At 41.0% G+C, this 144,179-nt stretch overlaps 1 protein-coding gene across 1 annotated transcript; it reads right to left on the minus strand.

The window, feature by feature from the left end:
• Positions 1–38,662: 38,662 nt before the first annotated feature.
• Positions 38,663–92,206, minus strand: USP26 (ubiquitin specific peptidase 26). The gene is made up of 4 exons (XM_043570314.1): positions 92,120–92,206; positions 88,372–88,467; positions 87,709–87,754; positions 38,663–43,812 (listed from the first exon to the last, which is right to left on the minus strand). The coding sequence occupies exon 4, from the start codon at positions 43,547–43,549 to the stop codon at positions 40,790–40,792; it is 2,760 nt and encodes a 919-aa protein (XP_043426249.1). The 5' UTR covers positions 43,550–43,812; positions 87,709–87,754; positions 88,372–88,467; positions 92,120–92,206; the 3' UTR covers positions 38,663–40,789.
• Positions 92,207–144,179: the final 51,973 nt, after the last annotated feature.

Consider the following 144,179-nt stretch of genomic DNA (forward strand, 5'->3'; position numbering starts at 1 on the left):
CTAGACCATTCCAAAGTAGCGGTGGGCTCTGGAGTTTATGAAGGATTCACGAATAAGATTTGGAGGTTCCCTTGCTACTCTACCTCCATCCACTGGCTAACATATTGAGATATTCATAAGGGCTAAAGGCTTTGCATCCCTTCACTAAATATGGTCTCAAAACAATAAACAGTTCCCCCTTCTTATCCCCATTTTATCAACAACAAAACTGGGGTTAAACCACTTGCCAGTTTCCCAGAGCCAGTCAGTTACAGAGCTGGGATGGGCATCCAGCATACTCTGAGCCTGAAGTCTGGGTAGTCAACACCGTCTATGCTGATTATCAGATCCGGCTCAGGCTTCAAAGCTTTCAGAACAACATTTAAATGTTCTTCTATGTAGGAACACTGTTCAGAAAGTCAGTTTCAAGTCTTTGCTTTTCTAATGGGTAGTGAAGATCCCAGTCACTGGGATCCTTGTCCAATGTTTGGTTAGGCAGGTAACACACTCGCTTGGAGATGAGTGGGACCTGTGAGGCCTACTTTCCCTATACCCTTAGTTCACATGCTGGTTCTTTAAACACACAATCCCCAGATAACCACACGGGTTTGTGAATGCGAAAACATTGATGCTCCAGAAATCCATAGAACTTGTTGAATTTTGTAGAGGTAGGTTGCTTTCTTCTTTTTTATTGTTATATTCTCTTAGATTTTTAGTTGATAAAGTGGATTTGTTAAAAGAAGGAATATGATTAAGAGGGAAAAAAAAAAAAGCAGAGCCCCCAGTAGTGTGGGCAACTTCCTCTCCACTTAATGACAGAGATTTGGATCTATTAGATTATGTGAAAAGGTAGCAACAAAACATGGGTTGAAAACCTTCTGTAGTAGTTGGCCTGTTAAAAATAAATTAATTTCCTTAAATAATTATTTAAAAGGGGCGCCTGGGTGGCTCAGTTGGTTAAGTGTCTGACTTTGGCTCAGGTCATGATCTTGAGGTTTGTAAGTTCAAGCCCCGTGTTGGTGGTCTCTGTGCTGACAGCTCAGAGGCTGGATCCTGCTTGGGATTCTGTGTCTCCCTCTCTCTGCCCCTTTCCTCTCTCTCTCTCTCTCTCTCTCTCTGTCTTTCTCAAAAATAATTAAACATTAAAAATTTTTAATTAATAATTACTTAAAATATGTTTGTTAACATTTTATTTTATTTTATTTGTTAAAGTTTATTTATTTTTGAGAAAGAGAGAGGGATAGAGAGAGCACAAGCAGGGAAGGGACAGAGAGAGAGAGAGAGAGAGAGAGAGAGAAATCCCAAGCAGGCTCCATACTCAGCACAGAGCCCAACACGGGGCTCGATCCCAAGACCATGAGATGATATCAAGAGTCTGAGATGATATCAAGAGTCGGACACTTAACCAACTGAACCACTCAGGCCCTGCTCTTTTTTTATTTTAGAGAGAGAGTGTGTGCAAACGGAGGGAGGGGAAGAGGGAGAGAGAGAGAATCTTTTTTTTAATTTTTTTTAATAATTATTTTGAGGGATAGAGAGACAGAGTGCAAGCGGTGGAAGGGCAGAGAGAGACGGAGACACAGAATCTGAAGCAGGCTCCAGGCTCCGCGCCGTCAGCTTAGAGCCCGGCACAGGGCTTGAACCCACAAACCGCGAGATCATGACCCGAACCGAAGCTGGACACCCAAGCAACCGACTGAGCCACCCAGGCGCCCCGAGACAGAGAGAATCTTAAGCAGGCTCCACACTCATCGTGGAGACTGACATGGGGCTCAGTCCCGCGGACCCTGGGATCATGGCCTGAGGCAAAATCAAGAGTTGGACATTTAACTGACTGAGTCACCCAGGCACCCCTGTTACCTTACTTTTTTGAACAACCCCACAGAACATAAACAGATATGATCACAAATAGCAGGCATTTTACAGAATAAGGAAGTCAGACACTGCATCATATAAATCACAGATTCCTGTGGGTTAATTTAACTTGTATTCATACAAAAAAATCACCTAGCTTCCCTATTGTTCAAACTGCTGTCATCTTAGATATACGGGCTTTTCGCCAGCTTTATAAATAAGTTGGATCAAAGCATCCTACAATAAAATTAAAAATAATTAAAAATGATGTGTTTCTCAACTTCCCTACAATGTCATGGCATTATGGGTGATATCCATGAAATATTCAATGTGCTGGGGTTTGCTCTACTTCCCACATTTGTAAAAGACTTTTATTTACTTCTTACAGCTACCTAGAATAAAAGAGTGCCCAGTCACCCACTCTGATACTTTAGCTCTAACATATACTTTCCCCAGAAAAAAAGGAAGTTTTTAATTGACATGATTCTCCCATATGCTTCCAAAGAATATGGCGGGTTTCCAACGACACACTCTGATCTGCCATGCGGTATGGGCAGCACTACCTGTCCAGGGCAGTTGCTTCCTGCAAAACAGCACAGTCCTGAATAAGAGGGAGAGGAAGAGGAAGTGAAGTAGGAAGGGGAAAGAAGAGGGGGAAGAGGAGAGAAGGAAGAAGTAGAGGAAGAAGATAGAAGGGAGAAAAGAAGGAGGAGGGAGAGGAGGGGTATAGGAGAAAATTCTTGAGAGCAGCCCTGATACTGAACTTTGAATGAACTGAGTTGAAATGCAGAAGCAAATGAGTAATTAATTACCCCAAAGTGGTTTCATTTTCAACCAGAAGACAGTGAACCACCTTAAAGGGGCGATTCCCTTCCTCCGTCCACGGAAATGGATGGCTCACAAGCAGGTTGAGATCGGTCATAGAGGAAGAAAGAAGGTTACATGTCTGTACATACGAATTAAATGAAATCACAATTCTGCCAGAAGGTGCCAATCCCCACAAAATTTCCAAGTGGCATCAAAATGCTTACGTGTCCTTTGGGGAGTTTCTCCTAATCTATAGCTGACTCCACAGAACAGTAATTTCACAATAAGTTATGAGCTATAACATAGAAGGAAGTGTGCCATGGTGAAACAAATGTACTAAAAGCGAATTAAATAAAACAAATAAGTACTTGCAATTGCAAGACTTCTTAAAATCTTTAGTGTTGATTGGCACCACACAAATCTCATAGGAAGATATAGCCCATTATGAAGTGTTCCCCAACATACATGACAGGGAGTGTGTGGTTCACAAAATGCTTATTAAGGAATTTATTTACTTTTTAAGCCATCTCTACACCCAACGTGGGACTCAAACTCACAACCCCAAGATCAAGAGTTGCATACTCTTCCGACTGAGCCAGCCAGGTGCCTCAACACCTGTTAATATCTCATTGATCTAGTGTTCCCTGAAAGAGTTTGGGAAATATGGTTCAATAATTTCAGGTGCTTTCCATGGTATCTGGGCCGAGGACACAGAAAAGAAAAGATGGGGGTCCCTAAAGGATGGGTAGATGAACCACAAAGACAAACTTACGCCCTCCTTCTTAAGTTTACCTTGACTAGCCCTGGGCTGGTCATGGTCAGAACTACTTCTTGGTCTCCCTGAGCGTAGTGGACAAACCTCTGGGCCCCACATAAGTACAGCTTCTTTCCAAGCTTCTTCTGCAGGTCTAGCTATTAACAGGGATTATTCTGGTCGACCCAACTTCTGGACCAAATTCAGACAGCAAACAGCTGGGGTCTTCCAAACCACCAAGGGACCCCAGTTATGTACATGATGTCCAAAGACTGTAGCCTGAATTTGTCATAGCTGCTAGGCATTTCACCAAGAATCGGTGACCAAAAAGACAAGGGGAGGGGGAGACGCAGAGCCAATGAAAATGGCAAAGAATGGATTTGTCAGGTCTGCAGTTAAAAGACTTGGTTGTTGGCATTTTCATTTTATTTTTACCGAAAGAATGATGCCAAGGTTCAAGAATTCCAACGGGGTTCTAGATGTTGGCTGAGACATCACAAACAGAAGAATCCTACTACTTCACATGTCTATGACCTTAACTTACCCACAGATTATCTGGAAAGTGACATTTACTCCAAAGCCATTTTATTGTGCCTTTTCATGAATATGGAATGTCATGCTTTCCTGGAACAGCTACGTTTCTGTCAAAATTCCAAAAAACAGGAAGTTTGGTAATGGAGCGTTAGCTTAGTGAAATGTAATCTTCCTGCCCTACTTCTGAAGCTCTCTGCTGTTTTCCCATGTAATTGTCTTTGACGTTTAATTGAAAGCACCATGTTTTTTCCTAAGCAACTCATTTGAGCCCTTGGTGGTCACTTAAGACCCACTTCATTGCCATCTGGTGCTCATCTGAAGCCAAGATTATGTAGTAAATACATGGTTCAGTTCTGTCTACTATAGTAAATGCACGGTTCAGTTCTGCCTACTTGCAGTCACCCATTGATCTTGTGGTTCTTGGAGAAGTGGTATCTTATTCACATTTTCAAGTCCTACGTTATAATGAAGGTTCTTTGGCTTCTCATGGTTTCATAGCTGTGAAATCAATTATGACTTCAGTGGCAATGACAATGTACTGTATTTGTGAGAAGAAAATTGAAAAATTATTACCTGATGGATGAGAAAAATTGAAAAATTATTACCTGGTGGATGAGAAATTATTTTGACATTTAAAAACAGAAAATGCTTCTCTACATCTCTCCTAAATGATGTCTGATGTTGACATTAGCATTTATGTATTTCATTCCATTGTAGGAGCCATTGTGTACTAATTCTTAATAGCAGTAAAACCTATTACAAAGGAGAATAATATGCCTTCAAAAGGTTTTATTCCAGCTTCCTAGCTCTAGGCCTATCATATCAACTCTATAATAATTAGCTTATTTTGCCGAAGGCCTGCTGTAAGAACCTTGAGGAAGAAGTACTGGGGCGCCTAGAACTAAAGCAGAAATGGACAGGGCATGAGGCCTCAGTCCAAAGGTTCACATTCATTCAGCAAAGGCTTAAAGGGAGAGGTTAAAGGTTGAAAAGTAGCAGGGTTGTTTTTTGTTGTTGTTGTGGTTCGTTTGTTTTTTATTTTTGTTTTTGTTTTGTAATGAGATCCAAAGGCAATTTCAAAAAAGAGAGAAACAAAATGTCAGGCTTAAGTTTGGGACAACCTTAACAAAATTATAATCTGCCTAGCTGTGATGAGAACAGAGGAAAAGGTTATTCTACCTTGATTTCCCCACAGTGGTTGGATTTGGAAGGCTGAAGACAAAGGGCTTCAAAATGTCTATGGATGGAAGTGAGTGCATGTGTAGAAGCCACCTCTCTGTGGAAAAGACCTGGGTAGGGGCGCCTGGGTGGCACAGTCAGTTAAGCGTCCGACTTCAGCCAGGTCACGATCTCGCGGTCCGTGAGTTCGAGCCCCGCGTCAGGCTCTGGGCTGATGGCTCAGAGCCTGGAGCCTGTTTCCGATTCTGTGTCTCCCTCTCTCTCTGCCCCTCCCCCGTTCATGCTCTGTCTCTCTCTGTCCCAAAAATAAATAAAAACGTTGAAAAAAAATTTTTTTAAAAATTAATTAACATTAAAATATTAAAAAAAAAAAAAGAATAGACCTGGGTAGCAGAACCATATCCCATTAGGTCAGTCAGAAGACAGAGTGGTCCATGCTCACTGAGCTCACCAGTGTGTGTCTGTGCCAGCTCTGGACAGCTCTGTGGGTTGCTAAGATGTTCTCTTGCTCTGGGTCACCTTGCCAAGCTCAAAACGGGGTGCTGAGGGGGCGCCTGGATGGCTCAGTTGGTTAAGCATTCAGCTCCTGATTTCAGCTCAGGTCATGATCTCACAGTTTGTGAGTTCGTGCCCCACATCAGGCTCTGTGCTGATAGCATGGAGCCTGCATGGTATTCTCTCTCTCTCTCTCTCTCTCTCTCTCTCTCTGCCCCTCCCCCACTTGCCCTCTCTATCTCTCTCAAAATAAATAAAAATAAACTTAAAAAAAGAAAAGAAAAGGAGATGCTGAGCATTGCAGGTGATGGGAATCATCCGAACAAAGGAAAGGGACTATGAAAGAGTGTGCTCTGGCAATACTAAGAGATGTTCAGTGAGGCAAAGTATGTGAGCCAAAGGATCCTCTAGGTGGTCTGGGACCATATTTTAAAGAGCTTCCCATGCCACATTGAGTTTGGATATGATTTTGGAGAAAGATAAACGCCAGAGCAGTGAGAACAGTCTATAAATGGGGAAAGATTGGCAAGACTTCCTTCTTCCTCTTCTTTCCCTGGAGATTCCAATTTATCAGTACAGACTTAGCTCAAGCACCACCACCGTATAATCTCTGTGAGACCTTCTGTCCAATCCCACCGTTGTACACACACATGCACTTGTGTGTGTGTGTGCATGCACGTACACACACACACACACACACACACCACCTAATACTTCATTTCACCCTGTAATTGCCATTATCCTGACACTTAGCACAATCCACTGAAAAAACTCATGTACGTGTCTGTTTCCTCAACTAAAACATGCCATCGGGTCAATGTGTTTTGTTCATCTCTGTACAACGCCTGGCACATAGTAGGAATTCTATATATGATTTTGGATGAAAGAAATTTGCTATCCTCTTCTCTTCAAGCTTAGAGTTTGATCCTGCTTCTGTGAAGAGGGTGTAGTGTTAAGATTTCCTCTTTAACACGTTGCTCACAACCAGTGATTTCTATTCAACTGAGGTTTGCGTAACACCTACTAAGGGGTAGTTACATTTATTATTTGTTTACAGTACATTACAGATAGTGCTTTGGTATTCAGAATCCACTGTACTTGTGACTTATTTAGTTCTAAAAGAGAAGTAAGGAGATATTTTTTTCCTCTTTAAGTAATGGACATGGCAAGCCAACAAAAATACATTGAAAGACATGTGTATTCAATTTTCATTTGCCTTGGATCAAAATTAGATGTTTCTCCTCCATTATCTCATAAACATTTATGAAAAGATTTATGAAAGAAGATTTATGAAAGAAACTGAAGCGAGTGTCATTAAAACTGATTACCGTAGTGAAGAGTGACATACACGTGGGGATGCAATCGTGATTATGATGTTAGGAAAAGTAATCTAATGATCAGTGGAATAATGTAATTTTGCATGGTGTTGGTAAAAGACTAAGAGCAGAAGCCTTTGGTGAAATCGCACCTGGGGATCCGAAGTGGACCCCGAATCATGACCAAGAGGACGTTTGTCTTTGACTTCACCCAGTGACACAGGCCCCCAGGTGGACAGGGTCCTCAGGGCTGCCCCAGCCACTAAGCGGCCACGTTGCCAAGACCTTGGTGACCACTGAGCCCACCTGCATTATTCAGAAGCTGGGAGAAAGAAGGGAGCACTCAACAGGAAGGAGAAGGAACATTCTCTCAGGGAGGAACAGCTCCTTTTGGCACACGTTTCCCCCAATGCTCTTAGCCCCCACTGGAGTAACCACTTGCTGCTTCCTGTGCTCCGTGTGCCCTGCTTGCTCTGGGGCTGGCCGCCTCAGTGATCCTCCTCCTTCTTGCACAGCACTGCTCTCTCACTCACCAGTGGATGCCCCAATTCTCAAAGCTTCTCCACCTCAAAAAATCCTCTAACCAGGGCGCCTGGGTGGCTCAGACAGTTGAGCATCTGACTCTGGATTTTGGTTCATCAGATCGAGCCCCACATCAGGCTCTGCAATGTTTTCTCTCTCTCTCTCTCTCTCTCTCTCTCTCTCTCTCTCTCACTCGCTCACTCTCGCTCTATGTCTCAAAAAGAAAAATCCTCTAACTGCCGCAGTCCTTACATTCCCCACCAAACCGATGGGAGATGCACCCTGTCCTGGCTCCCACTCCTTCCTCACCGTACCCTGACCCCTTACTCCTGAGTCTGCATCCGATCCCACCCATCACAGCCCTGCTACTGGCCTGCGCTCAAATGACATAAGCGGCCATCTCAGTAGTAAATGCCGCTGCCTCTTCTCCCTTCTCCAGTACATCTGGAGAAGCATCTGAAGACTTCATGAAATTCTCTCCCCACTTAGGATCCTTGATATTGACCTCTGCTGGCCTCTGCTGACTCTCTAACCAATCCCTCCTCCATATCTTGCTGCCTACGTGTGGGCATCTTCAAGACTGTCCTCACTTCTCCCATCCTCCCCATCCAGATGTCTACTTTTCCCATGACGCAGATGACCGCCTCTCTGGGGCTGACTCTCCCATCGATGACTCCAGCCCTCCATGCTGCTCCTTCTTACCCACCCCCACCCCGCTCCCACTGGCACACAGACAAAATTCCCCTTCACCATCTGGCCTCTGCCCTGGTGGCATGGCTCATGTAACATGAGGCATTTCACCACGACAGTCCAAAATTAGAATATCAGACCGAACCAGGCTCAACCTTCAGCTCTGCCACAAACTTTCTGTCTCACCTCTGAACAAGTTTCTGAAGCCATTTGAGCCTTACTCTCCCTATCTGTAGAATCAAAGATATTAACTCATCCTTGCCTCATGAGGTCATTGTGAGAATTAGAAGAATTTGTGTAAATCGCCTGGCCCCTAATCTTTACTCCTCAAATTTTAGTTGTTATTATTAACATATTCAGTAAATGTTGATTGAATGAAGGAATAAACTGTGGGGATGCTTCAGGCAGCATAGCAGGAAGGTGGGAAGGGGCCGTGAGGTTTGCAGACCTTCGAGCCCCATCACCTCCTGCACCATGGAATGCAGGCGCCTCTTCCAGGTAAGCCAATGCAACACGGTGAAGGTGACTACATTTTGCAAAATATTGCTTTTTAAAAAATATTTGCTGCTACAGAAAACATGTAAGTAACAGTTGTCTTTCAGCTCAAGTCGTTTATCCATGTTAGCCTTGTGTATACAGACCCCATTGTGAGGTTATTCCAGTTTTTGCTGATTACTTAAATGGAATACAATTATCCTTGGTGAAAATCGCACAAATGGAATGTGCTATCAGAGAAGAAAACCACCATTTGATTTTCCTGAAATCAAAGCATCCTCTCCTCCCCAACCTAGCCAGGTTATCTTCCAAGATATAACAGGCTTTTTCTGTGAGGTAACTTTCTCACCAAATCAAGCAGTCATCTCCCTAAAGTATTTTCCCCCCAGTGTGGGAGGAATCAGTACTTTGATTAGCGATTTCTCTTTGCTTCATTGACCTCTCTGGTTTGTTCTTACCTGAGCTTAGTTCTTAAACAACCTTTTTATTTTGCAATGGTTGTGCATTTACAGAGAAGTTAGAGAGTCCCCGTATAGCTGTCGTTCAGTTTCCCTGATGTTAAAGTCTTACTTAACGATGGTATGTTTGTCAAAACTAAGAAATTAACATTGGCAAATTGTTATGAATTAAACTACAGACTTTGTTCAGATTTCCGTGGTTTTTCCACGGATGTCTTTTGTTCTACTCCAGGATCCAATTCAGGATACTATATTGCATTTAGTCATCGTGTCATTTTAATAAGTACTCAATTGATATTGAGTAATGCCATATAATTATGGTCAAAAAGTTGTCTGCCCCATAGCAGTATATAAAACCTATGAAGTGCAAAGTGGGGTAGGGAAAGCTGGCCAAAATGGACTTGAGGCCAGTCAACCAAATACAACAAATTAGTTAGGAAAATTTGTTCCAGATAGTGTCAAAGTGAAATGTGAAAATACTTTGTTTCTTCCTCCTCGAGAACTTTCTCTAGTTTTGTCTCTCCCGTGAGGCTGTCCTCCTGATTGCACCTTTACATTCATGGGTTGAATTTTGCAGTGACCTCATTTATCATCAAATTGGAAGAAATAAACAAACAAAACAAGAACAAGTTGTGTTCATCTTCACTGGAAACACAACTGTGCGACCTTGAGTGAGTCCGTTTAACCTTTCTTGGCCTCACTTTCCCCGTCTACACAATTTGTGATTTGTCAATGGCTGCCAAGCGCTGGCCAGTGGATCTGTTGTATCAGAATCACCTAGAAAGCTTGGTGTTATGCTGATTTTCAGATCCTACCCCATTTGTGAATATCTGGGCGGTTGGGTCTGGGGATCTGTATTTTTGCACACACACACACACACACACACACACACCCTTGGTGATGTGGATGCACAGCAGGGTCTGGGACACACTGGGTTAAACTAGCCACATACTTTCTTGGGTTCAGAGGCAAAAGTGCACTAGGAAGTGCCCTGTCACCGGAGGCCAAGAAAAGAGATTAATCTAGGGGCACCTGGGTGGCTTAGTTGGTTAACCATCAGACTCTTGATTTCTCAAAATTTGTGAGATCCAGGCCTATGTTGTGATTCATGCTGACAGCACAGAAACTGCTTGGGATTCTCTCTCTCTCCCTCTTTCTCTGCCACTCCCTCACTCATGCACAAGTGCTCTCTCTCTCTCTCTCTCTCTCTCCCTCTCAACATAAGCATTTTAAAAAAAAGGGATTAGCCTAGTTGTGGAAGCAGGTCGGGTTCTTCCTGGGCCCCCCAAGACCATCTTATTAAGAGACAATTCCCTACTTCCTGGGCTTCTGTTGAGTTCTACCTGGGCGTGCAGTGGGGAAATGCACATACATAGTCCAGAATGCTTTCTGTGCATTCTATTCATTCTATTTAAAGCAATCTTGGGGAAAGTAGCTAAAGAAAATAAGTAATATAGATGAACGTTTGACAAAGACATTGCAATTTTAGTAAATGATGACTTATCTTTGTTATTGTTGAAATTTCTGCACTGATTACTTTTCATCCCTCTCACTTGGAAGTCCAGAAACATGGGAATGAAATTAGCTCACATGATACAGCAAATTAGTGTACTTGCTATACGTGCCTTGTGTCTTTTAAGAAATCCTCTTAAACATACCCTAACAGCCAAAATAGAATACGAAAATATTAGTAAGTTGATTTTGTCTGTGATGGCTACAACTTTCTCCATTTAGTTCATAGGACCTCAGAACTGAAATAAGCCTAGAGGTCATGCAATAAAAATGGATTATGCATCAAATAATTCTGTTAAATTGGGGAAACTGGAAAAAGTCAAAATGCAGACAAAGGGTAATGGCACGTGACATTGTGAGTAAATTGATAACTAGTCAATTCGTGTCACAATGTTTTGAGACACCCATTATTTCTACATTTTACTGATGAAGAAGTTTAGGCCGAAGTGCACACACAGCTAGTAGGTGAGACAAGAATTCAACCCAGGGCTAGGACCTCCCCTGCCATGTTCTGGAGATGCTCACGGTAGCCTTATTTCTAACAAGAATGGATTGGAAATAGCAGAGAAATACTTACATGATTTATTGTATATCTACTCAGTGTATGTGGTCATTAACATGGACAAACACCTTTATATCCTGCAGATAGGAGAATAAATTGATACAACCAATCCTGAAAGCATCTTAGCAATATGCATAAAGTGTCTTTTCAAAGTTCATACTCTTTGGCCCAGTAATCCACAGTCTTGGATCTTATTCTAAGGTAATAATCAGAAACTTGGAAAAAGGTTTATTTGAAAAAGTACTTGTTGAAATAGCACTTTAACATTTAAAAAAAACTAGAAGGAAACTAAACATTCAAAATTAGATGAGTTAAATAAGTGACGTTTCTTTATATACCATCGTGTCACATGAGCATTAAAAATGGTGTTTTAAAGATATACAAAGCTATTTATAATATTGTAGGTGAAAAAAGCTTGAATAAAATATTGTGTATATATTATGATCTTAATTTTGTTGAAAGAAAAATATTTGCCTATGTAAAGAAATGTAAGACTGAAAGGAAATATATCAAAATATTTTAAAATATCTTAAAAATTTTTAAAAAGCATTCAAATCATTCTCTCTGCATGGTGATATTAGAGTCCATTCTTCATTATCTTCTTTGTGCATTTCTGAATTTCGAATTCACTTTAGTTAGAAATGAACAACTTTTATAATCAGAAAGAATACAATGCTATTTTTAAAAGAAATGAAAAAGTCAGATTACAAAAATAAATACATAACATACAGAATGCTATGATATATTGAGTGAAAACACAGAATAATTGCATACACAGCAGAGTTTATGAAAATACGTAAATAATTGTAATTCTGCAAAGGAAGGACAAGAAAACATAGCAAAATATTTAAAGTATTTGGGTTGGATGGCAAAAATAAAGTGGATTTCTTCTACCCCTTTTTATTTTCAAAAATCCCATTGATTAACAGGATTTTAAAAATTATGTTCAAAAATTCCTCCATCTTTCCCCCACCCCAATAAATCCCATGACAACCTAGGGTGCTATGTGGGTTAAGAGCACACAAGCTCTATAATTACATACACGTGCACTCCAATCTTGGCCCTGAAATTTACTAGCTCTGTGTCCTTAGGCAATCAGCTTAACGTCTCTGAGAAATAGTATAACACCTAGCTCCTCAGATTATTGAGAACAGGAAAGGAGATGACAGATGCTAATTGCTTGTCATGTGACCTGTTGGAGTCACTACAAGGGCTTTCTGGCCATTAGGGTAGGGAACATGATGTGTTTGGAGTTTTTACAGTATCTTCAGCTTCACTCTCAGGCTCTCTCACTTCCCCAGGCCTCAGAAAGGTGAGGGTAAAGTCAGCAGGCCTTCTGGACCCTATGTGTAGCATGAGGAAAATCCCCAACGGTGGACAGGAGGACCTGGAGGAAAATGTGTTCTTCCAGTCCTGCTAATAATCTAACTCACACTGGGTGTCTCTGTAGTTGGTAGATCTCCTGCCAGGGAATTTCCACTTTGGTCAGCATGCTCAACCTCTATTAAACTTCAACTCAAAGATGTGTTTGTTTGATTCTTTCTTTGTTTTATCAATGTCTGTTCCTCTTTTGTATAAGTGCACTTTTAAGGAATAAGGATGGGTGCTCAAACAGGCCATGGAGAAAGACACACACAGACACACACAGGGATGCACTACAGTATCTTCCTGCCGGCCTTCCCCACTATCTGATGATCCATAATTAAATTCAGTCCTTTGGGTCAACTTCACCCTCTCCCAAAATGGAGTACTTACTCCTACTCAATCACACAAAGGCCATTACTTTGTTAGGGACTTCCTCTAATCAGATACCTGGGAACAAGGTCTAGGGTAAAGTGAATTTTGAAACTAAAAGATAATTTCAAAATGGAGGACATTTGACTCAGTGTGGCCTAAGTGTAGAGTCAAAGGCAGGGAGGTGAGGAACTCAAGGGGGTTCCCCAGCTCCATGGTGAAAAAGAGCAGCTACCCTGGCATTCATTGTCTTCAGTTCTAAAGTGGCCCAAAGGTTCAGGCCTTCATTACTTGCTGAAACCATCACCTTATTTTTAGAATCACTAGAAACTAGTCGTTCAAGGACTGGGTCAGTCACACATGAACCCCAATTCAGAATCCACACGGTTGCTGCGAAACCTCAAAGAATATTACTTAAGATGATATCTTCTACCAACAGGTGGTATAGTGGTTAAGTAAAATACTACCAGTATCGAAGAGCATAGTGGTGGGCACCAAAAAAATGTCCTCAATAAATGGGAACAATTATTTCTCTACCCCTTGAGGTCATTCTTGTTCCTAAAGATTTCTCTAGTTCCAACTAGAAAACGAAGACACAAACCTCTCCCGATCTGTGGAAGTTGACAGTGCATAGAAATACTAGCAGCGGCAATTCCTTTCTCAGTGTGCTCCAGGCTTTCCAAACCATAGTTACCTTAACTCACATAGCTCTCTCATTCCAAGTCAGGCCAAAGGAAGACACCATACACTTGGCCACCTTCCCCCATCTGCTGGGGGTAGGTGGAGTAGGACATTGCAAGCTTCATCTGAACTGTGACAAAGATTCATTGCCAGACTCTTGTTATAAGCTGGTTCAGAAGGTGTTCATAAGCAGTCCCCTAAATGTCACTGGGCATCTGCTCACCCAACCCCTCAGTCACTTGGAAACTGCTTGCCACCCAGAACGTCATTTCTGAGACTCTCTGGGGAGAGGGACACACACTATGGGGACAATGTACTGTTTGAGGTGAGAGTGAGTGTAGGTGGGTAAGGGTGGCTCGCAGCCCAGTGGACAACCCATTCCTTAAGACAGAGAGGGTAATGATGGGGATTGTTTATAAATATAGTTCCAGCTGCCATGGGAGACCCGGAGCACGCTGCATGCTAAGGAGCTCTGCGGGCAGGACAGGAGACATTACAGCTTGGGCCCCTCTCAACTGAACGGCAAGAACAGAGCTGACACCTGCAGCCCAAGATCCTTATGAGATCCAAGGGAGAGACCTGTGCCCCCCTGCCCAGCGGGACACATCTTCCATCAGAACAGACTGCCACAATCTTGCTCTGCCTTCCTGTCAGTGGAGATTTTAATGACAACAATGATAAGGCTATTTGACGAATGTTTAAATCACGGCAAGCTCTACAGAGGACCCGCGCTTTTAGTTCATTGGAACTTTTATACAAGTGGTGGGAAACGTATTGATATTTTCAAGAGACAGCGCACAAATAGTCTTCACTGGCATGTTTCTCTGGACTCTGCCCTTGCTAAGACTCTATAAGACCAGGTGGTGTGGTATAACAAGAAACACTTCTGCCTCAAGGGACCAGCATTTCACTACACGCTTGACCAGGTGTTCACCATGTGCCAGTGGTTGCTTCCAGTCCACGTTCCCACAACTTCTGAGCTGATCTGCAGTGCCACGTGGCTCCGCCATTCCTCTAGCAGGGGTAGAAGATGCCCCTCCCACCGCCACAATCTCCAAATACGTATTTGTGGCCTTCATGAAGTGACCACTTCTCATAGGGAGGTATTCTCATAGGGAGGTATTAGATTACCTACTAACTTTTTTACCTTAACAGAAAAGATAACTTCATTCCTGGCATGGAGACCCCACACCTTGCCACAAAATCTCTGTCCTCAATGCCTCCGTCCATATAACTCAGAGCTCTGCCCTGGAACATCAGGCGATGTACTTGGCAGAAACACAGGTTTCCTTGATCATGCTTGTATTCGTTGTGAATAATAAAAATCTACAAGCAGGACCTTTATAACAACAACAAAAATCATTGGAAAAACATAAACATTTTATAAAATATAAAAAAAACAACAAACACGTGTCACAAGCACAGAAACAAGGGTAGCTCAGGAAAATGCAGTAGGAGGCCTTCTAACAGTATTCTCTGTAATAAAAGATCACTAATGAGACTTAGAAGGCTATCACTCAGGCTTGTGGTCTAGTTCCAAATTCCAAAATTAAAATAACAAATGCTAGGATTGGTCCAACCAAGGTGGGTAAGTGACAAATATGAAACCAAATAGCTGTGGCCAGGGACTCAGTGATACAGAAAACTGAAGGCAAGGAAAGGTTCAGAGAAAGATGTCTTCTGGAGAGACCAGTCAGTCTGAGATGACTGTCTTCCATCCTGTAGGATCCAAATACAGTATGTACATATTTTGACATCTCCCTATATGTAACATGCTTTGTGTAAGCACAAGTGCACATATTATAAGCAATGAAAACAACCCAGTGTCCAAGCCAAGGCCAAATCCAATGGCACCGCACACAAAGGACTGATGTTATGAGGCTTCCTTGAGTTGACATCTTCTAGGTGAAATTCATGCCTTCTGTAGAACTTCTGTGATTCTTCGAGATTCAAAAACCTATGGACTAGAGGTGCCTGGCTGGCTCAGTCAGTATAACATGTGACTCTTGATCTTGGGGTCATGAGTTCAAGCCCCACACTGGGTGTACAGATTACTTTAAAAAAAAACCCTATGGGGTAAAGGTTAACCTTAAATACCACCAATGCAAAATATTACATACCAACTGGAGGGTCAAGGGAAAACAATTATGTAGAAGCTATAAGTAGCATTTCCCATTTCCTCTAGTAGAAACTTTCTTCCCCTTGAGTTCTACAATCCAAAAATATTTGAGGGGAGCACTCATCTGAAATCACCAGAGGTTCAATTTACACCTTCAATCCCAGGTTCCAAAATCAATCTATTCTGGGCCCTAGAGGAGAAGCACAGGTGTCTGGTTCCTGGCTAAAACCATACTCTAGGGGTGCCTCAGTGGCTCAGTCGGTTGGGCATCCCCTCTTGATTTCAGTTCAGGTCATTATACCAGAGTCATGGGACCGAGCCCTGCATCTGGCTCTGCACTGAGCATGGAGCCTGCTTAAGATTCTCTCTCTCTCTCTCTCTCTCTCTCTCTCTCTCTCTCACTCTCTCTCTCTCTCTCTCTCTCCTTATGCACCTCTCCCCCACTCACATGCTCTCTTTTTCTCTCTCTCTCTGAAATATAAATAAATAAATAAATAAATAAATAAATAAATAAATAAAAATAAAACCATATTCTACATTCTGTAGCTCAGCACCCTGACTGTACACCCTGCAGTCTCCAAGCTGATACTAGAGTCGCGTCTACAACAGGCCTTTCAGCATTCTGTAAAGCCAGTTGTATCTGACTGATGATGTGGATTGAGAAAATTGGTGAATCTCATGGATGTTAGGTCACAGCAGTTCTTTGGTCAAGTTGGTGAGAAGCAGTTGATGTCTTTCCCAACATTTCAAGTTGATAAGAAGTGAATATGAATGTGAAGGAAGAGGCAAGAAAAGTTCAGAAATCCAACCCAAATCCACAGTATTAGATGACTTGCTTGGTAGCAGTCACTAATTCTTATACTGTGATATTGGAGTAAGCACAATGAACTCAGGGGGCAAACCCAAAACCAGATGCGTCTAGAGAAGATCATTTCAATTGCCATTATATGTCGCATACATGTGTATATGTCACATTCAGGAAAAGTCACTAAATGACCCCCACATCAGTCATCCTACAACCTATTAAAGGCTTCAGTGATGTTTGAATGAGTTATAAACCAATAAACACACAAGTACAACGCATCCTGACCAGTAGTAACCCATAAAATTACCCCTAAATTATCCCATCAGCCGAGTCAAGGCTTGAGGTAAATTTGAAGCAATTCATGAGTAGATAAGAGTGCATAGAAAAAAAAATTGCACATCAGAATCATAGGGGATCCCGCTCGAAATCTTTTCTTTTTAACAATTGACACAAGCACCCTGAAACGGGCTTGGGAATGTAGAGATATCCAGGCACCCCCCACTGATAGCCCTCCAGCATGGGCAGCCTGACAAACAAGAGAACTGGCCTCCTCCAAGACAGAACAACACAGTAAAGAGTGGACCAACACCCAACACCATAACAGTTACACTGCACACTTAATTGTTTTTAAGTTTTTGTTTATTTATTCTGAGAGAGAGATCCAGCACATGCATGTGAGAGCAGAGGGAGGGGCAGAGAGAGAGGGACACAGAGAATCCCAAGCACACTCCCAATGTGGGGCTCAAGCTCACAAACTGAGCTCATGACCTGAGCTGAAATCAAGAGTCGGACGCTTAACCAACTGTGCCACCCAGGTGCCTCACACTACACACTTTAGATGCAAGACCTGTGCTTGCATTTAAGAGGCAAAAAGAGCTCCCATGGCTTCTACTGGACCTCCCTGTCATGGTGGCCTTTATTAGTGAACTATAAGTTATAATAAATATGAAAAATATTTGGAGGAACTGCAAATTTCTTCCAGGTAAGTGATTCTAAATGTGCTTTATGTCCTATATTTTTTTTTTACAGCTTGATATATGTGAAAAGATCTTCAATCCAGAAATATCTGCAAGTACCAACAATTGCACCTATTGTATAGAATTCCAGAATAAGAGCCCAAGATCCAGAAACTGTTTATTCAATTTCTATATCCCTCAATACCATCAATTCTAGGAACTGTGTGTAATATCCTCTTCTTTTCACAAGAAAGAAAGGAGAGGAGAGGAGAGGAGAGGAGAGGAGAAGAGAGGAGAAGGAAGGAATTTTTTAAAACCCACAAAAAGTGCTGATGCATAGGGGCACATGTACCCCAATGTTTATAGCAGCACTTTCAACAATAGCCAAATTATGGAAAGAGCCCAAATGCCCATCTACTGATGAATGGATAAAGATGTGGTTTATGTATACAATGGAATACTACTTGGCAATGAGAAAGAATGAAACCCTGCCATTTGCAACAACGTGGATGAAACTGGAGGGTGTTATGCTAAGTGAAATAAGTCAGTCAGAGAAAGACAGATATCATATGTCTTCACTCATATGTGGAGCTTGAGAAACTTAACAGAAGACCATGGGGGAAGGGAAGGAGAAAAAAACAGTTTCAGAGAGGGAGGAAGGCAAACCAAAAGAGACACTTAAATACAGAGAACATGGGGCGCCTGGGTGGCGCAGTCGGTTAAGCGTCCGACTTCAGCCAGGTCACGCTCTCACGGTCCGTGAGTTCGAGCCCTGCGTCAGGCTCTGGGCTGATGGCTCGGAGCCTGGAGCCTGTTTCCAATTCTGTGTCTCCCTCTCTCTCTGCCCCTCCCCCGTTCATGCTCTGTCTCTCTCTGTCCCAAAAATAAATAAAAACTTTGAAAAAAAATTTTAAAAATAAATAAATAAATAAATAAATACAGAGAACAAATTGAGGGTTGATGGGGGGAGGGGGAGAGGGGAGGGGAAAATGAGCGATGGGCATTGAGGAGGGCACTTGTTGGGATGAGCACTGGTGTTGTATGTAAGCGGTGAATCACGGGAGTCTACCCCAAAGCCAAGATCGTACTGTATAGTCTGTATATTAGCTATCTTGGCAATAAATTATATTTAAAAATTTTTAATAAAAAAATAAAACCCCACAAAAAATTGAAGTGACAATTTTGTATCCTCCTTCAATAAACTCATTTTAAGTTGTCTGCATGTGTCTATATTCTGTGCATGGATTAAATACAGTATGCCAATTTCAAGAATTTTACACCTCATGCTCTGCAAACTCTCAGTACAGAGAATATAAAAAACTTAAAAAATTAAAGCCGTCAATTTAAAGCAAAATTACCAGTATAGATTTATCTACATATAAAGTGAGACTATCAAAAACATACAAGTTAAAAAATGTATCAAATTTGAACAATTTATATTTTGAATTTCATGTTCTCTCCAGCAAAATGATTCTTTATCTTAAAGATTTTGTTTTTAAGTAATCTCTACACTCAATGTGGGGCTCAAACTTACAATCCTGAGATCAAGAATCACATGCTCCAGCGACTGAGCCAGCCAGACATCCAAAAATGATTCTTTAATTAGACTAGATGGCAAAAACTTCAGTTGAGTTCAAAAGAAAGAAAACAAGAACATGAACTGTTTTGTAACTCATTTTCAATATTTTAAATGTTGTCAAAGTTTAGAATTTTTCCTTTTTTCTTCTTTTTAAAGTTTTTATTTTGAGAGAGCAGAGAAGGAGCAGAGAGAGAGAGAGAGAGAGAGAGAGAGAGAGAGAGAGAGAATCCTAAGCAGGCCCCACACTGTCAGTGTGGAGCCCAATGCAGGACTCAAACCTATGAACCTGTGAGATCATGACCTGAGCTGAAACCAAGAGTTGGACACCTAACCGACTGAGCCACCCAGGCACCCCCAAAGTTTAGAATTTTTCAATAGTTTTAAATATTAAAGATCTTCTTTTTTTTTCTTTTTTTTTGTTTTTTTGAACCCAATGATAAATTTTATTTTTATTTTATTTTTTTTATTTTTTCTATGAAATTTACTGACAAATTGGTTTCCATACAACACCCAGTGCTCATCCCAAAAGGTGCCCTCCTCAATACCCATCACCCACCCTCTCCTCCCTCCCACCCCCCATCAACCCTCAGTTTGTTCTCAGTTTTTAACAGTCTCTTATGCTTTGGCTCTCTCCCACTCTAACCTCCTTTTTTTTTTTTCCTTTCCCTCCCCCATGGGTTCCTTTTAAGTTTCTCAGGATCCACATAAGAGTGAAACCATATGGTATCTGTCTTTCTCTGTATGGCTTATTTCACTTAGCATCACACTCTCCAGTTCCATCCACGTTGCTACAAAAGGCCATATTTCATTTTTTCTCATTGCCACGTAATATTCCATTGTGTATATAAACCACAATTTCTTTATCCATTCATCAGTTGATGGACGTTTAGGCTCTTTCCATAATTTGGCTATTGTTGAGAGTGCTGCTATGAACATTGGGGTACAAGTGGCCCTATGCATCAGTACTCCTGTATCCCTTGGATAAATTCCTAGCAGTGCTATTGCTGGGTCATAGGGTAGGTCTATTTTTAATTTTCTGAGGAACCTCCACACTGCTTTCCAGAGCGGCTGCACCAATTTGCATTCCCACCAACAGTGCAAGAGGGTTCCCGTTTCTCCACATCCTCTCCAGCATCTATAGTCTCCTGATTTGTTCATTTTGGCCACTCTGACTGGCGTGAGGTGATACCTGAGTGTGGTTTTGATTTCTATTTCCCTGATAAGGAGCGACGCTGAACATCTTTTCATGTGCCTGTTGGCCATCCGGATGTCTTCTTTAGAGAAGTGTCTATTCATGTTTTCTGCCCATTTCTTCACTGGGTTATTTGTTTTTCGGGTGTGGAGTTTGGTGAGCTCTTTATAGATTTTGGATACTAGCCCTTTGTCCGATATGTCATTTACGAATATCTTTTCCCATTCCGTTGGTTGCCTTTTAGTTTTGTTGGTTGTTTCCTTTGCTGTGCAGAAGCTTTTTATCTTCATAAGGTCCCAGTAATTCACTTTTGCTTTTAATTCCCTTGCCTTTGGGGATGTGTCGAGTAAGAGATTGCTACGGCTGAGGTCAGAGAGGTCTTTTCCTACTTTCTCCTCTAAGGTTTTGATGGTTTCCTGTCTCACATTTAGGTCCTTTATCCATTTTGAGTTTATTTTTGTGAATGGTGTGAGAAAGTGGTCTAGTTTCAACCTTCTGCATGTTGCTGTCCAGTTCTCCCAGCACCATTTGTTAAAGAGGCTGTCTTTTTTCCATTGGATGTTCTTTCCTGCTTTGTCAAAGATGAGTTGGCCATACGTTTGTGGGTCTAGTTCTGGGGTTTCTATTCTATTCCATTGGTCTATGTGTCTGTTTTTGTGCCAATACCATGCTGTCTTGATGATGACAGCTTTGTAGTAGAGGCTAAAGTCTGGGATTGTGATGCCTCCTGCTTTGGTCTTCTTCAAAATTCCTTTGGCTATTCGGGGCCTTTTGTGGTTCCATATGAATTTTAGGATTGCTTGTTCTAGTTTCGAGAAGAATGCTGGTGCAATTTTGATTGGGATTGCATTGAATGTGTACATAGCTTTGGGTAGTATTGACAATTTGACAATATTTATTTTTCCAATCCATGAGCAGGGAATGTCTTTCCATTTCTTTAAATCTTCTTCAATTTCCTTCATAAGCTTTCTATAGTTTTCAGCATACAGATCCTTTACATCTTTGGTTAGATTTATTCCTAGGTATTTTATGATTCTTGGTGCAACTGTGAATGGGATCAGTTTCTTTATTTGTCTTTCTGTTGCTTCATTGTTAGTGTATAAGAATGCAACTGATTTCTGTACATTGATTTTGTATCCTGCAACTTTGCTGAATTCATGTATCAGTTCTAGCAGACTTTTGGTGGAGTCTATCGGATTTTCCATGTATAATATCATGTCATCTGCAAAAAGCGAAAGCTTGACTTCATCTGTGCCAATTTTGATGCTAAAGATCTTCAATATAGCCAAGTTGATTTCCAAGGAGTGCTAGTATGATTCCCGATGCTTATACAAAGTCACATTATCTCAAACCAAAGAAAGTGGAAAGTGTCCTAAAAATGACTGGTACTATTATATTGCTATATTCTTTTCCAGACTGTTTTCTACAACACTAGCTTTGTATTAAAATGGGATCATAGTATGCTAGCTGTTCTACAACTTCCTGTTTTCATTTGACATTCCTTAAACATTTTTGTGTAACTTGAGATACAGATTTGCCTGAATCTTAGCTGCAGTGTGGTTTTCCATTTCCCAGCTGTCCTGAAATGTATTGCACTGTACCTGTCAAAGCACGGCTGCCAGAAGCTAGGGCCCAGGAAGTGTCAATCTCTGCTCTCCACACAACCCAGCAAGTTTGGCATTTTAGAAGCTAAGCAATTTCTAATGTTGAAGGCAATCAAAGTGCTCTAACAGTCTTTGGAAACATCTTTCAACCTCACCCCAGTCCCTGGTTGTCACCTTCTCTTTCTGACCCTTCAGATACTGTTGAAACCTGAATTATTATGTTCCTATCATCCACTCCTCCATTCTCCTTTTCCCATAAATCTCAATTATTCTCTTACCCTTAAGTGCTTTACTGTACACACCAAATACCCTGAATTGAAAGAGACATGGCCAATTTATTTTTTAGAAAAAGCATCAGAATTTCTTCCTCTCCTCCACAGTTAGGAGGGAGGATGCTTCTTCCCAACCCCAGTGCCTTCCATCTCTCTATGAAGAGAGGAGGCTGGTAAGCACTTAACAAATGTACTTAAGACTGGGAAAAAAAATGCCACCAACTGCACGATTTTAACACACCTAGACAATACTCCATTCACCTTATTTATTCAAAGCAATCCGATAAATATTTTACTGTACATACCTGAGCCAGCCAGGTGCCTCTAAAACTCGCTGCCCTACCCACAACTCACACAGATTCCTGTTGTTCTGACTTGGCTATCTATCAATCCCAGAGTTTAATGATCTGAGTTCTATATCTTGAACATGTCCCTTCATATTTTTATCATGGATGTGCTATCTGCCTGACTTCCGATGTGAATTTCTGGCCTAGTCAGTGTAAATGGGTTTATTGTCATCTCCACACACAGAGCAGATAGGCCACGGTGCAGGTAACAACACCAAGTCCCCATGCCCCACCCTGGAACAGCTTGCCCTGGAGAGATGCTTTCTTTGAAGGATAACTAGGAAGCCATTGATTGTGTACAAAATACTGTTTTAGTGCCATCTGATAACCCACCTGTCTCTACTTTGAAGAGTTCGCAGTTGAGTGAAATCAAACTATAAAGTGTAAGTACAGCTGTAGTTATAATACAGATAAAAATGTATCTATTTAGTATTTTCTCTATTCTCTTAGATATGTCTGCCTAATCCTCACCTCAACGATTACTAATGGTCAAAAGACACTGTGAAGTCCCTCCCTTCACTGGGATTTTCTAGTTTTATCAATTATCTTTGAGAAAGGTAGTTACTATGCTTCATACTTCTAGAAAAGTTCTCACTAGGAAACACCTGCAGGTGATTTCATTTTCAGTGAATATACATCCTTTTCTTTACTTGCTTCAATGAAGCTGTGCTGGCAATAAAACCACTACGTTCATGAACTGGTTGCAAAGCCACAGACAGCCGGCTCTTGAACCCAGGCAACTAATTAGCGTTCCATGGAACCCAGCTTGTACCTGGACAAGAGTTGGGTTGCTAGATGGGAAATAGGGAATCACTGCAAAACACGAAAAAGCCTGGAATACAACTGTTATTAGGACACTTGGTCTAAGATCGGCATATAAATGTCTGGGGCAGAAAATAGGTCCACAAATGGGAATGAGCTACTGGGAAAACAGGTTCCAGTGCCATCTTCTGAGATAAGATCCTCTGCCTGCTTTCTGGAAATAAACCATGTATGTCACTAGCTGGCCTGTTAATAATACCTATTGCCTTTTGGAATAGAGAAAAAAGTCTCAATGCTTTGAAGAAACACTAGAATCAGTCTATTGCCTTTTAAGTAGGCTCCATGCCCAATGTGAAGCTTGAACCCATGACCCTGAGATCAAGAGTCACATGCTCTGCTGACTTGAGCCAGCCAGGTGCCCCACACTAGAGTCAGTCTAGATCAACACCCTTATTTGACACATAACAAAACAAACCTGTCTAAGCTAGTGCTCTTTCTCAGTAAAACTCTGCCTCTCAAAAAAAATCATATGGCTCATGTAATCCATGGTGTCATTAGAAAGCAATATCAGTTTGGGGTGCCTGGGTGGCTCAGTCGGTTTAAGCATCCGACTTCAGTCCAAGTCATGATCTTGTGGTCCATGAGTTTGCGCCCTGTGACGGGCTCTGTGGTGACAGCTCAGAGCCTGCTTCGGATTCTGTGTATCCCTCTCTCTCTGCTCCTCCCCCACTCATGCTCTGTCTCTGTGTCACAAAAATAAATAATTAACATTTAAAAATTTTTTAAAAGAAAGCAATATCAATTCAAAAGCTTTTCTTTTTAGATATGACCTCTTCTGGAAGCAAATCTTTTATTTTCTGAAACTAAATAGCACTAACTTACATTTAACTCAGACTGAATCACCAGAGAATTCATATTTGCATATGCATAATGTATATACGATGTCAATACATTTCTATCTTCCTGTCTTTGTCTTAACTCGATGTTTGGTTTTGGCTGTACTTCTCTGTAAGCACCAATTAGCAGGAAAGGCTGGGCTGATGGAAGGAATACACCATGTACTACAGCAGTCTGGAGCCATGGCAACCTAGGTCTGTTGAGAAGGCACCTCACTCCATACCAAGCACAAAGAGGCTCTAAATAAAATTATATTTCCTTTTCATGATCACCTTAGCAGCCATGGCAGACAAAGGCCCCTCCTCTCGTACTGTGTTACCAAAGCAAACTTTATCTAAAGACTTTTATTCTAGAAATTCTTCTGGAGGAGAATGGGATCAAGTATCCGCATAAGTAGCTTAAGACAAAGAGAAAGGATGCTGCACCACAGCAAGTGACCCTCCCAAGCATGCATGCTGCAAAAGTGAGCCCGCGGTTCCAGGTTTGTAAATAGTGTGGTGTACTCCAAACCACAAAAGCCGTGATAGACTCTAACTGCAGTACAAGCAAAACAGCATCAAGGGTACATGGGCATCTGTGAACTGGCCTGAGCGCAGAAGCCCCCAGTAAACGACGTGTTTGCAGAAATAAAAATCCTCTGTTGGGTGGCAATTAGAGTGTAATCTCCTGCCCTCACTGCCCTCATTCTTAATTCCCACAGCCGCAGTCCCAAAGAGCACTGTACACACAGGGAAATGGAATTATTTCCCAGTCCCTGGCGGAGGGTGGGAGGGGGGTGCTGTGTCTCCCATCCCCGAGGGCCAGCTAGGCTGACCATTTTGAAAGCTCAGTGTTTGTATGTCAGCAGGTACCTATATTCATTTCAGCTTTGTGAAGCCTTTATGAACATCCGTTAGTCATATTTCAGCCACAATATGGGAGATAAGACAGCCAGGAGATCTCATAGGTAGGTTGTGAGGAATAACTAATGAAAAAGCACTTTGCAAAATATGAAGTATGATCCTAACGCTCAATAGAATAAGATATTTTACTTGACCGTTAGCCTACTTTATCACAAGCTGCCTGGAAGGAAGGCAAATGCTAGACGTCATCAGCAGAGCCTCCAGTTATGGATTAGGTCATAGAGAACAAAGCCACTTTGGTCACAACTGTCTCATTTCATGTGAAACCAGGTCATTAAATGTTTCCAGAAGACACCAGTTCTTGAGGTCTCATGACCCCCATTTACCATTCAAAACTAAACTTTGTAATAAGGTAAAAGCTGATTTAATCCATTCATTTCTTCTGGAAAAACACCACTAACAATGTATTGATTTCTTTTTTCTTCATAAAGAAGGCAACATTACCAGATACTCGAGCCTAGGATAGTCTAATAAAGAGGCAGAACAGAGTTGGAATTACAAATAAGGGCCTCATACTTGCAATTCATTTTGCAATCCTGAAGCCCAGAAACTAACACGATTTTGAAACACTGGTATACAACAGATAACAGAGACTAAACTATGCATATGAGGCTGACAGGATAGAAAAACCAAATAAACAGGAAATGACACAAGCCTGGAGTTTCTGAAAAACAACCAAACCTTCTTGAAAATCTAAAGATACAATGTGAATAAGATAAGCATTCTTTGTCCTTAGGGAATTTATAATCAAGACGAGATGACAAATAACTATGATATGCAGGACAAAGCCTTCTGTAAAATCTTAAAGGAAGAACCTGTCACCATTCTTCTCTCTGCCCCTCTCCCCACCCTACCCCCACAAAGAAGGAAAGCATCTCTGCCTTAAGTAGCTACTCCCCGTAAATTGCATATTCAATGAAAGTCATTCACCAAGGTTCCTATTTCTTCTTTTCAAAAAGCAAGCTCCCCTACATATTCACATATGCTCAAATGAAACGTTACAATGTCTGGAATTTGCTCTAAAATAATTTCATGGTGCTAGGAAGAGGGAAGAGACAGAAATCAAACCTGATTGACCATGGGTTGAGATTTATTGTATATAGATTATGGGAACATGAAGTTTCTTTGTACTACTTGTCAACTTATGAGTGTTTGAAATGTCCATGATAAGTTTATGAACTGCAATCTGCCTTGTAGAGCTACATTAAATGCTGACCATCATGAACAATAAGTGCTTTCTCACACTTGCTTTTCTCTGGAAGCATGGCTCATCAGACTCATCACCACCTGGCAGGGACTGCAGATGTCAGGATCTAAACACATTTGATTCCTGACAGGAGACCACAGGCCACAGATCCCATAAAGTGTTATGAAAGCATCTGGACGTGAGTAATGCAGGCGCCTCTAGCCGCTCTGTGATGATGTCTACAGAGACTTCCATCCCCAGTCACAAACGTAAAACAAAATCATCCTTTGCAACTAACACCATCAAATGGAAGCTGGCATTAGACGAAATAAAGATACACATGTTCCATGGAACCAATTTGAGACCACCACTGTGTCAAGAAGAAACAAAGTAAAAGCAAGCACTGCCCATTTCATGCTTTAACTCATTATTTGTACTGACTCTGAATCTTGCTAATACCAGGAATCAGATAACCACGAACAGATCTGGGGCTGATTTCTCCCCCTAAATCCAAACCCATCCAACTCTTCTCTTGCTTTTTTCTACTACAGATGTTGAAAATCTAAACACACCTTTGTCAGGACATCTTGCAGCTATTGGTGGCCATGTGAAAAATGTATTGTCTGAATGTGCAGCACCTGGGTTGAAAGGAGAAACCCATCAGACCAATATGCTAAGGAAGACAAACTGAAAAATCCTCAACAGTATCTGCATGAGACAGATATGTTTACATTATCGTTTAGTTGGGTTTTTCGTTACATGCAGCCAAATATACTCTTATCTAGTTCAGGAAGAGAATCAATGTCTCTCCAAGCAGAGGAGAACCCAAAAGGGACATGCGTGCCTGGAAATGTTTAACAACCGGTGCTCTCAAAGGCAAAGAGAAAAGACCTGATTTGTAGTATTTGCCAATTTCTGTGGAGTACACACACCCACCATGGCCAAGATGAAGCTACCAGTGGATGTCATTAACTGTGGAGTTGGGAAGATGCACATAAACACCTCCTACCAGTACAAACCTGCTCCAGCCCACCAATGAATATGTCCTTTCTAGACCTCCCAGGAAGCCAGGCTCAATGAGATTGCTTAGAAACTGTCTATAAGCCCACAGAGAAATGGTATTAAAAGGGGCTGAGTGGCTCAGGGAAAGGGGATGAGGAGGAGGGAAATGGGAAAAGCCAAGTGGAAAACATTAATTTTGACTACTAGCTTTCTTCAGGGAATAAGAGCTTTGGAAGTCAACAACTTGGGAAGGAAATGTTTTGTGCTATTTGGTTATTGTACTTGACCCTTACATGTGTAAACATTATGAGAACCCTAAACAAAATGCAGGCACGTCCGTGTTAAACACTGGTTTAACAAGAGTCTACATGGTATTTTCACATAGGTTATCTCGTTTAATCTCCACAATCATCTAGGGATAAAGAAATTATTTTTATGTGTATTTTACAGATTGGGAAACTGAGGCACAGACATTAAATAGCCTGTTCAAGGTAAGGCAGCTTCAGAATTTACCCCTTATGGCAATCAAAATCTGTAATAACTTTCCTCATGACAATCCCCAATCAATGGGGGGCAGAGTCACAGACACAGAAAAGATTTCTCTTAGTGGCGGTTGGACCCCGACTTCTGAATGGAATGGTCAGTGTGGTGGTTTGTAATTAATACAAACACAGTAGCTTGTGTGTGTGTGTGTGTGTGTGTGTGTGTGTGTGTGTTGGTATGGAAATCATGTCCCTAACACAGAGAAGAACAAAACCCACAGGGATGGCATATGAAAAACATTATAGGTTCTTATACATATTCCTCAGACTTTGTCATTTTCAGGTTTCTGAATAACAGCTCAGATCCCCCGCACTTCAGCAGGGGAAAAGAAAATTAGAAGCTTCTGAAAGAGGAAAATGAACATCTTGTAGAAAAGATAATCATTTTCAAAATGGTCATAATTATTGCTAAAGGAGTGTCTCTGTTTAGCAAACTTTTCATTTCCTACTTGTATTTCTCTCTGCTAAACTCCAGGCTCTCCTTGAGAATTATTCATGTAATCCCAAATGGGGAAAAATAATTATGGCCATCAGAGTATATCTAAGTGGCCAGTATGACGAAGTGAAAAATGCCTTATACTTACCAGACTCCAGAATGGTTTCAGAATCCAACCCCATCTCTTCACCACAAGACCCCAAATGCCACCAGTGAGAGGGGACAGGAGCTTTCGTAGGTAAGAATTCGCCTCCACTGTGCAATGGCTATTATCTCAACACTTGAGGGGTAACCAGCCTACTGAGAAAAAGGAAAGTTTCCATATCCTATAAGGGAAGGTTAAGAGGAGGGAGAGAGAGAGGTAAGAGAGGAAAAGGCAATTAGAACAAGGCAGTACCAGGAAAGGCAGTTTTGGGGATAATTCCAAATGAAGGGTGCAAATAAATGCACAAGGTGAAGGTAGACATAAAGGTGAGCTGTGAAAGATGGGAGGGATTATCCAAATCAAAAATGGCCTGTTATGTAATGGTGCCCATGCAACAGGCTGTTCCATACAGAGGGGCTGTGGAACAATGGGCTTGCACGTTTAAGCCAAGTGGAAACTGATCTGCCTCAAAACCATACAGAGGCTTATGGGAATTGAGAACAATTCTAGGGCCTTAGGCCCTCTGGGTAGACCCTGATAAAAGGATACCAGTCATGCACAAGAATATTCATGGCGTCCTAGAGGACCTACTGATGGCCAGAGAGATCTCGGAAGCTGCTTGTTCCCACCATGCCTGTGGACCGGTAGCAGCAATAAAAACTAAGGTATAGAAAGTATTTGTTATATCAGGTACTTTCATTACCTCCAGCTATTCTTTCCTAATGCAAATCAGTCAACCTTCTCGTCACCAAAAAGACTGGAAGCAAATGTGAGTGGCAGGTTAGTGTAAAAATTCCCGAAGTTTTTCTTTCTTCCATAGAAACTTAAAGCCTTAGGTTTGCAGATGAGTTATCCAAATTGCCTTTCTGGATCATCCATGACTGTAGAATGAATGTATAAGTTGTTTTAAAATGTTTAAGTGGAGGGGCACCTGGGTGGCTCAGTCAGTTAAGCTTCGGACTTCGGCTCAGGTCATGATCTCACGGTTTGTGAATTTGAGCCCTGTGTTGGGCTCTGTGCTGACAGCTCGGAGCCTGGAGCCTGCTTCAGATTCTGTGTCTCCCGTTCTCTCTGCCCCTCCCCCACTCACACTCTGTCTCTTTAAAAAAATAAATAAACATTAAAATTTTTTAAATTTTTAAGTGGAGCAAGTATTCTGTGGGTAGAAAAAGGAGAGATTGAGAATTGCAGGCAGGAATCTGAAGAGACCTATTTACTTTCAAGTATTTGGAAAATATGTTGCTCAAAACATACAATTATTAAGCTCTTAATGTTCCAGGTGGATACAGGCAGGGGTGGAGAGTATTTCCCTTGAGATGTGTTCCCATGGTCACAAAACTGAAGCTCAAAAATTTACTATAGCTCAATGGTCACACAGGATTGTAATCCAAAGAAGCAGAGGCCTGATGATACTGAAGTGAGGAATCCATGCCAGTTATCAATGTATTGTCTCATAGCTGCAAATTCATCTGTCAATGCATGCTCTGAGGTAATGGACAGAATTCATTTAAACATTTGTCCTTTACAGTGAGCACAATGTTGGGCTTCGCCAGTAGAGGGCGCTGGAGAGACATTACAGGAGAAAAGGGGCTCTTGGCTGTTTCTGGTAGTTGCACCGTGGGTGGGCGGTGTGGTTGTGAGGAAGTTTGGGGAAGAGGTGAATAACCAACTCTGAATAAGTGCCCAAAGTGAAGATGTCAGCTGGACAAAATGATGCAGTCTGTGGATGTCAATCAGCTTCTTTCCCCGGCCACCTGGTGGCTTGCTCACCGAGCTTATGAACCAAGTTGCCGTGGTGGCAGGCATGGAGGCTGGGCATGGGCAAAACATCGTCTTCCCCTCCTGAAGGCTGACCTGGCCACAGCCACTGCTGAGTGTGTAACCTGCTGACGATGGAGATCAACTCTGAGCCCCGGATATGGCACGGTTCCTCAGCAGGCCCAGCCAGCCACCTGTTGGTGGATTGATTACATTGGACCTCTTCCACCACAGAGGGAGCAAATATGTGTCCCCTCTGAAATAGGTATATATTCTGGGTCTGTGTTTGTCTTTCCTGCTGATAATGCTTCTGCCAGCACCACCATCCATGGACCCACAGAATGTCTTATCTAGAGCATCATGGCAATCCACACAGCCTTGTGTCTGATCAGGGAACTCATCTCATAAAAAAGAATTGCACCAGTGGCCTCATATCCCTGAGAATAACTGGGTTTATAACATCTTCCATTACCCACCAGCAGCTGGCCTAATGGAAGGGCTGACTGAAGACTTCATCGCAGTGCCAATTGAGAGAAAAAAATCCCTTGCTAGGATGGAATTCAATCTCACAAAATGCAGTTATGCTTTAAATCACAGACCACAGTGTGGTGCCATGTCCACCGTGCCCACAATACATGGGTCCAGGAATCCAGAGAGTGGGCAAGAGTGGGAGGGGCTTCTTTCACTATTACATGTAATAACATACTTCCTGAACTCTTGCTTTCCATTCCAGGAATTTTGAGCTCCACTGATTTGGAGATACCAAGGGAGGAATGCTTTCACCTGAGGCCACACACATGTCTCCATTGAACTGGAGGTTGAGAGTGCCACCTGGACATTTTGGTCTTCTGGTGCCACTGAACACAAGAAGGGTTAGTCTACTAACTGGGGTGATTTATCCCCATTACCAAGGAGAAATCAGTTTACTGCTACACACTGGAGGCAAAGAAGACTTTGTGTCAGAAAAAAAAAATTCTGGACCTAGGTAAGGAGATATTTTATTCGAGGGGATTATTGCAATAGGAGGAAGGGACTGTTGCCATAGAGAGAATCTTCCAACCATAGGATCTGCAAGTGTCTCAAAGGTCGGGTGGAAAGGGGTTTTCTTCTACAGGAAAGAATGAATAAGGCTAGAAAGAACTGGATGTGGGAGAATGGGATGTGCATGTGGCATATAATTGTATGAACAATCATCGAATGCCTTTCTCTGTGGTCAGGTGATTTTCAGGAGGGGTTGTTAAGGAAGGCCTGCTCTGCATTCTGGTGCTTGCTCAGGCTGAGAATGAGTCAATGTTCAGGGACCTGTGGGGATGGGGAGAAGCTGGATTAAAATTTGGTCACGTCTAAAGTTAGCTGGTGCTGTGATGTTCAGATTGATCAAAGGGAGCAAACAGTTCAGTTCAACCGATGAGACCATGAATGGGAACTTGGAAGGTCTGTGTCTGGTCTTGTCATAGGTAAACAAGGGGGTCATGCACAAGTCTTACCTAGGTCGTGCCAGGAGGAGAGATTCTTCATGATAAGCCATTTCCTGAAACAAAGAAGAGTGGAGGGATTTCTTTCTTTTCTTTTCCTCCCAGCTTTACTGAGATATAATTGACATAATAACATTGTGTAAGTTTAAGGTGTGCAACGTGTTGATTTGATACAGGTACATATTACAAAATGATTACTACAGGAGCATTAGTTAACCTCTACTGTCACATAATTATCATTTCATTTCTGTGGTGAGAACAGTTTAAATCTCCTCTCTTAGCAACTTTCCAGTACATAATACAGCGTTATTAGCTGTAATCACCATGCTGTATGTTAGATCCCCAGAATTTGTTCATCTTATAATTGGAAGCTTACACACTTTGACCAATGTTTCCCCCACCCACCACCAACCCTTGGTACCCACCACCTCTCCAAGTTTTTCTCCCTTTTCTACTTTTAAGGATCATTGTGATTATATTGGGCCTATTCAGATAATCCGGGATAATCTCCCATTTTAAGGTCAGATGATTTAGCAACCTTGCCATGTACTATAACATGCTCACGGGTTCTGGGAATTAGCATGTGACATCTTTGAGGGGGGCATTTATTCCGCTGGCTACACTCAGGGTATCATGCCCGTTGGGAATTGGGATGAGTTTCACTCATTCAAAAAAAAGATAAGTCTTTTGGTGGGGACACAATATTGTCATTTTTGGAATGCGAGAAGGTGTTTATCTTGATGGTTGGATGATGGGTGCATATGTGACAGTAGGGGGTTGTTCCTGCATGTTTTGTTATGTCTGTAGTCACCTCTATCCTGGACAATACTGCCCAATTGCTAATCATTCTCCTGCTAAATGTTGTTCAGCTGGAACGGTATCATTTATTCAATGACCAGCTTCTCGGGTCCATGGTGTTGGCTCTTGTGGGGATAGACCGTGAGCGGAATTCAGCATTGCTGTGAAAGAGTAATCAGTGTAGATGAGCACAATGTGTTGTTTCAAAATTTCACATGACCTCGATGCACATGTCCTCATCCGAGAACCTGTTGACATACATAATGAGACCATGATACAATCTGTAGAGGTCATTGGACATGTGGTAAGGAATGTGGTAATACAAAGAGAGAATTCCCAGTGGGGAAAGAGTGGATCTGTGCTCATTTTCTTCACATCAGTTACCTGCCATAAAGATGATGATGCCAGGGCAGGGAAGGAAGTATGTCCTAGCTGGGTAGGAAAGTACAGAGTTACATGTATATTCAACAATGGCTTTTTAGTTTGAATTAGTTTCTAAAAGATATATAGCAAAGGAAAGATTTCCCAAGACTTAGTTTACATATTTATCCTGCAGAATATTTTGTGGTTTGAGGATAAGTTGGTACAGATTCACAAACAAACCAGAGATGAAAAACATTATATTAATTTTTGAAGAATTTCGCAAAGGTATGAGTGAACTATAAAATCTCTTACCGTGTTCTCAACATGGACCTGGATGCCACCTTTATGTCTTCATGTTGGATTTGTTTCACTAGGATGCCATTTTGCAAGGTGTGTGTGTGGGCTGTCACTTGCTCCCCTTCCAGACATTCATGATTAAGTTCTCTTTAGCATAAGTAACAGTCTCCCTGGATACAAGAGACCAGTAATCAGTATATCCTTTCACATTAATTAAATGCAAGTGAGAAATCTACGATGCTCAGCCAGCTCATTAGTGATCACATAGCTTGGGTAAGGGTTTAGTCATTGCTCTTGATGGCCTACTTCATCTTTAGGGGATGGAGTTTTAGATTCTGCTTTAGTGCCACTGTGTGTTGTAATAGAAGAATAAAGCATTCCAAATGTTATGCCATCGCTAGACCCATCCCCTCACTTGAAATGTCCCCTTTTCCACACGTCTGAATTCTTTGCAACTTTCCAGGCTCACCTCTGTTGCCATGTCTGTTCTTTACACTTTCTCTAATCAACCCAGACCACAGCAATTCCTCTTCTCTGAAATTTTATCCCTTTCCATGTCTAGTTGCTCCCTTTGGCACTGTATGGTTTCATCAGTTATATTTCCTTATATACATCATAGACTCAAAGGATTATTAGTTGACTGAGTTGATTGATTACAGTCTAGTCTAGGCTGGTAGCACTGGGAATGAATGAAGAGACAGATGATTGATTGGATATATAGTGGTTGAGGAAGAGGGTGGAGCTAGAGTTGATGCTATTATTTCAAGGTTGGAAGCCCCCATCCACCTTTTGTCTTCTACTATAGATGCACTTGATTAATGCTTGCTGAAGTTAGTTGAATTCACTTCAGCCGGAACATTTTCTCTATCTTTTGGTATTTATCCAAAGTCTCAGTAAAGAGTTCTTCATGCCATTCTTCCATGTTTGGGCGTGGCTTTCTCAGGTATCACAGGGCATGGTATCTATACACGTCTGCCACCAACATGCTCCCTATTCTCCACAGGTATAGCCTCTGTGGGTAAATTGTGTTCATAACCACACCCTCCTTTACTCCTATCTCCTGCCCTACAACACCTCTCAATGCCCCGACTTCCACTCTCCCTCCTCCTGTCACTGTGTTCATTTCTGCCCTTGGCTAAAAATTGGTAGAGAAAAGCATCTGACCCTATGAACCTTGGAGTATTTTCTCTATGCAGGGCTTTTTTCCTTTACCCATAAGAATGTCCCCGAATGATGTCTTCCTAATGGGGAATTTCAAGCACTAGCAGAACGATAACCTACAGAAGAGTAAGCTTTCTCGTTAAAAGGTAAGACAGTAAATATTTTAGGCTTTCCAGGACTTTTCACAGCTACTACACCAGGCAACTATAGTTATAGAATATGTAAATGAATCTTTCATATGTAAATGTATAGGTTAGTATTCCAATAATATTTACAAAAAAAAAAAAAAGATCACAAGCCATAGCCCATAAACCATAGTTTGCTGAATTCTGGCTTACAGGCTTATTTTTGGCATTCCTTATGTTTCTTAAGTCATAGCACAAAAGCAGTGGCCACTTGCCTTTATCTATCCATCTACCTACCTACCTACCTACCTACCTACCTACTTTGCATTTCTGGGGTAGGAAACTTTGTGATGTGTGGGAAAGGCAAAGCTGTATGCATTTCCATTGAGAACCCTGGTTGTGAATGTTACAGGTGCTAACATTGCAGACAGAACTGCAGAGGCACCTTCCAGAGACCCCAGGGGTTGGTGACTCACAGAAGCAGAATTAGAGATGGGGAAATTAGGAGTGTCTGTCAGATGCAAATGCTCTATTCTTGGAAATTTGCTTAATTTTATGCAGCAAGTTTTATGCTGCAAAAGCGGTTAAAACAATGATACTTTTTGCAATGATGAAACTGAAGAGACAGCTGAGTTAGAGTTTTATTAAGTGGCTTAAGGAACAATTTCCTTAGGCAGTGGGTTTTTGGTTTTTTATTTTAAGTAAACTCTATGCTCAACTTGAGGCCAGAACTTACAACCACCGAGATCAAGAATCGAAGGCTCCACTGACTGAGCCAGCCAGGCGCCCCTTGTGGTTTTTTGTTCTTAAGCCTGTCCAATTGAATTTTTATTTCTAATGATCTTTTATATTATAATGATTTAGGATTATAACACAAAATACAGTATACTTTAACAAAACTGACTTTTTTGTTCATGCTTTTCCTCAGGTACACCAAGTATGTGGACTCACATAACACGTGTAACTTTTGGTTTTATGTATCAACTTGTGTGAGTTGTGGGCCGTAGTCCCGTTATTTAATCAAACAGCAAACTAGGTGGTGCTGTGAAGGTATTTTGGAGACATGGCTAGCATTTATGATCAATTTAAGTAAAGGAACTTACCCTTGATAATGCAGGTGGACCCCATCCAATCAGTTGAAGGCTTTAAGAGCAAATCTGTTTGCCAAAGAAGAAATTGTGCCTCAAGATTACAGCAGTTTCCAGTCTGCCAGCATGCCCTATGGATTTCAGACTCCAGACTGCAACACTGACGCCTGCCTGAGCTTCCAAGTGGCCAGCCTTCCATACAGATTCAGAATTAGTAATACATTAAGTTTAAAACAGAAGTATGAAACTTTCAGATTTTTTAAAAATTGTATTTATTTTTTGAGAGAGAGAGTGTGAGCAGAAGAGGAGCAGGGAGAGAGGGAGACAGAAGATCCGAAGCAGGTTCTGCACTGACAGCAGCAAGCCTGATGCGAGGCTCAAACCCACAAAACGTGAGATCATGACCTGAGCCAAAGTCAGATGCTCAACTGACTGAACCACCCAGGTGCCCCCAGATTTTTTGTTTTGAGCAGAGTACCTGGTTAACTCTTGATGCAGGTGAATCTCAGGACAGTGGCAGATTCTGGGATGAGGGGGTCAGCATCAGGTCAGGGCTGGGGCTAGAACTCCACCTTGCAGACAGGGAAGGCCTTGTCCTGCACAGACCTGGTGCTGTTGCAGCCCAGCATTGTGACACCCAGCACCTGGCACCAGGTGTGAGTCTCCTTGTACCACTTTTGCGTTGCCACTGAATCAAAGTGGCGACCAGGGTTGCCTGGAGGTCACTGTCTCACTGTTGCTTGCCAGACACAGAAACTTTCAGTGGGGGAAATAATCCACTCTGCTAGGCTACAGAAACCTACTTTGCTAAGAATTCTCTTGTGAAATATTTTTACTAAGTGGGGTCAATGTAGAGGGCAGAAATATAACCAGGTTGATAAAGGGTGAATGTAGACACTAGAGAGTGCTCTTCTCACCCAAGGTCCCTTGTCATTGACACACGTGAATCTGTCTGAATTGAAATCCCCCCATAAAACCATCTATCAGTTGTTATTGTTATGCACACAGCGGATGGAGCATTAAAAGAAGAGGTGCTTTCTTGATATATTAGCCTCCTCTTCCCAGAAGTTGCACCAGCAACCAGAGTATTATGGTTCTCTATTCAGCCTTCTTTGCACCAAAAAGCAACACTAAATAAAATCAAAACAGAGAATCTCACGTTAAAGTCTTTGGATTTTATTGAAATGGTAGAGCTAGAGTATCTGACCACTCAGCCTCTGTATGAATCTGCATCTAATCAAAATATAGAAACTAGTTATTTAAAGAGTTTAATATAAATAATTATTAACCTATGATAAGAGTTAACTGTAGGATATAAGAAAAACCGCTATTGTATCCTAGGGCTGAGGGACAGTATCCAAGAAAGGGCAGATTTTGGAAAGAGACCTGATCTCCAGGGCTAGGGTTCAGATCTCGTTGATGCAATTGCGGCCCACTGCATGGCAGATAAGTTTGCTGGTTAGCCTGAGCCAGACATGGTCCACAGTCACTGGGCAAGCAGAAAGCAATCATCTGGAGTACAGTGGAATAGTCAGGACACAGACAAGCCTCAGGCACTTCCTGGACGCAAGAGCACGCAGAGTGAGTGGGGTCCCCAGTGGTAACCCTTCCGGCACCAGTAGGGCTACAGCCAACAGCCAGGTGTGCAGTCATGCAGAAGGACTAAGGGTGCTGGTGTGGCAGGACACCTGGGGTTTGTGGATTCCTGGCAAGAGGGCTGGACGTTAGAAGGGCCATGGAGGACAAACCTGGGAAGGGCATAAGATCAAAGGGAATCAGGGCATGGGTGCAGGCCAGAGCACTAGAATTCATGGTGTCCAGGTTGAGATGGCATCGGGAAAGTCATCACCAGATCAGTTTGGAGCTTTGAGGTCATGAGGGGACCACACATTCTGGTTCTGTAGCTGGTTTAGCGCACCATCAGATATACCCAAAATCACAGCTCACATTGCTAACCCACCTCAACAACTGGCAACAGCAAGGGAGCCCCTTCCCCTTGCAATGTACCTCTCACGCCCTCTACTAAAAAGCTCAACATTTTTTCAGTATAAGATGCCTTAAAGGCATTCTGTCCATTACTGCAGAGCATGTGCTGAAGGATAAATTTGGGGCTAAGAGGCAGGATGTTGATAAGTGGCACAGCCCATCCCTTTGGTTTACCCAGCTTCCATATGCACCCCTTTACATACGTTTGACCTCTTATAACAGCAAAACACTGGTATTTCCACCTTCCAGAGATACCAGTCCTCCTATATGTTTTCACTGTTCTCCCAAATTAGACGACTCAGAGCCCCCAAGTCATTGGTACCCATCATGGGCTTCATTAATTATTCCTCAAAGCCAGGCACCCATCAAATATTCTATTACCTAAAAACTAAACTGTAAAGTTTATCTCCAGTAACTTGGGCATAAAATAGATGAAGCAGGATAAAGAAAAAGGGAATGGTGAGTATAGACAAATAGACACATACACATAATAAAGAAAATGTGCAAAGCCACTGTAGCCGTTGTTTATGTAATTGGTCTCAAGGTGTTAGTTCCTCAGTTACCAAGTTTCCCTCGGCCTCAGCCAAAACCTTAGGTGCTTTGGGTTCTTTACCTGGTGGAGTGACCAAAACCATTTCCCAAGTGTTTGAGTCCTAAATCAGTCTGCTTCTTTTGTAGCTGTGACAAAATAGTTTTCCGCTAACTTTACTATTAGTAGGAAGAGTAAAGGTCCCACAAAGATGTTCATATCCTAATTCCTGGAACCGGTCAATCTATTATTACAAAACAAGTGGAAATTAAGGTTGCTAATCAGCTGACCTTAAGGTAGGGGATTGTCCTCGATTATCTGGTCGTGCCTAGTCTCACCATAACTCTTAAAAGTGGAAGAGGAAGGCAGTGGAGGGAAGAGTCAGAGATGGCAGTATGGGGATTCAGCCTCACATCGCTGGCACATCACTGGCTGAAGCCATGAGTCAAAGAATGTGGGGAAGCCCCCAGCAGCTGGGAAAGACGAGGAAACAGACTGTCCCTTCAGAGCATCCAGAAGGACTGTAGCCCTGTCAGCATCTTTATTTGAGCCCAGTGATACCCATCTTGGGCTCCTGACCTCCAGAACCGTAAGATAATAAGGTCGTGTTGTTGTACGCCATTAGGTTTGTGGTAATTTGTTCCAGGAGCAATAGAAAACTAATACACTGTCAAAGAAAGTTTTTATATCCATTGATTACTGAGAAATCTGATGTGTAAATTAGAGAATTAATTAAAATCCATTAATAAACAACAGCCACTGAGTCACCTAAGAATTATTTTAATCTTTTATTTAAGTAACAGTGTAACACACAGATGGTATGCAGCTGCTCACTGTGCACCTCAAATTTTTTCTCACAGGGCAATGAAGGGTTCCACCCAAGCCATCTGTCTAGGAGGATAGACCCTCCCCATCCTGGAGATCCCAACCATCTTCTTCACCTTTTAGTTTAGCCTGCATTTTGGAAGTGCTCCATGCTGAAGAGCAGCATATTCAGGATTATAATATACTATACTCCACACCAGACATTTATAAATCTCAAAGCTACTGGCATCTTCATTCTCCTTTCAAAACAAAATAATTTTTCTCTCACTCCTACCAAAACTCTTGCTTTGGTGCCTATGTAACTGAGCTCACACTTAAATATTCTAGAGAGGTCAAAAGCCTGGAATTGTGAGACCGAACTGTCCCTCCCCTCCTCTAAAGGTAACTCCAGCCTCATCCTTCAACCACCACAGCTGCTGAAGTACTACACAACTTGAATAAACAAACTGCCTCCATCTACCTTGCAATCTCCAAGTCTCATTCAGACCTCCTCCTAGATGCACTGTGCTGTGAGCAATAGAATTCCCTAACTTTCGAATCTGGTTTTCCCCTTAAAGGGCATTTTCTAACTTCCCCACACCACTACACTCCAACTCACCTCTTTAAAGGCCTCTGGGATTTAAAGTACCAACAAGCTGTTGGATTAATATAGCCATACTGAGCCCACCCCCTAGAAACAAGGAGGGACACCCATGTTGGGAAAGGTGGAACCAAAAATTCAGTCCCTTCATGTGATGTGAGAAAGCCTTTTAGTGTAAGTAATTTGTTCCTAACAAAGGTACAAGGTGTTACTGTACCTGCCTCAAAGGCACCTCAAATAGGTTTAAGTTTTATAACATTATACAAAATCGGTGACAAGTAACACTTTCAAATCCTATAGGTCCACTCTAAAGTGTGCATTGTGTGTTTATTCCTTGAAGGAATAAGGTCACCACTGCTATAAGATATGGAAGAATAAAAGAAATCTGGAATTAGTCTTATAATATTGAATGCAGAGGACTGTTCAAGGCTTCAGATAAAGGTCTGGCAAATCAATGTTCCTTTGAGGCAAATCAAGTGCCTCTTGGAGAAGACTAAAATGACACCAAGAACAGCTGGCTAGCAAATAGGAAAAGTGGGTCAATTTCTTGAGGGCAAATAAATTCTCCATCCTTAAGCTTGAGAGTATATAACCCTTTTGATACTGAGCAAAAGGAGTCTAGCAAACAATTTGGAGACTTGACCTGGTGTTATAGTCTCATTTGCATATGCCCAAGATGATTCATAAATTACCAGATTCGTTTACTATTTATTGACAGGACCATAGCAACTATTTTTTTTTTATTGCCAAAACCTCAGCAATTGTTTTTTTTTGTTTTGTTTTGTTTTTGTTTTGTGTTTTTGTGTGTGTGTGTGTGTTTTTGTTTTGTTTTGTTTTTGGTCAGGACTCCAGAAACTTTTTTTTTTAAGTCAAATCACTAAGTATGATCGGCAGAAGAGTGATTTCTCTGTGTGTTTTTTGTTTTTAATAAGTTTCTGAAGGAAAGGCATATGTGAATATAAGAAACAAAAACTGTAATCAAACTCCTTTAGAAATGTAACTAAATATACAACAGCAAAATCCACCAAGATACCTAACACACTACTGTAGTTCTCTAAATTTCTCAAGCATCTGATGGAATCTCCATCAAATTGCTGTTCCCTACCCCCAAACAACCCTGACACCCCCCATCAGAGTTGCTGAATTAGCATTTATGTGGTGGGACCCAAGAATTTGCATTTCTCAGAAGTTTCTCCACGATCCTGATGCTGCTGATTTAAAGACTGCACTTAAAATCCACTGCACCAGAATATGGAGAACACAATTCTAGTCTAATAGAAAGGAATACTTATCAGCTGAACTGTGGGATTGACCTATCTGTATTAGGGTTAGAATAGAGATTTTCCCCAAGTGTTTCTGCTTAAATTCTGACCCTGGATGCCATCTGCCTCTTCATCTTTGGCTAGAGTGGAGTTTTCCTTTCATAGAGGAAGTGGTAACCAATGAGGTAGTCAAGCAGATGTGTGCAACCAGGAGCCTGTTCCGCTTACTTCTCCTGAGTGGTCTTCCCTGCCTTTGTGTTACGAGACTGGAAGTTCTCTTCCCTTTTCAACAGCTCTTCAAAAACATCATTGTGCATGTAAAAGAAGATGTACCCGGTGCAAAGCCTAGCCTCCTGCATGAGATCTTCTTCGATACTCAATACCTGTAGATCATTGTAAGTGAACCACGCTTGCCTCTCAAAGTCATAGGCATCGCTGATATAATGGCCTGAATTTGGGGTCTTCCCAAGATGGCTGACAACACCAATGAGCCGATAGGAATCGAGATCACTCATCTTACCACTTCTTTTTGGTTTTGTGGCTTCAGTTTCTGACTTCTCCTTATTTAAACATTCTTTGTTTCCAGGGTTTTTATTGGAACCCGTTGCCCCTAGGGAATTTGCTTTGGCCTCCTGGAGACGTAATTTTGCAGGTTTTCTGAGGTTCTTTGCATACCAGCGGGTACGTGTCTTCAAGAGGGCTCCAAGCAGTGCCTGCCGCAGGGCTTGTTCATAGATTTTCATCCATTCATCCTGCTGGGTCTGTTTAGTCGGTTTTTGGGATTCTTTTGGAATTCCGTTTTTTTCACGTTTGTAAGTATCTTCAATAGTCTCAGTGCCACTCTTGAAATCTACAAGCGTATTAGTTGTCTCATATTTCTTTTGTTTTAGATTTTCAAACATTTCTTGAAGATAAACTTTGGCAAGACACCTGTCTGGACCACTGGTGAGTTTACCTTCATCTTTCTGGATCTGAGAAAGGGACGTTGCTTCAAGATCCATCATTAAGCCAGCAGCTAATAGCTCTTTTTCAATGACTGCTCCATTTCCTAAGTTTACTAATTCAGACTCAGTTATATTCAGTTTAGGACATTTTCCCAGGTCTTCTTTCTGTTCTCCATTTGATCCTTCACAAAGAATCTGGCATTTTTGTGGTTCAGACTCTTTGTCTGGTCCAATGTGTGGAATCAGAGAATCATTGGATGCCAAGGTTGGCTTTGTTGAAGGTGTTGATAGAAAGAAGTTTCCAAATTTTATGCTGTGAAAGACTTTTAGGATTTGGAAATCCCTAGTAAGCACATTCTTGCTCACAGGAGGAGGTGGCTTGGTAGTTTCATTGCAATGAGATGATATATCTAAATGTGTGGAAATAACGACTTCCTGGTCATCCTTCCTTAGCGACCAAAACTCGTCAAAGGTATAACGTTTCAGATGAACAATAAGAACCCTGGGTAGCCTACTAAATTTGTGCACTGCAACAGAACTCTTATGCTTACATTTCCCACATTTATATTCAAGCTCTTCCGCTCCAAAGAAGAGATCAAAAGCAGACTGAATAGACAAAGGAAGTGATTTCGTTCCTTGTGGAAGGTTGATGGAGAGATAATTATTCACTTCGGTCTTGAGAACAACATGACCACAGGCTTGACAAGTAATAGAGCGCAGCAACTCAAACTCAAAATTATTGATGACGGGACAAACGAGCACTTCAGTGGCAGCACTTCCAGGAAAGATCTGTTGAGCTGGATTCTCCTCTTCAGATTCAATTTTAGCCTTCCATATGGTGTTTAATTTCCCCATGCTCTCTTTCATCTGATCTAAACAGTGACCTAAAAACTCATGAGCATCGTTTTGTACGTTGTCAGAGAAAATCTCTGCAACTGATGATATGGTTTTTTTAAGGCTCACAAGTAACCTCTCCTTGATTTTTATGTTATAAATATCTTTCAAAACAAACAGCTGTGCTAAACATATGCTAAGAGCATCAAGGGGAATTTTACCCCATGGGGAATCCTTACTGAATAAATCATCAGCAAAAGACGGAATCGAAAATAAGGACTGTAAAACTGCGTTCATGTAACAGGTGTTTCCCAAATTGGGGAGGCCTTGCAATAGTTTCTCTGGGTACAAGTCAAGGGTCATCTTGAGTCTGTCCCACTCTGGCTTATCTGCACTATACTTTGCTTCCAACAGAAATGCCAAATATATTTTCTCACAAAGCACCTGAAGAACACTAACACCCTGAAGGTAAGGGTTTTCAGTAGAATCGGTCTTGAATAAGTGTTCAAATGCTAATTTCTTCTTATTTTTTAACCTCAATTTTTTCTTCCTATTGTGGCTTACATACCTCAAGAGATTTGTCTCGGATTTCTTATCTCTTACAGAGCTATTCTTTTGCAGGAATTTCCCACCCATCCCTGAACCAGATGATAACATTCTTTTTCTCTTCTCCTGTCCATTTTCTGGTAAATCATTGCAAGTAAGTGTTGATGACCTTGATGCACACAAAGGCTTCTGCTGAAGGCCGGCTGTTCCATGTCCTTCTCCTGCCTCTAAAGATCCACTACTTGACTTACTACATATTTCGTGAGATGAACTTTTGTTGATTTCCTTCTGTGTTGTTGTGCGGGCAAAGATCCCTCCATCCTTAACAGGTTTCATGGATGGTTGATTATTTTGAGGGAATCCATCCAAGAACATCTTCAACTCTTCAGCATCTGCAGAAGATAATCCTTCAATAAACAAGAAGCTATTATTTTGGAAAGTTAAATGCAGGTGATTTTGTTTTCCTCCATAGGATCTAAGCACCACATTTTTAATATTATTAGTTAGTTGAAAAGTTGTTGATTCTCCAGTGCTGAAATAGACCAGCAGTCTAATATTCTTCTTTCTTTCCACTTTTCCAATGTATGCTTCTTTGGGCTTAGACATCCCCATATTCCTGCTCCATGTATGGACAAAACCGTGTGCTATTAGAGTAGCCATACTTTACAAATAAAGTACAGGTATCTTTAATTATTGACAATCTTGAAGTTCCAATTTGTTTTGCAAGCTCACTTCTGAAGACAACACCAAAGCAATGATTCTTTAGTTCTCTATAAGGATGGCCTTATTTCTAGTGTTGGTTTTATACTAGAGCCTCTTCAGGTTCTGGATGTCCAGCTATTTAGTAATAAAACCAATACCCTTTAAGAGCTGTCCATGGTTACCATGAGGGAAGAATCTTGATTTCCACGGCAAGGCAGTTACTGGAAAAAAAAAATCAAGAAAAATCATTTAAGCTATCCGAGAAAATGCTTGGATAGAACTCAAATTCTACTCCCATACACTAAATCTTTACCCTACAATACTAGATTCCATTCTGATTAATTTCCCCACTTAAACTGAAATCATTAAACACTTGGAAGACTTTCAGTAAATAGCTGAAGAGCATAATGAACAGTGTCTCAAGTGTATGCATATAATGTGCTAATCCTCCTGTCATAGAATGACCCCACAGGGCATCCATAATAAGTGAGTAAGAGAGTGGAGGCACTAGGCGGCCCTCAAACCAATAATAGATGAATAGCTCTTAATGTCCAGAAATCTAGAGGACTTCATACACAGGCCACTAAATGTAAGTCAATCTACCTCTTTCCAAATCCAGTTATGCTCCTTTCTTTCACATGGCATAATGTGAAGTCCACACATTATATCCCATGTGGGAGGGTCTAACCTATCACTGCTTAAAGCAAATATCTCCAGCCCCAACAAGCCAAGATGACCTGGTATACTCTAAGCAATCCTGATTCTTCTGGTAAGTGTGGGGTAATTGAAAATTCAAAGCCATGCTGAACAAGAACATAAAAAACTCATTACAATTTTGAAAGGTGGTTAAAACAAGGACTGAGACCAAGTTCAAGACTGTGTTTACTATGCTTTACTATTGAACAAACAAATGCAGGTAGTATAAACAATTTACAAGAAACAGGATATGATGAATGGAAAGTTTCCCATTGGCTCCAGTGTTGGTTTCACTGTTATTTTGGAGGTATGCCTAAAGTTTCAAGGTTGGTATAATCCATACAGAGTGAAGAATGCCCCAGGCTAAAAAAGTTAAGAAACCAATAGTCTGGTGCCCTTTTGGCCATTATACCAAGGGTAAAACTAAGTCAGCATTAAGGGTCTGTTATTAACACACATAAATTTCTTACTAAGTCCCAATTAACATTTTTTACTTCTATTTCTTAATGCGTCATCATACGGCCTAGAGAAAAAGTGGTAATGCTCAACATGGGTGAATTATGCACTAAACAACACCATCTTCTGGGTCATTAGTCCTGTTTTCCTCATACCTGCAATTATGTTCATATTCCCTGTCTAAAGTGGAATCACGAGTAGATTCTCTAGGTCAGCTGCGCTGAGGAGAACTGTCATGAGACCTTGCAGTATAACTGGGTCGCCAATACAGGCAATGGAAAAATCACATGCAACAACTTCTAGTAGGCTTTCGGTCTTATATGCTCTTTTCCACAAAATACTATCTGGACACCTTTAGGACTTATCTAGCCATCCATGGACAGATACAAGGCATTTTCATCCAGGGTTAAATATAGGACCTGGACCTGGACAAGTGATTGTGAGATCTGTTTGTGTTCCAGACTACATGGAAATTAAGACTGTAAAGTAACCATTTTTATAATCACAGTCTAACACTGTCCTTCTGATTGGCTAGAATTGCTTCCACACTCTCCTCCAATTAATCACCTCTTGCAACTGACATGAAATGCCTGCCATGCATTTCACACAAGCTAAATTGGTTTAATTTTTGAAATAATCCCATTTCTCTACTCCCCAGGTGCCTTGCCTACTAAACCACAAATGAGATAGGTATTTCAACAAATTAGGTGTACCAAGTTTACCTGACTCAGGTCATTTTTGGCTTGAGAACTTCACAGCCATCCATTTTGAACTTCAGTCCAAGAACTCCCCAAACAAATTCTGAGGTTTTGCAAACACATCACTGATGAAAGCATCTTAGCTCCTTTTAATTAGTTTCACAAAGTTATAAATCTATAACCCCAATTCTTTTCATATTAACACTTCTAAGCACATACTGTCTGCTTTGCAACAAGCCAAATATCCCTGGAGATTCTGCTCAGTACTCTGTAGGGTCCCTAACATCACCCTAGCAGAAGGTAAGTAAAAGGCGACAGTCGGACAGCAAATCACTGATGTAAGGAAAGAGACATTCCCATTGGGTTGTGAGGAACAACACCAGGATGGTGCACAAAGATCTCCACAACCTCCATGGAAGAAGTTACAGTAGAACTGAAAACTTAACCTATCACCAAGTGCTCTAAAATAAGACAGGAAAATGTCAATTAAAAAAGCCTCACTATGGATAATTCTGCTGGTCATCCTGTATCAACTACAAATGGTCAAAAAATACAGCCAAATGTCCCAGCTTTCCAAAAATGTCTCGAACATCCTATGTAAACATTCACTAAGCTTATGAGCTTGTGTTCAAGGCAAGGACAAATTCTTGAGTACTAAGTGAAGAAACCATTCCCCCAAACCCTAAATGTTCTAAGATGGCATTAAAATGGACTTCAGATATGTGCTGCTAACAACCAAGACATCATCTGTTGGTAATTAACACTGCTCTCTAAAACTGAATGGATCCTCCTAATCAGTATATGCCCACTGGTATTGACCACAGCATAAAATATGCTAAAAAAAAATACAAGGTTTAGTGATTCTCCTGACAAATATTTTCCTTTAGGCCAAGTCGAGACCTTAGGTTATGAGGTATCAGAGATCAGTGTGCTTTTCCTCCCACCCCCACCTGCTTCTTCCATGCTTAGCCCTCCACAATACACACTAGTGACTCCAAAGAAGTTCTATTAGTAACTAGCATTCGACTAACACCACAATCAACACTCTACAGTATTGGGCTCACTGACAAAAGTTAAGTCTAAAAATTTCCTGCCCATTGTATGTAGGCTAGAGAGGTTCCTATAGCTAGCTTTGACCACGGGGTCCACATAATTTGAGCTAGGTCCCTGTAACTCGAAACCAGTGAGGAAGGATCAGATGTACTTAATCACTCAAAATTAAAAATTTCTGAATAACTCTATAGGAGACCAATCCAAATTAATGAATAGGTTAGGTTAGCACTTAGCACTACAGATATTTGCATCAGAAAGCATGTGTCCAAAATTAATGGGAAGCTATGTTTTCTCCTACATAGTTAAATACTCTTCCTGAATCTTATCGATGTTATTTACTTGCTCAGTAAACACTGTCGTTATGGATAATACTAAAGGAAACTTTTGCTTGGTCCTTATCCAAATTATCAAAAACTCAAAATTGGTGGAGCATAAGTTAGTGAGAGTCTTGTTTTATCAATTCTTTATCTATCAACCTCTGTTCAGTGGAAATCGCACCTATCCATACACAAAAGTGCATACGCATCCAAGTGAGAGAATGATCGTATTTATCACAGTGGAAATGGGACCATAAAAACATTCAAGCACAGCAGCAGACTCAAGTTGTCTGGATTATTTATAGTTCACTATCCTAGTGTAGATGCTAAGTAAGAGTTTAAACTATCTCCTCTCCAAAGAAAGAAAGAAAGAAAGAAAGAAAGAAAGAAAGAAAGAAAGAAAAAAAGAAAAAGAAAGACAAAGTTTTCATTGTTCCTAGTTCAACCACTTGAGAGAACCTACAATCCCAGAACGACTTCCAGGCTGCATTCAAAAGTTTTGCAATCCCAGCTGATCTGTATTTATCAAAAACTGTTGTCTGTTCTAAGGGTAGCTGAAATAATATAAAACCCTGATGGCATTTCAACCTTCTAACTCAAGAGCACAGTTAAGAGACATGTATTTCCAAACTGATGTGTCCCTGCATCATTCCTTCTTCCTAGTTCAACGTGCTTATGTTTCATTCCAGGAGACTAAAGGAGACTTCGTTGAGCCCCCTGAGCATGGAAAGTAAAGATTAGGAGCCATCTTGCTGACATGCAGCTAAAGAGTCTAACCACCATTCATTTTCCTGGCTAGCGCATCTTAAGTTTCAGTCCTTTTCTTGATTCTGCCTTGTCAGTCAAAGGCTTTTAGGGCTTCTTTGATTGCTTATTTTTAGAAGATTTTCACTAAAATGTATCCATTTTCTAAGACTCTACTGAAGAGCACTATGTGACTATTCTATGTGGACTAAACTAGGCTTCAGCAGTATTGATACTCCAATAGCATTCAAAAGTTATGAAGCCGAAGTGTTATTCTCTTGTTTTATCCACAAACTCAGTCCATTCAACTTGTTTGGTCACCTACTAGCACAACACACCAGACTAGCTGATCTCAAAGCACAGATAGAAAACTCATAAAGCTGCACTGTTCTGGTCAGATTTGGAGGCATGACCTATGGTGTCAAGAAGTTGACCATAAGGTTAAAAAACTCCTGGTACAAACGTGTGCTTCCTTGTTAATTCACATTCACTTTACATTGATCTTCTTGGTCACTGAGTATTTGCTGAGCATCTGCTCTACACTGCAGATTGCAATTTACTGAGTGTGTTCCCAGTGCTGTGTATTGTGGCCCGTGCTCTCAGGGACACAAAAAATGTGAGTATTCACTGTACCTAAGCAATATGGACTGTAAATGTCATCATTGTGTAAACATCACAGTTGAAAAGGGCCTTGCTTCCAATGGGGAAAAGGATCTGGGAAAATATCCTTCCACTGCCATTTTCTAGAGCTTGACACAAAGTCAGGGTGGGAGCATTGTTTTGTAAGAGAGATCTTCTGGAGTGATATTTCCCAAGCCCCGCCTCAAAGAAATTGGCGCTTGGGAAAAATGCCTGCAAGTCCAAGGAACCCAGAAGCCCAGTTAATAATTTTGTATTAAGATAACTTTATGAGGACTTGTGAGGCTTTTGGAGTATTTATTCTCTATATCATGTATTTGTATTTCCTACCATTCATACTTTCATTATTTCAAGAGCAAGAAAAACTTGAAAGCCAATGAGAACGCACCCTTCAAATATGAATACGCATTTCTCATTCCCAAGGCATTCATTACAAACGGAGAAAATTTGGAGGTATTACAACCTGGAGGCAGAAGAATAAACCCTAGAAGGCCCTTTGGGCTCATGACTGCAAGAAAGTTACATCTCTATTGTCAGATCTTTTCCACTGACATCTTATTATACTTGTGATCATCTATGGAAACTCAAGTATGTGTTTATTTCACTGAATAGGTGGAGGTCAAGGTGCAGACGGTGGTTTGGCACAGGTGGTAAGTTTTAAATAGCACTGCATTTCACAACTTCTTACATCTGAAAACATGTGGAGTGAAAGAACAAAGACATACCTAGCACATGGTGAGAAATCCTGCTCAGTTACCCTAGCAAGCCTCACTGGAAAGAAATGAAGGACCCATGAGGTAGTGTGCTAGTCTCTGTATGCAGTAAATAGAAAAGACAGGGCCAGATAATTACCATGGAGGTTTCCAATAATTTCTGGGTATCTCTGATAATCCCAAGCAAGAGCTCTAAAAAGCCAAACAACTTCAACTCACATTTATTTTAAACTCAACATAGCTTAGTGACCTTGGATAAGCCAATTCCACTATCAGGGCCCATTCAACTAACTGGAAAGTGATCATCTAAGATTCCTTTGAGGACTCCATTCTCTGAGACTATGATTCTATGTAGGATATACTTAATCATCACATTGGATTTCCCAAGAATGATGTGCATCAAATCTGGGCTTGGAAACTACGGTCACCATACAAAAAATACTGTATGGGGAGTAGGTGAATATGTTGGTTTTGGCAAATGGGAAGAGGGGATTCTCAAAACCCAAATGGCATTCATCCATCCATTCAATCCTTAAATATGTATGGCATACTAGCAAGCACTATGTTAAGCTCTAGGTATGGAAGAATGAAAAGGAGGAAAATACCCATGGTCTCATAAAAGACTTCCTCTAGCAGGAAGACAGAAAATGTGCACACCAGAAATACATACTCTAGCAGATGGTTGTAACTGGTAAAGAAAACATAAAGTTAGGGGGACCAGGGTGTGCCAGTGGTGATAGGGATGTGCTTACTGGCTTCTATAGAGTGGCCTGGGAAGGCCTGACTAAAGACGATGACATTATGTAGCAGGGTCTTGAAGGAATTGAGCGAGCAGACAGATAGATGCAGGATGCTCCAGGCAGGAGGAAGAGTAAGTTAAAAGGCCCTCACATGGGAGTGTCCTTGGCATGTTAGAAACAGAGAGCAGACCAGTGTGGTTGGAGAACAGTTAAGAGATTTGAAGAGAAAGAAGGTGTGCAAGTTTTGTAAAAGAGCAGGAGAGCGAATGGACCAGAACCCTTGCAAAAGCAGCACAAAGGGCCAACTTACGGCTAGTGGTCACAAATTTACACTGAGACCGATCAGCAGATTTGTGGTTTTCTCCAGCTATATTTAGCAGCCCAGCTGCCATGGTACAGATGTGTAATAGGCAGAACCTTATATTTAACTTTCCTTGCGATTCTGCCATTCATAAATAACCACGTAAAAGAAGTAAGGGAGCCAAAGGTGTAGAGAAGGGAGTAATTACAAATATGGCCCAGAGAGCGTAAATAGAAACCAGAAAACAGAAAAACAGAAAGGACTAATATCATGAAATATTGCAGGGTAGGGCAAAAGCATTAGGGGGCCAGGAGTTCAGCTCTCATTTCAGTAGCTGTAATCCTGCCCCCTGCTTCTAAGCAGCTGTCAACTGCTTGTAGACTTCCTTCTTCTATTCTGCTCCTGCCTTCCTTTCTGTTCTGTTTATTCCTAACCTGGCCCCAAAGTGGGAAGTAACTGATGGGTAAGTGGGGGGAGCTGCGTGTTAGGGGTATGTGGACAGGGTTAGAGGCATGCACAATCAGACTGGGGAGGGGGTAGGGAGAAGGGCACCCATCCCCTCTCTTTTTCACCCTCCCAAGTCTGGGTTAAAGGTCAACACATCAAGAGGCGCGCGTTGCCTCTAGAGAATTAGCAATTAAATCCTGTCGTTATGTTTGGTCCCAGCTTCAGTGCGCATGGCTTTTCAAAATGATTGGATCAGGGCAGACTCTGCTTCTTTCTCTCGTTTAAAGGTGCATTTCTGCACTCAGCAAATGTCCGAGTCATTGTAAAGCAGAGAAATGCCATTATTTTGCCTCTTGACATATACTGCACATAAATCTCTCTATAGGAGGCCCTGACCAAAATGGGAAGAATTCTCCAGACTAGCAAATTGTTCCCATGAACTATTTAGGCTTTGAACCTTTTCTGAGAGACAGCTCTGGCAGAGCATATTTTTTTTGTTTTCCATTCTTTTAGAATGATTATGTCAGTGCTATTAATAAGACATAGTTGATTAGGAAAACAGAATGCAGATTATTTTCCATAAGTTAAATATGATTTCATTAAGAAAGTGTGGTCTCTCATGAGAAAGTGCATGCTTGTTACATTGAAATTATGATAAATGAGGCTTTCTGGAAATTAATTCCTTTTCTCCTACTGCAACCCTCCTAGTATTTTGTATCCTTTCTGCAAAGTACTGCATTCACTTGATTATTCACTTATTAGCCAAAATATTTGTTGATACCTCGTCAACTATGGCCAAGATCCAAAGATGAAGCAATAAAATATCCTTGACTTCAGATCCATTGGAAGACAAATATATAAAAAATGGCAGCACAAGGGGAAACGTATTAAGATAAGAAGAGTCAGTGTTACCGAAGGGTCCTTGTGTTTTCTGCCACCTCAGAGGCTTGTAGCATTTTCTCTCTGCCTGGAATTCCCTCATAATTGTCTTGCCTTTTTGTCTCAGTTCTACCCTTCCTTTTAAGACCTGTCTGAGTCTCACTTCGTTCAGAAGATTTCCAGGCCTGACTTTTTCCTACCTCAGAATTCACAAAGCATTCACTCTTTGTAAGACTCATCACTTAGCCTGTGCTACCTTGTGCTGCTGCTTCTGTGACCTGATCACAAAGTTAACAGGCAGCAGGGAACAGTGAGTTTGTTCTCAATCTGTGTGGAGTGAAACTTTCCTTTGCCAAGGGGACTCATAAAGTTGGACAAGTAGGAGTCCTTTAAGGATTGGGCCCCCAAAATTCTAACTTTCCTCAAGACAACAGTGTCCAAAGTTTTAAACTAAGGACTGACTGTGCAAGAAGGGGTGAAATGAAATTAGATGTAACTGTTATCTGAACAGCAAGTTGACCTGGACAGGAAGAGCAGGTTAAGGCAGACAGGATACTGCACAGGTAAAGACTACTATCTATCTATCTATCTATCTATCTATCTATCACGTTTAAAATACATACACACAGGGGCACCTGTCGGCTCAGTTGGTGGAGTATGTGGCTCTTGATCTCAGGGTCGTGAATCTGAGCCCCACATTGGACACAGAGATTACTTTTTAAAAAAGGGGAAAAAAAGAATAAAAAAATAAAATGCATACACACATTAAGGAGTGCACTTGTTGGGGCGCCTGGGTGGCGCAGTCGGTTAAGCGTCCGACTTCAGCCAGGTCACGATCTCCCGGTCCGTGAGTTCGAGCCCCGCGTCGGGCTCTGGGCTGATGGCTCAGAGCCTGGAGCCTGTTTCCGATTCTGTGTCTCCCTCTCTCTCTGCCCCTCCCCCGTTCATGCTCTCTCTCTGTCCCAAAAATAAAAATAAACGTTGAAAAAAAAAATTAAAAAAAAAAAAAGGAGTGCACTTGTTGTGATGAGCACCAGGTGATGTATGGAAGTGGTGAATCACTATATCGTACAGCTGAAACTCATATTACACTGTATGTTAACTAACTGGAATTTATTTTTTTTTAATTTTTTTTTCAACGTTTATTTATTTTTGGGACAGAGAGAGACAGAGCATGAACGGGGGAGGGGCAGAGAGAGAGAGGGAGACCCAGAATCGGAAACAGGCTCCAGGCTCTGAGCCATCAGCCCAGAGCCCGACGCGGGGCTCGAACTCACGGACCACGAGATCGTGACCTGGCTGAAGTCGGACGCTTAACCGACTGCGCCACCCAGGCGCCCCAACTAACTGGAATTTAAATAAAAATTTAAGATAAAAATAAAATGCACACACACTTTAATGAAGCAATTCTATTAAAGTTTTGTCCTATAGATATAACTGCAAAACTGTGGAAATCTTTTTAACAATCAGGACCTTTTACTTATATAATTTTAAAAACAATCTATAAGGGGCACCTGGGTGACTCAGTCTGTAAGCATCCAACTTGGGCTCAGGTCATGATCTCGCATTTCACAGGTTCAAGCCCCACATAGGGCTCTGTGCTGACAGCTCAGAGCCTGGAGCCTGCTTCGGATTCTGGGTCTCCCTCGCTCTCTGCCCCTACCCCACCCGCTCGCTCTCTCTGTCTCTCAAAAATAAACATTAAAAAAAGGTTTAAAAACAATCTATAAAATGAAACCTTTTCTTCTTGTCTTGCTATATTGGCAAAGGTGCAAAATCGGTACCAAGAACCACATTATACAAGAATTTCTATGCATGTGAAGAATTTCAATAATCATCAAAGCTGATTTGAACTAAGGAAATGCATTAATAGGGAGCACTGTGGCATTTCCCCCTATCCTTGCATCCGAATCAAGTTTGTGGTGGGGCCTAAGATTGGGGAGTTGTTTCAAACAGAGACATGTGATTGCATCTCACACCCTTGGCTACATTCTTACTGAGAAACCAAAATGTTAAAGTCCAGGCTCACATATGAGGGTGTGAGACACCTGGGAAAACTTGGCATGTTTCCCCTGGAGGTGGTGGGGGCCAAAGAAACCGGTGCCTGACTCAAACTGAAATCACATGACACAGGATGAAGTGGCCCCCATGACAGGGCAAGAGGAGGCAACAGTGGAATCAAGTTCCACTCCCTCTATTTGGAGAGGAAATGGTACAAGATTTGATGTACTAAGTGGAATACAACAACACTACAACCTCATGAGGAAGATTATCCCAAAGGAAGTGTTTGTCAGAAAAATGTGACCCTGCAAGAAAGAGGCTCCTGGATACACTGTAGGAGGGTAGGAAATAAGGGAGAATCACAAAAAGATTAGCTCTATCCCCTGGTACTTTCCTGTATAGCAATGTTACCATCCCCCCAAAAGCTTTGAGGAGATACTTTTAAAACTAATGAAGAGGCTTCTGCTGCTGTGGCTTCATCAGAGATGTTTCTGGCCTCACATGACACAAGGGGGAGCTACAGCATTTTCCATTCCAAGGTAAGGAGGACAGTGATTCTAAGCATCTTCAGCTCACTTAAGGATACATGTGACACAATAAAGCCTAGAAAGAGCTGTGAGGGAATTTGACACAGCCACTTCTGCAGGAAAAATGAACTTGAAAATGCATTAGATGCCATAAGTGCTGGAATGAAAATCCCTCACAATGCCTTCAAAACACAATCTGTCTTATCTGAAAGATTAGTTCCCTCAATAGGAGAAATACAAAGTGGACTGAATTCATTCCTTATTTTTTTTTAACTTATTCTGATATATCCTTAAGAGTGGATTCCCAAAACCCAAGTCACACCTCTAACCCCTAAAAAAGTGATTCTCCTTCATCCCCCTACTTAAATTCTTCCTCATTCTGTATACCAGAATTGTTTCCTCCTTGTTGCCTTAAAAAAAAGTGTGTGTGTGTGTGTGTGTGTGTGTGTGTGTGTGAAAGAGAGAGAGAGAGAGAGAGAAGAGAGGGAAAGAAAGAGAGAAACTGATAAAGAGAGAGCTGTCCAAAATAAAAAAAAAAAAGTAGTGCTTCCAGTCATCTGGAGCCACACAGCTCCAGCTTCTGGGGCCCCTACCCCACTGTCTGACAAAAACAGACTCTGCAATCAGCTTGGTCATCTTGGAAGGAAAAGGAGCTCACAGTGCACAAATAAGAAAATGAGCAGGTGCTCTGGACTTGTACCCTCGAACAGTCTCTAAGAATTCAACAAACCACATCACCCTTCCCTCATTTCCCTACTGATACTTGAGTCAGGTATATGTGGTGCTAATGGAGGCCATCCTCAAAGTAAAGAAAGCAGAGAGCTAAGAAGCTTTGCTCCATGTTCTGAGCTATATTTATAAAAAAAGCATAGACAAGGAATCACGCCACCTAGCTTCAGAGAGCCCAGGACCTTCAAAAATAGGGTGCCGAACCTCATCCAATGACTATGCTTCCATTTACTCCCCAACAGAACTATGGCAAAATGGGAAAGTCTTTACTTCCACTGGATGAACTGTTTTTTTTTTCAGTTTTTATTTTAATTCCAGTTTAACATACAGTGTTTTATTAGTTTCGGGTGTGTGATATAGTGATTTAACACTTCCGTACATCAGCTGGTGCTCATCAAGTGCACTCCCTGCTTCCCCATCACCTATTGAACCCATCCCCCTGACCCCTTCCCCTCTGGTAACCATCAGTTTGTTCTCTACAGTTAAGAGTCTGTTTCTTGGTTTGTCTCTCTTTTTCTCTTTGCTCATTTGTTTTGTCTCTTAAATTCCACATATGAGTGAAATCATAGGGTATTTGTCGTTCTCTGGCTGACTTATTTTGCTTAGCATTAGACTCTAGCTCTATCCACATCACTGCAAAGGACAAGATTTCATTCTTTTTTATGGCTGAATAGTATTCCGTTATATATACATGTATCACCTCTTCTTTATCCATTCATCTATTGATTACTGATAGACACTTGGGTTACTTCCATAATTTGGCTATTGTAAATAATGTAAATAATTCTGCTATAAACTTAGGGGTGCGTGTATCCCTTTGAATTAGTGTTCTTGTATTCTTTAGGTAAGTACCCAATAGTGCAATTGCTGAATCATAGGGGAGTTCTGTTTTTAACTTTTTGAGGAACCTCCATACTGTATTCCAGTGGCTGCACCAGTTTGCATTCCCACCAACAATGCATGAGTGTCCCTTTTTCTCCTCATCCTCGCCAACACCTATACATGCTCTGAATGAACTCTTACAGAAGAAAAGAAGCCATGAGTAGCCAAGCAGCAGTAGCCTTTAGCGTGAAAGACCTCTCTGAACTTATAACCGATGATCAGTGCTTAGCTCAAATGTTACCGCCCTCCATGAATTTGTCCAACATTCTCTCAACCTAATAGTATCCTTCTTCCCTCAATTCTTGCTTCATATCTCTGTGAACTTTAAAATATATAAGCACCTGGAGTGTCGCAGGAGATGTGTATTCCCCCAGTATGTAGGCATTGAGAACCAAAATCATGTACCCCACACAGATTACTGTCTACATTAACAAGGGTCTACTATTCCACTATTTTCATCAATAAGACTGTACTATTTTAAAAGAATCTTGTGCAGGAAGATATAAGTTGCAAATAGCTTCACTGTTCATTCCAGCAACTCTTCAATAGAAAACATCAACTGACAGTTTATGCCCTAAGACTTTCTGAACCTCTTGCATCCAAATCCGTTTTGCCATGCCCACCTATACCCAACCCTCCTCAAGTCCCCCACTCCCATCAGGACAGACTTCAAAGTCTCAATATCCCAGCCTTTCCCTTCTTCTAAAACATAATTAAACTCTGTGAACATGAAATTCTCCATTATAGTGGTGAGCAATAAACTCAGCTGGTTTTTTCTTGACAAGTTGTTCTGGTGATATCTGGGGGCAGGTATTCAACATGCCCATTTGACAAATGTTAAATCAAGCAATTAATTCACGGGGTGAAACAATGGGTTGGATTTGGCAGGCATAGGGCAATTGTTAAAAGAGCTCTTATTTTGGGGCTGACTTAGAAGTCACTGAAAGGGGTCTGAATCTGATTGCATGCATTTGACTAGATACATGAGAGCACACGTGACAGAGTCTACCTACCCTAGTGCAGTGGCTAATACCTCAGTAGAGCAGTTGCTTTCTTTTCTTTAGAGTATACTTACTTCAGCTCAATGAGGAAAACACCTCTGGAATTTGGGGAACCACCTAGGCTTATTTCTCTGAGGAGATGCTGCATAACTGTGCAGGTGTTTGCTAGACGTGTCATTCGCCACACAAGGTACCGAGACCAAACGAAGGAAAGAAAAATAAATTTGTGACAGCAGACCAATCAATAATACATTGATTTGCTCAGTGCTTCCTTACGAAGGTCAGCATTCATGAGACTTTCCTCTAGAACTTGAAATTTTCTCATTGAAAGAAACCATGAGTTGCATGGGGCGTTTTCTACTACAGTTGTTTTCAGCAATTTCCAGTGTATTTTTTCAATCTGTGCTGAGAGGTAGCATCTTTAACAATTTCCAAACACTGAGGGGAAGGGATATTTCCCACACAGAATCAGAAAATTTGTCCCACAAAAAAATGTGTCCAAGCTCATTTCCAAATGAGGAAAATAAACCTATATAGATAAATAACTTGCTGAAGAACACAAATTCCCTAATGTTCTTAAAATATCAGTAATATATGCTGTTGAAACACACATCCTCCTTACTAAGACCTAAACCCAGATTCACCACTGATCACCTGTGTGGTATTTTTCCAAGACACAAGAGATTTCCACTTATGTCTTCTGGGTATGTAAAAACAAAGCACGTATCTAGAAGGAGAACCACTATCTTCTCAACCTAGAGATGCTTATGATGGTTACTTACTTCCTGGCTGAAGGTGTGAAAAACATGCACAGAGACTGAAGGGACCAGGGAAATGAGTTATGGGAAAAGCTGCATTTCTCCGGTATGAAAAAAAAAAAAAAATGAGGCTAACACACAAGAACACCAGGTATTTCCTTGCTAACGCACCAGAGTGGGCTGCTGCCAAGTATCTGATTTTCAGCGTGTGGTTTTCTGATTACAAAAAGGGAGTTCGAAACGAAGGTCTGTTACCAGAGAGAGATGTGTACTTTTCTCAGATGCCAACTTTCAACTCTGGCTACAGCCACAAGGCGATTAATGATGGCTTATTGAGGCAGTACAGGCAAACCAACTTAATTTACATTAAGAAATCAAGAAAGCAATAAAGCAGATAATGTGCTCTTATATACTTATTATCAGTTGCATAGTTTCCATGTACTATTTCTGGAATAGCCAAGTAAATGACCTCCCCCCACCAAAAAAAAATCAAATGTATGGCTACTCTTAATTACTTCTAATATTCCCTATTTTTCTAACTAATGGCTTTTCTTTTGTCCCCCTCTATCACCCAAGACTATTTACACATGCTTGAAACCAGGTGTTTCCTTCTCTTTGTAGCTATTACACAGAATCTAGGTGATACCAACCTGTCTCCTCTTTGTTACTCTTACAGCATCTTGGCTTCTGGACTTTTCTCCTCCAGCCCATCTCCAGGCTGAGGATCTAAAAAGCTTTGTAAAGGATATGCAACATTTTGCGACTCTAGCTATTCTTCATTCACTCATTTAAGCCTCAGAAGCTCCCGATTTTACCATATGGTTTCTTAAAGGGGCAATGCCTTGTAGCTACCACAGAAAGTAAAACAGAATGAAATCTTTTACAATTCTTACCTACCCTCAACTGACTTGTTTAAGGTCATTTAGGCCCTTGCTATATTGTAATGTTAAGTGGCTAAATGCATTACAAAGGGAAACACCACAGGATATCCACGTTGGCATTTTCAGCATCTCACTTACACTATAGCATAAAAGAATGACAAAATGTAGATATAATTGTTTGAAAACAAGAAGCAATATTAAGAAAAAATACAAATGTATACAAAGCCAGGCTCTCTACTTAAAAGAATAATAATCTGAACATTAGAAACCCAAGTACCTGGTCCCTACTTCACCTCTGACCAACTCTGAAAACCAGGAACTAACCCTGTTCCTTCACTGACTCTATTTCACCTAGCACAGCACTGTGCAAATAGAGCTTTCTGTGGAGATGGAAATGTACTGTATCTGTGCTGTCTACTATGGTAGCCACCAGCCACATGTAGCTATCAAATACCTGAATGTGGCTAATGAAACTGAGGTCTTGGATTTTTCACTGTATTTAATTTTAATAGCTAAAGTGGCTATAGCTATAATTAGCTACCATACTGGACACAGATCTATAAAATCAGGTCATTGTAAACATAGCTTAATACCTTGCCAGTTATGGGAATTCTGTGATATATTACTTCCACATGGCAAATGTTGCTAAGTGGGCTGACCCAACCCTCATCCACAACACTTCCCTTTCCAATCCCTCTCCCGGAGTGTCGAGGACATTTTACATAGCTGTCAACAGATAGCAGCAAGAGTCTACTGAGTTTGTGTACCTGATAAAAAAAGAGAATGGCTAGAAAGACCAGTTTTGCCACTCAACATTCACTCCTTCCCTTTTCACAAACTGAATACAAATATGACAGCTAGAATAAGGAAGACTTCCTATCTCATAGGACACCAGTATGAAGATAAACACTGCAATAAAGAAGCCTTACTAGTTCCAGTAAACAACAAGTATGAAGATGAAATATAACCAGAATTGAATAGTGAAAAGATCTCTTAAAAACATGGTTCCTTGAAGATGTCATTGAGCCACTGCAATAACTATCATATTTATTTTAAGTAACTGTAGTTGTTTTGTTACTTGCAGTTTAAAGTCCATGAATACTGGTTATGGAATACCATGAGGTTTAAGTCCAAAGGCTGGGAAAAGAAAAGTAATTTTATTTTTTTAATTTTTATTTGTATTTAGTTTTTTAAGTAAGCTCTATGCCCTATGTGGGGCTCGAACTCACAACGCTGAGATCAAGAGTCACATACCCTGAGTGAGCCAACCAGGTGCCCCCAAGAAAAGTAATTTTAGGAATTGGAAAGCTAACCTGTTCAGGATGGCAGAATAAAATGGAATACCCTAAAAGCATCGATTCTTAATGATCTGGAGCTGCTACACAAGGAGTGAATTTACCACCAACACGCTTGCTGTGATGGGACTCTGTAGTTGTGGTTGCATGCAATAAAACTTTTTGTTACATGAAAACATGACTGATAGTTTTTTGGTTTTTGGCTTTTTTATTTATTTTCAGAGAGAGAGAGCATGTGCGCACACAGGGGAGGGGCAGATAGAGAGGGAGAGAATCCCAAACAGGCTCCGTGCTGTCAGTGCAGAGTCCTATATGGGGTTTGATCCCACCAACTGAGAGATCATGACTTAAGCCAAAATCAAGAGCTGGACACTCAACCAACTGAGCCACCCAGGTGCTAATATTTAGTTTCAATCATTAATTCCATACTCAAGTTTCGAAGAAGCCTTAAGTAGAAATTTTGACAGCTCAAGATATACTTGTTACATAAAAAATAATTAAAATAATCAAATTCCTACTTATTTAAGCCACTAAAGTCACTTCCAGTGAATGGTTTCCTAATAATCTGTTTAAGCATTTCACATTCGTGTCTGTTTTTAGTATGAAATACATGGGATTCTGACCAGTGGTGGGGTGATAAAAAATATAGAGATGAAATCGTAGAAACAAATGATTGGCATCAACCAGGGTAAGGCAGTGGCGAAGCATAAAGCATGTTGCAAGAGCAGTTAATATCCCCTTTGGATGGATAGCTTGGTGCTGCAAGTCATTAGGATGTGGAATTGAGTGAGTCCAAATTATGGTCCCAGAGATGGAAGGTGAAAAAGTGTTTTATGATGGTAGAGAGTGAGTTCAAGCGAGACTGAAGTAGATAATTGGTTATACATTTAGGCAGCTCAAGAAGCACACCTAGCTGGGAATGCAGATGACATTCAGATCGCAAGTAGCATCTGATGCCATATGTATGACCAACTGAACGTAGAGGGTTCAAATTTTTATAGGGTTTCAGAGCCACTCGAAGAGCTGACTTAAAAATGCAGAAAAGGGAGTGAATGTGTCTGTGACTAACAAAAGGTGAAAAAATATAAAATTTGATTTTTTTTCTTGCTAAAGACTTCACAAAATGTATTTCACAATTGGGGAAAGAAGTCCCTCCACAGATGTCACTGGAAACATCAACTTGATTTTCTTTTGGTTATTTTCAGCTGGAAAGACAGTGTGTTTGTGATTCCAGCCAGGGGTTTGTTTCCACAAAGATTCCCAGGAAAAGGAGGGAGACTGGTGTGCACATTTCAGTGATGGTGTGAGTGCTGAGCAGACTAGGAAGAGAGTGCCATGGACAACTGCTGACTCTGTCATTCATGGTAACCCATTGCCTCTCTCCACCAAGGTCCGTGAAGGTGATGTGCATAAGCCATGTGGGGACAACTGGATCCCCTGAGTCTAAGCTTTTGTTGTTGCACTGTAGACAAGGGGGAAGCACTGGTAACTGTCTCCTCTTGCCACATGGAGAAGGCCCTTCTGTGTCTGGAAACAGCCAAGACTCAGTGAACAAGAGAAGGCAATGCTGAGAGGTAGAATGAAGAAGAATACTAGATGTGAAACTAAGGACTACCACAGGATTTCTTGGGAACATGCCATAAGTTTCCTTTCTTGCTTAAAAGCTACTTTGAATTGCTTTTCTTTCTGACACGTTCAGAAAGTATTTGGTTCAGAATGTATAGTCATTATACGAAGCCTAAGACAGGGGTATGTTAAAACAGGATATTTAACCACGAATATAATCTGAGCTCATGTCTTCTTTAAAATATGCATAGAAAAATGTAGAAAGCTAGTATTTTCTACTGCTGATATAAAACAGATTCATATTTGAGACAAGCTAAAAGTAAGCAGGGATTAATCTTTTAATGTGCAAATTCAAAAGCCGGTCAATGCTATTTCCTAGATTTAAGTAAATCCCAACTCCTCATGCCAATGGGTCACACAGCAGGAACCTCTCTGAGGTTGGTAAGTACACAGACTTAAGGACTTTTGGTGCTGTGAGACATAAAAGATCCTCAGCCTCACAGCCAAGATCAGAGAAGGACATTCAGGTCGTAGAGATTTTAAGTGTCTGAGTCCAGTCTAGAGTCCAAAGATCCTACCTAAGTACCTACCTAAGTACAGTGTCTTCCTTTCCAGTCTTTTCATTAAATGAAATGAGGGGGCGCACTCTGGGGATGAGAAGTAGCACAAAGGGTCAAAGCACAAGTCATGTTAGGTTGGAGGAGAGAGTTGGGGTAATAAGGATATTCATTATTTTGGTAACTAAACTCTCCTAGATATACTCCAAGAACTTCTGCCTTATCTTGATTTCTATTTTCTAGTGCACAGAGTTAGAGTCTGTTCCAGGGGTTACACTTCCTACATGCAGGCAAGAGGTTAACAGCCTTCTAGAGATTCAAAAGAAGTGACTCATTCAGAGTACTCTAGACAGCATTTAATTCTTAAGCTATGGATGGAGGCGACCGGGTGGGAGTGTCATTGGTCACACAGCTCCAATTAATTTTTTTCCCACCTCCCTCTTTCCACTCACTTTACATTTTCCCTCCTGAGTTTTAATGATGCAAACAGCACCAAGGCACCATCATCTTCCATACCTAAACTGAAATGGATTCACATAATAGTTTTACAGCACTAGGCATTCAAGTCACAATTGCTGTCTGGTTTGCCTAGCTCTGTCTTAATGGCCAACAGAAAATTCTCTCAGAGACCTTTATAGAAAAGCAGAGAACTTCTTAACATAATAATAGCATCTTAACAATTCACTGGAATGCATTATGGGCTTAGCTGGTTTTCAGATTCTGTTCCTTCCCAAGCTTCTGATGCACTTTTTTCTTCTCACTGCCCATAATGAACCTCATTCTCTTAATTTATCAGTCATTCAAAATCTGAGTGACTTGAAAATTGAAGACCATCCACTTAGATAAATTATTTGGTGTAATAATGCTTAATGACACAACCTAAACAGCCTTACCCTTGAAATCCTAGCCCACCACTCTCCCATCCAATCTAACCCACAGAATAACTGGTTCTTAGGTACTGTCATTGAACTGCAATGTTGACAATAAAATTACAGGTGTTATTTATCAGCTAAATCATCTGTTATAGTCCTAGCAGACAATCACAAGGATGGCTGCTGCTTATACACAGATGGCTGAGACTCCAGTTTCAAAGATCTGCCCGAAGTACAGTAGCTAGTTAGGGAGCTCCTTAAAAGAATGACAGAGACATGCTCATGAATACTTGAAATGAAAACAACAAAAAAAAAGCCAAAAGTTTCAATGACTGATTGCATAGCCAAGTTTGCATGTGGTATAGGAAAAATATTGCTTTCACTGAGTTTTTAAGAGAAGTGATGTGTAGCAGTTGGCAAGGTTGGGGTAAAAGGATGTAATTAATTACACACAGCTAATTTCTTGATTGAATGGGGGTACCCCAGATCTCAGAACATTGCCAGTGACAGATTGGAGCTCCGCAGACACAGCAATGGCCCTTGTAGTGGAAGTCATTACATCAGGTGTCAGGCAATGTAAATCACAGGCAAAGAACACAACCCCCCCAACAAACCTAGATGAGAGTCGGCCAAGGAATTGAACTATTACATGAAATGACTTTCTGCTATTAAAACACAAAGACACAAGCCAAATTGCCTTTTAAACAACTGTAAACAGCAAACTTCCACACAGAGATTTCTTTATCCGTGCTTTACATGTAGGCAATACTCTGGCTATTGCCCCACTGATCCTCCATCGGGAGAAGGATAGAGGACGTCTTAGCCAGAGCTGCCATAACAAATACCATCAACTGGATACATTAAAAAGCCAAAATTTCTTTCCTCACAGTTCTAGAAGCAGAGCTTGGCTTCTAGAGAGAGCAATCTTCCTGGATTGCAGATGGCTGCCTTCCCGCCATGTTCTCATATGGCCTTTCCTTGGTATATGCTACATGGAAAAAGCTCTCTCTCTGCCTCCCTCTTCTTAAAAGGCCATCAATTCTATCTGATTATTACCCTTATGACTTCATTTAAACTTAGTTATCTCCTAAAAAGCTCTATCTCCAAATGGTCATATTGGGGGTTAGGGCTTCAACATGGATTTGGGGGAGACACAATTCAGTCCACACCAGAGATAACGCTCTTTGGGTCTGTAAGTATGATTGTTTTTTTTCCAAGGAGACCTGTTCTCTCCACATGGGAATAATCTACAGCATCTAATTAAGCAAAAGGGAGGTATAATCAGCATCCTGCAGATATCTATCAAAGACACTGTCCATTCACAACAGTAATGAGTAAGTACTTAGCAGCATTTGGTAGCAATCTTTGAAAACATTGTACCTAGAATGAATCTTGGCAATAGCATTGAGGGGCCATCAAAATGTGGACACATGATCTCTCCTTCCCAAATATCTGAGCACTCCTATTTTCTACCTCTTCTCTGTCACAATCCCTTGCTGCCAATAGGGAAGGTGTGGTGACAGTTGATTTGGGCCTTTTCCCCCCTCCTGCCTGAACCTCTTCACATCCTTCCCCTTTACTACTTTCTGACCCCTATGAATTTATTTTCCGAAAACAAGAGTTAGAGGTTCCTAGAAGAGCCAAATAAGGAATTTCTCTTTGTTAGGAGCTAGACTAGCAACCCAGTGACTCAGAGGCAGAGATTTGGGACAGGAACGGCAGCATCTGAAATTGCATATAATCATAAGGTTTGCCTCAGGTGAACCATTTGTAAGGTAAATGTAAAAAGCCATTCATAAGTGATTTTCTTTTTTGCACTTGGGAGGTGCTGACAGGACCCTGGCTTAGGCAGCTTAAAAACAGTAGATATGCACTGTTATTATTAGCTGCTAATATGACTGTCATTGTTATATTCAATCTTGTTGCCTTTTACTGACCACTAATAATAATACTAATAAATAATATTTATTATTATTAATAATAAATAATCATTATTATATTGCCTTAAGAGAAAATAAAAAGCAATTCAGTCTCAACCTTGAAAAATTTTGCCTCAATTGAGGTGAACACCCATATTAAATCAACAGTGTTCCTGAGATGAGTAAGTGACAATTAAATGTGGCCCCCAAATGCAGCCACAAGCTTGGCTAAGCCACACTCTGGCATCTTTGTCCTACTATCCACTGCAGCCACAGCAGACTGGAAACTGACTCCTAAACTCCCAGGACTTTTGTAAGTTGATCAACTGCACAGGAACCCACAGCCTTCAGCAAACTCCCAATCGTTATTCATTTTTAAATTGTATTTTGAATAGACTTTATTTTAGAAAGTTTTAGATTTCATGTCATTGGATCAGTAGTGATACTCTTCTTTCATTTCAGAAATCAGTGATTTGTGTTTTCTCTCTCTTTTATAAAAGTAAGCTCTAAGCCCAACGTGGGACTTGAACTCATAAGCCCAAGATCAAGAGTCGCCTGTTCCACTGACTGAGCCAGCCAGACGCCCCTGTCTTCTCTTTACTTTCATTACCCTGGCTAGAGATTTATCAATTTTATTGTTCTTTTCAAAGAGTTTCCTTGATCTTTTCTATTATTTTCCTGTTTTTAATTTCGCTTATTTCTCCTCTAATTTTTACTGTTTATTTCTTTTCTTATGTTTGCTTGAGGCTCAAATTGTTCTTTTTCTAGTTTCCTAAGGTTAAGCTTGAATTAATTGCCTTTAAATCTTTCTAATATATGCATCGAATGCTCTAAATTTTCCTTCAAGCACCGCTTTTGCTGCATCCCCACAAATTTTGATAAACTGTATTTCCTTTTTTGTTTAGCTCCAGATATTTTTTTAAATTTCTTCTGAGACTTCTTTGATCTATGTGTTATTTAGAAACATGTTGATTCATTTTGAAATATTTGGGGCTTTTCTAGCTATTTTTCTGTTACTGATTTTTAGTTTAATCTTACTGTGGTCCAAGCACATACTTTATGATTTCTATTCTTTTAAATTTGTTTAGGTGGTGTTTTTCATGGTCCAGAACATGAACTATGTTGGCGAATGTTCTATGTGAGTTTAAGAATATGTACTCTGCTGTTGTTTAATCTATAAATGTCAATTAGATCAAATTGACTGATGGTATTTTTCAGGTCAACTATACCTTTACTGATTTTCTGCCTGCTTGATCTATCAATTAATGGAAGACGGGCACTGAAGCCGCCAACTCTAATAGTGGATTTGTCTACTTCTCCCTGAAGTTCTATCAGCTTTGCCTTACATATTTTGACAAACTGTTGTTAGGTGCAAGCACGTTAAGGATTGTTATGTCTTCTTGGAGAATTGACTCCTTTTTATCATTATATAAGATTCCCTTTTATCTCTGGTAATTTTCCTTGTTCTTAAGTCTACTTTGTCTGAAAATAACACAGCTACTCCAGCTTGTTTTTATTTAGTAATAGCATCTTTCTCCATCCCTTTGCTTAGGAACTACCTGAATATTTATATTTAAAGTGGGTTTTTCATAGACAACATATAGTTGGGTCTTACTTTTCCATCCATTCCAAAGATCTGCTTTTTAATTGATGTATTTACACCATTTACACTTAAAGCAGTTACTGATATAAGTGGATTAAAATCTACTATGTTAGTAATGATTTTTATCCCCTGCTCTTATTTTTTCCTTCCCCTCTCTTTGTGCCTTCTCTGATTTTAACTGAGCATTTTATACAATTCCATTTAATCTCTTCTTTTAGCATATCAACAATAATTTAAAAGCAAATTTACTGATTCCCCCAGAGTTTACAATATATATTCACAATCTAATTTCATCTTCAGGGCACCTGGGTGGCTGGTGGTTAAGCGTCCGACTTCGGCTCAGGTCATGATCTCGTGCTTTGTGAGTTCGAGCCTTGTGTCAGGCTCTGACCTGTCAGTTCAGAGCCTGGATCCTGCTCTGGATTCTGTGTCTTCCTCCCCTTGTTTCTCTCCTGTTCGCGCTTTGTTTCTCTTTCTCAAAAATAAAATAAACATTTAAAAAATCTAATTTCATCTTCTAATGACACCATACTTCTTCACGGGTAGTGCTGACACTTTATAACAGATATTCCTAATTCCAAACTCTCATCCTTTACAGTATTGCTGTCAATAGCTCATTTATCCAAATTCTGTAATCACCCATTATTCCATTACTATTATCAGAACAGTTACTTATTAATTAATAATATTTAAGTTAAAAGATTTTATCTTCATTTATTCCTGCTCCAATACTCTTCCCTTTTAACGTAGATCTGATTTTCTACTTAAATCATTTTCATTCTCCCTGAAGACTTTCTTTTAATATTCCTTGTGGGGTAGGCCAACTAGCAATATGAGACTAAAAACTTCAGAAACTCCTCAGACTTCTACAAGTTGAGTCTCTCTCAAGCATTGCACTGTGGCAGGAGATACCATAACACATCTAGGAGTTAAGGGCATCTGCTCTAGTATGTAAGTGTTGAATCACTAAATTGTACACCTGAAACTAATATGACACTGTATGTTAACTAACTAGAATTCAAAGAAAAAATAAAAAAAATTAAAAAAGAGCATCTGCTCCAGAATCCAAAGTGCTCTGGCTTTAATCCAAGCTCCACTGGTAATCAAGAACTGAACTGCTTTAAGACTCACTATCTTTATCTCACATTTATGCAGTGAGAATCACTGCTCTTCTCCCAGAGAGCTGTCTAAATTTAATGCTATGTACACTTTGGCTGGACCATAGTAAGTACTCAACAAATACCAATTGTTAATGTTTTGGGTGCCACTATTCACAGAACCAAGATCTGGGGACAAAGGTGACAATGAAAAAAAATTACATTCCAAGCATCCAAACAGATTTGGACGTTCTGCAACCAGGAAGGTTGCAGTACAGAAACAGTCCACTAAGTTAGTTCCTGTAACTTCTCTCCCATTAAAGCAAGGATCTGGAACTGCCACTCGTTTGAGTGCCATCAAGCCGCAAGAGCCAAGATTGCTCCACAAAAGAGTCCAGGACCTAGCTAAGGACTTCTCTCAACAGAAGCACATGGCACATTTGCTTGCTTGACCCCCACTCTTCCTCTTCCTTATAAGCACTGATGACAATCTCCAAGAGATCGTGAAAAAGCAAAGAATGATGATACAAGACAGGAGATACAAGAAAGAGGCCTTTAGAAGTACACAAGTCCTAATAATTCCTAAAACTCCACCATTCTGCTCTGTGAAAATGCATCCTGTTGAGCTGATTAGTGTAAGAACACACAAGAATGACAACAGGCCATGGCCAATTCCTTCCTTGTGACCCAGCATTTCCCAGTTCCGAGATGTTGACTGTCGTAATGACAGAAAGGGGTATCAATCAAAATGGAATTCAATCTTGCAGTGAAATGGAGATTTAGTGCATGAGAGGTTTGAGGTTTTATGCAAGCATTTCTCTAAGAGCTTGAATCACTCTGCTGCTGTGGCAAGAGACAGTATGACCCACAGAAGCCCTAATAATGCCTAACATTCTATTGTTCTGCTCTGTGTTGAAATGCAGTCTGTTCAGCAGATTAGCATAAAAGCACAAAAATATGACAGGAGTCCAGATATTGGTCTTGCCTTAAAATCGGTCAAAAATTAAAAAAAAAATTATTCACTATAACATGAAGATTGTACTTAAATGTTGTTTTCCTAATGCTAACGATCTAATAATTTACTTTTTTCTTCATGGATTATAAGAATCTTCTTATAGTTGCTTTGAGTGCTTATCACACTGCCCTTGTGGTTAGAGTAAAAATTAGTGATTTTTTTGTAAAGTTGCATCAATTCATGGAAAACACACTAATAAATTTACTGGGGTAATCTTAAAGACAAACCATGTCCAACCGTATACAAGAAAGTTTATCTTACCATTGCTAGGATGGTTTAACATCCAGCTTCAAAACAGTAAAAATACACAATTATGGAGGTTTTCTAAATATGAAGTACAACAAAAAGTTTGCTCTCTTATTAACTTTGACATGTGTTAAAAGGAAACTATAGAATGAATCTGTGAACTAATTGGAGTTGACGGTTGTTCAGTTCTTAAGATATTGTTCTGGAATGCCTTCTTTGCTTCTTAAATCCAGATATACAGAGGCACATTCTTTGAGAGTCTTTCATGAATGCTCCAATGAGACAGAATGAACAAGTAATGTGTGTTGAGGGTCTTATTTCCTTCAGTCACTTGTAAGTATGAAAGACACAACCCCATTCGTCACTTCCAAAATTACAATCTGTGTATGCTTTCACAGGTTGTGAAGTGAAGAATGGCATGTGAAACTTTTGCCCTAATAAAAGCAGTTTAAATGAACAATGAATGGAAAAGAAGATAACGGAAACACTTCTTCAAAGAAACAGTGCCCTCTAGCTCCAAAGTCTAAGATCAAAAGCCTCACCTTTAATCTTACAGTCTTGCTTTGGCATCTCAAGATACTTTAAGGGTTAAAAAAAGAAAAAAGATAAACCTTTCTTCATTTACGGACTGCCTGTACCCACTGACAATATGGACCCTCTGCTTGAAAGCGGAAAAATTTGGTTAATTACCAGGCAGTAGGAACTGGTAGGGCTAAGTGGGCCAACAATCTTGCAGCAAGTGGGAGGCTGGATGAGCCCATCATCTGGAAAGTTTCCACTTAGCACAAAACATATTATTGTAGGAAAATTATCATCAAGAATTTCTGTGACATAAGTAATGCTATATATTTCAAGGAGTAAAGTTAAGTTCAGAGCTTAAATTAAGTGACTTGTTGACATATATATTAAAGCAAAACTATTTGGAATATCAAGGCGGTATTTTGAGGGTATTCTGACAATTAAGAATGAACTAATTAGCAACTCGTGTGAATGTAGTACTTACTATAGATTTTTAAATTTACATTTTTCTGGATATGGAGACTCCTACACAAGTAACCTCCCTCCTTCTTTCACTTGTTACTTGAGAAGTTTTTAAATGGCTCATTTAATGCATGACCTTATACTATTTTTGTTTACCCAGATTCAAAAGTAAAAGGTATGGCATTGTGAAAGGCAACCTTCTTGATGTTTTGTTAAATAGGGAAGTTTTTAATTGATGACTTATGTTGCATAATGACATTCCAAAGGAAGGAGAGTGTAAATTTCCATGAGAAATTAAGGGGGATGACAGGAAGGAAACGAAGATTGTTTTTTTTACTTATTAGAGAACACTTCTGAAGATTAAAAATAATGACATCTATGTCTACTATCACCAGAGTTGCAGTCACCATTATAAGTAAGAAGGTTAACAGGGTCCATCAAGAAAAGGACACAAGGGGTACCTGGCTGGCTCAGTCAGTACAGTATGTGGTTCTTGATGTCAAGGTCATGAGTTCAAGCCCCGCATTGGGTGTGGAGCCTACTTAACTAAAAATACATACATACGTACATACGTACATATATACATACATACATAAGTAAGAACAGGACCCAGGAAAGAACCAAGGGAATGAGCAGTACAAGGTCTACTGTGGCCTCACAAAGGGTGTCCAATGAATCATGATTTTCACAATATTGAGAATGCATTCCCAGAACATACAGCAAAAAGTCAAAGAGACAGATATAAAAAGAAATATAAATGCCACAGAAGATTGGTCCAGAAGACCCAATATCAACCTAATGGAAGATCCAAACAGGTGGAAGAAATGGAAAATAACCAATTCTGGGCCCATGCTTTTGAGCCTAGAATTGTATACCAAGTATCAATCAAAAGATTTTCAAGTAATTAACAGTTCAGAAACTCTGCCTTATGCATACCTTTCTTGGGAGCTTACTTAATAATTTACTCCAACAAAATAAAGTTATTATACAAAAGAGTGCTTTCAACAACCTTGACAATGGAAAACAAAAGTATGTCTGACAAAATGCAGAATGTAAAAGGGAGGGGAATGAAAGGAGGGACAGAAGTGCAAAATAAATGTCCCAGTCAACTATGGAGTCCTGAAGCAACAAAAGATGGACACTGAAGTACAGTGGCCAAAGTTGCAGAGGTAACTAGTAGAGAAATGAATAGTCTTGTAAATTCCAGGGAACAAGACAAGAAAGAAGATGAGGGTAGGACAACTGAGCTATTAGAACAGAAGACAGTAGACAATTTCCTAAGATTGAATTCTAAATAATGGCTATTAAGTATAGTGTATGTAGATAGGGAAATAGAACAACTAAAAACAGACTAAAAACAACTAAAAACAGGGAGGGCAGGTAGAGAAACATGGAACTGAAGGCTCTAGATCTACATCACAAACCCATCCCTATGTCTGAAAGCATTTCTATATTTTACTCCCCAAACTGTTTTTAATTCAAATAAAAAGGAGTACGGTCAACTTTTCTGGTAGCTGTCCTCTTCTCCAGTGTGCTATGCCTAGCCACCTACTTGTTATGAATCTGGACACCGTGGGCTGTCCCTCTTTATGCCTAAGGACTCCAGGAATCTTACTCATCACACCTGCTGGCCTTTCTCAAAGGTCTTTAGGACATGGGGTTGGCAGCACTCAGTGTGTCAAGAGTGTCTGTTGTTCTTCTAATAAAATTCTTCCCCTTATAACATTTAATTACTCTAATTTTCCACTTGATTTTATGTGTTTAATGTGAGTTATATAAATTTCTCTTATGAATGGTACAATGTGGATAGTCTGATTTATCTTCCAGACATATTAAAACCAGCTAATTTTCTCTTCTCAGAAAATTATGAGTGTTTGGGTGTCATTTGATGATTATTGGCTGACAAACTGAAGCTCCAGGGTGAGTATAAAGATATTTTCAATTTAATAAGTTGACTATGTCATTTTTCCATGTTGATGAATTTCGACTTGTTTGGAAAAAATCTCCCAGAATTAATGAACCTATTTGGACATCCTGATACATGCTTGAAACCTCAGTTATACAAACCTTGAATGTAAAATTAAATCATATTGGATAAAAACTAAAACAAACACCCATCCCAACATGAATATTTGAAGGCTTCAAATGAATATTTGAAGGCTGAATAAATACAGACACAAGCAGCCTAGAGACAAGTTTACTAAGAGCTTTTGAAAGGTTTTTCAGTACGGTCTGTAATAACATAAACATTTTAAGTATAATTTACTTGAAAAGGTTTGTGTGAAACCACTCATTGCTTCCTCACATGAGGTATCATCTCCCCAACCTCCTCCAAGTCCAAAGCAGTAACCTTGCCCATTAAATACTTAGCTGAAAAGGATTCAATTTAAAAAAAAAAGTTTAAAAGCAACCCAACAATAAAACAACCATGCAGTTGCCGAAAAAGATTAATGACATGAGAATTATTTATTCGAATATCAAATGCCACATATGCAGACACAGATGGTGCTGTTGTCCCTCATATAAGTGAGACAATTTCCTTACCTAACTGTCTGGACTTCAAACGGCCTAACAGGAGCCTTTGTTACCTTTGTTTTTTGCTTTTGCCTGGTTCTGGTTACTGGCTTACTTTGTTGGATGCCTGGACTGCACATTGCCTTATGTGCGTAGAGCAAGGCTGAGTAAATAAGGCACTACAAGGGGCTTCAGAAATCACCCCTTAGAACGTTCTAGTTTTATTTAATAAAAAACTTGGACTTGGGGAGATAAAGGGATGGTCCAAAGGTCACGTGGCTGGTCAGGAGGGAATTGATACCAGATACGTTCTTGCATCCAGCAAGGCCCAGAGTACATGGTAGGCAACCGGATATCTTATAATCAAATAAGGAAATAATTGCTTAGATAAAAATAACAGAAATTCTTAGTCTGGGTAATATGTTGGACTCCTGAGGTAGTCCTTGAACCCCTAAAAAAATTATAAAAGTCTGTGGACATGTGCAAAAGCCTATTTCTTTGAAGAGATGATATATCAACAGGTTATCAAACTGATCAGTGACCAAAAAAATTAAGAACCACTATTTTGAAGAAATAAAGGCATTCCTACAAATAGAATTCTTGGCCTTACAGATGGTATGGGCTACCACGTGGTCACCCTGCTGTCTATGTGCATGCACACAGGTTCTCAGACACTGGATGGGGATTAGCATTCTCCACAAACAAGCACACTATCACAGCTCCTTTAACTTGCCATGCAGCTAAAGAGGAGGAAACATTTCTTGGTACCTTTTAAGATTCTTTTGGCTGATCTAAGAATTAATTGACATGAAACAGATTAAGAGGAAAAAATCTTATTTAATTACACACCTACAGGTCTCCATAAGAATATGAAGCCCATAGGTAGGCAGTCAGGAAACTGAGGCTTATATGCCATCCAGAGCTAAGAAAAAGAGCACAGGAGGGGTGCCTGGGTGGCTCAGTCGGTTGGGCATCCGACTTCATCTCAGGTCATGATCTCACAGTTTGTGGGTTAGAGCCTCACATCTGGCTCTGTGCTGACAGCTCAGAGCCTGGATCCTGCTTTGGATTCTGTGTCTCCCTCTCTCCCTGCCCCTCCCCTGCTCACACTCTGTCTCTGTCTCTCTCAAGAATAAATAAACATTTAAAAAGATTAAAAAAAAGAGCACAGGGGTCTTGAAGGGAAGGATAATTCACAAGAAGATGAAAAAGAGTAAATGGTAAACAAATGTTTTCTGGGCCATCCCAAAACCATGGGACTCATAGAGGAATGTTAACAAACAGACTTTGCTAAGTTCTCCTCTGTCTACACGGCTAGTTCATATTATACTGTAGTTATCTAGGGTGATAGCTCTCTTCCTGGAGCAGGTCCTTTAACTAAATTCTTTTATGCAGTTAAGGGGAAAGGCAAAGGTTCTTCTTGAGCCTTCTGTTTCTTAAAAATAATCAGCCTAAAGTAATCCACATGCCAAAGAGACACATTTTGGGGTGGCAAATTGTACCCCCATACACAGCCATTACAAACACATACTTTCACATATATAGAACCTCTGTGAAGTCCTTGTCTACTTCTGTCCTTCCATATCACAAGGGTTAGGTATGACAGTGCATTGTGTAAATGGCACATGAAGAAAAACTTATTACGATTTAAAGCAATAGCATCATGAAGTTGAACATAATACTCTATTATTTCAAATCGTGTGACAAATGAATAATGACTGCCATAAACAGGAATGTAAGCTTTCCTTTTTGGCAAGAAGAATTTTGGTCCTTACTGGCTCTAAGAAAAATCCAAAACCCTTTAAGTGTCATTTGCAGACGGCTTCTATCCAATCTACCACCAATTTAGCCTTTCACCGAATAATATACTCATAAGCTGGGAGCGACCTTATAGGTCATCTGGGCTAACCTCCCACCCTCTTCAGAAGACCGTTTCACACCATTCTTGACAGCCTGTGAACACAGATTGGCTTGAACTAGAAAATCAGTCCAAATGACAAACAGTGAACTTGGTCGCGACTGTTTTCACACCATCTTATGAAATGATTCAGAATATAGTTTTCTGAAAAATGTACTACGAGCACTTATATTGTTGATTTGCATAGGATTCTTTTGAAACCAGGCTGAGTAATTCAAATGCAAAGACTGTCAAAGAAAGTGCAGTTAAGGGAGGGTGGTATTTTACTGTAAGCAGTATGGTAATCAGTGTACAACAACATTCAAACTAATTGTAGGTTTTAGTGGGAAAGCTGAGATGGGAAACGGTTTCTAAATAGCAAACTGGTAGTCCAGCCACAGAGTTAACACTGGCGTTGTACTTCACTATCATTGCTCATTTGAATACATACTCTAAATAGTGAATTATTAAATGTCCCCAGTTTATTAATATAATAGAATTCAATACTTGTTTGCAAGTTAATGAAGGAAGGAATGATGGCCGTCCCATCTTGTTTTGTGGGATCTAAAAAAAATAAATAATACACTTTTCTCCCAGGGCATCTAATGGTTCTATTTATTTATTTCCTATCTTGCCCAGTGATTTCCCCAACTTCACAGAATACATGTGCCTAAGAAAGATACTCCCTTGTGTCTATGCCTTCTAGTAACAATTTTGAGTGCTGATTTAAAGCATTAGATCCAGATCCAGACCTCAATCATAGCATTTACTACTTTCTACCTTCTAATTACATGCTTATGAAGGAATTAGAAGCATGTAAATTATAAAGGATGCTTATTACATGCTAAGGAACTCCTGGAAGGCTAAATTCCTATGGGATTCAACTATATACACTACATCACTATGCCCTTTCCATCCTTAATACCTCAAACCTAAGCCTAATCTAACTGTAGACACAGGCATATAAGGAATCACTATAAAACTTTGGATTCTGGAAGGATGGCAAAGCCTTCCTACTGGCGGAATGTCACATGCACTACATACCAGTTGGTCTAAACAATAAAAAACTAACCACCTAATTACATGACATTTCTTCCTAAATACGGATGCAGTTATCAAACAAGGGTGTGGCCAAAGCATAGTGACACAGATTCTTGTCCTCTCTCTGTTCTTGTGACTGCAGATAAATCATTTAAGTTCACTACGATTCCATCCCTCCATGTGTAAAAGAGGATAATCTACTGCCTTTAACTATAAACCCCTTGGAAACATGAGTTTTGAGGTCTTCAGAGAGATAAGGCACACAGGAAAAAGGAAATAACACAAAACATGGGATAGGACTGCAGTGTCAGTTCAGTTACAATCTGTGTTGTCACTGTCTGGCTAAGTTGCCATTTCTTCACTTATACGGTAGAGAGTAAGCTCCACGGGCCCACCTGTCTCTGACAGTGTGAGAATAAGGACTAAACATTAGGGAAGAGTACTGCGTAGACCCTAAGATCCCTACCTGATCTTAGGAGGAGTTCAATATGAATAAGAACATAAATGGTCCTGTGTGTTCACTTTCCAGTATTGGATGCAATGCCTCTTCTTTACATGAATACACCTCCTTAACTTTTAGGCACCCTGTACCTTTTTCATTTCTAGAGTGTACTGGAAAAGTTGATTGAACACTCTGTTGAGGGATTGATCATGCACACACACACACACCTCTCTGAGAAAATCTCCTTTGAGAAAGAAGCTTGTTTAAAGTAGCTGATTTCGTACTCAAGAAAGTAACTAATATGTGGCATAGAACACCCTTTCCATTTCTTTTTTCTTGAAGATTTTTTAAAGTAATCTCTACACCCAATGCAGGGCTCAAACTCACAACCCTGAGATCAAGATTGCATGCTCCACTGACCGAGATGGCCAGGGGCTCCACAGCCTTTCCATTTCTGACCTTGCAAAATAATCAATGTTACAACTATGTGTGCATATATGCACAAGCATCTGTTTGATAGACTTGAGCAACATTAAAATGCTCTGATCAGGCATCTTTCTGACCAATTCCTCCAGGGAAGAGTGCAAAGTTTAATGCAAAATTCAGCCCTAACTCTTAACACAAAGAGTTGTTTCTAAACAACTCTGGAGATTTATAGGCTGAATACAGAACTATTCCCTCTTCTTTTACTTGTCCAAATGCAAAGAAATTAATTTTCTGGTCATAATTTCAGTACTTCTGGGACACTATCAGAACAGAAATAAAAACAGAACATCATTATATTGTCAGGTCCTATAGCTGAGTGTGACTAACAGCTGTAGTGTCACAGATGTAATAATCCAATAAAGCCTGTGTACTCAGGGCCAAGTAACACCAACGCTGGGAAAAGGTAAGTCTGGTGGCAGAAGCAGATTTCAATTAGCAATTCAGCTTTAAAGATCAAAGGTCTACCTGTGCCCTCCTACTTTTATCCCCTTACTTCACACATTTCTTCTCTTGTTTTGAGTACTCTTTCCCTCTCCTCTGTGGATTCTTACTTTTGTTCTATCATTGAAAAGCTAAAACAAGTTGCATCCCACCATTAAGATTTTCTAAGACTTCTCGGGGAGCCTGGGTGGCTCAGTTGGTTGAGTGTCTGACTCTTGACTTCAGCTCAGGTCATGATCTCATGGTTCATGGGTTCAAGCTCCATGTCAGGCTCCATGCTGATGGTGTGGAACCTGCTTGGGATTCTCTCTCTCCTCTCTCTCTCAAAATAAAACAAACAAATAAACAAAAAAAGTTTAAAAAAAAATATTTTCTAACACTTCTCTATCTAAAGTGCAATGTTTATTTCCCCTCAATTACGACATGGATTAAGTGAATTTAATTTAGTTTTGCCTCTCTAACTAGGCAAAGGATCATTTTTATTGCCATGAGTTTTTATATCCCCTTCAATGTCTAGCTTGGTCCTGAGTTTATTTCAAGTATGTGATGTATTCTTTGAATCTTCAGCAAATCTATTTTCTTCACTATTTTTATCTCCCAAATGAAATAGGAAAATTACTATGAAGCCTCTGAGGACCCTTCCAGTTCTCCTATTTCATAATAGTCCACACTGGTAGTCCAATGGTCAAATTACACGCTGCAGTGATACTAGAGAGACTCAGGGATCGCAGACCAGGATGGCTAAGACCAGCATTCCACTCAGACGAGATAGCAAGAGCAAAAACCATGAGACAATAAAGCATTTGTCTTGTGTATGAAACCAAAAAAAAGAGGCCCAGAGTCATGGGAAAGGGTAGGAATCAGAAAAGAAATTATATCAAAAGGTTGTCACAGTTCACCAGCACAAAACAGCCCTGCAATGAACAGTTGTTACCTTTCAAGCACAGTTGTTCTATCCACCACCTCACACCTACAGGAGAGAGAGAAATGAGAAAATCCCATAGTGGAAGGGAATTTTTTAAAAAATCATAATAGGCAATCAAGACTATTTGAGTACCTTTACTTACATTATTCCTTTCTTTTGAGTTGTGTTAATCTATTGAATTATCTGTGAAATCAGAACCAAGGTAGACTAAGTCAAGGACTATTTACATTGCCCAGGTCTGAGAGTTTCAGATAAACATGTGCAAGAACATAAATATAGCCACACAGAAAGGCAGAAAGGCAGAAAGGCAGGAATTTATCAACTCAGCGGATTAACATAGGCTATCAGAAGCCCTAATTAGTAACTTCTAGGTGGAGATTCAAGGAGAGTGGGGCACTCAGAGAACATGGAAACTCTTTAACCCTTCCGTATACCCTTGGCCTATGCATTGCTTCCACCTGGCTGTTCCTGAGTTCTATCCTTTCATATACAATAAAGTAGTAAACTAGCTTAAAATTTTTCCAATGCCAAAAATGTCCATGCATTGAGGAACCAAATTAACACTATTTGTGTTACTATATTATTAAATACAGTTTATTTGGTTCATACAACCTCCAAAAATCAGTGTTTTGGTGCTCTATATATAAGAGAGCATTAAACAAGATGATACTTGTAGTCCTTCTAGCAGGAAAATAGGGTGAATTTATAATTCTACTCATTTCCTTCTTACACAATGGTGACAGTCTCATACAAAGGCTACCTCCTCAAGTTCACAAGGTTTCATAATGAAGACAGTATTCATGACTGCTGGGTTTTTGAAGTAACTGCAGGACTAAGTCAGGCTTCGTAGTAAGCAGTTTCAAAGATGGCCCTCAAGGATCCTCACTGCCTGGTATTCACAACCTTGTGTAATCCCCTCCGCTTGAGAGTGGTCACTTAGTGACTAGCTTTTAGCAAGGAGGACACAGCAGAAGTAATGGGATGCCACTTCTGACACTGGATTACCAAAAGACCATGGCTTCCACCTTTGGCATGTTCTTTGGCTGTCACTCACTCTGAGGAAAACCAGCTGCCATTTTGTGAGCTGCCCTATGGATAGACCCAAGTGGCAAGAAACTGACATCTCCAGCCAGCAGTTTTTGAGGATCTGAAGCCAGCCAACAACAACATGAGTAATCCTGAAAACGGATCTTCCTCCAGTTGAGCCTTGGAGACAAAACAGTTCTAGCCAACAACTTGATAACAGCTTTGTGAAAGACCCTGACCCAGATCCATCCAGATAAACCTTACCTATACTGCTCACCCACAGAAACTTTAAATAACATTTTGTTTTAAGCCACTAGAGTTTGAAATGATTTCTTATCCATCCCTCTCCAGATAGATAGATTGATAGAGACAGAGATTTACTATAGACAGGCATCCATTTGGAACAATAATCAATACTAAACACTGGGAACAGCTTCCTGTAGTCATTTCCCCCTCCACTCCAAACACTCAAGAACTTGTCAAAGTTAATAAACTAATATACAAGCTCTAGGTTACTAAGAAGCTATAATATATGCCAAAGGACAAAGCTCTTTCCTCTATGTCCATTTATTTTCTACAATGTCAGACCTGTCCCTGTCAGAACTATTAGTAAGAAATCACACAATTAAAAGATTAATCCAATAATACTGATTTGATGTTTATGTAGCCTAAAGATAATAAACTCTGTAGTAACTATCTTGGGAGAACCAAATTCTAACTTTTTTTTAATGTTTATCTATTTTTGAGAGAGAGGGCGGGGGAGCATGTGTGCAAACAGGGGAGGGGCAGAGAGAGAGGGACACAGAGGATCTGAAGCAGGCTCTGTGCAGAGAGGCAGATGCGGGGCTCAAACTCACGAACCATAAGATCATGACCTGAGCCAAAGTCAAACACTTAACCAACTGAGCCACCCAGGTGCCCTCCAAATTTTACCTTTTGGTCCAATGTTAACATAATCTTTTTATGATATTGTACCTATATCAGTATATGTGTAAAGCAACCTATTCTCCAGTTTATGGCCAATGAGTTTTTAAAAAACAGTTTATGTATACCATGTAACTGGAGTTAACTCGTGAGCCAGTGTTAAGGCCATAATGGAAGCTAGAAAGAAAAGACCTACCAAGATAGATTTCGCTTTCAGATAGAGAAGGCAGAAGGCTGCCTTGAGTTTGCCAGGAGAGTTTTTGTTTCACCCGGCATGCTGGCATATATCTGCCTTCAATAATTTTATCTAGTTTTGAAGGATTAACCTGAATTAAAACCTCCTAAATTTGCCCTTCATTATCATTCATAATTGGTTGTTTTCTAGAATAGATGAAAATCGTATAGTGGTTACACACTTGACTTTTTCAAGTGAGGCTGGGGACAGGCATGGAAGTAGAACTAAATGGCATTTCAGAAGCTTAGTATTTTGAATAAAGATTCCCTTTCCTACCAAGTTTAAAAAGAAAAAATATTGCATTTAGGTTAAAAAGTATAAGAATCAAAAGCAAGTTAAACTCACTTTATCAATACCACCACCATCGTTTATGTAGTACTTACCATTTAAAAAGTGCTTTTGTATACTGAGAACTAAAAGCATCTACCCCCTCACATTGAACTGCCTACATTAACATGATTTTTTTCACTCTGTCTTATCAAACTTCGTTTCACTATTCTGTATTCATCAACATGACTTTACTATTCCAGGTAACTCTCGCTCATGAAGAAAAACATAGCAAATAACTCTGTTGCTTATTCCAGAAGCTCCCAGAAAAAAATTCAGATGAACAGCAAACAGGTTTTCAAGCAGATAGGATTAAAACCAAAGCCCTTGTCTCAAAAGCTTCCCCTTGTTGGGCCCACCAATCCTACACTATTATATCATGATACTTAACCAATCCTAACCAAGTTTTCATACTCAAACAGCCACCTTCATTCAGATTCCCAAACTTCACAATTATCCCCATTTTGCCTTTCCCCCTTGACATGCTACTAAGGCTCTACCAAGGTAGCGCTCTTCCTTACCAGAGTAAGGACAGACTCAGCTTTGCCTTAGCAACAAGTTATCTTGGTGGTATTTCTGGGGACCCAACTTTCAAGAATGCTTTTAACTTCTGCCCTCATTAACAACCCCTTTAAGAAGCTGGGGCAAATCTTATCATCTGCATCTTATACTTACTTAGGGAAATTTAAGTTCAGAGAAGTTAACTAATCTGCCAAATCAAAGAACATGAGCAGTAGAATTAAAACACCAGAGTAAGTTCAATGTAAGAGATCTTAGTATTAAGTACGAGATCTTAGAAGTCAGCTTGTGCAGACAGGGGAATATTAGATCTTGAAGACCAGGAAGGACAAACAAAATGAGAAAAGGACATACATCCAGGTCTACATTCTCTTCAAGAGTGTATTCTATATTAGGAAAGATGTTTAAGTTGTAAAAGATCACATGAGTGACCAGGATCCAAGAACCTGAGAACTGATGAAAGACAAGAACTCAGTAGTCAGAGTGGACCCAAGAGACAGAAAATGATTAAGCAGCACAAAGTGTGTAATAATAGCAATTAGGAAACTATCTCTTAAAGATCAAGACAAAAAAAATCTGGATGGATTAGAAGAAAAATCCAGCAATATCAATATAAAATACTAACAGACTTACTGCATGATTTTCCAGTGACAGTTACTGTAAGTGAGTTGGCATATAGGAACTGCAAGTTTCCCTAAAGGCACATGGCAGAGAAATTTATGGAATTAGGAAAGGCACACCAAAGATGAAACATGATAGAGTATAGCCAAGCAAGACAAGGACTGAGAAAACCAAACCTTGGAGTGGATTTCAGATAGCCTGATGGCGTTCATGGAAAAGAGACAGGATTTAGTTGAAGAATGGATGCTTTTTGACAGACACAAAACACATCAGTTTCAGAAGTGTCATTACAGTGAGAATGTGTTAAGAAAACAAAGGTCTGAGCCAAAAAACAAGGAGAGTCGGAGGGAAAAAAAAGAGGCACTGAAACCCAGCACACAGAATTGCCCAAAATAAGAAAGAAAAAGAAATGGACCAATGTAAGGAGTTAAAACTTAGAAATTTAGCTGAACCCTCCTGAAAATCACAACGTGGGACCCCAAGTGAGGAATGAACTGCTGCAGGCAGCAACCACAACTGCACTTTGAAGTACAGCAGGAAAGATGTGTAATATAGAAAAGCTGAAGGAAAACACATTGGAGCAACCTCACCCTCAAAAAGTGGCTCATGTGCAAAAGCCTGTCCCAGATAACCCAACTCTCTAAACAAATGAGAAGTTGAGAGGCCACCTATCCCCAGAGCCATTTTTCATCCCAGAGCCATTTTTCACAGGCCCAAGAAAAATCCACAAGAGGCAGAGACCACGAAGCCTACAGCAACTTAGAAGTACAGAATTCACACGGAAAATGGTAAATAAATTTCACCAATTTCTCAGCTTTGCCAAAGGGCAGTACTCTCTCCTGTACTCAAAATGTGCGTTGGTATCTGCTTCTTCTTTACACATATTTGGAGCACTGTCTTGAGGACCCTTAAATCTCTATAATTCTTAGATACTCTTCCCACATTACTGCAGATTTGAGTAGACAATCCAATTCCAAACTACTCATTTTCCAATGAGCTTAAGGTGCTTGGAAAGAAATGAATCAAATATATAAACTAATTCTGAAAATTGAAAGGTTCTTAGATAATGGTCTCCTGACAAATGGGCTGATTGTGAATTGTTGAGTACTTCCCAGCTCACACACTTTCCCCTCACTCCTTTCCACACTGCCTCGTGTGGCCGGTTTTCTTCCAGCCTTCAGTGCACTCCTGAAGTATATTTATATACCTAAGACTTTCAGCTATCATTTTTCCAGGTTGAGAAACTACCACCAAGAAATTAGTATTTAGAATACCTACAGCGGAGCCCAAATATCAGTCAGCATTTTGGTGAATACAACAGATTTTCAGGACTAAAAGGAATCAGTCTCAGACTCTAGATGATAAAGAGATGATGAACACTACTTACCATCCTTACCTCATGTATCAAGGGCAATCAGTCTTTCTGTCACTTTAATAACAGACCAAGAAAGGGGATAATATTAAGAGCATGGAGCCACCAGCTAATTGCCCACATATTTTAAAAAGGGACCATAGATGCACTATGTATTTAAATGAAGCACGTAAAGCAACTGATGCCTCTCAAACTCAGCACCTTCAAGGATACTAAAATTTAAAGTGTCTCTTACAAATATCTTTGCCCAATAAAAATCATCTTCGGGTATTACTCATTATCAATTGAAGCAAGCCACAAGGCAAAAGGTGGGAAGACACATGGAAGTTTTTTAAAACATCAGATGACAACAGTGCTATGCATTTCTTTTGAATGTCCATATTCTGAAATGGAAACCTATAGGGATAAGTGGTGTTTGCAGACCGTGGTGGTTTTCCCTCAGGGTACGTGTCTATCTCCTTCCATACTTGCTGGCTACATCTTGGGCCATGCTAATGTAACTCCCAGTTCTGTGATATCCCTTTGGCTGCTTGTCCAGTGAGGAGATATTAAAGCATGGGGGGGGGGGAAGGGAGCAGTAGACACTCCCCTGAACACACAATTCCCGTGATACCTTTCACACCAAAAGCCCTTGTCCTTCTAACTTGCTGCTTTGTCCTCATCCTCGGGAGCAGCTCTATTGGGTGCTGTTGTTCCTAGCCCTCCCAGATGCCCATGCTGTAGGCTCCTGGAAGGTGAGAGACCATTTCCTATTTGTTAATCCCCTCTCCTGGTCCCCCTTCTGAGGATTTATCCTCTGTAATTCTCCTCCCTTTAGATAGACAAGCACAAAGACATCCACAAAGTGGCCACTGCACCCCATCTTCAATTTTTTTTAGAGCTCTTATGTTTTTCTGAGCAGTTGTTAGCACCAGTTATTTCTACCATTGCACGATCACATGGTGCTGCTTTGGGATAAACACGGTGAACAGGAAATGGAATGGTGGTAGGTTGGGGGAACTACTGATTTTGTGAGTAAACCTCATGGAGTTATTTTATCCTACAAGATGTCATACTTGTATAAATTTGATAGAAATAAAAACAAAACACAAACTTCTATTTCCTGACTGGTCTGTGCACTTAGTGAGTAGCTAGCTAAACTCTACTTGGAGAAGCCCTGCACAGAGACACTGTAAAGAATGCATGTCGGCCCCACAGCTGGACAGTGACCAAGGAACAGTCCTTTCTGATTCATGAGAACACCATGAAAAATATGAATTCCTGCAAATTCCTGCATGTGAGGAGTAGAGTTTATCATGAAATGAGATAGAAGAGTCAATGTACTGTTAAGAGAACCCCTCATTTTAATGAAACATTATATCTCTCAATTCTGCCAAGAAATGACAGAACAAAATAGCAGGAAGAGAAGAGATGCTTTTCAGGAGAAGGGTAGTCTTTATGTTATTAAGATGCACCAAGTTACCTTCCACTCTGGGTATATATATAATGAATCCAGGCAAAACACTGACAAGCAGCATTTGGAAATTAGGCAAAATTGATTCCTAGACTCAAGCAAAAGTTCAAGGTGAAGGGGAGAAGGCAAGGAGCAGACTCAAATGGAAAAGAAGTCATTACTAGCTCCTCTGGAATACCAATAAACCTCAGTTTTGTGAAAACATTTTTTTTATGGAATTTCATAAACATCCCCCTGTGGTCCCTTGACATTTCAACCTAACTACATGTGCAAGTGGAGGGCATATTTATAGAATAGCCAAAAATTAGAAAGGCTGACAATAGGCAACTGGAGAGTGTTTTTGCTTAATAAAAGAATGAAAATTTTCACTGGTTGAAGTACTCAGTGTGGGGGGGTGGGGGTGGGGGGAGGGTGACTTTGTTTTGGTCAAAAGTCCAAGGAAACAGATAGGTTTGGGGGTTTCCTGATGGCTGGGTGCCAGCCATGCCTTTCACTGATAACCAGTTCTCTGCATAGATATTTAAATTAAACAAGCCCTCTCACAGCCAAGGCTTCTAACTGGTTCTAATTAACACTTATGCCAGCTGTGAAAATCTTCGCCTGCAGCCATTTTGTTTGTTTTGTGAATCAAAACAATATATTATTAAAAATGCTCCTCTTCTGTGACTCCTATATATTCTCACTTCCACAAGGATCCGGACAGAGATATAAGCACTTATCAGCCCAGGTGGAAACCGTGAAACTAGATCTGTTGAGATCAAATTTAGAGTAATTACTCTCTGAGCAGCAGGCTGCACATGCCTCTTTGTACACCATGGACAATCCTTTTTTTTTCTTCGTTCTCTTCCCACCACACTTCCAGCTGGCCTCTCTTGCCTCTAGTGACGTCCTTCCCCAGACATTAATCACTGCATCATCAGCTAAACAAAGATGTGAGCAAGAAGGGCAGAACCTCTACTCTGAACTCTGGCAGAAGCTCACAGGTCTGCTCTCTGGGGATCTAGCAGTCACGAGGCTCTCCCGAGGCACCCATGATTATCCAGAGTCCTTTTACTGTATTCTACCAGACTGACCTGGAGATTCTGCTTGGTCCAGCTACAGTGTGGTAACCTCATCAGCTCCTTCTGGACCTTGGACAGGATTGCTTAAATTGTGTACCTACACATAGACATGTAGCAATGCCTCCTGTCCCTCTTGACACTTTCCCTAAGACCTAAGGTCCTTAACTAGGAGGCAGTTTGTTCCTAGAACCAATTCTAGCCACTGAGAATGTAAATATCAACAACACAGAGAAAGCCTCTTGCTCACTTGTGTTTATAGTCCCATGGGCCGGACCTATAATCAGTCCACATCAAGCCATGCAAATGAACTACAACTCTCCCTATGAGGACCATGGTCTTCTCACCATCCCTACATATGCTGTTATTGAAGTAGACAAGCAATACACCTGCAGCAATCATACAACTTTTTAAATGTCACACTGTACAATGCTTTGTGGGACATTAGGCTTAACAAAAACTAGAATAAAAAAAATTCACTGAATCATGTACACACGCTTCTTAAGTGTGTACATAATATTTGGAAACAAAATGGGAGTCAAATATCTGAATGAGAAAACACAGATTTCTTACCAAAATCCAATGACAAGACTCTCCATCATAACCAGTATGGGTATTTTCACAGAAAGACTGGTTGGCACAAACACCAAAATGTTGGCAGTGCTTGTAACTCTACTTAATTGGATCATCAGTGATTTTTAAGTTCTTTCAGTTCTGTGTAAGATCTGCCTCTTAGGAGTGGAGAGTGTACAGTTCTTCCTAAATCTGCATTCTGTGATGTCATATTTGTAGCTTAAAATTGGCCATGATGGGATATTTTTCACCTCCGAAATTGGAAAGTGCTATATATCAGAGTGTTTTCTCTTCTTTTAGAGAGCCAGTTGTTAAACATTTACTAGCATACCACTTTTTGTAGTCTTTAGATCTTCTCTGCATTATAATTACAATTTGAAGTTATTTTTAAAGGAAATAAAATGTGAGTATATTAACCTTTGTGTACATGGTGCTTTTTCATCAAGTGCTAAGAAAATTGATTTTTCCTACATAAAAGACCCATAATCCACATAGACTTGCCATTAAATTTCCAATATGTCTCCAATATACATATAAGTATGAAAACACGTTTAACCTAAGCATGAGTTTGAGGCAGAAAAATCAAACCAAGAATTTATAGCCCATTAAAATTCAAAATAATTAGCAACCATTCACAAGTAGGCCCCAGATGAGTAGAAGGGCAAAAGACTGAACTTGTTAGGATTCAAGAAGCCAGGCTCCACCTTGAGTTTTGAATAGAGTCCCTTTCACTTCTCCTAGGTTCCTGAATTCTGGGGATAATCCATCCAAATGGACATTAACCTTTTTGGATTTCTCTGCCTTGTAACCACTTTTTAAATGCCAAAGCTTAGTGAAATTACCCACTAAACCATTCATTTAGGCCTTCTCCACACCTCCCCGCCCCCAGTGAAAAGACTCAAGATGACTGAAATCTGCAGTGGGTACAAATGTGTATGGAATGGCGATGAGGTGGCAGAGTTATAATAAAGTTTCATACCTTTTTTGGACAACCATGTAAGCTAAGGTCACCATCATGTTGCTTAGTGAGGGAACTTGGTTGGTGCTGCGCCACTAAGTGGTTTTGGGTAAAGCTTTTTCTAAATACTTCAGGCCTTAGTTTTTCACTTAATGGGAAATAATAATGACCCCAGGGTCCAGGGCTTTAAAGATATTTCATCAATTACAGGGATAAATCAAAAGGCTTTGAAATGTCAACGAGCTATGCAACAGCTAGACACTTTAGTTTCCAATCAAAAAGAAATGTGGATTAAAAAAATGTTTATTCATATTTGAGAAAGAGAGCATGAGTGGGAGAGGGGTGATAGGGACAGAGGATCCAAAGTGTGCTCTGAGCTGATAGCAGCGAGCCCAAAGTGGGGCTCGAACTCACGGGCCATAAGATTGTGATCTGAGCCAAATTTGGATGCTTAACTGACTGAGCCACCCAGGTGCCCCAGAAATGTGGATTTTTATCTTGAATGGGTGAACTCTAGGTTCCATAATCTTACCAAAATATAACTTGTGCTAATATAAAAGTAGCGGAACCAGAGATATCTTTTGAGACTAAAAGTTAACAGTCTCTTTGAGATCATCTTAGGATAGTGCATATTTATATTGAGCATTTTGTCCCATCCTTCACACTGTCAAGATTTTCACCTAATCTTAAATGAACTAATCGCAGCCCAGGAGACACTTGTTATGGGGGAGGAATGAGAGGAGAACTTTCTAGGACTTTCAGTTAACAGGTACCCTCCAGCCTGCACAGCTTGACAAATTCTAGGATGTCATTCCGGGTGCTGAGCCAGGTCAGCCTCGGTGTAAGGTGTTCAAATTGGCCAGAAAAGAACCCGGCTCAGCACAAGGAAAATCTCAGGTCCCTGGGCCACCTCTTGCTTCAAAGCAAGATCACAGAGGTATAATTTCCAGAGACAAGCCAATGTAACCTATGAAGAATGCGCTGTGGCTGAGAAAGCAAAGAAGGTAATTAAAGGAAGGGGGCAGAAAGGGGGCTACCCCAAGCAGTACAATGTCCTGTTCAGATATATACATTTAGGAAATGGGGGACTAATTCATTGAGTACCTCCTGTGTGGTTGGTGCATTACAAAAAGTGTCACACTTAATTCTCACAACATCCCTGATGGCAAAGTATGACTGCTGTTTTGCAGATAAGGAAACTGAGGCTCAAAGAGTTAGCTAGGACTAAGAATAGTTATTGATGGAGGCAGGTTTGAACTGAGGTCCAACTGACCCCAATAGGCAAGCTAGAAAGCACCAAGCCTCAGAGCTGCATAATGCAGGCATTTACTCTACAGATGGTAGGAATAAGTACCATTCCTAAGACTTACTGTTCCAGGACTGCAGGGGAAGGTCACATTCCAAAACATATGCCAAAGTGAGCAACACCTCTTAAAGTGTAAACTGTGGTCAGAAGATGTCCCCACTCTGAGGTTTGGTGTTCCCGCGTTCTGGAAGTTTCAACCCCAAATGAATATGAAATCTCATCACTCACCAGAAAAAAAATCCTGACCCACTTACTGCATACCTTGCCAGAAAATTGACAGTTAGCAAAAGTGAAATCAAGTTCAGACACAGAACCTCTACATGTTTTGAAGAAGCACAGTGGGTAACAATCTTGGGGAAACAGCACCAAATAAGGGGAACACTTACCAATCAAGCCTTGTGGTTTGGCCACTATATTGATAGAAACTGTGACCTGGACAGGAACAAAACAGAGGATTATACAGGAGCATTAAATGTAACCCAATCAACATTAGCACTTTTTGTCATGATCAGTTCACCCAAGTCCATTCATCCCACTGCACATCTTTGTGTAATGTGACAGGAAAGACAGGGGTCAGGGAGCCTTAGCATGCAAATCTCAAACCTCATCCGTCCGCAGCTTCCAGTACCTGAATTCATTGAAAAATTTTTAACAGTGACACAACGTGTTGAAATAATATGTTAGAAGTCAGCTGAGCTGACAGACTATTGCCTCAGAGTGACAATGAGCAGAGTGTCTCTCAGACTCAGAGACAACAGGCTTACTGTGTATGAAACACGCCATGTGGGGCATGTGGTTCCATCAACGTCTGCAAACCAATAAAATGGCCAACAGTGTATCGAAGAGTAAAAATTTAGACGAGAATTGACCTCTATTACTTTAATTGCTGGCCTATGCCTTCAGGATCCGTACCAAATAAACCTCACAGGGAGGGTTGGCTGGCCGACTACCATTCCCTGCCCCCGACTTGGTCCACAGGTCTCATCTTTCCCTCTTTCTCATAGACAGAGGTTGGCTTTAAAATTATATTCAGATCCATGTTCTCATACCTGTTGAAACAAAGCTAAGCACCCCACTTGGCTTTGACTTCCGAAGTTTGTTTTCTACAATCTAGTTCGTTCCTTCGTTCTGGTGTGTTATTGGATCTGAAAAAAGAATAAAAAGAAAGATTAAAACTCTGGTGTTAAAAAGTCGAAGTGAAGTTTCTTTAAAATCACAACAGTCTAATTATGCCAAACTCTAACAGTAGCAACCACAGTGTAGAGAAGAACACAAATATGTGTGGGAGAAAAGATGGTCCTGCCTAATAAAGGGTCGTGGTCTCTACCGTGGAGTTAGGCGGCAGTGCCCAGGAGTGACCCTGCCACCATGCCTACCTTTTAAAGACCTGGGGATAACATTTCAACACCATCTTTAATGATGACACGAGGACAGCTGAGGGGGGCCACTCTCTGCCCAATACCCCTCAGCTCATGCTACACAGAGATGCACTTATTCATCTGGCTGGTTCTGACTATGGGTTCTATTTCCACTTTCTTCACATTACAGGCCCACAGACTGATCAATACTGGACTTTTCTATCACAGGTCCTGAAGGAGGTGATGAATCTGCAAGGAGATCTGCCTGTGGGCAGAGAGTTACCTAACTTGGAAACTCGGGTGGGTGGCTGGGACACCTATACTCTTTCACTTATCCAGAGGAACTTCTGAAAACGGTTGGTGAGGTTAGGATACCCAATCATAAAGAATGAAAGACAATGTAAAACAGCACCTACACTCATCCTGTGGTTACAAGATAAGACTACTGCTTCAGATTTTCGATTGTCCCTTCAAAATGATCCAGTTACTCTGCTTTAATCAAACATCACGGGGGCATTATGAAATGTTAGACTGATAGACAGCATCCCTTAATTCCTTTAGGGGTGGGTCTCAAATGAATCCGTTTATTCTATTCAATACCTTGGGTAATAAAACCCTTGGCAGGGCTGTTCACCAGGTTACACAACAGCACTTCATGGTGTATTAGTGTCAGTAGTTGGTAATGCAGTAACTTAGAGAATCATGGACATCAGAATTAAGCTAGTATCATTTAGAGTAATTTCATGAATAATTTCAACCATTAAGCAGCAGTGTTACCGTCTGACACTGAGCACAGCAAGTAACAATGGAAGAAATCTGACAGTTACTAATATTGGCTTTTGTGGACGTGGTCTTTAGAAAATGTCCCCTCTCCCTCTGGGATTCTCTTGAGAAAGGTGGATACAATAAAATGCCTTCAAACTCCACACCTGGACCTAAATCCCACAGTTGGAAATTGTTCAAGGGTTAGGGCTCTGCTTCAAACAGTAGTATTTGTGAAGCTAGTTAATGTCCCCATTCCCCAAACCTTGGTTCCTCATGGCAACAAAAGCAGAGGCAGCCTTCAATCCTACCAACAATCGATCTTTCTGGTTTCTCAATATAGTCCAGGAAGATAATATTTGGAGAATAACAACGTTCCACCAATAAAGGTATCAATAAGTCATTTACATAGTAAACAATATACACAATTCAAGTCAAAATTAAGGATGAACCAGACAAATTCAACCAGCACCACTTTACCTCAGGCAAGAATCAGGTTCCTCTTGGCGGTTAGGGTTCTCAGATCTTTGAGAGAGACCAGAGTTTTCCTTTCATTTAGTTAATACACATTACATTTCACAAAATAGAAGCATGGATATAAATAAGCCATCTCTGTCCATTTCAAAAGCCTGCACTTGCCATTTAAAGGTTTAACCCAGCTTACTGCAGAGTTAGGCACGCGTGGGCTAGAGGCGGGGCCAGCACGCGCCAGCAGGAGGCGGAGCCTTGTATTCCCGCCAGTTTCGGTGCTAACTTGCTACTAAACAATGTTGTTTGTTCGTAACTGGAGACCATAGAAATCTGGCTTTTCTGTGGAAAAACACTCGGGAAAGAAGAGCTAGGGGTAAAATTGTACATTCCCATTATGTTAAATACACAATTCTACTGTAAAGTAAGATTCAGAACTACGCAACATGATTTCCAATGGCTGCTCACTTCCAGAAACACAGCAGTCTCGACGTTCCTTTCCAAATTTATACACTGAAATATCTCACATTTGTCAAGGGAAATGCATGCGAAAGACTAGCAGAAATGAATTCAATAACGTGCTATTAAACATCCAATTTTTACAGAAAACAAAATCGCAAACAGCATTTCGTGGTGGCCAGTGACTGGCACTCTGGGGCATCCGTTGTCCTAAAATACACTCTCGGCCACGCAGATTGTGAAAGTGGTGTGCATTTTCACACCGAAAATACCACAATACCTTCCTTCCCTTAGAAAACTCTTTACCCTATTTGCGAATTAAAGATAACACCCAACTCTTTTACACAAAGCTTACGAAGAAGACCAAGAGCTGCTTTTAATGTAATAAAATGATACTAGACCTACAATTTCTCTGTAAAACCAAGTGCCAAACTGTGTTAAATGACCGCCCGGACAAGACCCTCCACTGCATTCACTGTCGTGAAACTTACAGGACTGAGCCAGAGGGTTAAATTCTGCACTTGTAAATTCGGAGCACCTCAAAAATATATATATATATATTTTATTATATATTTAATGTATATATTTTATATATTTTTTTATTTTATATATATTTAATATATATTATATATATATTCATACATATATTTATATATATATATTTTTTTTAAGAATTCATGAAGTGAGAACAAAACCAGGATCCAAACCAAATAAATCTATACCAAATCCGCAAGTATATTACCAACTAAAAGGCACTCGATCTGACCCTTAATTCCCCCACTTCCCATAAGAGACCTGCGGAGCCCCCGATACCGAAATTTAACAGAACGCAACGAGGCTGAACGAGCAACTGTTCTCCAAAATTAAACGTGGAAGGACACCCAGTATGGGCTGACCGGAGGCTCACGAGCACCCACAGCGTTTGGAAAACAGCCGGCGCAAACAAGACCAAACTCGGAAAGCGAGGTACGGCGGGAGAAGGGCCAGGCCCGCTCTCGGTTCAGTATCACGATAGCAAAATGCAAACCGGCGTTAAGGTTCCTGAAGGCTCTTGGCGTTTAAGGCCATTAAGGCCGTCAAAGCACAAGTCCTGAGGTGAATCGGGTCGTCAATTTGCTCACGTTCAAGTCGACGACACCGCGGGACTTTCTGTTTCTTTTTAAATTAAGTTAGCGTACGACACGAGCGATTCCGAAATTTCACCACACGAAAGATATTTAAGGGGGGGAACCCCCCCCCCGCCAAATGACCCTGTAAGGAAGCCGCCGCCCCCCCCCAACTTCCCTAATCCCACGCACGATCCCTCAGCGTGTGAAATTTCTCGTCAGGCGGAAAATAACCGAGACAAAGGGACTAGGGCCACGAATCAAATTCACACAGGCAATAAGCACCCCAAAATGCAAAACAGGAGGCAAAACCAGCTCCCAGGCAGCGACGTACAAAGCTGTCCCGCGCCCGCTCAGGCGGCAGCGCCATCTCCTCATTTTTAAGTTTCAAACACCATAGAGAACCTTGACGCCACATAGAAGAGGGGACCAAGACCAGTATTTAAACGGGTAAAAACATCACAGGGCACAATACTGTGCCCAAATTCACCTACGGGACCCACCCTGTCATAGGCATAAAGCCCGCTAGACTATTAAAATAAATTCTTAATTAGCAAAACATAGTACATTTCATACCCCCACCTATAAAAGGTGTACTACAAATAGGCCACTAGCGTGACAATTCAGAATTAAATCAATCTTACGTTCTTCTGATTCTGTGTGGGACCAGCCGCCACGTTCCCTCGCCCCTGAGGAGAAGGACCAACGCCAGCCGCACCACACGACCCGAGGCAAAATAGGGACCGTAGCAACCCCTTGGGCCCTTTTTATAGCCAGCCTATGGCTCCGCCCCCAAAGGTCCTGATTGGTTAGTGTGGGAATGATTGACGGGGATGCTATCCACTCACTCTTCTCGTTCTGTGGAAAACCTCTATGTTCCAGATGTCAGCTCCTTATTGGTGGGAAGGGTTCTCGCTTGGCATTGTGTGTGTTTGAGTCGGGGTTGTGAGAATTCCAAGTACGGAATGAAGTAGCCACTTCAAATTCAAACCAGACTCCCTGATTGGTCCCAGTGTGAATTCAAACAATGCCTCAACCATTTTTTTTTCTGATTTTCGTGTCACTGCTTCCTTCTGGAAAGTTCTCTCCACCATCTTTGGTCTTGGGATCGAACTCGAACCAGATACTTGATTGGCCGTGGCAGGGAATTCAACCCCTACAGCAAGTATATTTGGGAGTGCTCACTTGGATATCACGTTTACTAAAATTGGGAAAGAGACATAGGGGTGATACCAGGGATCTATGTGGAGTAAAAAGTGAGCCCAGGGGCGCCTGGGTGGCGCAGTCGGTTAAGCGTCCGACTTCAGCCAGGTCACGATCTCGCGGTCCGTGAGTTCGAGCCCCGCGTCAGGCTCTGGGCGGATGGCTCAGAGCCTGGAGCCTGTTTCCGATTCTGTGTCTCCCTCTCTCTCTGCCCCTCCCCCGTTCATGCTCTGTCTCTCTCTGTCCCAAAAATAAAATAAATGTTGAAAAAAAAATTAAAAAAAAAAAAGTGAGCCCAAACAGCTGCCCAGCTCACAAATGCACATACGCATCAGGGGTATTAAGTGGGGAGTTGTCGAGTCATTGAACAGCAGATACACAGAATAGGCAACTCAGTAACTGTGCATGGGCGGTTAGGAGAGCATTCACAGAACAGGGAGGATGCGTGTAGGAGCGAGAGAGGCCTGAGGAATGGGATCATGAAAAGAACTAGGAAATAGCCAGACTAGACTTTGAATTCCTAGCCCTCTAGCGCCAATGTCCATAGTTTAGGCCTCTTGTACGAGACTAATCACACCTTTTGTGCGGTTGCCTCTTCCTGGAATGTCCTTTCCCCCCAATGCCCACCCCTCAGGGCCAGCTCAGATGCAGCCTCCTGCATGAAGCCTTCCTGATCCTACTCCCACAGGCAATAGGCTCTCTTCTGCTCTTGTGGGGTGGGGAATATGGGAAAACTGCAGAGCCAGGGTCCAGGGGAATTTTGGGGGCTCTGGAATCAGTCAACACTGGGCCGGCCCCAAGGCTTGTACTTGGAAGTCTGCACTTGTGTTGTGGTTGTAGAAATTCTGGAGAGTTCAAGGTAAACAATAAAGCAACCCATAACTGTCTCCTGATTGGACAGAGCAGTTTAAATGAAAACTACAAGTTGAAAGTAAACTTGATGAAGAAAGTAATAGGCAACAGCTACTGGGATTAGTCAAAACTAGGAAATCAACCTACATGGTAACCATATTTCAGGCTGAACAGGAAAATACTACCAAGACAGGACACTGGCAAGGTGGAGTGAGTGAGATAAGGAAACCAGGCAAGTGCACGCCTGTGGTTAGGGGGTATGAAGGGGATGGTATGCTTTGCAATTTTGGTTCTTTCTACCTGAGTCTTCAGAGGCCTCCAAGTGGAGAAAACCTAGAAAAAGTGAAATCCTCATCCCTTGGAGGCCCAAATTACGTGATGAAAAGTGGTTGGCCAAAGTGTGGTTCCTAAATTGCCAGAATCCGTATCAGTAGGGGAGCTGCTTTTTTGTTGTTATTGAAGTGGGATTCACGTAACATAAAATTGACATTTTAAAGTGAACAGTTCAGTGGCATTTAGTACGCTCACAGTGTTGCGCAACCCCCATTGCTGTGTAGTTCCAAAACATCTTCATCAGCCCCAAGGAAAGCCAGTACCTATTAAGCAGTGGCTCCCCATTTCCCCTCCCCCCAGCCCCTGGCAACCACCAATCTGCTTTCTGTGTGCATGGATTTGCCTGTTCTAGACATTTTGTATAAATGAGATCACACAACATGTGACCTTTTATGTCTGGCTCCTTTGACTTAGCTTACTGTTTTTGAAGTTCATCTACATTGTAGTCATTAGCACATACTCTTAATTATTGGTTTATGCTTCTAAATCAGATAGGAAAAAAAAATAAAGCTACTAACAAAAAGAGTACATGTATACTTTCTTTGATCTCTTTACTGATGCTTTTATTTCTCATGTGAATTCAAGTTATTGCCTGATATCTTTTAATTTTAGCACAAAGAACTGCCTTTGTATTTCTTGTAGAGCAGGTTTGCTAGCAACAAATTCTTTGTTTTTGTTTATCTGGGAATGTCTTAATTTCTCCTCCGTTTTTTGTTCTTCTTTGTTGTAGTGGAGGAAGCATAACTTAAATTTAACACTTTAGCCATTTAAAAGCATACAATTCAGTGGCATTAAGTACATTCATAATGTTGTGCAACCATCACCACTATTGAGTTCCAAACTTTTTTTTTTATCATCACACACAAAAACTCGGTACCTATTAAGCAATCACTCCCCATTGTATGTTACTGAAATTTAGTTGGTATTAATCAGAACTATATTGTTATAAGCTAAGAGGTTAATTGTAATCTCCAGGGCAACCACTAAGAAAGTAACTTAAAAAATATGTGGTAAAAGAAGTGAAAAAGATTTAAATGATGTATACTAGAAGATGTCTATTTCATACAAAAGAAAACACAATGGAGGAATAGAAGAACAAAAAGGCAGAAAGGCATATAGAAAGTAAATACAAAATGAAAAATATATATCCTAACTCACAATAATTAAGTTATTTGTAAGTGGATTAAACATTGCAATAAAAAGGCAAATATGGGCAAAACAGATTTTAAAATGACCTGACTAGGGGCGCCTGGGTGGCTCAGTTGCTTAAGCGTCCAGCTTCGGCTTAGGTCATGATCTCACGGTGTGTGAGTTCAAGCCCTGCAATAGGCTTTCTACTGTCAGCACTGAGCCCGCTTCAGAGCTTCTGCCCCCCTCCCCCCGCCCCTCCCTCGCTCTCTCTTTGTCTCTCATAAATAAGCATGTTTAAAAAGAAAAAATATAAGGAGTTCTTCTAAAAATAAAAAGGAAAAAGAAAAAAATTATTACAAGAAATGAATTTAAAAGTCTGTAGGATACAAAAATCAACTGCATTTCTATAAGCTAGCAAAAAATAATCTAAAAATGAAAGACGAAAATTCCATTGAAAGTAGCATTTAAAAAGAATAAAATACTGGGGCGCCTGGGTGGCTCAGTCAGTTAAGTGTCTGACTTCGGCTCGGGTCATGATCTTTTGGTTCATGAGTTCAAGCCCCGCATTGGGCTCTGCGCTGACAGCTCAGAGCCTGGAACCTGCTTCGGATTCTGTGTCTCCCTCCCCCTCTCTCTCTCTCTCTCTGCCCCATCCTCACTCTGTCTGTCTGTCTGTCTCTCTCTCTCAAAAATAAACATTAAGAAATTTAAAAAAAGAATAAAATACCTAGGAACAAATTTAACAAAAAGTGAGATACTTGTATAGTGAAAACTGTAGTACATTTTTGAAGTAATCTCTATACCCAACATGGGGCTCAAACTCATGACCTTAAGGTCAAAAGTCATATGCTCTACTGACTGAGCCAGCCAGGTGCCCCTGTAATATATTTTTGAAGGAAATTAAAGACGGTCTAAATAAATGGAAACACATTCCATGTTCATGGATTGGAAAACTTAATATTTTTAATCCCCAAATTGATCTACAGATTCAATGCAATCACTATCAAATTCCCAGTTATTATCAAATTCCCAAGCTATTTTTTCCCTCACAAATTGACAAGCTGATTCCAAAATATCTATGCAAATGCAAGGTACCCAAAACAGTCAATATATTCTTCAAAAAGAACAGCAAAGTTAGAGGACTGACACTTCCTGATTTCAAAACTTAATGAAAATCTACAGTAACCTAGACTATGTGGTACTGACATAAATATAGACATATAGAGTAATGGAATGGAATGGAGAGTACATAAATAAATCCGTATAACCATGGTCAATTGATTTTTGGTAAAAGACCCAAGACCATTCAAGGATGAAAGAGTAGTCTCTTCAACAAATGATACTGGAATAACTGCATACCCATATTCAAAGTAATAAATTTGTACTCTTATTTCACATCATATACAAAAATTAAATCAATATAGATCAATGACCTGAAAGTAAGAGCTAAAATGATAAAATTCTTAGAAGAAAACATAGGTGTAAATCTTTATGACCTTGGATTAACAATGGTTTCCGAGTTACGAAACCTGAAGCACAAGCCTATGAACCAGATAAACTGGACTTTATCAAAATTAAAAACTTTTCTGTTTCAAAAGACACTATCAAGAAAATGGAAAGATATCCCAGAGAGTGGGAGAAAGCATTTGCAAATCATATAACATGACATTGCATATCATATTTTTGATAAACAAATTGATCCAGAATATATGAACAACTCTTGCAACTCAATGATAAAAAGAGAAATAACCAAATAAAAATGGGCAAGGGAGACATTTCCTCAAAGGATATATACAAATGGCCAAAAAGCACATAAACAGATGCTCAACACCATTAGTCATTAGGAGGATGTAAATCAAAACCACAATGAGGTACCATTTCGTACTCACTAGGATACCTAGAATCAAAAAGGTGTATATATTATATATAACATATTAATATACATAACATAACATATATTATATTATGATATATTATATATATTATATAATATATATAATGGAATATTACTTGGTAATCAAAAAGAATGAAATCTTGCCATTTGCAACAATGTGGATGGAACTAGAGTCTATTACGCTAAGTGAAATAATTCAGTCAGAGAAAGATAAGTATCATATGATTTCACTCATATATGGAATTTAAGAAACAAAACAGATGAACATAGGGGAAGGAAAGCAAAACTAAGATAAAAACAGAGAGGGAGGCAAACCAAAAGAGACTCTTAAATAACAGAGAACAAACTGAGGATTGCTGGAGGGGAGATGGGTAAGGGGGATGGGCTAAATGGGTGATGGGCACTGAGGAGGGCACTTGTTGGGATGAGCACTGGGTATTGTATGTAAGTGATGAGTCACTAAATTCTACTCCTGAAACCATCATTATACTTTATGTTAAGTAACTTGGATTTAAATAAAAATTTTAAAAAAATTTAAAAAGACATGGAAACTAGTGTTCAGTGAGGTTGTGGAGAAATTAGAAACCTCATACATTGCTGGTGGGAATGTAAAATGGCAGAGCTGAATTGGTAAATTTTATGTTTTGTGAAGTTTGCTCTAATAAGTGAATAAATATAATACACACACACACACACACACACACACACACACACACACACACACACTTTCCATTATTTTCCTGAGAATAAGCTTAGTGATCTCAAGATGAGAGATCCCTATTTGTTCTTGTCTTTTAATAGAAGGCAGGTAAGAGTTGATCTGCAAGTTCTGGCTCAACCCAGAAGCAGGTATCTCAGTGGCCATGCTTCACCAATTCTGTGCTTTCTGAACATTCATTAATTTTTGCTGTCAACCTAGTGGCCTTGACCTATGTCCTCTTGTACTATCTCGACAGGGTTTCGAGCCATAGCCTATTGCTAACCAGCTTAGTGTCTTTGGGTTGATTAACTCTTTGAAGGCAGAAGGGAAGAGACACATTCAGAGCAGTCTGTGTCTTCAGTGATTTTAAAAAGAATATAAGTGTCCTTTTTAACTGTGTCTATACCTCTGATCCGTACAGTCCCTGGGACACACACACACAAAAAGAACACAATAAGTGTCTATCAAATAAAAGAACTTAATCTACACAAAAGCCCAATGATTTGGATATCATTACTTCTATATTACCGATGAGGTCTTCTGGTTTCTTCATTGGTAAATGCAAATTTATTAATACTCACCTCACTGCATTTTGTTGCATCTGTTCATTATATCCATCATAAGAGACAGTATAATATTAGAGAAAGAGCGTTGGTTTTGTATCAGTAAGTTATGAGTTGGTGGGTCAGCTGAACTATATACCGTGAACATGGGCAAATGGCCTCTGAATTTCAGTTTCCTCAGCTGTTAAATTAAATGTTATGTATAATGCTAAATTATAAATTACATTACATATAATGAAGCATTATATATTATATGTAATATAATATAGATTATATCATTTTATATATATATATATATTTTTTTTTTTTACACTTCAGCAAGTGGTTATTGCTTTTTTGGGCTTCTTGCTCATTCTCTCTCTCACTTCTAAACAATGTATTGTCCAGGGCTCAAGCCTTGTGACTCTTCTCTATATACTCTTATCCAGGTATTGATATCACGGCTTCAATACTATATATAAAAATATATTTACATATATAACATGTGCGTATGTATATGTGTACATATATTCATATACATGCATATAAACACTTAACAACCTAACATAGTACCTAACACATAGTGACTAGTTGAAAATTGTATCCATTCTTTTTAAAAAAATTTTTAATGTTTATTTATTTTTGAGAGACAGAGACAGAGCACGAGTGGGGAAGGAACAAAGAGAGGGAGACACAGAATCTGAAGCAGGCTCCAGGCTCTGAGCTGTCAGCACAGAGCCCAACACAGGGCTCAAATTCACAAACCGTGAGATCATGACCTGAGCCGAAGTCCGAAGCTTAACTGACTGAGCCACCCAGGTGCCCCTGTATCCATTCTTAACTAAATGATAGTTATAATTACAGATAAAGCATCTGGCTCAAAACAGGTGCCAGAAAGTTCCTTCCTTCCTTTCCTGGTCTTAATTTGGTTCCCATGCACTTATAGTTTCCTTCTACCAGCATGTACCCCCGAATTTCTTTTTCTCTGGAACACCCTCTGTTCCCTCTCACTCTCATCTAATCCTTGCAACCTTGGCCTTCCTAATAAATACACTTGATCAAGCATGCGCTTCTCTGCATCAGACTTCTGGGTTAATTATTTGACACTGGGCACAAATCATGGTCCGTGATCAGCCCTTTGCTGCCCTCACCTGGCCTATTCCAGTGTCTGTTACAGTTGACAGATGACCACTGGTCAGCAGAGACTCAGCTCTGACCTAGTTCTGACAAGGAGTTCACAGCAATAACTCCCCAGGGAATTCGGGCTAACGCATCCCTTTCTCTGGGAGATAGGGCTGAAGAGGCCATGGCCAGCTCCATCTGATATCTCCAAAAGAGAAAATTCGGTGACTTCAAAACGTCTGTTTCAGAATTGTTCAGGACTACTCATGGCTAGGTCAGCACTATGTGGAAAGAAAGCAAAAATCATATGGAACCCTCAGGCCACATATGTTTGCCTTTCTTAGCTCAGTTCATTTCTAGACCTGAACACTGGGACCCATCTATGCTGTCTCTATTTCTGAACATCGAAGCTCTCTTCCCAATTTAAAACCACGTGCTACTCTGGAGGAGGAGGTGGGCAGGGGGAGCTCCACCCCGCTTACTTCACTGTGTGTTCCAGAAGACGCCAGCTTGGACTTGTCAAGAGAAGTTCCATTTTCTTGGGAGGCAGAAGGCCTGAACCATCTCCCTCAACAACTGTCAAAACAACAAGTGTACATTGGGTGGGGCATGGGAGAAGTGGGTGAAGGGGGTCAACAAGTAAAGAGGAAAAAAAAGAACACCAATTTCTCATACGTGAAGATCTCCAGCAATGCATCGCAGAGCTTCTCAAGTGGGCAAAAATAAATTTTCCTATTTGTTTGTTGATGAAGCAAATATTTTTATAGTGATAAAAAGGGAAAGGTAGTTGTTTGGCGGGGCGGGGGGGGGGGGGTAGTTAGACTATCCACTAAGTAGCTACTCAAAAAAAAGTGTATGTGTGTTTGTGTGTGTTGAGTGAAGGTGGGGGAGGTGACTGGAAAAAGACAATATTGTTCCCCAAACCAAACAATAAGGACAAAATAGAAAACTGAAGATACAGCCGATCTCTGAATATTGATTTAAAAACCCTAAATCTGTAGCAAATAGAATCTGTCTTCACATGAATTAATACATTGACATAATGTAACCAAGTGGAATTTTCCCTAGGAAGTAAAACACTATTCAATATTCAATATTAAATTAATATTTATATTATATTAATATTTGTATTGTATTGGCTAGTTTGTATTATATTATGTTAATTTATATTATATTAATGTTTGATATCTTAATAAATCAAAAGAATAAAGACTCAGCATGTGGTTATTTCAATAAACAGGTGAATGAATAAGTTTATCTATACTGATTTCTTTGAAAGTAAAACATGAATATTTAAAATATGAAAGAGATTAATACTTTCTTTTTTTAATGTTTATTTTTTAAGAGAGACAGAGAGTGAGAGAGAGACAGAGAAAGTGGGGGAGAGGCAGAGAGAGAGGGAGACACAGAATCCAAAGAAGGCTCCAGGCTCTGAGCTGTCAGCACAGAGCCCCATGCAGGGCTCCCACGAACCGCGAGATCATGACCTGAGCCGAAGACAGAAGCTTAACCGACTGAGCCACCCAGGTGCCCCAAGAGGTGGATACTTTCTTAACCCCGTGTCAGAACATTTCTAATTTTGAAACAATAGATTTCCACTGAAATCAAGAACAAGGCAAACAGTGTGTTGACTATTATTTCATGTTGTTCTGGAAGTATGAGCATTTAGAGGAGAGAAGAAAATAAGATATATAAAAGAGAAAAGAAGAAAACTTATTATCAACACAGAAAATACCATTAAATCTCAGAGAAGTGACTTAAGTTAGAAGATAATTTATAAAGTAATTGGTTAGAATTGTTAATAAAAATTCAATAACACTCATACTACATTAATATGTTTATTTATTTATTTAATTTATTTATTTTTAATATGAAATTTATTGTCAAATTGGTTTCCATACAACACCCAGTGCTCATCCCAAAAGGTGCCCTCCTCAATACCCATCACCCACCCTCCCCTCCCTCCCACCCCCCATCAACCCTCAGTTTTGTTCTCAGTTTTTAAGTCTCTTATGCTTTGGCTCTCTCCCTCTCTAACCTCTCTTTTTTTTCTTCGCATCCCCCATGGTCTTCTGTTAAGTTTCTCAGGATCCACATAAGAGTGAAAACATATGCTATCTGTCTTTCTCTGTATGACTTATTTCACTTAGCATCACACTCTCCAGTTCCATCCACGTTGCTACAAAAGGCCATATTTCATTCTTTCTTATTGCCACGTAGTGATTAATATAAGTTAAATGGAAAAACATATCTCATTTGTAAAAGTAATAATAAAAATTAATTTCCTAGAAATAACAAGATATGGACAAGACCTTATGAATGAAACAAAATTGTAAAACTCTACCGATATTCATAAAAGAGGATTCTAATAAGTGAAAAGGCATACTTTATTCTTTATGAGAAGATATAAATGGTTTTACAAAATCAATTATATTAATCAGAATATTCAATGTAATCTCAACAAATATTAACATAATATTTCACTTTGGAACCTGAATATATTATTCCAAAATTTACCTGGAAAATAAGCATGAGGAAACTGCCAGAACAATTTTGAAAAAAAAAAATGAGAGTGTCCTAGCACCTTTGGATACTAAAAGGCATCAGAAGAATATAGCAATACTACACTGTATGCGAACTTGAAATTTGATTTATTATTTTTTAAATATTTTTTAATGTTTATTTACTTTTGAGAGAGAGAGAGAGTGCAGAAGAGGAGCAGAGAGAGAGGGAGACACAGAATCTGAAGCAGGCTCCAGGCTCTGAGCTGTCAGCACAGAGCCCGACGTGGGGCTCGAACTCACGAACTGTGAGATCATGACCTGAGCCAAAGTCGGACGCCCAACCGACTGAACCACCCAGGTGCCCCTAAATTAAAAAAAAAGACATTACAAATAGCTGTGCAAATAAGCAAAGTGCGAAATTCAAGAGGGCAGAAAAAAAAAAACGAAGCAAGGATTCCAGTATTTACCAATTCAGTGTTTATGGTGACCTTGGAGAATGTAACTACCACATATAATGAGAACTACTGTGTTTAGTACCCATTTTTTAAAAGATGAGGTACGGAAGAAATTATCTTAGGTTTTGCATGCTGAAATACTTGAGCATTCTCAACAGCTATATTTATCTTACATTCATCTTATTAAATGTGATTAGTTCTGGGAAAAAAAGAATATAGCAATAAAAACTATGTGTTACTTACCAAGAATATACTAACAAATTAATGGAACATGATAAAAATTCTCCAAGTAGGCCCAAATGTACATTGAACAAAATGTACTGTTAGATAGTTTGAAATGTGAGGAAGGAAGCTGGTTGATTAAACAGATTTCCTGGGACGACAGGCTAGCCATTTGGCTGAATAAAGGGATGAAATCCATATCTTATTTTTCACACCAAACAAAAAGAAAGAAGGAAGGAAAAAAGAAAACAAAAATTAAATTCAAAAAAGAACAAGTATAAATTGAGATTGTCATTCGTGGGCAATTTCTCAGCAGACACTGACATCTCATCTTGTGACCTTGAAACGTCTTAACATCATAAGATCTCAATGAATTAGTGATTACAAAGCTTCTGAGGGAAATCATAGCTGACTAGAGCATTGAGATTCAGACTCTGACCTTTTTTTAAGTAAGAACTAAGCTGGCCTTTACATACTGATATGTGGTATCTGGAAAGCAAAACTTTTGTCTTTTTAATTAATTGACTAGAAATCTCTTTTATAATCCTCTGTTATAAAGAGGAAACGGAAGCACCAACAGGTAATCTTCCTCTCTGATGTCACCATTCTTTTATTTACCTCAGCTCTTGACACTGAGAGGAAATTTTTATATGTTGCTTCCCCCAAGTTTGCATCTATTTGAACATTCCCACCCATTCGCTCTGGGGGGCGGGGGGAGAGGACTAGCTATGTACTGAAGAGGGTGTGCAAGGATGCCATGAGCCTTTGGTTTGCGTTCCAGCTGTGCACCTGTCAGCCCTATGACTTTGACCTCAGTTTCCCCATGTACACATTTAAAGAGTTGAACTAGATCATTTCTAAGCTTCCTTTGAGTTGAAGCATTCAATACAAAGAATCAGTCGCTTCCTTTCTTTCATTTCCCTTATGTTAGAGGGTCTTTGCTAGAGCATCAGTTAGATGTACCAAGAGATTCTAGTCATAAATACTTTTGTCCATTCATAAGTGTTAACATCCAAACAGCTGCAACTAGCTATACTTTTTAGGACTCCTTGCTGGTTCCCGATTCTCTTGCTTGGAGGGCACAGGGCTCAGACCTTGTGTCTTTCCATCCACCTTTTACCCCTGTAGTGATCTCATCTGTTTTCATAGTTTAAAAGCCATCTGTGCAATGACGACTCCATAATAGATCTCCCCAGGCCAGATCTCTCTGCGTCAGAGATACCCAACCGCCTACTAGACATCTCTTCTTGAAAGTCTGATAGGTGCCTCATACTTGATATGTCCCAAAAGAACCTCCTCCTCTTTTTACCAAAACTGACTCCTTCACCAGTCTGCCCATCTTAGTACACCCAATACTTACAGTTGCTCAGACCAAAACTTTGGAGTCATCCCCGAATGCTCTTTCTCTCACGCCCTCCAGCCAATTTGTTGGCAAACCGTGTGGTTCCTATGTACAAAATACATGCAGAATGCCATCCCTTCTCATCTCACCCACTGCCACCACCTTGGTCCAAAACACCATCAACTGGTCCCTAGATTATTGCAGTCACTTCTTTATTAGTCTCCCTGCTACTGATTTTACCACCTTGTAGTCAATTCTCAACAGGCACACAGCTAAATTGTCAGATTCTATCACCCCTAGGCTTTCATCATCTAAAGGTTTTCCCTCACTCATCTAAAAAACAAAGGCCTGCACCCTTGCCCATTATCTTTGTAACTTGCCTCCTATTCTTCCCCTCTCTCACTCCATTACAGACAGAGGACGTCCTCAAACACACCCAAGCATATTCCTGCCTGAGGGCCTTTACATTTGTTATTCTCCCTCCCAGGAGAGCTCCTTTCCGGGTAGCCACAAAGCTTACTGGCTCCCTCACATCCTTCAGGTCTTTGTTCAAATGCCATCTTATTATTAGGCATTCCTCAACAACCCTGTTGAAACTTACGCACATCTGTGGCCATACGCCTTTCCTCCTTTTTCGTTTATCTTTATATAGCACATTTTACCCTCCTACACACCATGTACTTTACTTCTTTATTTGTTTATTGCCTGCCTCTCCTCTTTAGCATGTGAGTTCCATGAAGACAAGGATTCTGGTCTGTTTTTTCCAGTGCTAAGAAGAGGGTGCCTAGCACATAATAGCTACCCAATAAGTATTTGTTGAATGAATAAATGAACTGTCCCCATTGACCAGATGCCTCAGAGATTCCCATCCTTGTTAGAGAATGATAAAATGGCTTTATAGAGTGAATTAGACTGAACAATAAGTATAAAATACCGCGTAGATGCACAAATGATTATTTCATTATCTGGCCAATGTACAAGAGACACATACAAATTGTTCTAATCACACAGTGGTGGAAAAATAATGAACAATGAGTTCTTGAATAAGTGTAGGAAGAAAATAATGGATTGTAGTTTAAATGAAATTGGGATGCAACGGCCTGCATCACAGACTTGCTTTATCTACACTTTGAGAACTGTCATTTGGGGAAAATGTCCTTTAGAGAGAAAGAAGTAGCCCAGAGAGACAAGCCAAAGTGAAGAAACAGTCCAGCCTAGGGCTTGTACCAAGCACGGTCAGTATTTAAATGCCTTTTCACTGTGAATCCTTTACTTTCCAGTATAATACTCTATTTATTTGCAACATTGAATCAAGTGAGCATTTGCTCCTTTGCCTTGAAAACAAATTTACTCTTATTCAGAATTTGTTAACAGCAATTGAAAACTCTGGCTACCTCTGATCAGGTACCTTCCCAATACAAATATAATGAACTGAACAATAAGGCATGATTAGGATTGTGTTTTCCAAGAGAAGGTTCTTATTTAGGGTAGATCTACAACATACTATTTCCATTTCCTTTTGTGCATCTTAGTTGCTGGATGCAGAATTAGAGGTTTAGGTGGCTAGATGCTATAGCTAAGGAGAAGCCCCCTTACCTAGGTCATCACGGAGTTCAGTGCCAAATGATGATCTCAGCTTCAACATACTGTGGAACATCTTTACCTTAATTGTTCAAGATACTGGCTTGCATTTGCACAATTGTAGATTCAAGACAATAAGACCTTGGACTGAGGACTCCCATAATGGTGGAGCCATTAATGGCTCCATAATGGTGGAAGCAAGAAATATTTGGTCTTACTGCAGTATATTAAAGTTTCAGGGTTTTTGCACTAAAAAAGTAGTTGAGCCCTGAGAGAAGAAGAACCTGTCTGGCATTAGCAGGCAATGCCTGGCACCAGTTGAAGGCGATACATAAACAGGAAATAACATTGTGATGCAAAAATAAAGAAAATAAATCATGGCATCCAAAGTCATTGCAAAAAACATACCTTGTCCCCCAGCAGGTCTCTGTGCCTCTAGATGAATGTCACATGGGAACTCAATCATTGCCACTTCATATCAGCAACAGGCTTTTTTCTTGATGGTTGACAATTTGAAACACAATTAGGAACCAGATATATGTCCTTCACACTGACCACTATGCATATCTGTTTAAAACATTACAGTAAAATAGTAAAAAAAAAAAAAATCATTTCTATAGATGTGAAGAACAGGTCTATGCACTCCTAATACAGAAGTGCTATTAATTTTTCTAGGAGGCTCTCTTCTCAAATCTGTTACAAGGTAATATGATATGTTTCCTTCTCCCTGTGGTTTTAATCACTGAAAGATGCTTTCAGGTAAATAGTATACACCATCATTACAAAATGTTCTAGCCTCACTTACTTATTGCTGTATAACAAACAACAAATTTCATGGCTTAAAACAACATCAATTTATTATTTCTTATGTGGATGGTTTGGATGGTTCTGCTACTTCCTGGGGGGTGTTTGCTGGGTCTCTGGGATGGCTGGAAGGTCCAAAATGGCCTTATTCACAAAGCTGACAATTGGTGCTGGATCCCAGCTAAGAGCTCAGCTGAAGCTATCGGTTGGGGACCTTGATGTTCCTCTGTGCGAGCCTCCCTGTGAGCCTTCTTGGGCTATCTCACAATATGATGGCTGGGTTCCAACAAGAAGAATCCAGAAGCTAAAAGAAGGCAGAAGCTAAAGATCTCTTAAGTTTCAGTTGTTACCCTTGCCACATTCGGTTGGTCAAAACAGGTCACGGGGCTTGTCCAAATTTGTCTGTTAAGAGGAGGAACGGTGGGGCACCTGGGTGGCTCAGTCACTTAAGCGTCCAACTTCAGCTCAGGTCATGATCTCACAGTTCATGGGTTCAAGTCCTGCCTTGGGCTGCTTGCTGACACTTCGAAGCCTGGAGACTGCTTTCAATTCTGTGTCTCCCTCTCTCTCTCTGCCCCTCCCTTGCTCACATTCTGTCTCTCTCTCTCTCCCTCTCTCCCTGTCTGTCTGTGTGTGTGTGTGTGTGTGTCTCTCTCTCAAAAATAAATAAACTTAAAAAAAAAAAGAGGAGGAATGGTAAGACCACGGTGCAAATGGGCACGTGGGATGGGAAATGATGTTACAGCCAGCTTTGGAAACATATTCTACCACAGTCAAGAAATGTATCATTTTCCCCCCTTTTGCTGCTTTCCTTCTCGTTTTCCTCACATACTGGATTTCGAATCGGATCACATAGATGTACCAGACTAGACTGTGCTAAATACACAGGATGTTCTGATCTTAATTTATGAACTATGCCAGTGTAGTTCAATCAAGGGGAACGGGACCAGGCAATAGCCATCTGAGGATTTTAAGGAAATCAAGAGAGAAATTGGAGTGATGTTTGTCACAATGCATAGTCTGTGATTCTGGAAGGTTATTATGCAAAAAGGAGTTCAAGTTTTCTGAAGTGTCTCAGTACCAGGTACCATTCTGAATATTTTCCATTCATTAGCTTCTTTAATTTTCACAACACTCTGAGGTCTGTCTTATTGTCTTCATTCCTCAGTTGGAGAAATATAGGTCCAGAAAGATTAGGTGAATGTGCCCAGTGATCACAGCTATTCAGTCAGTGGACAGGGGCTTAAAGTTCAGGTATGTCCGACTCCAAAATCCCTATGTCCACTATACTCTTGCTATGCAAAGAGTGGCCCCGCAGAACCCTTATCCCATTAGGAGAGATGGCACCTGAGGGTGGTCAGGGAGGGGGTTCCCTGAAGTGCGAGGCCTAGAGTAGGGGTCTTAGTTGCTAAGATATGGAAGGGAAGTATGGATTCAGAGGTCTACAAGGAAAGGGAGGAATAGCAGCTGGGATTATATAGGTTGCGGAACGCAAAGCCGACGGGCAAAATTCGGAAAAGCTATAATGAGCTGATAATGAAATGTAACCTGATTGAGGAGGACAGCGTGGTTTCTCTGAGAAGTCAGGCCAGACACAACTATCCAAATTCTTTTAGGGAATGAAAGAAGATACAGTCAATTCATTCATGTGTGCCTACTCTGAGAACTCAGAGCTTTCCAGAAGCGTGCTCCTAAAATGAGAAGTAACAAAACCAGAGAAAACCCATACTTAGCTATGTGGCAGCCAGAGGCCCCTGTGGCCACTGCTCCAGAGGAGCTAGAAAAGCTGGTATCAGAAGTTCGTTCAAGGTCCACATCTTTCAAGAAGGTGGGCAGCAAAACCTCATGGAGCTACAAAGTGAAAGTTATCCGTGTGTGATAGGAGCCTTCACTTTTCAAGGAGGCACATTTGATTTTGAGCCTTGGTCTGAAACATACGACCTGTGTGAAATCCCGTAACCTGTCTGAGGCTCAATTTCCATATCAATAAATGAAGAATAACGATGCTTATGTTTCAGTGTAGTCAAGTAAAACAAAAGAGAAAAATCTACGTCATAAGACCTAGCAGGCAGTGAATAGATAATTATTAGTTTATTCATTTTATACTTACATAATGCTTACTATGCAGGTACTATTCTAAACACTTTACAAATATTAACTCACTCAATCCTCATAACAATCCCATGGGTATAGACATTATAATTGCCTTTGCGGTACAGATGAGAAAACTGAGGCACAGAGAGGTTGAGTAACTTGCCCATGGTCACACAGCCAGTGAATGTGAGCATCCAGACTTGAACCCAGATAGTCTAGCTTGGCAGTCCACATTCCTAAACGTTATGTTACTTAACCACCCTGCTAGGTTGGAATTTCTGAATTGTCTATCATTAAAATCTTCTGATTCATCTAAAAAGAAGGACTTTCCATTGCACTTTATTTTAAACCTTTGCAAGTTATTTTGATGCGAAAAGAAAATGCAGACGGCATGCTTGTAGACCCTGCACCAAGTTACATGGACTCCCAGGAAAAATTTGCCCAGGCGCCATCGCTAATTCAGTGGAAATGGGGCCCCAGAGCCCACTTTCTGCTCCCCCACACCACACCCCAGAGTGTGGTCTGAAAGCACCGTCAGCCTACACGTCCCTTTTTGTGTCTGCAGGCTGGGTCAAGGAGGTTGACAGAGTTTTCATTCTCTCCAAGGTGATCATTAAGGACATAAATTTTTATTTCTCCCCATTAAATTGTTGACTCTGTTCCATAAAAGCTAAAATGTAGTCTCCAAGTGTGGAACAAAGTAGGCAGCTTGCCATGATTCTGACTTTCCATTTAATTTAGATGGAAAGGGGTTGAGAGATCACAATGCGTGATTTAGCCCTGTATCTTTCCCTGCACCAGAAACCACCACTTCACAGGAAAGCAACAAAAAATCAGAATATACCTTGCTCTTTGATATAGGATTATACCTGGTAGAGAAATAAAGGAATGACTTATAGAGCAAAGTGGCAGGACTAAGCCAGTCCAGCTCAGGCCTAATAAGGATTTACTTCGACTCGGTCTGTTCTGTCAGGGAGTTGATAATTTAATGAATAAGAAACTGTCACTCTTGGGTATGTTCAGCTCCACTGCCTTTTTCACCCAACTCCCTCCCACCATCCACACCAGCATGACCCCTACCTACTTGTCTTTCTACTTGGGAATTCCAAACATGGAAGGGGCATTGTTCAGCCAAGGCGGATAAAGAAAGGACCTAAGGGAGACGGGTGCCTGCCTGTCACTGCGTGGGGCAGGGAGGGAGGAGGGATTCCACGTTGAGTCTTCTAATTCCCTGTTACAACTTTTCAGTATTCTCTCTCCCAATGCTCCTTGCTGGCTATGCGGAGCTTTGGTTCTGTCAATGTGCCTTTCATGCTCTGGGGAGATGGCGGGTTTGAGAAAGAGCTACAATTATTGTCTGGTCTCTCCCTTTCCCTCCTTTATTGCTTAAACCTCAAATGGGAACCTTGAGAGAAAAGGAAATTCTAAATACGACCTGCCATGCCTTGAAAATGCTTCCTCTCCTTCACTCCCTCATCTGCCTGTGCCTTTTAGAAACACAGTACTGTGTGAAAATTGACAGAAGGAAACCCCATTTAAAAATGGAGTCTGGAGGGGCGCCTGGGCGGCGCAGTTAAGCGTCTGACCTCGCCTCAGGTCATGATCTCACAGTTTGTGAGTTCAAGCCCCGCAACGGGCTCAGTGCTGACAGCTCAGAGCCTGGAGCCTGCTTCGGATTCTGTGTCTCCCTCTCTCTCTGTCCCTCCCCTGCTCACTCACTCGCGTGCTCTCTCTCTCTCTCTTTCTGTCTCTGTCTCTGTCTCTGTCTCTCAAAAATAAATAAACATTAAAATAAAGTCTGGAGACCAGAAGGGGGAACTCTCACACCCTACCACTTGTCATCAATTGCAGACCCAACAGGAAGAGAGGTACCCCGCAAGTCTTACCACTTAGCTACTGCTTTGCTACCACAGCTAGAAGAAGAAAGATTTTCCTCCTTCCCTGGCAACAGTCCAGCCAATGAGAGACAATCACAACTCAGCTGATGAAAAGCCAGTTTATACTTCCAGCTTCCAGTTTACGCGAATGGACTTCTTGCTTACAACAGCCCTCCCACCTCCCACCTTTCCTCTATAAAGAAGCCTTCCTCTGTACTTTGTTCTCCAGTCTTACCTGTGCTTTTGCAATAACTTGCTTGTCCCAAATTGCAATTCTCTGCTATTCCCAAACACACCCATTTTTGCTGGTGAAATAACTGTACATTTTATTTCTAAGGTTAACAGCTGCCTCATCCATATAATGGAGAAAATAACAGGACCCACCCCATAATGTTGTTGTGAGAATCTAAAACGTGTAAATCATTTAGAACCATATCTGGCACAAGTAAATACTATGCAGGCATTCGCTATTACTATGTCATGAAGAAATTTGGGATGATAAAGCTGGAAAAAATAGGATGATCTAGAATTTCAGACTTGTAAAGATGAAAAGGACCTTAGAGATCAGCTGGCTCATGCCCTCATTTTACAGATACAGAAACTGAGACCCAGGCAAATGAAACTCTGGATTCCCATGTTAAAACTCTTTCTATCATGCTCTACCTCAATTGGTCTAGCTCTCATTTTTTTGTCCCTTCAGCCAGCAAATAATAAACCGAGCAATTAGTAAAGTGTTTTCCTAGTGTACAACTCGGGGAAGTTGTGCAATATGGTAGCCCGAAATCTAGATGGTGAGATAGTGTGCTCCCTATTACCCCCCTTCCTGGTGTTCACACCATTGTGTGATCTCCTCCTCTCAAGTGTTGCCAGGACCTGTGACTACTCCTAACCAATAGAATACAGCAAAGGTGACACAATGTGTGTGATTATGTACCCAGGATTACATTATATAAGCAATTAATGCCCATGTTTTTGTTTTTTATTTTTTATTATTTTTATTATTTTTTTAACGTTTATTTATTTTTGAGACAGAGAGAGACAGAGCATGAACAGGGGAGGGGCGGAGAGAGAGGGAGACACAGAATCTGAAACAGGCTCCAGGCTCTGAGCCGTCAGCACAGAGCCCGACGCGGGGCTCGAACTCACAGACTGCGAGATCATGACCTGAGCCGAAGTCGGACGCTTAACCGACCAAGCCACCCAGGCGCCCCATAATGCCCATGTTTTTAAAAGAGGTGCTCTCCCTTGCTGGCTTTGAAGAAGAAAGCTGTGGTGTTGTTAGCTGCCCTATGGAGAAGGAGCCGAGGGTCACCTCTGGCTGACAACCAACAACAAACTGAGGCCCTCAGTCTGGCAGCCTACAAGGAACTGAATCCTGTCAACAACCACATGAGCTTAGAGGTAAATCCTTTCTCAGTAAAACCTCAGGTAAAACAGAAGTCCCAGCTAACAACATGATTACAGTCTTGTGAGATGTTAAGCAGAGGACCAAGCTAAGCTGTGGCCAGACTCCTGGCTCACAGAAAGTGTGAGGTAACGTGTGTGTGTTCCTTTAAGCTGCTGTGTTTGTGCTAATGCTGTTATGTGGCAATAGATAACCAGTATAGATTTAAAGATGAATAAAACAATGGTTTCTGATTGCAAAAATGTCACAGTCAAGTGGGAAGACAAAAATCTCCTCATATGACAGCGTGAATAAAGAAATGAAGCATAGGGTATGGGCAAGAACAAGGCAGTTGATGAAATGAGGGTGGACACAGCCTGAAATGAAGCTGGAGACAAGAAGGATAGATATGGGGGGGGGTCATGACAATAGGCTTTGGGATTGGGGAGATCTGGGTTCAAATTTCAACTCTGTTACTTCCTAGTGTTGTGACATCGGGCAAGGAGATTAAGGATTCTATGGCTTAGTTTCCCCATCTGCAAAACAGCAGTGATACTCATATTCACTTCTTAGGCTTGTTATGAAGTTAAAACAAAATGCTGCTCAGAAAGCAGTTAGTATGCTACTAGCACATAGTACGTGCTCAATACAGATGTGAGCTGTGGGTAGAGGTCAAAACATGGACGTCCTGCTAAGACAGATCAAGGAACTTTATCCTGTAGACAATCGGGATTTAGGGATGGGAGTGATGTCAGCAAGTTTGTGCTATAGCAACATTTATCTGGGGCTACTGTGAGAAAAGATTCAAAGGGTATGAGAGCAATGACAGGAAAAGCAATTCGGAGACTGTTATAGTGGTCCAGGGGAAGGCTGAGAAACCGTTGAGCTGGTAGGATGGGCATCATAAATGGCTAAGTAGGTATGTTATGTTCTTGATAGGAATGGTGACAACTAACCAAGGCACAAACATATCCTTTCTGCTACCTGTACATACCCCCCATCAGGGGACAGGCAGTAGGGCCACTCGATCATTTGGTATTAAAACACATGGTGGTCTCCCAGCCCTCTCTGTAATCCAGTGAGAACCTTATCATCTTGGCTATTTTCCTTCTGATGTGCAATTTCAAGAAAGCATATGAAGACACTCATTTGTCCACAAGAGTACTCACATTGCTCTCTTCAGAGTTGTAGGGTGATTATTCATTTACGAAAATACAAACAAACACAACCCAAGGTAAATGACTCATTATGATGGCATTCGAGTCAGGGACAACGTGCTGTACTTACAACTCACTCAGGTCTTCAGGCCAAGAATCCTAGTACAGAGGGTATGAATCTCCTTGCCACCAGATTGCTCAGTAAACAAAACCTCATCTCCCACAGGGCCCCTGACAGGGCTGCAGATTGGTGTTTCTTCACCCATCAAGGCTAGAGCTTTGTGACAGCCCAGCTCATTAGCACACAGCGCTGATAGAGTCTAACACCGCAACAGAACAAAAAGTTGCCAAGTTTGCCAAGCTTTTCTCGTGTACTTTCTGTCCACCATCTTCTCTATTGCCTCCTCTTTCTTTATCTTCACCTCTACTTTGAGTATCCACTTCCATCGATCTTAAATTCAGCGTTTCCACGTTCTTCAGAATCACGCTACTAGGGAGAGGAATGCTGTAACTAAATTAACTCACATTAAGGGGCCGAAGACTTTGTGTTTTGCTCCTTCCGGTGCAAAAAGCAGCTAAGTGTTCCAAGACTTGAATGATAAGACTAGCAGATCTCCAGGGAAGGTTGAATCTTCATCCCCAGGAGGTCTGGTATGGAGATGTTGGGATCCTGATTAGGAAGGGACCCTAAGACTTGGGCTGGTGAATGTGAGTTGATGCACTCAAAACATCTTGACTCTCCAGAGTCCTCTGACCCTTCTAGGCCTGCAGAAGTACCCCCACTTCTCCCTGTGAAAAGCTCATGCCCCCCAACCCTGGCTTACAGACAATAAAAAGGGCTCTGTCTTGTAAGACAACATGCATTACTGAAGTGCCCCCTCCCCGCCAGAAGCATGGTAAATTACAATTCTCTGGGTGAATGGCAGAGATCACTGCCACCCTTAGACACCCAAATGATGTAGGGGTAGTTGTTGCCATCATGTCCCCATGTAATTCACCAGACTCGACACTACAAAACCCAGGCAGACCCTAAAGAGTGCCAGTAGGCTGCAAACTCAACCAAGTAGTAGTCTAAATTGTAGCCGCTGTGCCAGATATGGTATCTTTTGTAGAGTAAGTTAACACAGCCTCAGGTTCATGATATGTGGGCTCTGAGATCTGGAAAGGGAGTTCTTTTCCATCCTATCAGGAAAGATTACCAGAGACAGTTCCCTTTCACATGGAACTAACAAGACAATAAAATGTGTTTATGATCTTGCCCCCAGGCTCTATTAACTTTCCAGCCCTCGGTCTCATTATAGTCCAAAGAGATCTGAACATTCCTCAGAACATCACACCAGTCTGCTCTAGTGATGACATCATGTTAATTGGACCAGATAAGCAAGAAGTAGCAAGCACATTAGAGGCCCTGGTAAAACACAGGGGAATCCAGAGGGCAAGAGAAAAACACAAGGAAGATTCAGAGATCATGCCACTTCAATTAATTTTTTATATGCCCAGTGGTTTGTGGCATGCCGGAGTATCCCCTCCAAAGTAAAGGACAGTTTTGGGGGGGGGTACCTGCTGCCACTAAGAAGGAAGCACAACACCTGGGCAACCTATCTCCCTCCAGTGGGTACAGTGGGAGAAGGCAGGAACAGAGGGGAAAAGGGGAAGGAGAGAAGAGAACTGGACAGGGCAACAAGAGGGCCATGGAAACGACAGAAGGAGAGAGAAAGGAGGGAAAAGGAGAGAGAATCAAGACAAAAAGGAAAGAGAATGAAATGAGACAAACCAAACGACAACAAAAACGACACCACAAAAATGGAGGAAACAATCATATGGGGAGCAAAAAAGGAAAGGGAAAAACAAATTTTAAAAAAGGCATCAGGGGCACCTGGGGGCTCAGTCGATTAAGTGTCTGACTCTTGGTTTTGGCTCAGGCCATGATCTCACGGTTCGTGGGTTCAAGCCCCGTGTCGGGCTCTGTGCTGCCAGTGCGGAGCTTGCTTGGGATTCTCTCTCTCTTCCTCTCTGTCTGCCCCTTGCCTGCTCGTGCTCTGTCTCTCTCAAAAGTAAATAAGTAAACATGGGGAAAAAAATTAAAGGCAAAAGGGGGTAAATTGAAGAAAAGGAGAGACAGAAGTGATTGCTGGATTCCCAGGTTGGGGTTCAAGATCCACTGGAGGAAAGGAGTAGTATTTCAAATCATTTTAAAGCCTGGGTGGCTCAGTCAGTTGAGCTTCAGACTCTTGATTTTGGCTCAGGTCATGATCTCACAGTTTCGTGACTCGAAACCCCATGACAGCGTGGAGCCTGTTTGAGATTCTCCCTCTCTCTCTGCCCCTCCCTTGCTCACACTCCCTGTCTCTCTCAAAAATAAATAAACCTAAAAGAACCAATATCATGATGAGAAAAACCACAAAGACTCGACTCGTATTCAACATTATTTACCACATTTTCCCCTAGATGTGGACCTACGCCTCTTTCAGGCAAATAATTGAAAAGCAGAAATAGAAGAAACCTCCATTCCCTCCTCCAGAGCAAAACACATTAAGGAGAAGAGAGCGGTGTGGAGAGACGCTTTAAGTGCACACGAGGAGAGAAGGGGGAAAGGCTATTCGTGGTGTCATATGCCACTGTTGGAAATCAGAACACTTTGGCCAGATTTGGGGGAATTTCCATGCACGTCTTTTTCCTGAATTTTCTTTTTTTTTTTTTTTAATTTTTTTTAACGTTTATTTATTTTTGAGACAGAGAGAGACAGAGAGAGACAGAGCATGAACGTGGGAGGGGCAGAGAGAGAGGGAGACAGAATCTGAAACAGGCCCCGGGCTCTGAGCTGTCAGCACAGAGCCCGACGTGGGGCTCCAACTCACAGACTGCGAGATCGTGACCTGAGCCGAAGTCGGACGCTTAACCGACTGAGCCACCCAGGCGCCCCACTTCCTGAATTTTCTGAAAGCCAGGTCTTCAGAAGGCAGGTGGGGGAGCTGTCTGCCAGGCCACTCCTGACCCAGACACAGAGCTGGACAGAGTGCATATACTTTAAGGAGCTACCCCCATCAACACAATTAGCACATTGGAAGAAGCCCATCTCCTGATGTTCTTACTAACACAATGAGAGCACACTGGAGGAGTCTTTAAAACAAAACTAACCCTAAGGCTCATACAAAAACATAAGCTTTAGAGTACAGCTTTGTTTTTATTTATTTTTAGCACTTTGTAAAATTTAATTGTAGTAAAAACCATATGGCATAGAATTTACCATCTTAACCATTTCAAGTATTCAGCTGAGTAATGTTAAGTATATTCACACTGTTGTGCAACAGATCGCCGGAATTTTTCATCTTCCGACTGAAACTCAATACCCATTAACATCTCCCTGTTTCCCCTTCCCCTCGGTCTCTGGAAACCACCATTCTCTATGAGTTTGACTACTTTAGATACCTCCTGTAAAAGGAATCATGCAGCATTATCCCACGTAATAGGATTTCTCTCTTTTTTTAACTTTTCTTTATTTATCTTTGAGAGAAACAGAGAGCACAAATAAGGAGGGGCAGAGAGCGAGACAGGGAGACACGGAATCCAAAGCAGGCTGCAGGCTCTGAGCTGTCAGCACCAGAGCCTGAGGCGGGTCTCGAACCCTTGAGCCGTGAGATCATGTCCTGAGCCAAAGTCGGACGCTCAACCGACTGAGCCACCCAGGCACCCTGGATTTCCCTTTTTTAAAAGCTGAATAATACACTTGGGTTGTTGCTTCACCTCTTGGCTCTTGTGAATAATGCTACAATGAACTTGGGTGTGCAAATGTCTCTGAGACCCTGCTTTCAATTCTATTCGATATATACTCAGAAATGGGATTGCTGGATCATACGGAAATTTTATTTTTAATGTTTTTAAGGAATCTTGACGTTGTTTTTAATGGTGGCTATACCATTTGATGTGCCCATGACAGTCACTGTGTAGCTCTATGAGATGAAAACAAGCACTGGAATTAAGCGCGCGGGTGGTCAAGGATAAATGTAGTCACAGTGAGCTTGCCGGGGTTCTCCAAAAAGTTTCTTTGTTAACAATTGCTAGCAGGGGAGCACTCAGTCAGCAAACCAAGGACACACAAAATCCCAATGAGGAGGTCACCTGGTATTTACACAACCGTTAGTGCTTTTGATCCGTTTTCCGTAAGCACAGACCCTGGGAATTAAAGAAACCACATAAAACAAGACGTTTTAATAAAAGCCCATTAAAGGGGGCTTCTGGGGACAAAAGTTCTCATTTTGGCATTGTTCCGTATGCTACGGAGAACAAGAAGAAATCAAAATCTGCTTTTAAAACCACTGGCATATTCTTTTAATGTTTATGAGAGGCAGAGAGAGTGCGGGGGGGGGGGGGGGGAGGGGCAGAGAGAGAGAGAGGGAGACACAGAATCTGAAGCAGGCTCCAGGCTCTGAGCTGTCAGCACAGAGCCTAATGCGGGGCTTGTCCTCACGAACCACGAGATCATGACCTGAGCCAAAGTCGGACGGCCAACTGACTGAGCCACCCAGGCGCCCCTGGTATATTCTAATATACATTTCTAAACTCCTTGCCAGCCAGAAAAGTAGTTTACAGTATTTCTGTCCTGTTGATGGCAGAGACAAATTCCAGACAGAATTTGTACTCTAGCTATGTTGCTGATGCTTCTGCTGCAGCTGCTGCTACTTCAGACCCTTTAATATTCCCAGGCATGGATTTGGCCTTGCGTGTTGGTATTTTCTCTGCATGCTTCCAAAGCCCACAGAGAATGGCGAATGGCTCTCTGAAGCCAGCCCTCTGCTGTTTTGCAGGGTGTCACAGCCTGAGGACTCATTGCTTCCAGCAGGCTACTGGAGCCACGTGGGCAGTAGCGATAAACCGCAAAGAAAACTTGTCTGAACACTTCTCCCGCCACAACTCACTCTCCTCTCCCAAAGAAAGGTAAGGAGAGTAAGTAGGTGTGGATAATATCGCCTGGCTGCCTGCAGGGTAAATACACACTGGAAATCCAGGCCCAGGCAACAATGTCGGACGGAGGGGAAGAGAAGGAGGGAGAAAAGGAAGGAGGGGACAGTGGCAGGGCAAGACAGACAGACAGGAGTAGAGAGAAACAGCCTCCAATTTGGAGAGTTTTTGAGAAGAAAACCATCCAACTCTCCAAAGACCCTTGGAAGCCGGGGAAAGGGATGCTGGTCCTGTCTGGGGACAGATGTGCAATACCCCATTGTCCCTCTTTTCTTTGACATCTGTCACAGTCGTGACCCTTACCTGGTTTCTATGAATAAATGATAGCAGGAAAATTAGCATTTTGCTTCTATTCTGTTTCTATTCCTTCCCCAGCACAGGTATTGCTTAGGTACCATGAATCTCATTAAGGCCTCCTGGGAACCAAGTGACATTATCCCCTGCTAAATTGAAATAATGAGTGCTATGAAAAATTTGAAGGGCAAGCGTGCTCCATATTATCAAGTTATTTGTTTCATGAGTATAGATGTCACTAATTGTTTCCAGCAGCTTTGCTGTTTGTTTCCAATAACCCCAGACAGTGGTGACAAAGGCCACTCTGGTTTTCTGTCCTTTTCCACCTGGTAATTCTCTGCTATGGCTGTGGGATTTTCCTGTCTAGAAATCTTGCTTTGAGAATTCCCACCCAGGGAATCTTAAAAGTTCTTTAAAAGGGTGTTTCTCCATATAGTGTTTTGGTTTTTTCTTTATGTGAGGATACTTACAAAGGGCAGGTTTACGTGGCACCTGGGTGGCTCGGTCAGTCAAGCATCTGCCTCTTGATTTCGGCTCAGGTCAGGATCTCACGGTTCATGGGTTTGAGCCTCGCATCGGGCTCTGTGCTGATAGTGTGGAGCCTGCCTGGGATTCTCTGTCTCTCCCTCTCTCTCTGCCGGTCACCCCCCTCAAAATAAATAAACGTAAAAAAAAAAAAAGGGAAGGAAGGAAGGGCAGGTTTGGGCATTTCAAATAGTTGGCTTCTGCTACTCCTGCTTCTTTCATGAAAGAATAAGACACACATAGAAAGAGAAAAGAGAGAGAGAGAGAAAGAGACAGAGAGGGAAACTGATTGTCAATGTCTGAAGCCTTACTATTGGAGGTAAAGGGAGAAGGGTGAAATGTAAGGTTCAAGAGTGAAAATCACTTCCCTAATTCTTTCCACAGGGAGAAGCGTGGCACTGAGAGTGTCTAGGACACAGAGAAGTGTATATTGGTGGGGGTGGGGTGGCAGTGGGATATGGGGGGCGTTTGGGTAAGGACACGAGGAAAGGGACAGTGAGAGAGAAATCTGACAGAGAAACGTTTTGATTCTTTCTACAAAAACAGGCCGTGAAGGGCTGTAATTACAGTGGTGGTGCCGGCCATGAACAAGGTGGGCATCTTCGAGAAGGAAGAGCCTGGGGTCGGCAGTTTTGACGTGCCAGGGAGCTTTGAGGGGGATCGACAAGTTGCCTTCGTAGACTACTGGGTGCCCTGCCACCACCTAGGTCCTCCAAATAGCCCCCCTGGCCGGCAGAGGGCTGTAGCTACATCATCATGGCTTTGTCTCGCGTGTGGCACAACGTGTGTGCTAACATATTCCATCCTCGCAATCACTCCATGAGGTAAGTCCTGTTATTACCTCATTAAAAAATGCAGAGGGGCGCCTGAGTGGCTCAGTCGGTTGAGCGTCCAACTTCGGTTCAGGTCATGATCTCGCGGTCCGTGAGTTCCAGCCCCGCGTCGGGCCCTGTGCTGACGGCGTGGAGCCCGGAGGCCGCTTCGGATTCTGTGTCTCCCTCTCTCCCTCTGCCCCTCCCCTGCTGGCGCTCTGTCTGTGTCTCTCAAAAATGAATAAACCTTAAACCAGAATTTTTAACGCACAAACAGAAGCTCAGAGGTCAAATAAAGTCTTCCGAGGATGCACAGCTGATACCAGCCGGAGTCAGGAGAAGGCCCTGGCCTGGTTCATTCTGAGACTAGCAGATGTTGGCTACTTCATCCAACTTCAGCCAACTTGAGCTACTGCTGCTCAAACACTCAAATGTAACTTCAGTGATTGTTTCTCCCCCTTTCTCGTTTTTATTAGAAGGTGCCTGAAAGGTTTTAGAAAGCTGTTCAACAAAGCAGAGGCAGCGCAGTATAGATGAGACCTGGGTGGTTGTTCCCACTCGGTGTTATAAACTAAGTACCCACTCCGTTCTGGACTTTGGTTTCCTTGACTGTCAAACGAGGGGCTGGAGACGATCTCTAGGAAGACCTCTGGCTCTCTGAGGCAGACAATTCACGGTTACTTGAATGGTAGGAAAACAGAAACGACTCGACTGGTCTTAGACCCATCTCCACGATTCACGATTATGGCACAACCTGCCGCATCCATGAGCTCTGGACACAGACACCATCTAACCACTGGCCCCCATCCTCCTCATGTGGCCCAGGGCAGCAGAACAACAGAGCTCCTGTCACCACTTTCCCCTGTTGGGTAACTTCTCTGGAAGATAAAAGGAGTGGAACCAAAGCTAAAGATATGCTGGCATCGAGCCAGAGGAAGCCAAAGCTTGATAACACAAAAGATTGAAACAGAGTGGAGATGAGACTGGGGTGAGTGAGGCACACCCCTCGGGCACAGAATTCGAGGGGACGACAAAACCCCAGGAGTCAAGGTAAGTGCTCTTTGGATGCAATATTGCTGAAATAACAATATTTCACGATGAAAGAACATCGTGAACAAAATATCAAAATGCTAACTGAATATAGGATCCGACCTTGCAAGGCTGACCTTCGTTTACATCTTGTTCTGGCCATCTTGAAACCTGGTCCAGCCCACACTGGGATAAGCTGACACACACGTGATTTTGTATTTGGAAGACGTGCTTTCTATGGGTATTTGGACAAAAGATGATTTCCTTTCATCTGTGCTGGCAATTACATTTTGTTTTACTGTGCTTACTGCAACTAGATGCAAAGTGTATACATATCCTTTACACATATCTATTACATGTACACACGCACAATCATTGGCTCTTTGAAATAAGATTGTGCAAATCAGCTGTTCACTTGCACTTCTGACATTGAACTTTTTGTCGCTGTTACCTGAACTTTTAAAAAAATTTCGAGGTAAATCTGTCCATTTTTGTTTTCCTCATTCCATAATCTATGCTAGAGTTTGGACCCAAACTCTCAGCGGTGAATTTTCTGTAACAGTGCTGTAGTCTATGTGAAATTGCTTCCCACAGAAAGTGGGAATGTAACGTTATTAACTCTGGATGCTGAATTGTACTTTTTTTCTAGTTTTTTTTTTTTTAACAATATTGCCTGTCACTGATTTATAACAGCTTTATTGAGACCTAGTGGACATGCCATAGAATTCACCCATTTAGTCTATTGTGTTTTTTAGCATATTACCAAATTGTGAAACAATCATCACTATTTAATTTTAAGACATTTCCATCACCCTCAAAACAAGCCTTTTACCTATAAGCAGTCATTCCCCATCTCCCTTTCCACCCAGAAACTGGCAAGCACTAGGTTACTTTGTAACTCTAATATTTGCCTGCACTGGAAATTACATATAAACGGAATCATTTAATATGCAGTCTTTTCTGACTAGCTTCTTTTACTTAACATAATGTTTTCATCCATATTGTAGATGGATCAGTACTCTTCCTTTTAATGGCCAAATAATAATCCACAGTATACATGTACCACATTTTGATGATCCATTTATCAGCTGATGGGCATTTAGATAGCTTCTATTTTTTTTTTTTCCTTTTGGCTATTACGTGTAATGCTGCTGTAAAACCTTTGTGTACAAGCTGTGTGTTTATGTTTGCAGTTCTCTTGTGCATATACTGAGGGCAGGGGCTGCTAGGTCATATGGTAGCTACATGTTTCATTTTTGAGGAGCTGCCAGACTACTTTCTAAAGGGGCTGCAGAATTATACAATCCCAGGAGCAAAGTAGAAGGGTTCTACTTTCTCCACATCCATGTCGACATTTGTTTTTGTCTGTTTCTGATGTTAACCATCCTGCTGGGTGTGAAGTGGTATCTCCTTGTGGCTTAGATTTGCATTTCCATAATGATTAATCATGTTGAGTGTCTTTTCATGTGATTTGTTGGTCATTTGTATAGTCGGTTTTTTTGTGTTTGTTATTTATTTTTAAGAGACAGAGAGACAGGGGAGGGGCAGAGAGAGAGGGAGATGCAGAATCTGAAGCAGCCTCCAGGTTCTAAGCTGTCAGCACAGAGCCCGACGTGGGGCTCGAACCCACGAACCTTGAGGTCATGACCTGAGCCAAAGTCGGACGCTTAACCGACTGAGCCACCCAGGCGCCCCATGTTGGTCACTTGTATATCTTCCTTGGAGAAATGTCTATTCAGATACAGTTTTTAAAAACACTTTTAAGTATACAATTCAGTGGCGTTGAGCATATTCACATTGCAACTATCACCACCTTCCTTCTCAAGAACATTTTTTTTTATCCTTCCAAACTGGAACTCTGTGTTCAACAAACAATAACTCATTTCCCATGCCCCCAACTTTTGGCAACTATAATTCCATATAATTTCTGTCTCTATGGATTTGACTACTCTAGGTATCTCATATAAGTGGAGTCTTACAGTTTTTGACCTTTTGAGACTGGTTTATTTCATTTAGCAGGATGTCTTCAAGGTTCATCCATGTGGCAACAAGTATCAGATACCCTTCTTCACACCCACTAATGCACCTCACTCCAGGCCTTTTCCTTGACAGCAGGGGTTTCTCAATGTTGGCGCCATTGACATCTGGGGCTGGCTGATTAATTTGTTGTTGTTTTGTTTTCTAGGGTTTTTTTTGTTATATGTATATTTTTATTTTTATTTATTTTATAATATTTTATTAAGTTTTTTATTTTAATTACAGTATATAGTTAACATACAGTGTTAGTTTCAGGTGTACAATATAGTCATTCAACCCCTCCATACTTCACCCAGTGCTCACCACAACAAGTGCACTCCTTAATCCTCATCAGCTATTTCATCCATCTCCCGACTCACCTCCCCTCTGGTAACCATCAGTGTTTTCCCTAGAGTTAAAAGGCTGTTTCTTGGTTTGCCTCTCTCTGTTTTTTCCCCATGCTCATTTGCTTTGTTTCTTAAATTCCACGTATGAGTGAAACCATATTGGTATTTGTCTTTCTCTGACTTAATTTGCTTAGCATAATACTTTCTAGCTCCATCCATGTCATTGCAAATGTTAAGATTTCATTATTTTTTATGGCTGAATAGTATGCCATTATGTATATCTTACTTCTTCTCTTTAAATTAAAAAAAATTTTGGGGCGCCTGGGTGGCGCAGTCGGTTAAGCATCCGACTTCAGCCAGGTCACGATCTCGCCGTCCGTGAGTTCGAGCCCCACGTCAGGCTCTGGGCTGATGGCTCAGAGCCTGGAGCCTGCTTCCGATTCTGTGTCTCCCTCTCTCTCTGCCCCTCCCCGGTTCATGCTCTGTCTCTCTCTGTCCCAAAAATAAATAAACGTTGAAAAAAAAAATTAAAAAAAAAAATAAATTAAAAAAATTTTAAGTAAGCTGTATACCCAAATGGGACTTTACTCATGACCCCATGATTAAGAGTTGCATGCTCTACTGACTGAGCCAGCCAGGCGACCCTATACCACACCTTCTTTATCCATTTATCGATCGATGGACACTTGGGCTGCTTCCACAATTTGGCTATTGTAAATAATGTTCCAATGAAATAGGGGTGCATGTCACCCTTTGAATTAGTGTTTTTGTATTTTGGGGGTCAACACCCAATAGTGTGATTGCTAGATCATATACTTTTAATTTTTTGAGAAATTCCATACTATTTTGTAGTTTTGATTTGCATTTCCCTGATGAGTGATATTGAGCATCTTTTCTTGTGCCTGTTGGCCATCTGAATGTCTTCTTTGGAAACATGTCTGTTCATGTCTTCTGCCCATTTTTTATTTGGGTTATTTGTTTTTTTGGTATTGAGTTGTATCACTTCTTTATATATTTTTGATACTAACCTTTTATCAGATATGTCATCTGCAAATATCATCTGCAAATATCTTCTCCAATTCAGTAGGTTGCCTTTTAGTTTTGTTGATTGTTTCCTTTGCTGTGCAGAAGGTTTTTCCAGTTTTATTAACATACAATATTGTATAAGTTTAAGGTGGGCAACACAATGACTTGATCTAATACATATTATGAAATAATCACCACAGTAAGTTTGGTTAATATCCATCATCTTGGGGCACCTGGGTGGCTCAGTCAATTAGGCGTCCGCCTCTTGATATTGGCTCAGGTTGCCGTCTCCGGTTGTGGGATCAAGCCTTGCATTGAAACCAGTGTGCCAAGCCCTACACTGGGCTCTGGGAGCCTGCTTGGGATTCTCTCTCCCTCTTTCTCTGCCCCTCCCCCGCTTGCTTTCATGCTGTCTCTCTCTCTCTCAAAATAAATAAACTTAAAAAAAATCCATTGTTTCACACAGTTGCAATTTTTTCCTTGTGATGAGAACTTTTATGATCTACTCTCTTAGCAGCTTTTAAACATACAATATAGTATTATTAATACAATATGGTATTAACCAACATGCCATACATTGCATCCCCAAGAACTTATTAATCTTATTATGTAAAGATTTTATTTTTAAGTAATCTCTACACCCAGCATGAGACCCAAACCCACAAACCTGAGATCAAGAGTCACACAATCCACCAACCGAGCCAGCCAACCACCCCTAACTTATTAATTTTATACCTCAAAGTCTGTACCTTTTGACCACTTTCACTCAAGTTCCCCCACCCTCTTATGACTCCCCATACCCACCTCTGGCAATCGCAAATCTGATCTCTGGGTCTATGATTATTATTTTTTTTTTTTTAGATTCCACATATAAATAAGATCACATAGCATTTGTCTTTCTCTGTTTGACTTATTTCACTTAGCATAATGCCCTCAAGGTTGATCCATGTTTCTACAAATGGCAAGATTTCCTTCTTTCTTATGGCTGAGTAATATTCCATTGCATATATATATATACCATGTCTTCTTTGTCTATATGTCAGTGGTCATTTAGGTTATTTCCATGTCTTGGCTATTGTAAATAATGCTGTAGTGAAGAGGCTGGCTAATTCTTGTTGTGGGTGCTGTCCTATGCATTGTAGGATGTCTGGCAGTACCTCTGCCTATACCCTGATATATGCTAGTAGCATTGACCCAACTGTGATAACCAAACATCAGTGAAAATACTGTCAAAATCCCTGAAATGGAAACTCAGCTTAGGTAACAACCATTCCCCGAGAGTCTAGCAAAGTAGGACTGAAAACAGGACTGGTCCTCAAGAAAATTGTAATTTGCAGTGGCTTGAATGCCAAAAGCCTCAAGACTTAAAGGACTGATACTCTGAGCTGAAATTCCAGGTTCCAGGTGGCCTTGAAGCATAGCAACTATATATGCTCCCTTTCCCCTCAAAGTTCTCATTTCTCATCATTTTATTCCTCTGGTGATAATGATGTGTTAAACATATAAAAAATTTCTATTTCTATTGTATGTGTAGTTCTCTTATTTTAACACAATCACGAGTTAGAAAAATGATCCCTTAATACTGGAGTGCTGATTCGAAGGGGCACATGCACCCCAATGTTTATAGCAGCACTATCAACGATAGCCAAAGTATGGAAAGAGCCCAAATGTCCATCTACTGATGAATGAATAAGGAACATATATATATATGTGTGTGTGTGTATATATATATATATATATATACATATAAAATGGAATATTACTCGGAGATCAAAAACAATGAAATCTGGCCATTTGCAACAACATGGATGGAACTAGAGTGTATTATGCTAAGCAAAATAAGTCAGTCAGAGAAAGACAAATATCATGTGATTTCACTCATATATGGAATCTAAGATATAAAACAGATGAACATATAAAATGGAATATTACTCGGAGATCAAAAACAATGAAATCTGGCCATTTGCAACAACATGGATGGAACTAGAGTGTATTATGCTAAGCAAAATAAGTCAGTCAGAGAAAGACAAATATCATGTGATTTCACTCATATATGGAATCTAAGATATAAAACAGATGAACATAGGGAAGGGAAGCAAAAATAGGATAAAACAGAGAGGGATACAAACCATAAGACTCTTAAATACAAAGAACAAACTGAGGGTTGAAGGGAGTCGGGGGGTGAGGGAGCGGGGCGGGCACTTGTTGGGATGAGCACTGGGTGTTATATGTAAATGATGAATCACTAAATTTTATTCCTGAAATCATTATTACACTATATGTTAACAAACTTGGTTTTAAATTTAAAAAATTTAAAAAATTTAAAAAAGAAAAATGATCCCTTGGCAGACCACAGGCCCTGATTCTTGTTTGGAAATAAGTCATCTTAGGTTTCAATATCTTTTCTAAGCCCCAAGATGCTTTAACCTCAGGTATGACAGACCATCTTGGGGAGAGAGCACCTTATCAGGACCCCTTTAAGGACATCATCCAGGTGGTGAGTGCCCACTGGGACCTTTTTATTGATCTTCTTTGATTCCTTTCTATGCTCAGTTTGTCATGATGCCCAACCAGTCCTTCTACCCTCTTCTGAAATGCTCAATTCTCTTCCTCAATTAGATAGATTATATCACTTCCTTCTTTCATTCAATTCATTCATTATACATATAGTCACGGAAGGCCTACAGTGTGTCAGGCACTAGGCTAAATACTATTCATACAATGGTAAAAAAGACAAACTTATTCCCTGACCTTATAAAACTGTTGTTCTATTGATGCAATTGAGAGAAATTGATAAACCCCAATAATACAATTACAAAGTGAGATAAGTACTTGAAAGAAGAAAAGCAGGAATTTTAAATAGAGAATAACAGGACAGGCTGGTAGGAAAACCTCTCAGAAAAGATGATAATTAAGCTGATAACTGAAAGATGAGAAGGCTCAAACATGGGAAGGGTGAAGAAAGGAGAGTTCCAGAAAAAGAGACCGGCATGCTCTCGGGCCTGGGGGTGACTCTTTGCAGTTGGTTGCAAAGATGGCCACAATCTTTCTTTTCTCCCTCTGCCAAGACCCTTTGCGATGTGACTTTAGCTCATCCCACCAAGAGGTAGAATCTGTTTTTCTACCCCTTGAATCCAGGCTGCATTTGTGCCTTGCTTTGGCCAATAGAATACGGCAGAAATGAGAGTGTGTCAGTTCAGAGCCCAGGCCTCAAGGGATACTGCACACCTTCTCTTTCTCTTGGAACCTACCCAGTTGCCATGTGACCATTCCAGATGAAATTGCTGGAGGACGAGAGACCATAGAACAGAAATGACATTCCAACAGAGGTAAGCCATCTTAAAGCAAGCAGCCTGCAGCTGACCCAACAGGTGAGCACAGTTCTAAAGACAAAACCCAGCCAAGACCAGGTGAAGCACTGAGTTCTGCCCAAATGGCCAATCCAGGGAATTTTGAGCTAAAATGTTTTGTCACTTAGTTACGCAGCAAAAGATAATCACTAAACCCTTTAATGAAAACAGAATCCTTACTAGAGTAAACCTTCACTTACCCTTCTCCAAACCTCAAAACACTCTGTGCTTTTAGACTCACCGGATGATCAAGTTTGTCTATAAGAACACACACCAATCATTTATAAACCTGGCCCTTTCAAAGACCACCTGGCAAAGTTGTTCGCCCAGTTTCACACTGAAGGGCTTGATTAGAATGAACTGGAGCAGAGTGGCATCACCATAAGCTTCTAGTACAGTAAGGCAGAAAAGAACTCAGATAAAAGACTCACTTCAGTAACACGTTGGGAAGGGGACGTGCTCAAGACAATTCAAAACTTTAAAATCTCATTATAGAGAGATGCTCTCAGAGAGGGGCTTGTTTCTGCAAAAAGAGTTATCTTTTCCTCCCAAAGATAAGTTTATTTCTCAGAATTCAGACAACTATAGTAAGAGAAAACCAGGGAAATCCAAAACTACAGACTTAAAAAAAGAGGGGCATTTGACCATGTGGCTTTCAGCAAGGTAATATGTAATAGAGGGCACGATCACCTGTGATCATCAGTGGATTCAATTTAATAACTCCCTTTGGGAACACTGTATACTTAAAAACCACAACAGAAAGCCAGAGCAGGTCCCATTTGTTGAACAGACCTCAGCAAATCCCAGGCCAACGCATCAAGCCTTTCACATCCCTGGAACACAACCACTAACAAGCTGGCCTGCCTAGCCCATCGTAGTAAAGCAAGGCCAGGCTAAATACTATGGCTGAAACATCAGCAAATTTCCTGGCAAGAGAGTTCAATTGCAGCCAGACCTTTCTCAACCCTCAGGAGGTTACCCAACCAAAGTTCTCTAGAAGATTTTTACCCGGGGCAGGTGGTTCTGGAAGTGTGGTCCCCAGACCAGCAGTACCAGCATTAACTGGAAAAAGTGTTAGAGATGCAAATTTGGGGACCCTTTCCAAGACATACTAAATTGGAAACTGCAAGTGGGGCCCAGCCATCTGTAGTCTAAGAGGCCCTCCAGGTGATTTTGATGCAGGGTCAAGTTTGAGAACCTCTGTTGTAGGTGGTTGCGATTGTCCCCATCCCTGGAGTAGAGCTCTAAGTCTTAAATGGTCAGTTAGAGCAAGCCTAGCATTCCTTAGAGGGAGCAGGGTTCTCCTCATTTCCCTGAAAAGTCTTCATTTGGTACCTATGTCTGAAAGTTGAACCATAGCCTTAGGAAACCTTTTTCCAGCAACATTGACAGTTTCTAGTTAATTATCTGTGAGTAACACAGTTACCAGATGCATCAACAAGAGATCATGGGATCTTAGTTTCTCAGCGTCAGAAGAGATCTCAAAGATCATGTCATGCACTGCTTCTTGAACTTTAACGTGCATCGAATCATCTGGTAATCTTTTTAAAATTCAGATTCTGTTTCAGCAGATAAGAATAAGGCCTGAGATTCTGGGTTCCTTAAAAGCTTCCAGGTGACACCAATGCTGTTGCTGTATAGAACACACTTTGGGTTGTTAGACTACAGTCCAACCCCTATATGATGCTCAAATCCCCCACCCAGTAATCCCCAAATGTGGCTTTGCCTCAGAATCACCTGAAGAACTTTCAAGCCCAGGATGCTAATTTCTACCCCAAACCTTAATCAGATTCTCTTGTACTGAAGCTTATATGTCTAGAGGTTTTGAAAGTTCTTCAGGTGATGCTGGTACAGCCAGATATTTAACTCTTTGATTTGGCATTTGTGAGTTGCTGGCCTATATTATATGCCCACCATGTCACATGGTCTTGCAGGCTCTGCTTAAGCCATTCTAGGGGAAGGGGCAATACTCTTGAGAGGCCTGAACGCATTTGCAGACAAGAACTAATAGCTCTTAAGTATAGGTCTGTGCTCCATTTTGAGTTAATTTTTGTGTATGGTGTAAGGTAGGGGTCCAACTTCATTCATTTGTGTGTCAATTTTCAGGGTTTTTTAGCACTATTTGTTGAAAACACAATCTTACCCATTGAAAGGTCTTGGCATTGTTGTCAAACAAAATTTGATCATGTATCCAATGGCTTATCCAAAGGGCTTATTCCTGGGTGTTGTTTGTTTTAGTAATCTCTACACCACCGATGTGGGGCTCAAACTCATGACTCAAGATCAATAGTCGCATGGTCTACCAACTTAGCCAGCCAACTGCCCTGGGCTGTCTATTCAATTCCATTGATCTATATGCCTGTCGTTATGCCAGCACCACACCATTTTCATTACCATAGCTGTATAGTAAGTTTTCAGTTTAGAAAGTGAGTCCTCCAAATTCATTCTTTTTTTTTTTTTTCAAGATTTTTTTTTTTTTTTTTTGGCTACTCAGGGTTCTTTGAGATTCCATATGAATTTTAGGATGGATTTTTTTTCTGTTCCTGCAAAATATGTTGTTGGTATTTTGATAGAGACTGTATTGAATCTGTACATTATTTTAGGTTGTATGGACCTTTTGAAAACATTAAGCCTTCCAATCCATGAATAGGATGTCTTCCCATTTACTTGTGTCTTCTATAATTTTTTCAGTAATATTTTTTAGTTTTCAGTGTAGAAGTGTTTTTCCTCTTTGGTTACGTTTATTCCTATTTTATTCTTTTCAATGCTATTGTAAATGGAATTGTTTTCTTAATTTCCTTTTCAGATTGTTCATTGTATATAAATGCAACTGTTTTTTTGTATCCTGCAGCTTTGCTGAATTCATTTATTGGTTCTAAGAGATTTTGTGGTATCTTTAAGGTCTACATATAAGATCATGTCATCTGTAACCAGAGATGGTTCCACTTTCTTTACAATTTAGATGCCTTTTATTTATTTTTCTTGTCTAATTCTACCAGTTAGAACTTCTGATACTACATCGAAAGAAGTGGCAAAAGGGAATATTCTTGTCTTGTTCCTGATCTTTGAGGAAAAGCTTTCAGTCTTTGACCATCGACTATGATGTTAGCTGTGTGTTTTTCATATATGGATTTTATTATGTTGAACTATGCATTCATTTTCAGCTCCAGAATTTGTTTGGCTCTTTTTAATAATTTCTCTTTGTTGCTATTCTGTTGTTCATATATCATTTTCCTGATTTACTTTAGTTTTTTGTCCATATTTTCTTCTAACTCTTTGACCATATTTAAGTCAGTTGATTTGACTTCTTTCTATTAAGTCTGAGGACTGTTTATTCAATGCCAGTTTCTGCCACTTTATTTTCTTCCCTTGAATGGATGGCATTTTCTTGTTTGTTTGTTTGTTTGTTTGTTTGTTTTTTGTATCCTTTATGATTTTTTTTTAATTGGGCATTTGGGGAAACAGCCACCTCCCAGTCTTTGCACATTGGCTCTGTGCTGAAGTCTTTTGCTATTTAGCTGGGTGTGCCCTGAGCCTTGGGATCAGCTCAAGGAGAAAGCTTAAGGTCTTCTCAGGTCTTTTCTTTTCTTCTTTTTTTTTAGTTTTTTGTTTTCTGTGTTGATTATTTTTGACAGAGAAACAGAGAGACAGAGACAGAGCACATGTGGGGAAGGAGCAGGGTGGGGGACACAGAATCCAAAGCAGGCTCCAGGCTCTGAGCTGTCAGCTCAGAGCCCAATGCAGGGCTCAAACCCACAAACCATGAGATCATGACCTGAGCCAAAGTCAGACACTTAACTGACTGAGCTACCCAGGCGTCCCTTCTCAGATCTTTTCTAAGCATGCATCTTATGTGGGCTTGTGTCCGTTTTTTTTTTTCTTCTGTATATACAGATGCTTTTTTAATGTTGTATTTCTTTTTGAGAGAAGGGGGGGTGAGAAAGGAGCAGGGGAGGGGTGGGGGGTGGATAGAGGATCCAAAGCACGCTCTGTGCTGACAGCAGCAAGCCTTATGTGGGTCTTGAACTCATGAACTGTAAGATCATGACCTGAGCTGAAGTCAGACACTCAACTGACGCCCCTAGTGCTGCTTTTTTAAATGTGTTAATTTTTTAAATAGTCTCACCCCAGGTTCCTTCTGGATCCTTAGCTGGTCTATTGTATGTCTGCACCCATAATATCTTGTCAAAGGGTCTTAGTCTCCCTGCAGCTTTCCTAAGCCCCACCCACTGCTTCTCCTCACCTGAGATCTGAGATGAGTGAAGCAGAGACTAGTCCATCAGGTATCCCCCAGACAGGTTCGAATGTTGCAAACAAAGTCTGCTCTGCTCCTTCAGGTTCTGGGGAAGGAATTGGGAACAGGGATGCCATTTTCTCCCCCACGAAACCATGCTGCACCAGGGAGGGGACTGCCAGAAGTTTTCCTACTGCTTTGAATGTAGATTTTTCTTGATTGGGCATTTACTTGGTTGCTGTAGACCTTTGACTGTTTCCCACAGCTACTTTAAGATTATCTAGTCAGATTTTTTGGTTTTGGGGTTTCCACAGGGAACAAGACCTTGGAGCTTCCCATTCCATCATTTTGCTGAAGTCGCTCAAGGCCAAATTCTATACTACACAGTGTGTACTTGTTTCTTGGGTGCATGCTAGTGGTTTGTAAAATTTATTTCAATTCCTATGGTAAGTTCCTTGAAGATCATAATCATGTTTTTTGCATCTGGAGCTCTACCTCTTCTAATCAAGCCAGCACTTAACAAAGGGCCAGGCACACAATCAGTGTCTATATAATCTTGGAGAACAAATGGTCCCCTGCCTTTTTCAGAATTCATCAAGGTAAGGACCATTTGTCATCACTCATTCAATAAATATCCATTGACCACTTACTATTTGTATTAATTCAGGGTTCTTCAGAGAAACAGAAACCAATAGAAGACAGATAGATAGATAGATAGATACTTATTATAGGAATTGACTCATGTGGTTATAGAGGCTGAGAAGTGCCCTAATCTGGTGTCTGCATGTGGAGAACCAGGAAAGCCATTGGTGTAGTTTAGTCCAAGTCCAAAGGCTTGAGAAATGGGGGGACCAATGGTCTAAGTCTCAGCCTGAGTTCAAAAGCCTGAGAATCAGGAGTGTTGATGCTTGAGGGCAGGAGAAGATGGATGTTTCTGCTCAAACAAAGAGAGTGAATTCACCCTTCCTCAGCCTTTTTATTCTATTCAGGCCCTCAGTGGATTGGATGATGCTCACCCACATTGGTGAGGGTAATCTTTACTTAGTCTACTGACTTAAATACTAATCTCTTCCAGTGGTAGCCTCACAGACACATCCAAAAATATCATTCTACCAGTTATGTGGGCACCCCTTAGCCCAGTCAAGTTGACACATACAATTAACCATCACACTATCTGTCAGGCATTATACTAAGTGCTGAGAGTATGGTAGTGATCTAATAGGCAATATCCTTGCCCTCACAAACTTCAGTCTTTTTTGTCCTAATTGCTTTTAATTACGTACACATTGAAACCTCTCTTCCTTTAATTTCAGTAATTATGAACTTCAGAAAAAGGAATGGTGAACCTATTAATACTGCTTCCTGACATCATCCTTCAGTATTGGATTTATATTTCACATGGTTTGGAGAGGGCCTTAAAAATCTGAATTCCAAAGGTGCCTGGGTGGCTCAGTCAGTTGAGTGTCTGACTTCGGCTCAGGTCATGATCTTGTTTGTGAGTTCGAGCCCCGCATTGGGCTTGCTGCTGTCAGTGCAGAACCCACTCTGGATCCTCTGTCCCTCCACTCTCTCTGCCCCTCCCCTCCTTGCACTTTCTCTCTCTCTCTCTCAAAAATAAACATTTTTTTTAATTATGAATTCCAGGGGCGCCTGGCGGACTCAGTCAGTAGAGTATGCAACTCTTGATCTCAGGGTTGTGAGTCTGAGTCCCACATTGGGCATGGAGCCTACTTAACCTACAAAAATAAATCTAAATCCCAGGCCAGATATTCCATGAAATTCAGATTTATTTTTTCTCTTTGCCAAATGAAACAAAGTTGAGTTGAATTGAGTTGAATGGAAATATTTCGGTTCAGTTAGGAGTATGATGATCAAATAACCACAGGTATAGGACCTGATTATTAAGAACCAAAGTATTGGGGCACCTGGGTCACTCAGTCAATTAAGTGTCCAAATTCAGCTCAGGTCATGATCTCGTGGTTCGTGTGTTCGAGCCCCACATGGAGCTCTCTGCTGTCAGCGTGGAGCCTGCTTCACATCCTCTGTCCCCCTCTCTCTCTGCCCCTCCCTGCTCATGCACTCTCTCTCAAAAAATCAAAAACTTTTTAAAAAGGAAATAAATGTTTTTTTTTTAAAGAGAATGAAAGTATTTATGATATAACCCAGGAAAAACCACGAGTCAAAGGAGAGTCAAGGACTGCAGCACTGATTTATGCTTGTCCACTATCTTTCCCTCCATAGCCTTGGTGACCTAATCTCTTGAATGAGGGTGTTGGACTCGATCAGTATTTTTTTAACTGTGTTTTGTAGTGGCATAGGTCTCCAGGTTCCCCATCCCTACTGCAAACAAACTAACATTCTGTTTCAAGAAAAGTTTCCATGGCTGTAAAAATTGAAAGCACTGAATTACATGATCTCAGTGGTCTCATCAAGCTCTGAAGATCTATGACTCTATAATTCATCATTATGACCTCTCACAAAAAATAATGCAATACCCTCTCCAACTTCATTATTCTTAATTAATCTGTCAACAAGGAAATTTCATGGATACAATTCTATTGGTCTAAGTTCCTCATAGACCCTGTGGCGGATACCAACGCAGCTCAAGATGTGGTCTTGCACTTTGTACAATGCAGATCAACTGATCATTAAAAATCCCCCCAAGGTGGGTCATTTGTAGTTGTCCCTTCAGTGAGTCCTTTAAAATTGTTTCATAAGACCTAGAATCACAGGATCTCAGGGCTGGAAAGGACCTTCGGGACTTCCACAAAGATGTCATTAAAATCAACTTAAGTGTCTATTATTTGCCCTCCTTTTTAAAATGTTGTCTCCAGAGAACCCTGAACATTAAACTTGCACTGAAGCATGCTTCCTTGTTCAAGGGTTTTAAAAATATTCTAAATATATGGGGTTCTTGGCTTTGTGCCCAGGATCTTGTCTTTTAGGATAGAAGTTTAGGATAAATGACACTTCCAATTATAAGTTCTCCCAGAGGAGTCCTCTCCAACTCACTTCAATAATAGAGTAGTTACCTGGGGCAAGCAGCCTGGGGTTTCATAGAAGGCTTTAGGAGCTGAAAATGTGCACAGCTGATAATTAAAGTCCTCGTCCACTTGATGTAAATCTTTCTCTGGCCTTTGTGAGATTTGCCTTTACAGGTAGAATCCTATTTTAACAAGCTTGATGAGACACCAAGATCACTGGTTTTATCCTAATCTCATAAGAAGGAAACCTACTATTGCACATAGGGAAAGAGCCAACTGGTTGTGGTTTTAATGTTTCTCACATGGGGCAAATGCTTGTTATTTTACTTTATTTGCAAAATGTACAGTGTGTAGGGGTATTGGTGGGGTGGTATACCCATGAGGGCATGTTTTGTCTATTCCAAAGTGGAAGTATTTGAGAAAGAAGATGCAGACTTGTCTTTCTTCTGTACAACAGTACAGGAGGTCCTTGAAATTCTAAAATATCACTGTGATATGCAATTTCCCTCACCAACTGTGTTCTGCAAAAGAATCATTGCCTTCTTAGATTCCCTTCATTCCTGCTCACTTTCATTGCCGATGCTAGCAGTTGTCTTCCTTTTCAGGGCATTTATTTTACGTGGTGGGGACATCTTGGATTTCCCTTTAAGATAGAGATCTTGGATGTTCGGTCTGTGAATACGCAAGGCACATTACATTTGAAAATATTTAAATGATTTTAGTAAGTTATATTGATGCTTTGGGAAATTTTAGAAGAAAAAAAAACCCTGTTCTGGTGAAGGTAGTTGCTTTGAGAATTAGAGACACGTTAGCCAAGGCTTTGTGTATCAGAGCAATAAAGCCAATAGGTCTCAGCTTTAGTCAAGAGGCGATGTGAAGATGAGGGACGTAACAGATATCGAAAGCAACCTTGTCAGAAAGTATAGATGGTTTTGCTTCATATTGGTTGAGTCTCATCTTTTCCAAAGGGCCCACACTAGAAATTTCTGATTGACGTTTTAGCTCTGGGATCACAGCCTCTCTAAAACTCTACGCTACCCATCGTTCTTAGTGGTTTTAATATACACAGAGATGATCCATCCTACACTCTGGCCTCTTGCTCCTTGAACTCCTCTCCATCAATGATCTTGTCTCCATGCTGCCTTGGCCTCTCACCCCATAATCTCACTGCCACTACTGCCCCCACCCCAAACTCACTTTCAAGCCTCCCACTCTGGGAACCACCTCCTAACCAGCCATCTCCCTTGTCTTAGAACCCTAACTCCATCAACTACACAGTGCGCTTAAGTCTGATGATCTTATCATCTTTTCACTGATCCTCAGCCCCTCAAATCTTTACTTCCTTCCTGGCATTCAATCCTGCAGTCCATCATTATAGTCATGCTCTTCTATACATCTTCAACTTTCTTGCCTCCGTTTTCCTCTTTTATTCTCACCCGGCAGAACCCCAACCTGATCCAATATAACTTTCCAACAGCACTGGCCCTGCATCTGTGCGGCCCTTTATAAAAGCTGGAGAAAAGCACCAACTTCTGCTGACTGCTCTCACTTTACCTCCAAGACCACAAAACCCCAGTGCTGCCTAGCATCGGGCTATCTTTCCCCAGGGCAGTTCTCTCCCACATACCTCAATGATGATTCCATAACTTCTCTGTTCTCAAACCTACTACTCATCCTTACTGTTTTCACTGCCAGGTGATTGATTGACGATCACGCTTCCCCCTCCACTGAGAAAATAACAGCAGTCAGAAGAGAACTTCTACGCTACCACCACCAAATCTGCAACATTGCCTATACCTGTACCGTGGTTCCTACTTTCTCTTCTGTTACTGTAGATGAGCGGTCTGTGTTCTTATGGAAGCCTGCTCCTGTGTGCCAGCATACTGGTATACTAGATCCCTTCCCATTTCCCCTATGCCACGTCAGTACACCAGAAATTCTACTACCTGACTCATCATCTCTCCTTCTCCACTGCATGATTGCCATCAGTAGACAATCGTGCTATTGTTTCTCCCATCTAAAGTGCCAAATGATGATCGAGTGAAGGGTATATGGAGGAGGGGAGAGATGAGAAGCCAAAATATACTTTAAGAGGCCACTGCACAATTCACATAGAAGATGATGTGGGTTGAATTAAGACAATAGAAGGGAGATCTGAACAGAGAAGATGGATTCAGGAGACATTTCAGTGACTGAATAAATAGAGCTTTGGGTTCCATTATATGGGGATAGCAAGGGATTTGGAGGGAGAGGAAAAAAAAGAGGGAGGATACTAAGATGACTCTTCTGGGCCAAGTAAAAATAGCAGTGTCATCAACTAAGAAATAGGGAAATTGAGTTGTGTTTGGGGCTTGTATTTGTTTGCTGGGGGTACATAATAAAGTACCACAGACTGGGGAGTTTAAACAACAAAAACTAATTTCCTCACAGTTCTGGAAACTGGAAGTCTGAGATAGAGATGTCACCAGAGTTGGTTTCTTCTGAGGCCTCTCTCCTTGGCCTGTCAATGGCCACCTTCTCTCTATGTCTTCTCATGGTTTTTCCTCTGTGCATGTCCTAATCTCTTTTTCCTATAAGGACACCAGCCATGTTGGATTAGGGCCCACCCTAATGACCTCAAGTTACCTAATTACTTCTGTAAAGACCCTATCTCCAAATATAGTCACATTATGGGATACTGGGACTTAGGACTTCAACATACGAATTTGGGGAGGACACAAATCCACCTGTAACAGGGCTGGTAGTAGTTGAGGTGTTTGTGGGGCATTTGGTTGAGATATCTTCTAGTGGTCGACTAGGGCTGGAAATGAGTCTTCCTTATAACAGTGAGCAAGAGCTCCCAGAGAAAGATTGTAGAAGAAATGCAAAGAGCCAAGGATCGAACCTCTGGTAATGCTTGCATTTAAGTGACATTCAGAGATAAAGCACTAAGACATAGAACTTTTAATAGGCTACCAGGGACCAGCTAATGGAACAAGAAGTAGCTTTGACTTCTAGAAGTAAGCAACAGGACATTTCAATAACTTCCATTTTGGCCCCTTTCCCCGCCATCTCCCAGCCCCTGCTATTTTCATCTTAACTATTAATGCTGGCAGCACTATTTCTTTCTTCTCTCCCCCACTACCACCCTAGCAAATTGCTGAATAGGGCTGCATTCCCAAATGGGTTTAGTTCTATTGAAAGAGCACATTCTGCAGCTAAATGAGGAACTCTCTAGGTGCCATTTGAATAGCACTGGCAGGTTAATGTTCATGACCTACACATATATACATAAACACATACCTGCTTACAATACCCTCACACCGTCACCAGAGGAGCCATGAAAGATGTGTGGCCTTCACTAATGGCAGGCCACCGACAAATGACCCTGCTTTTGTCTCCAGTGGGTCCACGGCAGGACTCAGAGAGCTGAAAAGTCCAGGGGCAGAAAACATTTCCACCCTCAGTATCATGTTCATTTCCATTTAATAAATATGTATATGTTGCACTTTATAATAATTTTCCCTGGACTGCCACTCAGTGGCCGCTTGGAGAAATACCCAGAAGGGAGCTGCCTGTTCTGGAAATTCTCTAGTGTCTTTAGAGAGGGTCAAATGTGAATGTTTGAACTGCATTTTATTTTGTTTGTTTGTTTGTTTGTTTGTTTAAAGAAAAAGCAGGCGGAAATCCATGATAGTGGTATTCACTGTTGAACAGTAACAGTCTTCAAGGATAGGATCTTGTCACTGTCCAACTCATTGACCTATGTATTTCAAAGTTTCGTCATGGGTATTTTTCCAGAAGTTCAGAAGGGGCTTCAAGGATTCTTCTGCAAACATTTTCTCCATCAAAGGCCCCAAGCACCCATTCCCTCTGAAGTCATTCCACTTGTGTCCTCTGTGCCCTTTCCTTGGAGGAATGTTTCCATGTCATGTCTCCCACTCTATCAGCCCATCTGTAATCTTGGTATTCTCTAAATGTGGGGTGAAGGAGGCAGACAGAGCATTAGAATCAGGAGACATAATCAAGAGAAACACTGAATTACAGCTTGAAATATTCTAAAATCATGAATTTAAAGAAAACTTTATTTTTTAACTTCATCTAGAGTTTTTTAAAGTAAATTTTTAACTCATTGCAAAAAAAAAAGGAAATACACTTTATTGTTTACATTGGAAAATATTAATCCTTGTTTTATTGCAGGAGTTTCCTAAAAATCTGAGAGCCAGATTTACAACCAGCATCCATAATTTTATTGCTTCCAATGGCTTCTTGTCTCAGCGTAAAAGCCAGATATGTTACCAGATTTTACAAGGTTCTACGCGCCCTGACCTCCTGTTACCTCTCTGCTCTCATTTCCTGCTACCACCCCTCCCAGTCTGCTCCAGTCACACTGACTGGCCTACCTGGAACATTCTTCCCTCATAGCATCATGACTTGCCCCTTTCCTCAAATGTTACCTTCTCAGCAAGGCCTTCCCTTACCACCTTATTCAGGCATGAGTGCCCCACCCCCATATCCCTTTCCTACATTTTCTCCAGAGAACTTAATACTTAATAATAAGTATTATTATTTATGTTCTTCTTCATATATAATTTTTTGCTCATTTCTCCCTTGGCTGTCTCCTTACCTAATAAAAGGTAAGACCTAGGAGGGCAGGAATTTTTGTCCGGTTTGTTAGAGTTGTATCTTCAGTGCCTAGAATAGGGCATAGCACATACTACCTACTCAATAAATATTGAATGAGTGCCCCACGTTCATTGCAGTACCATTCACAATAGCCAAGACGTGGAAACAACCTAAGTGAGCATCACTGGATGAATGGATAAAGAAAATGTAGCATGCATGTATGCACACACACACACACACACACACAATGGAATACTATTCAGCCATGGAAATGAAGGAATTCTTCCATTTGTGATCACATAGACTTGAGGGCATTATGCTAAGTAAAATAAGTCAGAGAAAGACAAAAACTGTATGATTTCACTTAAATGTGAATTCTGAAAAAAAAAAAAAAAACTTGTAGAAACAAAGATCAGATTGATTGCCAAAGGCCGGGGCTGGGGAGTGGAAGAATTAGATGTAGATGGTCAATAGGTACAGACTTCCAATTATAAAATAAATAAGTTCTAGAGATGTAACATACAACACGATGACTGTAGTTAACAAAACCGTGTTATATATTTGAAAGTTGCTAAGAGAGTAGATCTTAAAAGTTCTTGTCGTAAGGGAAAAATTGGTAACTATATAAGGTGATGGATGGTAACTATACTTATTGTGGTAATCGTTTTGCAATATATCCAATATATCAAATATATACATATATACATGTATCAAATTATTATGTTGTACACCTTAAACTAATACCATGTTATAGTCAATTATATCTCAATAAAACTGGAAAAAAATTAAATATATTGAATGAATGAAGGAGTAAATGAACATGGATACAAATGAAGTTAGGAAAAATACGAACCTATTTTCTTTGTATAAGAACAATTTTCCTCTCTGGTTGCATTGACATGAAAAATGGTCTGATCTCAGTAACCCAATGAATCCTTGCCATTCTTTGTTTAGTGAACTCCTATACAATCTTCAACACCGAATCTGTGGCATCCTTCCTTACCACCTACTGTTCCAAGATCAGTTATTTTATCTGTGATCCTATAGTACGTGTATATGCCTTGGTTTAGCATTCCTCACACTGTAATCCAATAAAAACAATAATAATAATACAATTCTAATGTAATCAGTAGTAGTAGTAGTGATTTACATTTGTGACTCTCCAGAATGGAAACTGCCTTATTGGGGCACCTGAGTGGCTCAGTCAGTTGAGCATTTGACTCTTGATTTCGACTCAGGTCATGCTATCACGGTTCGTGGGTTCAAGCCCCGCATTGGGCTCTGGGCTGACAGTGCAGAGCCTGCTTGGGATTCTCTCTCTCCCTCTTCTCTCTGTCCCTACTCTGCTCATGCCCTCTCTCAATCTCTCTCTCTCTCTCTCTCTCTCTCTCTCAATAAATAAATAACCTTAAATTTAAAAAAAAAATTGTCAATGAATTCCTTAAAAAAACAACAACAAAGAAACTGCCTTATTTATCTCTGTAGCCTCTAGGTCTAGTGCAATGCTTGGCACACATGAGGTGCTTAATAAATATTTGGTAAATGAATGAATGAGTGAATGAATCATTGAATAAATGAACTCATGAATCAGTAAGCAAATAAAAGGTGAAACCTTGTTAGTGCAAGGTTCCTATGCATGCTAAACTGAGCTTCCTAAAAATGCAAAGGACTATATACCACATTCGTTACTGCCTCTTCAGACTTGCAAAGACCAAGTTCCTGGGCCACCCACTGTATTAGTTTATTACATCCTGTTATCAGTCAGAAGCGTGCATGAATTGTTTCTCCAGTATCAGGGATGGCTTATAAGCAGTAACTGGTAAGTTCAGCTGCTTAGACCATAGTTTAATAGGAGGCCAAAGTCATGGTTTGGTTTTCACATTAAGCTACTTCACTTAATTCTGTAGTCTGCCCATAGAATGCATTTCTAACTTTAGCTAGGGAACTTGTAAGTGTGAACCAGTTGTTATAAAAGGCCATCATGGGGCGCCTGGCTGGCTCAGTAGGTAGAACCTGGGACTCTTGATCTTGGGGTTGTGAGTTTGAGCCCCATGTTGAGTATAGAGGTTACTTAAAAATAAAATCTTTAAAAAAAAAAAAGGCCATCACATACAAACCTGGAAAACTTGGTGAAGCCTGTACATAAAATTATCTGTCCTGCTAACAGTCTGTTGGGACTTTCACCCTGGAACTGGACACCAGACCCTACTCATCAGGTCTCCTGGATCCCTGTAGGTACTAAGTGTTTAAAAAAAAAAAAAGTTGCTTCAGGGTGCCTGGGTGGCTCAGTCAGTGGAGAATGTGACTCTTGATCTTGGAGTCATGAGTTCAAGCCCCACATTAGGCACAGAGCTTACTTTAAAAAAAAAAAAGTTGCTTTGGATGACCGTGGGACCGAGCATCTTTGGAACCACCCTCAGCACAGGGGGCTCAGTGACTTCCACTGCTCCGAAGTGAAATGCTCAATCGCTGTGGACATCGTGTAGTCCCTGGCCACTGAGCAGTTTCTTTTGAACAAACCCATCAGTGGCTTCTCCCATTCACTTGACCTGCCATGCAAACGATAGTCTTTCCCCTGGCTATTTCAAGATGGTAGAGATGTTCGTGCAGCACTGGAATCCGTGACAGATATGAAGTGTTCTATCCCAAGGTTGAATTTGGCTGAAACAGGTAGATAAGTCAAAAGGCACTGAATAGCCTTAAGTGATCATATGCAGGGGACTAGTCTACCCTCAGCAAGAGAGTATCTACTTACACCTTACTGGGAGGGAAATGAACCCGGTACCCATTCCAACTGCCAAGGGACACAAAACAAATAGATACCAAAAATGAAAAGCGCTCCCTCTTAAAGAGTACCGTGATGCCAGTAGCAGAATATGCCTGACAAGCTTTAGACTAACCAGCAGCAGCATGAATAAATAAAACACGGTGGTAGTTTGCCAGCTTGTAACACGTCCATCTCACGGCACTTGAGGTCAGTGAAGCTTGGTCAGGCCACAAGGGCCAGGAAATTAGAATGACATGAATGCTTGGAGAGGAATACGACATAGATCCAGTTCCCTGTGGTATAAACGAAAAGGATCGAAGCAGAGGCACCCAGCAGAACGTGGGCGTCTCAAAGATAAATGAACGTCAAGCTCACTTAGAACCACAGTTCAAAAGAGCTCAGATTTGTTTCAAATCACATCTTCTATACTCGGCTGAGTAAATAATAACTGGAACCTGGAAACATCAGTGCCTAACCCAGGAGAGACTGGGCTACCCTGTAACAATATATACTAATTAAATTCAACTTGCTGAGTTTTATTTCCAGTGTGACTTAATTCATATTGTGTCTTGTTATTGATTTGTGGCCAGAGTTAAGCAAAGCTCTCTTTACAGCTAGCACGTTCTGAAGTGCCACCCACAAATAGAAAAAGATGCAAATCCGATGCCTTCTAAAGTGCTGAGGTTCCGTGGTGGAATTCTCTACGGTCATTAAAGATGACAAGCCTGTGGACTCTGTTGATGTACGGAGATATGTATGCACAATAACGTCAAGTGAAACAGTGTATACACATTGATTACGGCGCTGCAGGAATCCAGTCTGTGCATCAGCCACGATCATAAGTGAGCCTGGAGTGACACAAATAGAATTGAATGTGCCTTAGGTTCTGAGTCTTTTTATTTGTTTGTCTTTTAGTAGAGCTGTTTAAGCTCACAATAAAAATAATGAAAGGGGTAAAAAAAAAAAAACAAAAACAAAAACAATAATGCCGTGGTTCCAAACCTGTGCAGTAGTGAGCCACAGATTGAAATCCAAGTCGATCAACTCCAGAAAGGGAGCAAAACAGTAGAAGGATGACACAGTGACACGGCAAACAGAGGAACTTGCCTAGAAACACGATACTGACACAGCGATGGCCTCGAGCAGAATGTTAACGATCCTGTAGATTAGCTGGACGCTTTCGAGCCGTGTGCATTCTGTTTGAACACGACTCCCTCCCCTAGAACGAGGGGATACTGTTTACTTTTCACATGCCCGTTCTTCCAATCGCGTGTGGCAGATACCAATTTTTTCAAATAGACCCAAGGAGGAATTGTAATTGTTACCGAAGCGTCAGGCCCAATCCCAAGGCCTTGACTTTTTCTCTGGAGACGGAAACGGAGGCCTTACCAGAGATCCAGGACTCCGGAGCAACCTGGAGGGCCAGATGCTGCAGCACAAGCAGCAACAGTGGGAAGGCAGCCTACCCAGACTCCCTCCCCGGGCTGGGGCAGGGGCAGGTGCTAGGAGGCTGCGGGGTCGCTACTCACACCGCCGCCACGCGTCTGGCCTCTCTGCAGACACCTTGGTCAGTCGTGTGGCCTTGCTTGCGTGGAAGCCACGCAGCACTTGCTCAACTGTTTTTGTTACTGTTCTCCCCACCTTTGCGCCTTAGTCAGAAGGGGGGAAGGAGAGGAAATGCAGTTCCCTAGCCTGGCTTGCAGCTGTAGCCTCCCCTAAATTCCACATTAGTGACAGCACCACATGGAACTCTAGCCTGTTTGTGTAAGTTGGTGTAGCAGTAAGGTTTGTGCGGTTTCTCCAGGGGCAGGACTCGCCAGGTTCTCTAAGCATTTTGGAGAATTTCAGAGAGATGTACGTTAGTTCGTGTCAAATGTGCTTACCCTTCCCCTCGTGTGTGGCTTGGATCACCTGTATCGTCATATTCTTCCCACGTTTCCTAATATGCCGAGGGTGCCGTGCTCTGCTTTAACAAGAAACAACTAAAACAGACACACTGATCATAAACAAGGGGTCGCTCAGCATCAATGTGCAGCAGGTGTTCAGCGCAACGCCTCATATGTAACTATAAAATCACCCGCCTGAATTGATGTGCATCATCTCAGAGCAGTGTTCGTAGCTTCGTAAACTTACAGGATCAATCAGAGGGACCAGTCTCCGAACGGTCGTCAGTGATGACACCCACAATGAGGGCGGGGACAGAATTGGGACTTCTGGCAGCTTTCGGGGGAAAAGGGAGGCCAATGTAACGTCTCTGCCAAGGCTATGTATTATGGCTTTATGCAACAGTGTTCTTCAAAATAAAACTCCTCTCCTCTCCTCTGATTGATCAACGCAGAAAACAAGTCTGTCCAGGGAGGTTCCCAATGAAGTGCCCAACGGTGCCACACTTGAGATCCCAGTATTGCCACAATCACAGGTTCAGTGAATGCGAGGGAGGGAGAGGGCCTCAGCCAAGGTCTTTATTTTATAGACTGTGAGTTCAGTGAGGGGTTGACCTGCACTAATCCAAAGACAGAAACAAAAACGGAAACGGAAACACGGCCACTTGTAATGAAT

Source organism: Prionailurus bengalensis, chromosome X, assembly GCF_016509475.1.
Source record: "Prionailurus bengalensis isolate Pbe53 chromosome X, Fcat_Pben_1.1_paternal_pri, whole genome shotgun sequence".
NCBI classification, from domain to species: Eukaryota; Metazoa; Chordata; class Mammalia; order Carnivora; family Felidae; genus Prionailurus; species Prionailurus bengalensis.

What these genes read in the sequence shown, in the direction of transcription:
- USP26 (XM_043570314.1), bottom strand. Translation starts at nt 43,549, where the DNA reads ATGGCTACTCTAATAGCACACGGTTTTGTCCATACATGGAGCAGGAAT.